The sequence below is a fragment of the Cyprinodon tularosa genome, unplaced genomic scaffold, assembly GCF_016077235.1.
Source record: "Cyprinodon tularosa strain WSP-4 unplaced genomic scaffold, ASM1607723v1 ctg207, whole genome shotgun sequence".
NCBI classification, from domain to species: Eukaryota; Metazoa; Chordata; class Actinopteri; order Cyprinodontiformes; family Cyprinodontidae; genus Cyprinodon; species Cyprinodon tularosa.
Genome location: NW_024038767.1, coordinates 1 through 144,179, shown reverse-complemented (window position 1 = coordinate 144,179; position 144,179 = coordinate 1). Strand labels below are relative to the sequence as shown.

Genomic DNA, 144,179 nt, shown 5'->3' with positions numbered 1-144,179 from the left:
CAACCTGATCCAACTAAGCAATTCATCCTAGAGGTGGATGCTTCAGATTCCGGTGTTGGAGCAGTCAGAAGATACACCCCTGTGCTTTCTTCTCCCGTAGGCTTTCTTCCGCTGAGCAGAATTATGATGTGGGTGACCGAGAACTCCTGGCCATTAAACTGGCACTGGAGGAATGGAGGCATTGGCTGGAGGGAGCTGAGCACCCGGTTCTTGTTTGGACAGACCACAAGAACCTGGCTTACATCCAGTCAACAAAACAAGCTAATCCTCGCCAATCCAGGTGGTCAATCTTCTTTTCTCGGTTCAATCTAATCATCTCCTACAGACCCGGATCCAAGAACGTGAAGCCCGATTCTCTCTCTCGTCTCTACTCCGTCGATCATCCCGAGACACCTGAACCTGTCCTTCCGGCTTCATGTACAGTGGGAATGGTCAACTGGGAGATGACTGACCTCATCAACTCAGCCCTGGCCACTGAACCCGATCCAGGTAACGGTCCATCTAATCGTACATATGTTCCATCTTCTGTCAGGTCCCGTCTTATCCAGTGGATGCATGCCGCCAAATTCTCTGCTCATCCAGGAGTCAGTAGAACAGTAGCTCTCATCTCCAGACGCTTCTGGTGGCCCACTCTCCACAGGGACGTAAAGGAGTATGTGTTGGCTTGTCCCACATGTGCCCGTAACAAAGCCTCACACCAACCTCCTTCTGGCCTGCTTCAACCACTTCCTGTTCCCTCGCGTCCCTGGTCCCATATCGCCATCGATTTCGTCACCGGTCTCCCTGTCTCTCGAGGTATGTCCACCATATTCACTATTGTTGACTGCTTCTCGAAGTCCTGCCATCTTATTCCCCTCAGAAAACTTCCCACGGCCTTCCAGACTGCCCAGCTTCTCATCAAGCATGTTTTTCGGTTACACGGCATTCCCAAAAGAGATCCTCTTGGACAGAGGCCCGCAGTTCATCTCCCAGGTCTGGAAGGCCTTCTGTTCTGCTCTCGGCTGCAAACCCTCTCTCACCTCTGGTTACCACCCCCAATCGAATGGTCAGACTGAACGCATGAATCAGCAATTGGAATCCACCCTTCGCTGCCTCACTTCCAACAACCCCGTAGATTGGAGCCAATTTCTGCCATGGATAGAATACGCCCATAACTCCCTCAGATCTGCATCCACTGGACAATCCCCATTTCAGGTCAGTCTCGGCTATCAACCACCTCTTTTTCCCGCAGACGAGAGAGAGATTTCGGTGCAGTCCGTCAATCATCATATCCGCCGTTGCCAAAGGATCTGGAGGGAAACCATCGGCACTCTCAACCAGTCTTCAGAAGCGACTAAGCGCTTCGCCGACGCCCGGAGACGTCCCGCCCCCAAGTACGCCGAAGGCCAGGAGGTATGGCTGTCCCCCTCAAGGGGATGTCTCGAAAACTCTCCCCTAGATTCATCGGACCCTACAGGATCACTCGAGTCATCAACCCTTCAGCCGTCCGTCTCCAATTACCTCAGTCCCTCCGGATCCACCCCACCTTCCACGTGTCCCAGATCAAGCCTGTCTCCTCGAGCCCTCTGTGCCCTCCATCCGACTCCCCACCACCCGCCCTGGAGGTCGATGGACATCCGGCCTTCACGGTTCGCCGCATTGTGGACTCCCGTCGACGAGGTCGCGGATGGCAGTACCTCGTCGACTGGGAGGGCTACGGAACGGAGGATCGCCAGTGGGTTCCAGGCTCGTACATCCTCGATCCAGCTCTTATCGAGGAGTACGAGCGCTCCTGCCCATCAACCTCTTCCGGACCGCCAAAGGGCGGTCGTTGAGGGGGGGGTACTGTTGGGAGCTGGAGAAATTCCACCTTTCTCCAGCAGAGTCCGCCGTGGATCCTCTGAGGGAGCCTCCTGCACAGCTGCAGCTCATCTAGATCATCAGAGGATCCACTACTTAAGCTGTCTTCAGACCTTGCCTCAACGCCGCAGTGTTGTTCCAGTTGGTCAGCGCTTAAGCCTAGATCCTCAGAGTAAATCTATGACTTTTGAATCCAGCTTGGATTCTAACCCCTGTGTCTGTTTTCCAGGAAACCTGTGCCTCCTCTGTGAAAGCTCTGGAAGAGCTAACCTGCCGAGCCGACCCTCTGAGCCAAACCCTAAGATTCACAGAGAACCTCCAAGCAGCTCTGGACTTGAGCTGGGTAACCCTAAGCCAAGGTCTGTTCTAAGTAGACGTGAGACGCTGAAGCAGCTACGGACTCTGCTGATGAACTCTTCTCCAGATCCAACAGTGACTCTCCCAAAGCTAACCTCAAGAACCCTCAAGGTACAATCAGTAGACTTCTGGAAATCAAACCTCTGTTGGCAACGCTAACTGAACTGTCTCTCACGCAGACTCCGGTGAACCAGAATCCAGGCCCCGAACCTGAACCAGAATATTCAGTGTGTTTGTGCAAAATAAAACTGTTAAACTTTCATCCTTGTGTCCGTCAGTGGTGTTCTGCATTCTTGGGTCGCTTTCAGTGAACCCATCATGACAATTAATTAGAGCCCAGTTAAACAATTGTATATTCTTTACAAAGAAGACAAATTCTAGTCTTCTCCTCATAGTCTAAAACTTTGCCTGAAACAGAATAAAGTTGATGAAAACTAAAGTTTTCATTTGGAAATATAGTTGTTTCAGTGTGTAAGGTCTTTCTTCTCCATCTCACTTGCTTCTCACTGGTTATATGGTGTACTTCCTCCTGTACTCCAACAATAAGCATGAACACATGCAGCACTTCTTCATGCTCATGGAATGACCATGGAGACTGGCACTGGATCCCAGCCATAACTCAGCCTTAAGACACTTTTATCATCAGTTGGTAATGATCCAGAGTTCATTAGCAATATTATTTATGAGAACCGCATCTACTATTAACATTATTGATCAACCAGAGAATGACTGAGTTTATCCGTCAGTATGGTATCAATTGCTAGTTTGTTAGGCAGACTTTTAAGACAAAGGCTCAGATTGATAATCTAGTGAAGAAAGAAAGGAAGATTATGAGTCTTAGCAAGCCGTTATTAAATAGCCTAAAAAAAGATTTGGTCTGAATGCTTAACGGATCCTTTTTTTTCTATTTTCAATAAAAAAAAACAAAAAAAACAGAAGGTTCTTTTATCCAAAAAAACAAAATATCATTCCTGTGTAAATCAAGATTTTAAATGATTAGTTAGAAACAGACAGAAACAAAAGGTAGAAGGATACATTTTTTTTAATGTGATGTATTTTTGAAGGTCTTTACTATCAAACCTTTATTGTGCTCCATCCATCTTGCAGTTGATGTTGCTTGTTTTTCATTTGCTGTGTTTCAGCACTGCCTTTCTTCCTTAGAGACTTATTAAATCACTTAGGTTGTAAATTGCAGATAAGAAAGTGGCTCCACAAAGTATTGACTCAGGGAACATAATACAAACGTATTGGAAAAATGACAAAACATCAAAACAAATAAGGGTTTAAATGCTTTTGAAAGGTAATGTCAATCAAAAACGATCTATTATCAGAGAATTTGTCGTGCAGAGATTATGGTTAATTATAGTTGATCCAGTGCTGTTGGGTGGGGGTGGGGTCTAAGTGTTCAATTTCATTTGTTTTAACCTCTAGGCTGAAAGCAATTAAACCTTTTCCTTCTGACCCTCAGTGGTGTGCTCACGCTTCAGATCCAATGACGAATCACACCACTGAGCTTCCATTTGGTCAATATATCTCTTTCCTCTTTCATGTTTCCTCTCTAAACACGTGCATGAGAAAAGGCCTTCACCTGGAGGATGAGGACAGACGAGAGCTGTGTTGCGATTCAGCTGCTTCTTCAGTTGGTGTGCTCCACTTTTCTGCACCTGCTCCATTTTCTCAGAATCTGTAGCAGACAAAGACATGTTCGGGCCTGCTGAAACAAGTGGTGGTTCCCTCAGGGGGGGGGGGTTCGCTGCTGGATACTCGGTGGGGGGTGGGGGAGCGAGATTGAATGAATTGATTAAAAGCCATGAGGCACAGTGCAACAATGCTGTTAGAGGGCAAAAGAAAGACAAAAAAAAGGGGGGAAGCACTACAATATCCGTCTAGGAATCCATTTTTACTTCAGGCAGCAACACATCCATCTTAATTCCCCTGATGTGTGTTGCTTATCAGGGGTATTAAGTTACAAGTAGCTCATGGAGAAAAGCATTAAAACTGCTGCTGGTTAATAAAACAACCTCGTTACGGTAGAAGAACTGCACAGCTGTATTATGACATATTGATCCCGCCTTGGCTGATTTCAATATGTGAATTAAATTGCAAACACGATTCCTCATTATCCCTGAAGAAATGAGATACCACGTTTTAAAACTTTCTTTTCAGATTAGTGCTAGGCCTCTTTTGGGGTTAAAAGAACATTGTAATTCTCTGCAGAACAGGAGACTTGGATGATGTTGGAAACATCCAACCTAGATAGAAATCTATAATCATTAGGCTGTTAATTGCATCCCTGAATAACTGCGATGGTTTGCATGAAACAGAAGAGAAAAAGGTGTGAGCATTTAGTCATATTGGTCCAGAGATTATTTTCGTAGACAAAAACTAATCATGGGAACTCACAGACTACCATTTCAGCTGGAGGTTGAGCTGCTTTTTTTGCATTGACAACATAGCACTGAGGCAGAAAGCCAAACCAAATCAGCAGCAAAGCAACATATGATTATAGCATTCCTTTTGCTTTTTGTGCTCAGAAAGTGCATGGTGTCAGAGTAGTCACACAGGCTGGGAAATGAAAATCTATCACCCTGCTTTCTTTTGAGTTTCATCAGAACAGTACAGCACAGTTCTCAGAGCAAAATGGGAAATTTCAACAAGGTTTTTCATCTAATTGTGTTTGGGCTTGTATAGCTCAGAAATGATATGTTGATTTTCCATGCTCAGAAAGGAGGGCCTTGTAAAAAGCTGTGAAAGAAAAAACTGGCAAGCGTATGCCTGCCAAAAAGTCCCATGAGTGATGTTTTTACATTTGGATTTTGATGAACAATGGCCATCATGACAGCAGTCTCTGGCTGGTGTTGAGTTTTATATGATGATTGATGCAGAGAGGAGGAATAAGTCAAAATAAACGTTTCTTTGAGAGTAGTACCTGAAGACTTAAAAAAACCTGAACTCTACAGAACTTTGTAAAAGAAACATAAAAAGAAAATATAAGTAGCCTGTAAAACAATCAGCGCTGATATTTTCCCCAACAGCTGAGTTACCTTGCCTTAATTTCTAAAGCCATGCACTGATTGCACCGATTGCACAGGCCTATGGTGCTTTGACCATACAATAACAAATTAGCTGTGAAAAATATCACTGTACGGACACCACTGAACATACCACCTAAACTCTAAAAATCTGTTCAATCATGACAGTTTGTTTGTCTCTTAAGGGTTAAGCAAAATTCTAATGCTTCACTTGACATAGCTGGATGGGACGTTACATACTGAGACGCCATCTTGAAGTAGATTTACTCTTTTTTATGAGGCTCTGGCAAAAAGAGAGAAAAAAGGCAGATTGCCAGAACAGCCAATCATTGATGGCTGAACCATGCAGATTTTACTGGATTAACCATCAACTGATCTTAAACCATTTACATTAATAACAGAGGATGGTTGCAAAACAAAACAAAAAACAAACCAGGGTAAAAGAATAATTTTACCTGAAACACTTTAATGTTCATAATCACCTTGATGGTCTGGCTGTTGACTAACCTGACTCCGCCAGATGGATTTGCTCTGCATATCAATCTGGAAACCTTCCGTTGAAGTAATTTTGGGAAGGGGCGAAAATACTGGTTAGCTGATTGGCCTATGTTGGTGATAGACGGGCCAAATCAACCAATCGGATCAACGAAGCGTATGACGTACTAACAGAGCGACGACGAAGAGGAGCCAATTGATAGATCAAACTCTTGCCGAAACCAGTCGGGAGAAGAGCAAAAACATCTTTTCCTCTGAGAAAAGCCTCCAGAGCAGTGTTTTGCTCTTCTTTCAGTGAAGAAATACTCTGTAATTCCGATAAAACTTGCTCGATAGCCACGCTAACGCTAGTTTCATCGGCTGAAGCCGCCATGTTCTTTAGACTGAACTGTCGCGCTCCTCGTTGCGTCACACCTCAACCCGCCTCAAAGCCAACGCTGATTGGACGTTCGTTTGGTGAACGGCTCCAAATTTTCTTCAACGGAGAGTCTCCAGACTGACTAGCGAGCGAAATCTTGAAAGCTTGCGAGATCAGGATGGTCTCACGAGGCCAGCTGTTGACTCCCTGCTTAATGATGCAGATATTGCAAAACTGGATCATCTTTTATCAGCTTTGAATTTTATTTCTTAAATCCAAGTTTCCAAATGGTCCCTATACTATCATAAAAAGTGTTTTCAATAGATAAAATGTTTTTGTGGGTAGAAACAATTTTGTCTTTCACACATTTGCTTTCACAGAGCTTATCTAACTCTCTCGTATAGCTAATCTTTTTGATGAATCTGTACTATTTTGACAACCAGTGATGGGAGTAACGTCGTTGAAAGTAATGCCGTTACTAACAGCGTTACTAATCTACCTAATTACTTTGACTGTAACTATAACCCAGTTACCATTGCCGACACCCCGTTACTGTACGTTACTCAGGTCGCATAATTAACCTTTTTTTCATGATAGAACTTGTGCGCGCCTTGTCATGAGAGAGGGGAGGATGAGATTGGCTGATGTATAGTGAGATTCCGTCTGTCAGTTGGGTAGGTGGGTGTTTCTGCTGGTGGGTGTTAACGTACAGCACACACAGAGAGATGGAGAGTGAGGAGGACTCCAGCAGCAAAACAGCGTTTTCCAGATGGAAATACCGGTGTTACGTCGAGCTGCGTTTCCCCATCAGATACGGTTTCCTCTGCATCACGGTTCAACGTGCAAGCGACAGGAAACGCACATAGATACTCTGCCTTTTCAACCTACTGTATTTTTAATTTTAAACATTATTTGAAGGGCTTTGTGGCAGGGATGGAGATCCATATTTTATGTCACACAGAGTATACATCTAGATAGATCTGTACAGATAGAGACAGACAGACAGACAGATAGATGTTGCAGTATCTATAACAACCCAAACACACAGGATTTCAGAATTAGACATCCGCAGTTATTAATTTCATTCACTCACCAGACCTAAATGCCCTGTTAAATAACTTCACACCCATGAGGTAGAGGTAATGCAGCCTGATGATATTTACACACATCAGATAGCGTTCCCCCCATGTTAAGCAGGGGAACGCTATCTGACAGGGTTTATAGGCCCATCAGATAGCGTTCCCCCCTGATGTCATTTACGTTGAGTTGCAATAAATGCAAAACTCTCTGCAGGTTCTTGTCTTTGTCGTCCGCTCTATTCAGCTGGCTTTGGAAACACACGGCGAGAAGGTGGGGGCCGGGTGGGGAGGGTTACAGGGGCGAGAAATGCAAAAGTAACGCAATAGTTACTTTTACTAGTAACTAGTTACTTTCATTTTGGAGTAACTCAGTTACTTTTTGGGAGAAGTAACTAGTAACTATAACTAATTACTTTTTCAAAGTAACGTGCCCAACACTGGTGACAACAAATGGAATCACAGCGACTATGTTGAGTGCCACACTAAAATAAGGTAAATAAAATATCTCTACTGTTATGTTAAATCTTATCATCTTTGCAAAATGTCCGTCTGAATAATATAAACTCTTATTGAATTATTCATTGTGAATATCCAGTTTGATCTTCATACTCATCCTCCAGGCCTAATTTACAAACATTACATGAAAATATGTATTTTTTTTTCACGAGTCACTTTATAAAGGGCAACAGATGGTTGTGAATCCATAAACATGAAGGCATTGAGGGCTTTGGACGGTGCTGCATTAGGTTGGAGTGTCAGAAAGTCAGCACAGGGGGCTTTTTCCATCCGTTGGATGCTTTATGCTACAGAGGACAGCATATGGTGATAGTTTAAACAGTGATAAATGAGGAAAGAGACAGGAGGTGGGTGGAAATCATCTGCAGGCAACCAGCATCCGCTTCCATTTCCCTATGGCTCATATAAAAGTTTTAAAACAAAAATACTGTTGAATTTGGAGCTCAGGAAATATTATCGCTGCCAAATCACAAAGATATTTCTATTTAACTTGAGCTTGCCTTGTAAAGCTCCAGCAGTCTGTGCACTTCTTTGCATTGATGCTTTGCTGGGATTATTTAGCTCAGCCCTGAGCTCAAAGACTCACAGTAACACCTGTGAGTCTTTCAGATCTTTATTCTTCTATGATTTGAGTCCAGGCCTCCAGCTGGAGCACTGATGAGTGAATGACTGAACTTTAAGCTTTTATCAAATGTTCTTTTTTCCGCTCTTGTTCTATCCAGGTAATAAAGTTTTTTGCAACATATTTTGCTTTTCAGTAAAGCAATTGTTTTTAAAACGATAATTAGGAAAATACAGTTGAAAACGTTTAACTTCTGAACTGGCGTGATTTTGACAAATTCTGTTAAATAAATTTGATCCATGTCTGCAAAGTATGTGAAGTGAAGTTCAAAGGAGCTGAAAAATCTGAACTTTGATTTACATTCGTGTTGCAAAAACCAATCAGAGACTAGAAGTGACTAGATTGAAATTGAAGATAGAGAAAATCGAGGAACGGTCTTAAGAGGCATGTGGGTGTCTTTCAAAAAGCTTTAAGCCGGGCATACGCTGTATGATTTATTGAATTTTTTTGGGCCGACTTTACAGTCGTGCGAGAATTTCTGATCGGGTCAACTTTTAACTTGACGGTGCGTCATGTAGTGTACAGTAAGTAACGAGGGCGATCAGCCTCTCATGATCACCTCCCAATTAGGAATTGTGAGGTTGGGAGAAAATTAAACATGTTAGAAATTCAGTCGGCCGTCGTGGGCAAATTGTTCAGTGGTCATGCGCAAACAAGGATTCTTCTTCTTCCTCTCAGACGAAAACCCAGAAACATGGCGGGGGTGCAAGTGAAAGGGAATCCTTTCTGTAAAGTATACAGACCGTAGGAGCCAGGTTTGCTCAGCCATGTCTTTGTCCAAATACGTCGTCACCTTTTCTTTTTAGGGCTTTCAGCACAAAATTGCACAAATTACCAAGGCAGCGCGTTTCACTCTAGTGAGCTTCATATTCCTCTTCTGCTCATTTGGCTTCTAGATAGACGAGTCTGAGTAGCGCCATCTCACTGCGGAGCTGAGTCCGAGGTTGTTTTTAGACGTACAGTGTGAGCAGGTAGATCGCATCAGAGCTTCGGGTCACAAAGTGTGAGAACAAACATCATCAGCTGTGAACTTCTAAACCCTGCAGTTTCGTTGCAAAGTGTGAGCTGTAGCTGCATGCAACGATTTAGAAAAATCGCTCAGTGTATGCCTGGCTTAAGTTTAATTTAGCACTAGAAGGACCTTTTCTTTTTTTTTTTGTTGAAGTATCCTATCTGGCAATAAGAATACTTGTCTTGATGCCAAAAAGAGCCCAACAGATTTTACTTTCACACGTGGAGCAGTACAGCTATCGTCATAGTGTTCCGCTTGATTTCTGCGTATAAATTGCTTTATTATAATTATGCAGGTAGTTTTACAGATTATATGGACACTGCAATGTAAGAAGAACAGGAAAGGAAAAACAGAAAAATGGGAGAAAAGATGAAAGAAAGAGGAGATAAAAGGGAGACAACAATAAAACATCTTCAGTTTGCTTCATCACCTGCAAAGAGATGTAAAAAGAACAGAACAACCAACGGACATGGTACACGATATACAATAAAGTAACACCTAGATACTATCGCTGAAGTATAAGTAGGATTATACTGTGGTAGCTGAAGATAAGAATATGGGCTTTCTGTATGGAAGTGAATCTCTAAGTACCTGGAACCAAGAACCTGCAGTTGTTAGTGAGGGTGCTCTTGTGCATGTAGAGTTTATCCATAGAGAAAATGCTTAATAGTGGTTGTGAAGAGCCAAAGACGCGCCCCCCCAGAGCACTGAGTCCAGCACCGGGGGACCTAAAGCCCCAGATGCCCAAAGGGGCCCCAAGAGCGAAGGCACCAAGGAGGGGCCCACCCAGGAAATCCGACCCCAGGAAGGAGTGAGATATATACCTATAGAGACTAGATCTTGAACCACACCTAGATAACATATTTTATGTTATGTTTTAACTCATGATAGCTTAATGAAATAAACTCCCACGGGTCAGAATTGTGTTGGCCTGGCCCTGGAAACAAAGAACCTTATGATGCAGAAATGTCAGATAGTTAAGAGTCTATGGGAAGAAGTCTGCTTATGTTCAATATGTCCTGAAATAACCCAGCGAAGGTGGGAGGTATTATTTTGGTGAAAGAAATACAATAGGCCTTTAAGATTAACTGTGAATGTTTAGCCGTAATACATGTATGATTTAACAGATAAACCCCTCTGTGGAAAACGTATTTTGTATGCTTCCATTTACTTTTATATCTTAAGTAATAATCTGTAATTCCTGGTTGGAACTTTTGTTCAGTTTTATAGGTAATGTGGTGTATTTTCCTCTTGTTTGTGTGTATATCTTGTATTAAAAAGTGAAAATGAACCAATTATAGCTACATTGTAATTCAAGTAAGCAATAGCTGTAGAAACATTTGAGTTGAGCTTCTGATTATTTGTGTTCATACCCATCGTACTGCAAAGCCTCTTTTAGCTGGCATGTGGCTACTTTTTCTCAAGGTGCAAATTACAGAGACATATAGTGTGACTAAGCATATTTCAATCTGAAAAACTCACACAGAAAGGAAAGATAATTAGAAGAATTTTATTGATATGAAAGTATAGTCTTTGGCGCTCAGGCCTCGGCAGGAACATTAATGCTGAATTATGCTTTAAAATGCATAAATAGATGAATGAGAATAGGGATGTTCCCCCCCGGCCTGAAACTGGTGGTGGTTTAGTTCAAGCTGGTTGACGAGTTGATCTGCTTGAGCTGAATTGTGGGACCGTGGAAGACTGTGGGAGCTGACACCGGGGCTTCACTCAGAGACTCGGGATATAGAGGTCCTGCTTGGTGATGCAGGTACCATGAACTGTCCGTGATGAGCAAGCATGAAGCGACAGTGGAGAGGAAAAACTCCCCTTTGGGAAGAAACCTCTGGCAGAACCGGGCTCAACATGGTGGTCTTCTGCCGGACCAATGCGATGAGACGAGGGATGGTGACGACTGGGATTAATACTCTCTGATGAGGTAGAGGTAGAAGTCATGTCATGGAAGACGACTCGACTACGATGGCGGAGAAGGGGATGGAGGTGGGTGAATTGTCGTCTGAATCGAAATCTGACATCGCGCACTTGCTGGATAGCAGGCTGAGACGAGGATTTGAAGGTGCTTTTAAAGTGAAAGCAGGATGCTGATTGGGCTTTGTGGTGGAGTAGTTCAAAGCTGATTGGCTCGTGTCAGAGGCGGATCAGCTTCTGATTGGATGGAGGTAAGCCAGAGTTTCTTCCATTGAACTTCCGCTAGAGCTTCATGTTTATTTGGCGCTTGGTTTTTATTAGCCTTACATTACTGCTTGCTTGATGGATTGTTTTTCTTGCAAATGATTCATACGGAAATACCACACATGATAGCCCAGGCAACCCCGGTGGCATTTTAATCATGGCCATGAATAAAATAAATTCATATTTTTCTCTATTTGCGATAACTTTTCGTTTTTAGTCTTTCTATTCAACATGGGAGGACCAAAAAGACTCCCATTCAGCACTAGATTCACTCTCTCAGTTTAAGTAATCTTGCCCTGTAAGTACTATACTTGCTAGTTTTGCAAATAAATGTAATATTGTTTATTATTTCGCAAATTATTTATAACCTTTTTCCTACTTAAAAGGACCAGCATCCAGTTCTCCATGTTTTTACACTTTCAGCTATTCAAAGTTACTTGCCTTTTCTTGTGCCCTAGAGATACTTCCTGGATCAGACCATTAATGCAACCCTCACCTGGGAAACTCACCTCAGTAAATCATTTAAAAGCCACAATGTAGGAGAAAACCTTGTTCGCTCATTTTCACCCTGAGAGAAACAGGGCATCCCCCTTACCAGAAATCAATAAGATATAAATCAAAAATCTAATCTAAACCTCATTCATTCTTCTCTCCATATTGATGGGTTTGTGGTGTCATAAAGCTGCAGTGGTCTGTTTCCATCATTTGGCCCTTGCTTCTGCACATGAGTTCACCAAGGGAAGCAGCTTGTTTGTAGGCCTAGAAGCATTGATGGATGTGATCACAGACATATGAAAGGAAATCTCAACATCACAATTTAGTGCCTCCCTTTGAGAGTGTGTGAATTCTCACAGCACAGGAGCGTCAGAATTAAACAACAACACAGAGCAACAAAAACAAGGGAAGGTAGAGATTTATCCGCCTACTCAGAGGGAGAACAAGACAAAGCTGCGAGGTAGCCCTGACCTATGCGGGCATAACAAAGAAAACAGTGTCATCTTGAAGGAGGCGGCAGCAAGCTGCATCCAAAAATAGCTGATAGACGAAGAACGAACATTTGGTGGTGAATCAACATTCATATTCACTTTGATCCAAAGATGTATTTACCTGGCTGAACTCACCATTCGTTGTGTACTTTCTGTTATGTCAGCGGATGATGTGAAAGAAAAACATTATCTGGAAAGAAGATGAGGAAGAACAGTGAAACAAAGAGCATTTCAGTGGTTACAGCTCTATGAGACAGCATATGATACATGCAACCATACTCTGTTCTATTATGTATTTCTTTTTTTTATTATTTCTTAATTTTTTTACGGCTAATTTTAAAAACCAAACTAAAAAAACAGGTTGATGCTGGAGTGGATGTTTTGAAAATAATGTGAGCCATAGAAATTAAAAGGTCCATGTGCTTCTCCTGACTCTTTACAATTGGTCTTAATGATATAAAGATCTAACTAATGTCCTATAATAACAAATTACAGTCTTAGAAGCTTCAGTGGTTTTTATAAAGTTTATTTGAATAAAATTTTCACAACAGAATAACATTAAAAGAACTAGAAATATGTTCTAAGAGCAATTTTCCTTTTTTGGAAATTATGCATTTACTCTTTATCATTTTTTAAATGAATAACACCCAATAGAAGACAATTCAATTATGTTTTTTTATTTTTATTGTAAAAGCTGAAAATACAAATACAAAGTTTTTATGGCAGACATTTAACATCCCACGAGGGGTGAGAAAACAGTTTTTATCTCTCTCTCTCTCTCTCTCTCTCTCTCTCTCTATATATATATATATATATATATATATATATATATATATATATATATATATATATATAAAAAAAAAAAGTACATTTAGATGGATTGAGGTTAGAATCTTATTCAAACATGTTTTCTTCCTCAGCAAACTGTAAAAAACAAAAAACAAAACGGTAACAACAAGCAAACCTCTGATTTAAATACCTGCTGCCATCATGTTTAAACTCAGAGATCCATTGTTTGGAAATATTAAGATTTAATCTTTAGTTATGGAGAAATGCAGCAGCGTGGCTCTAACTGTTTTCAGACATTCTTGTCATTTGCATTTTCACCTCAATAAGTGAAAGCCAGACACCATGAATTATTGCGTCATACAAACATAATTTAATCTCATTTAGATGTAAAAATCTACATTTATGAAGCTTTTTTCGTTAAACTCAAATATTTCCGATTGTTAAATAAATTTCACCCTCATACTAATATATCCTGAGTTATTCCAAAATATCTTTTGTTATTAGGGTTTGGTTCATTAACGTTGCAGCCTGTCCCTACTATAGATCAATCAGAATAAAGGAAAACTGTAAGGGATGAAATACTTTCAAACTGCACTGTAGAGGTAAAGGAATCTTTTGTGACTTTATCAAATTTGAACACAAAACTAGGTTGAAATCTGGCACTATAGGTACAGGTTGTACTATAGGCTTTTCACAATACGAAAACTTCAAACTGTATATTGATAGAGAAATCATAACACATCATAACATCAGGGTTGATGCTGAGAAACTAGTCCATGCATTTGTTACTTCAAGGCTGGACTATTGTAATTCTTTACTATCAGGAAGTCCACAAACTGTAGTTAAAAGCCTTCAGCTGATCCAAAATGCTGCAGCCAGAGTTCTGATGAAAATGAAAAAGAGAGATCATATCTCTCCTATCCTGGCTTCTCTTCATTGGCTTCCTGTTAAATCCAGAATAGAATTTAAAATCCTCCTTCTCACATATAAAGCCTTAAATGGCCAAGCTCCATCTGATATCAGAGATCTGATTGTTCCTTATGTTCCTAACAGAGCACTTCGCTCTCAATCTGCAGGTTTACTAGTGGTTCCTAGAATTTCTAAAAGTAGAATGGGAGGCAGATCTTTTAGTTCTCAGGCTCCTCTCCTGTGGAACCAACTACCAGTTTTAGTCCGTAAGGCAGACACCCTGTCTACTTTTAAGGCTAGGCTTAAAACTTTCCTTTTTGATAAAGCTTCTAGTTAGAGTGGCTCAGGTTATCCTGAGCTATCTCTATAGTTCTGCTGCTATAGGCTTAGACTGCTGGAGGACATAGGGACCCCTTTTTCATCATTCTGCTTCATTCTATCTCTATTCTCCCACTCTGCAGAATCTGTTAGTTCAATCTCTATCGTTCTGCTCTCTCTGCTTTTTCTCATAGTAGCTTCATCTGGTCTGTTCCTGTTTGGCTGTGACTCCATCCTGGAGAGAAATATCAGCTGTGCTGCTGCCATCAACACCTTTATTTCTAGATGCTGGAGATCAGCCTGTTTTCCAGTGTAGTCCTGTTTCTCTGACTGTGACTAACTGGATGTGCTCTCTTCATCCTCTGACATGGGAGCTGGCTCGGAGCTCGTCTGCCTGGCTGTGTGTTTCCTGTTTCCTTTTACAGCTGCTTTTTTTTAATCTCTGCTTCTGTCTCCTTGAACCCCAGTGGGCCTCAGCAGATGGCCGCTCACACTGAGCCTGGTTCTGCTGGAGGTTTCTTCCTGTTAAAAGGGAGTTTTTCCTCTCCACTGTCGCTACAAGCATGCTTAGTGTGAGGGATTGCTGAAGAGTCAATGAGTCGATGCAATCAGCTGGTTTTCCTTAGATAGAAAACTTTGAATCAATCTGACTGGATGATCTGGTTGAACTGTAAAGTGCCTTTAGATGACTTGTGTTGTGAATTGGCGCTATAGAAGTAAAATGAATTTAATTGAATATGTATATACCGGTATATATACATGTATGTTAGGTAGTTGTGTGTATAGTGGTCCTAAATGTGGTGATTTCATGGCTGATATGTTTTCCTATCACAAAGGGATCCACATTGCAGTTGAATTTTACCGCTAATACTAAGAATAAATGTGGGTTTGAGGCACAGAGAGGTGAGATACCCAGAGAAATGAGTGGTAATCCCTGTGTGATGCACTGAGTTTGAAAGCCTGAACTGGGCTCCTCCCTCCCACACACTGCCACTTCTCCCTCATCACACTTGAAACCTTGAAATTATCAAATACCAGCAGCCTTATCAGCTCACAGTCTCTGTGAGCTGATAACAGCAGAACAACAACACAAAGTTCTCATATAGCTTGCATTCAAGCTCAGAAACGTCAGCAATAGGAAAAGCCGTACATTAGAACATTATTTAAAGTTTAAAAATAAGTTGGATATGGATGTCAGTTTTTGCACCTTTAAACGTTCCTACTCAGAATATAAATCAATGATAGTTTTATTTCAACATATGATTTATTTTAGAATCTAATAGTTTATTGATGAGGTTCCAACAATTTTAGATAATTTCGTGTATTTTCCTAGGAGTAATAATTATAGAATTTGATAAAATTTCTCTTTGGCATTTAAAATGTATTTTGTTTTTTTTTTTATTTGATTTGAATTTAAATACTATTAGTACTAAACAACTACTAAACAAATACTAAACAAACATACTGCCACCTGTTGGTCATTAGATAGAATGCAGCCTTACATCAATCTAGTGTAAATGGCTAAAAGGTTAACTGTGTCCTCTCCTGTTAATACCAATTATCTAAAATATCTCGGCTTCCCAAACAGTGTATATGAATCATATATTGGATTTATTTCGCACAGAAATAATAATGCTGACTGTTTTTTGAATTCTGAAGCTATTTGTCTGTCATTTATATTTAACAGAAAGAAAAGAAGGACACAAAGCTATATACTTCAGTAAAAGTTAAATTCTAGCCCCTTGTAGCCTGTGATCGGTGGTTCAGATTACCATTCTTATTGCTGTTCTGTAATTAACTCAGAGGCAACCATTATGTGCTGGTCCTAATGCTACAGCTGAGACCAGAAAATGTACTGATGATTAATTCCTGCATTAACAGAAAAAAAATGTGCTGGATTGTAATTTCCACATCAAGGGAGAGCCAGAAAACATGTAAACATTATCCCTGCATCTCATCAACCCATAAAGGGTTATTATCAAAGAAAAATATCTGCTTTTTTCCCTCGGAGCTACACTTGATAAGTTACCATGGAAACAAACAACCAGCCTCTGATCAGCAGTTTAATCAATATCAAATTAAATGTAAAATTGCAAAAGTCTTGCAGGGCTAAGTGAGTGTTCTCAATTACAGAATTTACCATAAAAAAATTCTTTCTGAAACCAATATTAGTAGAAGAGGAATTTCAGGCATATTTCATACCATAAATATATGGTAAGGGCTTCTAAGCAGCAGGAAATTACATGGAGTAACAAAGTTTGACTGAACATCACCAAACCAGATTATCCTGCCGTGGTCTGTGTCTTTGTTTCCTCCTTACGTTGAAGCGGAGGAGCGGGTGAATGCTGGACAGGAAGAAGATCCATTTTTTGCTGTATGTGGAGCAGAGCTGATGGTTGGAGAACGGGGGCTGTTGGTAGGGGCACAAAAGGATGTCATCTGAGTGGTATTTTTAGAGAGTAAGGAGTGCTGATAATCTTCCACCGGTGCAATTTGCCTGCAGGTTTCCAGCAATAATAACTGTTCTCATTCTGCGATTGACTCAGATTTATCCCCTCCTCTGCAAAGGAGCCAGTCTTATAAAAAGAATGCATGGTCAGAGATATAAATATCTATACATGACGTTAGCATGTCTGCAAAACATGGTTTTCCATTCTGAATAGATTTTAGATGCAGTATAGAATTTGGTAAGTAAGTTTAATTGTCTTACAGGAATTAAACTATGAGGATTATTTGCTTGCAAGGTAGGATCCAGGGCCGGCCCAAGCCTCCATGGAGCTCTAAGCAAAATTTCATCAGATCATCAGATTTACACACCTGCTATAAACTCATTGCAGCTCTGGAGGTTGAACTATCTGTCGCACTGCACTGTCTTCTATTTCTATGCATTAGCAAGTGTAACTAAATTTAACGGAATAAACAAATATGCAGTTTATTTACATAAAAGTGTCATGTGGTTTTTCATTTTTAGTTGCAACAGCAATACACAAAAATAACTTGTAGTCCAAGAAAAACGACAAACAAATGAAATAGGCTTGAGAAGGAAAAATATACATGAAAAAATAAATCCAACAAATTATCAAACTTAATATTAAACAATGAAGATAAAATGTTACTTATAAAGTGTTTCTTTGTTACTATATATAATAAAAAAAATTAATATACATCCCAAAAATATCCAGTTCTTGTTCTTGGGGGCCAATCCAGTTGTTCGCTTCTTCCTTGGTTTGGCCCCTTTTTGGATCTAGAAAACGTTAGGGTAGAAAAAATATAATTATAATAAAAACATCAACAGAAATTCAAAAATTGTGATTCATTCTGATATCTATTGTCTCTTTAATTTCAGGAAAGTGAAACTAATACAACATTCATACACATAGAGAGAAGGGCTTTAACCCTTTATTTATGTCCTTTTGATGTCCAAGTTGCTTTGATAGGAGCCAAAAATTAAACTCAATGGAGAAATCAGAAATCTGTTATCTAGAAAACAGGGTCAATGTGTTTTTGATTTAAATCCATCATAAATCTGGTTCTTCCTTTGGAAGCCACAAACCTTTATGGCCTCTACAGAACAATCCAGAGACGTTTGTTAGAGAACATTTTAGTGAACAAACACCTTTTTGAGGTCCAAGGAACAGAACAGAAAGATCCAGGAAAAAAGACGTGGAGACGTTTAAAGCAGAGTTAGGATTCCAGCAACATTCCAACTTTTGGCCATCTCTGCTCAGTCCATAACCTGAAAAGGGAAGCAATATGGCCAACAGATAACAGTGCAATTAAAAAAATCTGGTCTTTATGGAAACTAGCCAAAAAAACGGTTAAATAGAACCACAGGCCATGCGGTGGAAACATCAAGCAATAAATAGAGTACAGTCCTCTGATTGCAGTTTGATGTATTTTTTTTTGGTTAGAATACAAAACACCACGTCAATGAAAAACTGTAAATGCGCAAATATCGATACGTACTCCATCATTTACCACGTTAGTGGCATAATTTTGTGTAACTTCTTGTCTTCAGCAGGGACGGGGAAACTCAGTTTATCCAAAGATGAATGGAGTTCAACAATGAAGAAGGATCACCTTTCAGCAAGGCAGAGTCCCTGCTTTTACAATGCTCTCTGGTGTCTTTAAGGAAATGGAGTAGTCCTTTAAGAACATTTAAGTCTGTACTGAAAATACGTTCAAAGGAGATACTCCATTAACTTAATTGCATGGTGTAGAAAGAGAGCATTACAGTTAGTATTGACCCCATGGTTTTTAATTATAAGCTTCCTTACAGTACATAAGGTATTTTAGCAGGTATTAGACAGTCTCTACACAGTTAACTGGTTAGTAGTTTGTAATTAGTTGACTATATTTTGTGATCAATTGCAGCTGTGCAAATAATTTATTCATAAAGTACATATAACTAGGATGATATATGTTAAGATGATTGTTTATTGCTGAATGATTTGTTGGTGTTGAATGCAATGTATGTGCTTGTGCAGATTATTTCCACACAACTTAAATAAAAGTGGAATTCAAATGTTAAGTGTTTCAAAAACAAGTTAATCACTAAAACAATTATATAAAGCAAAAAAATCACCTAAAAAAGTCTATCTATCTATCTATCTATCTATCTATCTATCTATCTATCTATCTATCTATCTATCTATCTATCTATCTATCTATCTATCTATCTATCTATCTATCTATCTATCTATCTATCTATCTATCTATCTATCTATTTTTTTCTTTTTTTCAATAAAACTTTATTAACAAAATTGACAAACAGTATCAAAAACCATATTAAAACATAAATTAACACACTACAAGAGTATTAATAGTGAAAAGGAAAACAAAAGAGATTACAAAAAAAAGAAACTTATGGGAGGGGTACAAAATTTTCATTTACATTTTTCAAAGGCATTAAAATTATTCAAGGTCTTTATAGCTTTCAAATTTGTTAAACCTTTTAAGGTTCCAAGGTAGGATTTCAGTTCAGTTTTGAATTGAGGCAAATTGGGTTTTAAACTGGACCATTTACATTTATGAACATAAAACTTTCCAAATAAAATAAGAAAATTCAAAATAAAAGAGTCCGTTTTAGTCAAACATTTTGAATAATTAAAGATAATGATGTCTTTGCACTGCAGTGTTATTTGTCCATCACAATATCTTTTAAATAAATGTTCAATTTCTGTCCAAAAAAACTATCAAAATAAAAAATAAAAAAAAAAAAATAAAAAAAAAATAAAAAAAATAAAAATACAGTCCTAAAACAAATGTGAGATTGTTTCTGTGACAGCTTTACAGAAAGTACAAGATTCATCAAAGTCATTCCTATACCTTTTAATAAATTGATTTGTTGAATGTATTTGATCAATTATTTTAAAGTTAACTTCTTTTACCTTGTTAGTGACTAGATATTTATTACTGTGAGTCCACACCAATGACCAGTTAATATTCGTAAAGTTGCTATTCCAGCAAGACTGACAGCGAGGAAGCACAGGGCAATGAAAAATATTTCTGATAAACTTGTTGTTAATTTTTTTTAAATCTAAAATGTTAATACCGTGTATGAAAATGTCTCTTTTAGGAGGTATTTGTATAATCGGACCATTCCTGTCTTGAAGCAGTCTAACAAAACCAACTGGAATTGCATCAAAAACTATGCTGTATTCTTTAACAGATACTGGGAAATTAAAGGTTCTTAAAAACTCAGTGTATGTCAGAAGATGTCCTCTTTCATTTACAAGTTGGGAAACATAGTTTATATCATTTTGGATCCATGTCTCATAAAAGATTGAGTTATTTTTGTATTTGATATATTTGTTATTCCAAATTAGAGATTTATGTGGGGGAAAATTTTGTTTGTATAAAAGAAGCCAACAAGACAATGCCTGTCTGTGAAAATTAGACAACTGGATGGGGATTTTGTTGACCTCAAAATCACATTTCAGAAGAAATTATATTCCTCCAACGCGTTTAAAAATCTATCTATCTATCTATCTATCTATCTATCTATCTATCTATCTATCTATCTATCTATCTATCTATCTATCTATCTATCTATCTATCTATCTATCTATCTATCTATCTATCTATCTATCTATCTATCTATCTATCTATCTACTGATAAACGTCACTTCCGTTAAACGGAACGCGCACACCGGAAGTGACTTGTGGAGTGGACGCCGCTTGCCTGTTAGCTAGCAGCAGCATGACAGTAATCATGTTGTTTTTGGCAGGAAGAGCGGAGCTCCGCTCCTGGACCTGCTGGGTTCTCCTTCTGCTGGTCTGCTCCGCTTCATCCAAGCCTGACAGTCTGAAGGAGGTGACGGACGGAGACTGGGAGAAGATAATGACAGGAGAATGGATGATTGAGTTGTCAGTGTCCTGCTAACGGGCTATTCAGCTAGTTTTGTAGTTTTTATTTTAAACACGTAAAGTTCCCGCGTCAGCTAAAGGAGTTTAACAGTTTATTTAACTTTGTAGTGAAATTGTTTAGCCTTCTAAACAGACTTTACTCTCTGCTAACTAGCTATTTGTGTGTCATTCAATGAGCTAACTTGGAGGCTAGCGATGTCGAGTAGCAGGACGTATTTTGACCCGAGCATTAACAATTGAAAGCCTCCAATCCTATTTTATGTATTTTATTTTTTTTTCCTCTTAGCTACGCGCCCTGGTGTCCCGCATGCCAGCAGCTGCAGACGGCGTGGAGAGAGTTTGCAGACTGGGGGGATGACATGGGCATCAATGTAGCCAAAGTGGATGTGACAGAGCAGCCTGGTAGGCATCCCAAAGCTCATCAAACCTGAACACTACTTTATTACAGTGGCTTAACAAAGGATTCATACATCTTGAACCGTTTTCTTCCTATTTCTTTCACTTTATACCTGAATCTGAACGGTTTTTTTCCCTCTGGGATTTGCTTTATCTATTATAGAACCACCAAAAGCCAATTATTAATAATTATATGGAAGATAAAAATGTGCATTGATTTCAACATTTGATTTACTGCTGGGAGTCTGAAAGCTCCTCCTGTTGCTTATTTAGTGCACCAAACCATTAAATCAAATAAGTTTTCACTAGTGTTGCACCGATGCCATTTTTTGGCCCCGATACCTGGCTGTGCAGTATTGGTCGATACCGATGCCATCTGTTTGAAATTGATGTGTGTATATATAAACTGCATATTACCTGGATGTAAAATAATTGCCATCATGGCTTCATGTCAAGCTGCTGCCTGCCTTTGTGAAGCAGGAAAAAGACTAAAACAAAGTGCATTTAAGGGGAGTGGCAGTCTAGTGGTCAGGGCATAGAGCTTTGAATCCTGAGGTTGTGAGTTTGATCCCCCACACTGCTCCCCGGACGCCGCACAATGGCAGCCCACTGCTCCCCAGGGGGATGGGTTAAATCCAGAGAAGTAATTTCCCTCGGGGATTATTAGTGTGTGTATATATATCAAAATAAAATATTTAAATAATAAAATATAAGTGAATCCAGTAGAACTTTTTATTGCCTACCTGGAATTGGTGACATTAGTTGAATGAACTTTTGGCTCTCAAAATGGTATCGGAGCCCTATTTGTTGGTACCGATGCCACCATTTTAGTGCTGTATACTGGTATCGGTGAAACACTAGTCTTCACCTAATTTCCTGTGTTTACTGATAATTGTTTTAGCTTTAGGGCTGGATTCACTCATATGAATATACTTTGAGCTGCCATTTTTATTGCAGCTCTGACTGCATGTTTTGGGTTGTCCTGAAAAGTGAACCTAAGTTTTTTTTTCTGTGAAGAAGAAGAGCTTGCCCATATTATGATGCTGCCTCCTCCATGTGTCACCACGAGGAAGGCACATTGAGGGTGTTTGAATCTTAGCAGATATTTGATTAGAAGGGTTAGCATCTCCAGTCCTCGAGAGCCGCTCTGCTGTTATCGTACTTTCTTGCATTTTAATAAGTTCAGCCATTACAATGTTATGAACCATTTTTAGAGTCAGGTGTGCACAGATGTTTCCAAAAAATGGAGTTCAGTGGAACTCAAAGATTAGATCTGTAGATGGCTAAGTTAGATGATGCTACAATAAGCTGTGTGTTTTGACATATTGTTAACAAAAGCTTGGCGCCTTTACATGAGCTAATACCTAAAGGTAATTAATTAACTTTTTGGGTATTGGAGTAAAGCAGGCTGCAAACAAATGCACAGAACATCCATTATCCTCTTGTTGGTGTTATTGTGACATATTCTGAAGGTGTTTAAGAGGTACAAGTATCTTTTTCCAAGGCGACGCATGTAAAGAAAATAGCCAGATCAGGATGGTGAGATTCTGAAATACTATTGTTATGAATAATGCCCAACATTTTCTAAAACCATGTTAACACTTCCGATGCATTTAAGACATGTTTCCTCTGTGCTGAGTCATCATGATGCCGTTTTAGCAGCTTTAAGAAACCTGAATTTCATCCCATAGCTTCTACTACCAGCTGATGGATTCTCACAGCTTTCATTTCAAATGCCTAGACAGATGCGTGTTTAGACACGGGTGCTTCAAATTAAGGTGTTTTGGGTAATAAGTCACGTTTTTCCTCTCTGCTGACTGACGTTGGTTTCTTTCCTCTAAGGTCTGAGCGGGCGATTCATCATAACTTCACTTCCTGCAATCTATCAGTACGTATCTGCATATTCTGTGGTTTTCATCACTTCCTCGTTTGGTGGAAAGGAAAAAAAAAACAAACCAACAAACAGTCTGTTGAGATGAAAACTTTAAGCATGGTTTGTTGTTGCATCTGAGTGAATTGTGTTTCAGGTTACTGTTATTTACCAAATAATCTGTGTATTCTTACACATATTGGTTAATAATCTTTCAATCAATGACATTTCCACTTTTTTCAGGAGTTTGAATTGTGATTAATGTTTTTAAGAAGTTAAACAAAGATTGTGGACATTATTTTTAATCATTGGCTCATACTGAAACAAGTTGAAGAGGCTAAAAATACATTTCCTGTTACTGTTGTGTCAAAGCAGTTGCTAATCCTGCACAGCAGAAACATGATTGGTAAAAACATAAATATGAATTTTTATCAGTCATCAGATTTAATCTTTGTGCATTTTATGTTTCAGCTGCAAAGATGGCGTTTTTCGGAAGTACCAGGGAGCTCGTACTAAAGATGATTTCCTCAGCTTTGTGGATGAACAGAAATGGAAATCCATGGAGCCCGTCTCTTCATGGTTCGGGCCATCTTCATTTCTGTAAGTAAAGCTGAAATATCTTCTTCATTGGAGCGTTTCTGTCACTTTACAAAGCAAAACAAGCATCCAGGTATTTGTGAACAGCTGCTCCACTAAATGACATGCTATGTTCTCGTCTTTGACAGGATGAACTCCATGTCTGCTTTGTTCAAGCTCTCCATGTTCATCAGAGTAAGTTACTACCCTTTGCAGCTATAGAATGACTTTTGCTGTTTGTAAGAGATGTTTATTAAATGCAGAGGTGTCAAGTAACCAGTGGTGTCAAAAGTTCACACATTTGATACTTAAGTAGAAGTATAGATACTGCAGTATAAAAACACTCTGGTAAAAGTTGAAGTATCAAGTTGACCTCTTCACTCAAGTAAAAGTGAAAAAGTATGCGCTCCAAAAACTACTTAAAGTATAAAAGTATAAAGTAACCTTTAATAAAAACGCCAGATGCCACTATAGGAATTGAAAGCTACATTCGACTATTTCAAAAATTTCTTATAGATAGGAGCAAGGATGAGGGAGGTCTTGTTGGTCTCCGTCTCCCGATACGCTCTCGCCTGTGTCCGACCTTTCAGACATTTCAGCATCTTTTTCTGAATCCCACATTGTAGCATGGCATAGACATTTCACGTTAGCATTTTGAAGAACACCTGCTGGCTTCTGATGATTTCCTTTAGCTAACCAATGAGTGTTTGCGTTCTATGACTCATCCATGGCATGAAATATATATTTATAAACATTAAACCACGAGTAACTAATAAAAAATCAGTGGGGTCCAAATAAAGAAAATCAACCAGTAAATGTCAGGAGACATTTTTAATGATCTGTTACTTTAAACAGAATTTAACACTGAAATAAAATGACGTATTTATGCATTAATGTTATGCATTGAATAAAAAAATAAAAATAGAAATTGTCAAATATTGCATCCCGTTCTATCTGAGAGGAGTTTACACTTTTATGACTGTATTCCTGTATATCCATCACTAGTTAAAAGACAAGTTTCAGCAAATGCAAACTCTGCCTGTAAAACAATGACAGGGCAATTGTCGCTGTACGATCAGAAGCCTCATTTGGAGCTTTTAAACAGGCTTTTGAAAAACTTTGATAATTTGCTGCTGTAATATTATATATTTTTTAGAATAAAAAGCTAGCAGATGTGAATAATCAAGAAATAACAAAAATACAATTATAGAGCATTCAGTATTGTAAGAAAGCCCAGACTTTTTCTGAATAAATACATTATTGTATGAGTTAAGTTCTGTTCCGTTTGTCTCTTTCCTTGTAAGTATGAAATGTCCCATGCTCCTGAATGCACCATAGCTGTCTGACGCTCACGAATGCATCACACTGGTGTGTGTAGATGCGCGTCTGATTTTCAGCTGAAGACAAAGCTTTTCTTTAAAACCCACGTCGGATAATCGCTGTTTATTGTTGTGTGTGTGAATAACAAGAGACTACGACAAATAAATCGGCCGTACCTCGGACAAAACCTTTGGATTTAATGTTGTTCATAACATCGCAGTCCGCTAATCCGTGACCTGTGCTTTAAACCGAAGCCAAGAGTAACGAGTAACTTTTGTTTTAAAAATGTAAGGAGTAGAAAGTACAGATACTTGTGTGAAAATGTAATGAGTAGAAGTCAGAAGTAGAAGGAAAAATAAGTAATGGAGTAAAGTATAGATACCTGAAAAGTGTACTTAAGTACAGTAATGAAGTATTTGTACTTCGTTACTTGCACAGGTGTCAAGTAACAAAGTACAAATACTTTGTTACTGTACTTAAGTACACTTTTCAGGTATCTATACTTTACTCCATTACTTATTTTTCCTTCTACTTCTGACTTCTCATTACATTTTCACACAAGCATCTGTACTTTCTATTCTTTACATTTTTAAAACAAACGTTACTCGTTACTCTTGGCTTTGGTTTAATGTTTCTAAATCTTTATTTCCCGTCATGCGCTCCATCCAATGCAGATCATTGGCTCCGCCCACATCTAGTGAAAACTAGTGTGATTGGATGAGTCATAGAACGCAAACACTCATTGGTTAGCTAAAGGAAATCATCAGAAGCCAGCAGGTGTTCTTCAAACTGCTAACGTGAATTGTCTATGCCATGCTACAATGTGGGATTCAGAAAAAGATGCTAAAATGTCTGAAAGGTCGGACACAGGCGAGAGCGTATCCGGAGACGGAGACCAACCAGACCTCCCTCATCCTTGGTCCTATCTCAAAGAATTTATAGAAATATAGTCATATAGCGGCATCTGGCTGTTTTTTTTTTTAAAGGTCACTTTATACTTTTATACTTTAAGTAGTTTTTGGAGCACATACTCTTTCACTTTTACTTGAGTAAAGAGGTCAAGTTGATACTTCAACTTTTACCAGAGTGTTTTTAAACTGCAGGATCTATACTTCTACTGAAGTAACTAATGTGTGATTTTTTTTTTTTCACACCACTGATTGAATGTTGTGCTCATGGTGGCAGCAGAGGATGAATTAGATTTATATTTTTATAGTTTTACACAACTTGTTCTAAGTGGGTCAATTCGCCCTGATTGCTCTTTATCCTGCTTTTAAGGCGATTCCTGCTAACTATTTCTAATGCTAACTCCACCCATCGATGTGAAAACCAAGCTACTGGTCAGACCCAGTATTTAAATTAGAAAAAATTAAAGTTAATACAATGCCTGTAAATAAAAGAAATGTGCTGCAGTGTGATTGTGAATGATTTTAGCTCTTTTTGATGTTGAAATAACTTCAATGCTTCGATAAACATGAGAAGCATGTTTTGTTTTACAGCGTTGCCATAACTACATGACGGAGCAGCTGGGGATTCCAGTTTGGGGTTCATACGTCATCTTTGGTCTGGTCACCTTGTTCGCTGGCCTGACGTTGGGTCTGGTGAGTGTTTCACTGATGACGACATGATGCCTGCACTGTGAACTGAAATGTGCCGTTATTAATTACTGGATTGGTCTTTAATATCTTGTTCTTTTTAGTTGCTGGTCTTCATCGCAGATTACGTCTTTCCCTCTCGGCGATTTTCTTCGCATGAATACTACCAGAGTGAGTTTTGTTGTTTTTCTCATTCGTTTTTACATGACCAATGTTGGGCTGCTCGATGTCTCAGTGGGTAGCACACTGCCGCCTTGCAGCTAAAAGGTTCCAGGTTGAATTCCCGGGCCGGGGTCTTTCTGTAACGGGGGGGTGGTGGCCTTATGGTTAGGACATAGAGTTTCGAATCCAGAGGTTCTGAGTTCAAGCCCCACTTTCACAGCCAGCACTCTGGGTCCCTGAGCAAGAAAACATTGAAAGTACTTGCATATTAGCAACATGCTCCATGTTTATAAATTTGTAGTCCGTGAAAGACGTCCAGTCGAGAATAGCAAATCCATCCTTTTTAAAGAGAGATGACTCTAAAGCTGTCTGTTGTTGAGGTTTTAAAGTAAGATCAGTCTCACATGGGACATCAGAACGGGGATCATTGAAATATAGCTCCGCTCCGGTCGCCATCTTGCTGTAATGTTAGCAGAGAGTGCTTAGAGTGACACATTGTTAAGTTTCACCTCAATTCAATTCAGTTTATTTCTATATCACCAATTCACAACATGTCATCTCGAGGCTCTAAGCAATAAGCAAGCATAGTAGAGAGGAAAAACTCCCTTTGAACAGGAAGAAACCTCCAGCAGAACCAGGCTCAGTGTGAGCGGCCATCTGCTGAGGCCCACTGGGGTTCAAGGAGACAGAAGCAGACATAGAAAAAGAAGCATAGATACAAAAGGCAACTGTCAACCAGCTCCACAGGCGGCCCCGTCCAGGAAACACACAGCCAGGCAGACGAGCTCCGAGCCAGCTCCCATGTCAGAGGATGAAGAGAGCACATCCAGTTAGTCACAGTCAGAGAAACAGGACTACACTGGAAAACAGGCCAAGCTCCAACATCTAGAAACAAAGGTGTTGATGGCAGCAGCACAGCTGATATTTCTCTCCAGGATGGAGTCACAGCCAAACAGGAACAGACCAGATGAAGCTACTATGAGAAAAAGCAGAGAGAGCAGAACGTTAGAGATTGAACTAACAGATTCTGCAGAGTGGGAGAATAGAGATAGAATGAACCAGAATGATGAAAAAGGGGTCCCTATGTCCTCCAGCAGTCTAAGCCTATAGCAGCAGAACTATAGAGATAGATCAGGATAACCTGAGCCACTCTAACTAGAAGCTTTATCAAAAAGGAAAGTTTTAAGCCTAGCCTTAAAAGTAGACAGGGTGTCTGCCTCACGGACTAAAACTGGTAGTTGGTTCCACAGGAGAGGAGCCTGATAACTAAAAGATCTACCTCCCATTCTACTTTTAGAAATTCTAGGAACCACCAGTAAACCTGCAGATTGAGAGCGAAGTGCTCTGTTAGGAACATAAGGAACAATCAGATCTCTGATATCAGATGGAGCTTGGCCATTTAAGGCTTTATATGTGAGAAGTTTCAGCTCCCGTGCTGCAATTGGTCCGGCCATATTTGCCTGGATTTGATGGCGGTTTACCCGACTGAATTAGTCAGACTGTTATGCAGTCTGGCTAGCCAGGCTACTTTAACCTCTTTTAATTAGAACTCATTTTAACTTGTTTTAACCACAGACCTTATATTCTGTGGGGACTTAAAGAAATTAATTACTACATTCTTGTGAAAAGGAAAAAAAAAATGTTTTCTTTTTTTTTAAAGAGGGATTGCAACATTTTCAAATGATACTGCCACCTTTGGCCAAAACCCAGAACTGCAGCACTATTCCACTTGTTGCCGTCGCATGCCCTGGTAGTTGACTTCACTTTTTTCACCTTACCTGGAGCTGCCATTGGTGTCTGAGTTGAGCTGGATGCCGGTTGCTTCTAAGTATCCAGAAAATACATCTTGAATATAACACTTTGATTGCTTGCTAGTTTGAACCATTTCAACATGGACCATAAGCTGAAGAGCCCAAGAACATCCAACCGCAGTAAATTTAGGAAAATAGGCTACAGGCTTATAGATGGAAGCTGACCTACCGAGGTGTCAATCTGCTCATCAGGTGATGTTTCAGTTGTAAATGGTTAATTAAAAAGGCTATTATTAATATATTTTTCACTAAAAACTTACATAATGTGTCTCTAAAGTTCTTCTTTAATCAGTTGTGGCTTTTAACAAATATCCAAACATGGGGTGAATGCACACTGACAAATGCAAAGCAGTTAAAGCATATTTAGCTTGTAAGTTGCACATAACCTAGGTGATGATTTTTCTGTTTCAACAGAGAAACAGGCAATGGAGCAGGCAAGGCTGATCCAGCATCAGGATGAGGACCAGGAGGCCGACGGTGAAGAGGATGATGATGATGAGGAGGAGGAGGAAGAGGATGAAGACCAGGACGGGGACTGGAGAAAACTAAGAGGGTCTCCCGAAGGTAGACCAGAACCCAGAAGCCAGGGTTACTCTGATGAGGCTCTGAGGAAGAGAGCGGTGGGCAGCCGGGAGGAGGATGAAGAGGACAGCTAGAGAGCTAGCAGGGAGATTCCCGAGCCTCTTTTCCTTTTCCTCATTTGATAAGAGCACAGTGGAGTCAGAAGAGCTGGAGGAGCTGTGGTCCTTAGCAGCAGTATTAAGAAGAAGGGGTCCAAAATCTTCCTTCTGACACGCCCCCTACACCCCCACTTCAACTTTAGAAACACCCTACTTTAACACCTTGTTTCAAACAGGAGCCCTTTACACTTCTACCTCCGCTCCCTCCACCTGAGCAGCAGGCTCCAACTGGAACAACAAAAAAACTTTCCTCACACGTGGAAGCAAGCCGCCATGCCTGAGGTGGAGGTATGAAGTGCAGCACAGCTGATTTTTGAGATGCTGTCTATGCTATGCATTGTTTTTCATAAAAAAAAAATGTTTTGCTTTTAATTGTGACAAGCTTTGGTCTGTGAACATCACTTGTATCAAACAGGTCGTTTTTTTTCTGCACATAAAACCCGAAATCAATCAAACTTCAGTTAAAAAGATAATTTAAATCCGTTAAATCCCAGCTCTATTTAGTACTTTCTAACACGCACATCTGTAAAAATCCTAAAGTAAAATAAAATGGGAAAAGTTGTCAGATGCTAAGAGGTTAAGCTCAGTTGAAATAAACTTTTTATTGGTTGGTTTGGATCATTTCCCTGCAACTGGACCTTTTAATATGCACCAAACTTCCCCAAAGAGTTGATTTCAATAAATAAAAATGCAGCATGACCAAAGACAAACAGATCTGTCGTACCTTCAAACGTGAGCACTCTCTAAGCATCATTCTTCTTCCCTGTTTGGAATATCATTAAAGTTTTTCCATTGTAGTTCTGTTAAAATAGAACTGAGGGAAACAAATCTTAAATAAAAAAAACTGCCCTTTTGTTTTTATAATAAACCATGTGCAAATAGAGGATTAAAACTTAAACACAGCCTTGGATATAAACATGCATCCATGAATGCAGGAAATCACAGAGCAGGAACTCCTTTGATGTCCGATGTCCAGTCATCACTAGTTTGTTTGAGCAGCCGTGTAAATATTAGTCATAAACTGCATTATAAACGAACACATCCTGCTTTAGGAAGAAGTATTTTATTCACTCCAAAGTTAACATCGTTTAGGTTGTTACTGCTTGGAAATGGACTATGTTTGCTGTCATTTTCCGTTTAGTTTTTTGCTGGTTTTGCTCCTAAAAATGAATGTTTACTTTAAATGTGACCCAATCAGCCAGGCAGCAGCAGACTGTATGCATGCTGAAATGGCCAATGAAAGGAATACAGTGGAAGGAAGCATCGGCTTTGGTTTGCAGGCTTCCTCTCTTAACACTGAAACAAGCTAACTGCCTGCTTCTGTGTGTTTCACCACTTTCCAAATATTCAAGCATCTGACTTAAAGCTACGATTTTCACTGATTTCCAGGCATATTTCATTGTTTTTATAGGGCTTATAATGATTTTCACAGACTATTGATTCATGATTTTATTTTTTAATATATCCTTATAATGAATGTGTTCATTTGGAGACCCTTAAAGTAGGTTAGGTTTTCTTTTTCTGATCATTATTTATGGCTTGTAGCATTTTCACTTTACCCTGGGCAGCTTCTGCTCTATACTTTGAATAAAAGTTGAACAATAAAAACTGTTTTTCAATTTTATTGTCTGAGAAATCGATGCTGTTATTTAACTTTTCTTCAGGTTATTTTTTTGTGAAGCTCGCTACACATAGTTGATGAAGAATAGTCAGTTATGTAAATAATTTCCTCTCAAAGTCTGACCAGCATTGTTTCTCTGATCAGGTTCCAGTTCATCATTAATGCTCTTATATATCAGATATAAGTATCCTTTAAAGGTAAACAGCTGAAAATTCCTCCTTTCTAAATGTGAACGTTTACGTATGATGAATTCAAGGTGAATATGTACGTCCTTTTAAATTCAAACGTGTGAATGTTTTTCCCTCAACTGTCCAAACATTGGTTGATTTGATACAATTCTGAAAAATGGGCAATTATCAATGTTTTTAGATTAATAATTCTCCACATATAAATACTTCCAAGTTGTATAAATCCTCCCCATTAAACAGAACAAGTACCAGTCCTTGCCAGCAGATGTCAGCCTTGTACTTATTTTGAGTAGTTTTAAAGGTCACCCAGAGGTTTACCACTAAATGACATAAAAGACGAATCAACATGTGAAATTTGCATTGGTATGTGAAGTATGGTTTGTATTTCCTCTTATTAGATCCCTCAGAGGGCTTCCCAACTCCTGCAGAATCTCCTCCACCCTCCTGTGCATAGTTTTTATCAGAAGTTAAAAACTGGAGCCTGACTGAGGAGCCGATCTGTAATCAGCTCTGTAATTGTAGCTTGAGCTGCCCTCTGTGCACGCTCTGCTTAGCAGGGGTTAAACTGTTACAGGAAGGGAAAGCGGGCTAAGGTGTTTGATGGGATTCCCCCTCCTCTCCCAGCATTCGCCAACGCTGAGTGTTACAGAGCAGCGAGGTCTGGACTGCACAGTAAAAAGAAAAAGCAAACAGAATCATTTGCAATGCTATCTACACATGCTTTTGTGCAATAATAACTGATGGCAGATGGTAATGTTTCTTTTTCTGTTCTTATTCATTTAATTTGCTGCAGCTCATTTGGTTTCCTGTCATCCTTGCTGTCATTTCCTCAATATCTTCTAGTGAAGCGCCAGCTTTGCAGTCATGAGAGACAAAGGCATGCTGGGTATAAAGACACAGCTTGGGTGTAAAGTGACATCTGAAGAGAGGAATGCCTGTTTGTGGAGTTTATTCCAAGTCTTTTTTTTTTACTTTAGTGCTAATTGAGTTGAAAGAGAAACAGCTGAGTGTTTCATGTCTCTCTATAACATACATAAAGGAAAGATCAAAGCTATTTTGTAGGAACTTAAAAAGTTTTATCTTCTTCCCATCGTTAGATCTTTAAGATGCATCACAGACCAATTTCATAGCAGATTTTCCATCCCTCCACACCACCCAAACTGCCCTGATGAAAAATGCAAATGGTCTGCTGGCTCTGGTCTCTCCATTCTCACTCTTGACCTTATTGACAAATATGTTTCAACTTTAAACTGATTCCTCTCTGGTTCAATAAACTTCAGCCATTTTGTTGTCAGTCTTGTCCATCTCTAGAGGTATACCCCGAGGTTCAGCTCTTGGACCCCTCCTATCCTTTATTTACGCCCTTTCCCCTGTGTCACATCTTTAAGGAAGAGGATTAGGGCCACTGAAAAAAAAAGTCAGAATCCTGACTTTTTTCTCAGAATTCTGACTAAATTCTGACAATAAAAAAAAGTCAGAATTCTGAGATTAAAGTCAGAATACTAAACTGAAATAAAAGTTAAAAATCAGTTAACTTTTTTTTTTCCCCACTGGCCCTTATCCTCTTCCGTACATCTTTCATAAATTATTTTCCACTGTTTTGCTGATGATACTGAGCTCTTTCTGTCCACCAAATCTTCCACACTCCAACCTAGTTATTACAATTTATTCTTACAACACATCCACGGTGAAATGCTTTCTTAAAAACTATTTGTTTAACACTTCTTTGTTAAGATTTTTTCTTTGGAGTTGGTTTGAATATTCCATTAGTTGTCAAAATAAGTGTTTATAAACTGACTTATGATCAAATACACTGCTTCTCTCCTCCAGCTGTTTGATCGTCCAATCTGTCAAATTCTGTCATCTTGGTCATGCCAACCAAAAAGCAGGCTAAAAACCAGACTTTCAAATTTTGTTTTTATGGAAATTCTCTAATTATAAGTTGCTCTACTGTGAGCCAAAGACATGACAAACGGCACCCAGAAAGATGTTGAAAGGCTTTAATAAAAACCTGAGCCAAAGTTGGGTTTCGTTTAATGTCAGCCTATTTTCTGATTGTCCAATACGGTTGATTGATCCTGAAAATTATGCTGTTTTACTTCTAGTGCAACCGTAGTTTCCTCTGATGTCTTGCTAGAAATAATTGTTGCAAATACACCAACTTAGAAAACCTTTTCCTCATAAGAGGAGAGAATCGACCCAATAACCTGAACAGCTTACGGCTGAAGTACCGTCCACTCAGCTAACAATAGAAATTCTCAGAAAGTAAAACTGTAGATCTGCTTAATTACTGTAATATCCTACCTAACTGTCAATAAGGCGACTCTTTCTATTATAGACATTCATTTACACTTTAACTTGAAGCCTATAGAAATACCATAACTATGTGTTCAGTAATGTCTTGGCTTCCTCAGTTTACCTTACATTTGGACTCCATGCATTACAAGAACTTAATTTCACAGGCTTTTGCTGGATCCGATGTTTAAGGATAATTTTCAGACAGCTTGGAGGTACAGCAGCATCTGGTGCTTTGTTCTTTGGTTGCGCCCCTCAGGCACTTTCATACAAAGACATTTGGTAAACTAAGGTGGATATTGATCTTTAAAGTGGAGCATCAAACCTGCTGCTCATCCGGTTGATTGATGCATCAATCATTGCAACTTTGGGAGGTAAGACAGATGTTTAGACTCAAACACATCACTGTTAGAAACATTAACATTTTCAGATTTCGTCTTTATTCATCTTCGTTAGTTGTCACCATGGTCATATGGTTATGCCTATTTATGGTTATATAGAAATAAACCTACCATTCAGGATATCTTGATGTTTGTACAAACATACTACAATTTATCATCTGTTCCTTACTGATATCTTCAAAGAAGTTTCATATTTTAGATACCGAGACACACAGGGGTAGAGAGTGTGACCATTATATAAAGGTCTTGCCTTTATGCAGCTGTCTGGGATTTGAATCCAGATGCCAAGACATTCTTCCTCTCTTTTTTATCCTGTTTTCTGTCAGTTAACTGTTATATAAAAATTCAGATTTAATATTCTAAATCTCTTACAACACTTGCTTAGTGTCATAATTCTGCCCTTTCTGGGCTTTTTGGTTCTGTTTACCGGTAAGTTTTCTTTTTGAGTTTTCAGTAACACTTTGATTTATGTAATTTTATGTTTTTTAGGTCTTTGGTTTAATTTCCATTTTGTGTCATCCTAGTTCTTTTCTGGCTGTTTTTTTTAGCACTTATGTATTTCTTGGTTACTCTCTGTTGCCCCCTTGTGCCAGTTTCTTTTCCCCTAGCTCCCTTCTAGTTCCTTCTGTCCACACCTGCTCCCAATCAGTTGGTTACTCCATTCATTGTTCTATTTGGCATTTAAACTCCTCATTCCATCGGTTTATTCCTCTCAGCTCTGCATTTGAGTCCTCAGCAAGTATTCACCAATCCTGACACTGATTTTAGTTGGCTCATCTAATTTTTTTATTTTTCTGTTTCTCTTAAAACTTTGAGGATATATTTGTTCTGAGAAAACTTACCACAGGATTCAGAGCAAAGTAAAGATTGTTCAACTCAGGCTTTTCTAACCCACCTTCATTGAGAATAACTCAGTTGAAAGCTGGGTGTCTGTTTCCACACGGCCTCAACCTGTTTCTCAATTAATCTGATTCACCATATTAATAATATTTCTATATAGAAGGCATGATTTGTCTCCAACCTTATAATAATGGGAGCTTAATTCTGCAGATGGATTACAGTTACAAACTTACCTGGCAAAGGGCCGTAGTTGCTAACCTCAAGAGTTTTATGAACAGGGTGGAGTTCTTCAGTGAGGAGGAAGCATTTTAGGATCCAGCTTGTTTATGAATTGAAATCCCTGGGCCAGCTGCCCAACCACAAAAATCCATGAGAATAAGTCTGAGTTATACGAGCCAGCATCTCTCTCTGGACGACCGGACGCCAGCGAGGTGGGAGTGTGAACGTCAAAAAAAGGCCTTGCTTGTTCCCTGAGCCGCTGTCCCCGCCTTGTCCTCTGTTTGGGTAAAAGATTATACCCCAGAAGAAAGGTGCAGAAACAGCTTCCTCTGCTGGCTTGTAATGATTTATTGATCTGCTGAAGTTTTGTTGTGTTTTTAGTAGATTTTTTTGGAATTGTTGACAGTTTTAGATCTAATATTATATACACTACCTTTCAAAAGTTTGGGGTCACATTGAAATGTCCTTATTTTTGAAGGCAAAGCACTGTACTTTTCAATGAATATAACTTTAAACTAGTCTTAACTTTAAAGAAATCCACTCTATACATTGCTAATGTGGTAAATGACTATTCTAGCTGCAAATGTCTGGTTTTTGGTGCAATATCTACATAGGTGTATAGAGGCCCATTTCCAGCAACTATCACTCCAGTGTTCTAATGGTACAATGTGTTTGCTCATTGGCTCAGAAGGCTCATTGATGATTAGAAAACCATTGTGCAATCATGTTCACACATCTGAAAACAGTTTAGCTCGTTACAGAAGCTACAAAACTGACCTTCCTTTGAGCAGATTGAGTTTCTGGAGCATCACATTTGTGGGGTCGATTAAACGCTCAAAATGGCCAGAAAAAGAGAACTTTCATCTGAAACTCGACAGTGCTTTGGTGCTGGTAAGGTGGGAGATTTGTACAGGGTAAAAGGGATTCTGAATAAGGAAGGCTATTACTCCATTTTGCAACGCCATGCCATACATAGTGGACAGCGCTTTATTGGAGCCAATTTCATCCTACAACAGGACAATGACCCTACACACACCTCCAAATTGTGCAGAACTATTTAGAGCAGAAGCAGGCAGCTGGTATTCTATCGGTAATGGAGTGGCCAGCGCAGTCACCAGATCTGAACCCCATTGAGCTGCTGTGGGAGCAGCTTGACCATATGGGACGCAAGAAGTGCCCATCCAACCAATCCAACTGGTGGGAGCTGCTTCTGGAAGCGTGGGGTGCAATTTCTCCAGATTACCTCAACAAATTAACAGCTAGAATGCCAAAGTTCGCAAATGCTGGAATTGCTGCAAATGGACGATTCTTTGCTAAAGCAAAGTTTGATGTAAAAAAAATCTTATTTCAAATACAATCATTATTTCTAACCTTGTCAATGCCTTGACTCTATTTTCTATTAATTTAACAACGTATGGTGGTGAATAAGTGTGACTTTTCAGGAAAACACAAAATTGTTTGGGTGACCCCAAACTTTTGAACGGTAGTATAGATTGAAAAACAATACAACTATTAAAAAAAGAAAAAGAGCAATAAACCACTTACATTGTGTAAAAAGTCAATGAGCTAAGGAGCAAATTCTCAAGAGAGATTGGAAAATGTCTGAATTACTTCATAGTTTTTGAAAGGCCTAATGTGGTCCACTGATTTAAGAGCCTTTAGAGAAACATTTGATTAAAGCAAGTCAGTAGTTTTGACCCAACTGGTTTTAGTTTGAGAACCTGGCATAAAAGAAAGGAAAAAAAAAAACATCTCTGTCAAACTCTGCTGACCACCTAGATCACTGTTACAAGTCAGCTGGGCTGGAAAAGAAACTGTTATCATAGATAGTAAAATATCCACCTGGAAATATGGACTTTAGCTGTAAAGAAACATAGAAAAAGAAGATGCATTGAACAGAATTTTGTTAAATTCCAGATTTCTAGTTTTTCAAAAGATTAGCCAGAGCTATAATATAAATCAATGTGTTTATCTTTAAGAGCAGAGGGAATATTCTACCCCCTAAGAGAACCCTGACTTCACAGGTTTCAAATAATATTTCAAAACAAAGACAAACAGATTCAGAGTTTAGATTTGAATTGAACACAAATAGCAAAGCTAGCATAAAGACATTTCCAACAACATACCATAACGGACAAAGCTTGAAAGCTTAGAAAGAGGAAAACTGATTAAAGTTGGTCTTTCTCATCAAGCCTCCCTGTCTTCTGCTTTAAATGTTTTGCTCTCTCAAAGCTTTAATAAATACATAGAAAAATTAGAGTTCCTTTAATATATCTTCCTTCTCATTTTAAACACCATATTGCTGCTATTAATAGCAAACTGAGTATTTTTTTCTTGGTTTCAGCCTATGCAGCAAACATTGGTGCTGTTTGGTTTTCCAAACTATCAGGGCCAAAACAGAACAACCTGGAAAATATCAGACTCTGGTCAATAAGTCACTAAATAACTAAGTGACTAAAGTAAGGCCAGATGTGCCTAATGGCATCATACTATATTGTTAAATACTAAAGTTGTAGCAAACGTCACTACTTACAGCTTAGACCCTGTCATCTATAGCTATGGCTAAATTTCTATAACATCATAAACAGCCGTACATTGATCAATGCTCACATTATCATAAGCATCAGCAGCCAATTTAATTCCTGAAAAATAACCATCCCATATTGAAAAACAACAGCTGCCGCTGACTTGCAGTGTGGCTGGATGTCATAGGTGCAGACTCAAACCTGACACTGCTGGACCAACGACTGCGGTGACTGAGAAAACTTAGAAAAGGTTGATCCAGCACACAGTAATTTAGGGAATCTGTGAAGAAACACCAACCAAACTAAAGGTTTACGCAAGGTTACAAACAAGGGAACAGTCAGGAAATGCTATTAATGGAGATTTACCTTTACGAAAGTTTGAGAAGAGACTTCCATGGTTCCCCCTTTTATATAAAAGTTGAAGCATTGCAGCATGCTAAATATTAATTTGAGATCACTTTGCAAAGAATACATTTGAACTTCGAGAATAGTTTAGTTAGCAGTGAAGCAAAATACCTTTAGTGAATGTGTTCATTAAATATGCTATGCTAAAAACAAACCTGTAAGTCTTGGAATACATTATTGGTCACCTCACCGTTGACTTCTGCAGGTTGAGCATGAAAGGCTAATTATCCATGAAGAAAATACTGATATTATCCTGTAACCGGAGACTAAAAGAGTTTGGTCCATCCTTCTGCATTTTGTCAATGTTTTACACTTAATTTTATGCTTTCTTTACATCATCCCCTTTATGCAACCTCTTTAATACTACATAGATGTGTTTTAGTTACAATATAAACAGGTAAAACCACTGAATAAGAATTTTTCTGATTCTTATTAACAGTTTTCTGTTACAGGTCATCTCATCTCATCTCATCAGGTCAATCACATTATTTAGTAAGTTATGATTACACTCAGAATATTTTTTCCTCCATTGCTGCCCTCAACCCACCCATATTTACTTCTATGAGTCGAGTGTATCACTTCCTTCCAGACCAGATAATTACACGCTGGCTTGAATAAAAATAAAGAAACACAAAGCTGCGTTGTTTTGTCTCCTATATAGTCTCCATTTTCAGAATGTGTGGTAAAGGCGGGCGGAGAAAAAAACAAAAAAAAAACAACCTGTCCCTTGTTTTTGCCTGCATGCAAGGATCATTGTTTCACTGTGTGCAGGATTCTGAAATAGCAGCAAGGGCTCTCTATAGTATAAACACAGGAAACATTCAGAGTTTTCAGTGTGTCACCAAGTCCAGAATAAGAACTAATGGAAAAAGGAGGTGAAATAAGAGTAAAAATGTGTAAATGTGTTGCTCTGTGTTTATGTTTGAAGCTTCTTTTGTCTAGCGCTTTGCATTGGTGCTAATCTTTTGTTCAGGAGTACCTCTGTGTTTACTAAAACCCTAAACTTTAAAGCAAACTCGCCGAGCAGTGCAGCTGTTCCCATTGATATCAAGGTTTGTTGTGCAGCAGGTCATCTGATGCGAAGCACACATCTGGTCCTGCTGGACTCACTAAAGCTGCCTAAACCAACACAGAAACCACTCCCAGGCATGTTCAAATATTATCAAGAGGCAAGAGAATCTGTGAAATCCGGCAGAGTCTGCAAGTGTGTCTATTTAGACATCTGCATTCCTTTTCTTCTTCTCTGAAACAAGACACAAGGAAGACGCGAGGGTTGGGCGACTTTTTAAAGGTCCTGAAATGGGATCAACTTTGCACTGCATGTTTCTGTTTGATTATCATGGTTTATGTGCTTGTAGCATTATGTTAAAACACTCACAAAAAGCATGATATGACTGTTTATGCTGATTTTGTTATGCAAAGGCATCAGTCTGACAGAGAAATTTAGGAATCCACTGGAAAAAATCTAGATCTAGAAATAAGTAAAAATGTCTTTATCCTTAATTTGAGTAGGTAAATGAGATAGTTTGCCAATAGAATGAGTATTTTTACTCTTAAAATAAGATAATTAGAGAATATGCACTTGAAATAAGACAATGCAATTGTGTTTTGTTATTTTAAGTATAAAACTGTCTTGTTCCATTGGCAAAGTGTCTCTTTTACCTCCTCAATCCAAGAAGAAATGCACTTATTTAAAAAAAAAAATGACTTATCTAGATTTTGATTTTTTCCAGTGTGAAACATTATGCAGACCAAAGAGGAGAAACGAATGTATGTCAGGGATTAAATTCTAAGGAAATTTAAAGCAGGTTTAATGTATTAAACAATGTTCTAAGGTTTAGAATATTCCCAGAAAAAACACCATATGAAAATGAAATAAGAAAACTGCAGAACTACCAAAACATGGCAATATGAACGAGGCAACAGAGATCTGTAGCTCAGATATATCAATCTGCTGACACAGCGCCTGATAATCTACCAGCAGCAACAGAAAGCACTTGCTGAAAAAGGCTAAATGCAAACTGACCTCATTATCCAACATGAGGAAAATGACGCTGCGCATCACCTTAAAGGAATAGTACACCCAAAACATGATTAGCCTTCATTTTTTCACCCCAACAGCAACAGGGGAGCCCGCCGACCGCGGCTCCGGATCAGCAACAGGGGAGCCCGCCGACCGCGGCTCCGGATCAGCAACAGGGGAGCCCGCCGACCGCGGCTCCGGATCAGCAACAGGGGAGCCCGCCGACCGCGGCTCCGGATCAGCAACAGGGGAGCCCGCCGACCGCGGCTCCGGATCAGCAACAGGGGAGCCCGCCGACCGCGGCTCCGGAACAGCAACAGGGGAGCCCGCCGACCGCGGCTCCGGAACAGCAACAGGGGAGCCCGCCGACCGCGGCTCCGGAACAGCAACAGGGGAGCCCGCCGACCGCGGCTCCGGATCAGCAACAGGGGAGCCCGCCGACCGCGGCTCCGGAACAGCAACAGGGGAGCCCGCCGACCGCGGCTCCGGAACAGCAACAGGGGAGCCCGCCGACCGCGGCTCCGGAACAGCAACAGGGGAGCCCGCCGACCGCGGCTCCGGAACAGCAACAGGGGAGCCCGCCGACCGCGGCTCCGGATCAGCAACAGGGGAGCCCGCCGACCGCGGCTCCGGATCAGCAACAGGGGAGCCCGCCGACCGCGGCTCCGGATCAGCAACAGGGGAGCCCGCCGACCGCGGCTCCGGATCAGCAACAGGGGAGCCCGCCGACCGCGGCTCCGGAACAGCAACAGGGGAGCCCGCCGACCGCGGCTCCGGAACAGCAACAGGGGAGCCCGCCGACCGCGGCTCCGGAACAGCAACAGGGGAGCCCGCCGACCGCGGCTCCGGAACAGCAACAGGGGAGCCCGCCGACCGCGGCTCCGGATCAGCAACAGGGGAGCCCGCCGACCGCGGCTCCGGAATAGCAACAGGGGAGCCCGCCGACCGCGGCTCCGGAACAGCAACAGGGGAGCCCGCCGACCGCGGCTCCGGAACAGCAACAGGGGAGCCCGCCGACCGCGGCTCCGGAACAGCAACAGGGGAGCCCGCAGACCGCGGCTCCGGATCAGCAACAGGGGAGCCCGCCGACCGCGGCTCCGGAACAGCAACAGGGGAGCCCGGCGACCGCGGCTCCGGATCAGCAACAGGGGAGCCCGCCGACCGCGGCTCCGGAACAGCAACAGGGGAGCCCGCCGACCGCGGCTCCGGAACAGCAACAGGGGAGCCCGCCGACCGCGGCTCCGGAACAGCAACAAGGGAGCCCGCCGACCGCGGCTCCGGAACAGCAACAGGGGAGCCCGCCGACCGCGGCTCCGGTACAGCCTCCGAGGGGGCCGCCGACCGCGGCTCAGGTACAGCCTCAGAGAGGGCTTGGAGCACCCGCAGAGGGCTCTTGGAGGCTTGGAGCGCCCGCTGAGGGGCTCTTGGAGGCTTGGAGCGCCCGCTGAGGGGCTCTTGGAGGCTTGGAGCGCCCGCTGAGGGGCTCTTGGAGGCTTGGAGCGCCCGCTGAGGGGCTCTTGGAGGCTTGGAGCGCCCGCTGAGGGGCTCTTGGAGGCTTGGAGCGCCCGCTGAGGACCTCTGGTGCTGGGCTAACTAGCCTGCTAACGGCCTCTGGTGCTGGGCTAACTAGCCTGCTAACGGCCTCTGGTGCTGGGCTAACTAGCCTGCTAACGGCCTCTGGTGCTGGGCTAACTTGTTCGCTAACAGGTTCTGGAGCTAGGGAAACTGGACTGCTTGTCTTCCTCCCCCGGCGGCGTTGCTTATGCCTGGAGGAAGCAGATGGCAGGGGAGGACCAACAGCTGGTAATGGTGGGGGAACAGGATCGGAGGTAAGAGACAGCAGAGTGGGAAGGTGATGGAATGATGGTTTGGATGGTGGAAGTCTATTGCAGAGTTGGGCGAAGGCGGCTTGGCGGTTCCACTCCAACTCCTTGAATAGCTCAGATAAAACTGGGGGTGATAGAAGTGAGGAGTTAGAGAGGAATACTGGCTTCAACTGGTCAGCCGCAGTCACCCTCTTCCAAGGCGGACTGAGAGCGGCTATGGAGTCCAGAGCATTCCTGAGAATAATGGAAATTCTCCTGTGGGCGTCCGGGCCGTGTTCTGCTGGGTCCATTGTTGGCTGGTTCCTTCTGTCACGGTTTGGTTTAAAGGTTTTAGATTGGACCCAAAAGCAGAAGCTGAGAGGCAGAGGTGAGTTCTTGGAGGGTTTAATGAGAGTTCAGGCAAACAAAAACAGGTATCCAAAAATCCAACTTAAAAATGTTAAACAAAAACAGGAATCCAATAATCCAACATAAAAATCAAACACTAACCAGAACCATGGAGACATCAGGGGAAAACCATCAAGGAGCCAGGGTGAGGAAAGGTAAGACAAGGAACCAGCAAAGAGGGACTGCAGAGGGAGTGTATTTATGGCTGACTGAACAAAGAGAGAGCTAACGAGCTGATAGGGAACAGGTGTGATTAGAGCTGACGAGGAAGCCAAGGGAAAAGAACACAAGGAGGCAGCAGGGGACAGACAGAAAAACCTAAGCAACTTAAATGAATCCAGACACACCAATAAAGCTAGAAAACAATGAAAAACCTGGCTAAACTTGAAACAGAAAACTTAAAGAAAAACAACAGAACCAAGATCATTACAGGAACACTTATAAGCTAAACTATTATCATTAAACTAAAATACACTTATCTTCAAAGAAGACTTTAAGTTATCTAAAAAAAGCTCTGTGGTTGATCTGAATCCTTTTATTTGCTGTTATATCATCTTTAGAGATCTGTGGCTTTTGACACACAGATGCATCAAAACCTGGTCAGCTTAATAATGTGTTCTAATGTCGATCAATGTAGTGGAGTCCATTGAACAGAGATTCTCTGTGATCTGATACTAAATAAACTCCAAACAGAATCTTTTCCTGTGCTTCTTAACCCTTCAGGTGGCTATTGATGTTCAAGACCATAAACAGTATAAACACACTTATCAAACACATCACGGTAGCCCTAAGCGCAGCTAATGCACTTTCTTCCCTTCAGCGTCTACTTCCTGTTTATATTCCAAACAAAATGTCAGGAAAAAGAAAAGAAGAAAAATCAACTCTGTGATTGTGGGGAGCAGCAGCTTTTTGGGAGGAGAGAAGAGCTATTTCCGACGCCCTCGCAGAGATGCCTCGATCGCCATGAGGTAATTATAGGTTGGAAGTGGCAAAGAGAAAAACAAAATAGCTTAACTCCGTCAGCTGCTGAGTCTCAGAAACGGAGGCCTGTTTAATTGCAGGGCTACTATGTTTGTCAACATGTATTTTAAGCAACAGGCTCAGAAATAATAGAAGGGTTTATGAGAGCCAGCAGAAGTCCTGTTTGGTCCTCGTTCTCCGTCTACTGGGTCTTTACTGCAATGATGCAGCAGAATCAACACATCTGTGGTCAGAAAAGCTAATTAACCAACTACACAGAATTCAATGGAGACTTTATGGCAGATCTGATCAATGAAGAGAGACGCAAAATAGCTGTGCTTCACTGACCCACAAAATCAGAGCTTTTTTACAGCAAAGCACCCAGTTTAATTTGAGTTAACTTCATCTAAGAAATCAAATCTTTGAATATACAGAAGACTCCATATATTTAAAATTGTGAAGTAAAATTAGCAAAAAAGTGAGAATATTTTGCTTGATTAATTATTATTTATATTTTAATTTTTGTTTGATGGTTGGCACATTAACCCAGTACTGTTCAAAAGATTGTTAAACTCCTCAGAAGGTGACGTATTTGTAATGAAAACACATTCATAGAAGAAGTCATTGACATGAGTATGTGGGTAAGGCCAAGGGGCTTAACGGCTTAATTCTGCGACTGACTCTTTGTTAGATGGTGTTTATCTGACTTTCTTATGACATATTTGAAGTTGAACAACTAATTAATGTAAAAACGGTAACTTCAAGACTGTGGGAGAAGCACCTACTTCCACAACGCCCCCTGGTCGACACCAGCCTGGTCAAACATTGATGCAGGGTGTCACCCATCTCAATCAGGTAATCTAGTTGCCCTCTCTACAGCAGAAAACAAAAAGTGTTTATCTGTCATGATCTCGGCGCTGATGACCGGCCTGATAACTTATTTCATTCACCTGCCTAGCTCTGCCCAGTTCTCGTTACCGTTCATCTGCTCCCCCTGTTTCAGCCTCTATTTAACCAGTCTTCAGTTCCAGATTTTTCCATCCTTTGGTAAGAGTTCTCTAGCCTAATGTTTCTGTTTGCCTGATCCTGACCTGTTCTGCCTCTGGACCTCTGAGCCTGCCTGTCCCTGTTCTTCTCTGTTTGCCTGACCTGTCCTAATAAAGTGTCGCTGTGATGGCAAAACAGTTCCGTTAACTTTTTTTTTTTCTTCGTATGGCCATGCTGCTGCAAGATGTCTGAAATACCGGTATTTGTTGATAATGTTCTGCATATCGCTATGGTAACTGTAGTTTTTCAATAAATGAACCTAGTATTTTATAGTTTCAAAGAGACACAAAATCAGTTTTTTATTCATTCCACTGGTAGTTTGTTTTGATCAAATAGAAATAGAGGCCTGTCTCTAATTCTGGCCTCCTTCCAATAATGGTCTGGACCGAGATGCTCCTGAGTGAAATAAAAGCCCCATCCTATATTAGAGGGTTTACGGTAGATACGTGGTCTGCATTGGAGGAGAGGTGTTCTATGGGTGCTGCTTAATCTTCATGATCACCTGGATGTTTTTAATCATCACACAGAAAAGTCTTTACATCGAGCCTTTTTATATCACACAGAGCTTTAATTGAAACTAGACAATGGTTGGCAGCAACAACGACACTCTCAGCAAGCAGTCGATAGGATATGCAGTTTTACTTCCTCTCTCAGCACCGTAATGAGACGTATGCTTTTGGTTTATATTCACTTATTTTTATTCCTTTCTTGTCTTTCCCCAAATCTGATGACTCCATTGCAGAAGGGAAATTTAAGAGTTTGTCACAAGAACTTTAGGAAAATGATGCACTTGATAATAAAATCTCAAAGATTCAAACCGCTCACAGCAAACGAACAGTGCAAACCAACTCTGTGGAAACCTTTAACATGTTAATTAGCTTTAATATAAACACCTTCCGTTTAGCTCTCTTTAGACCTCTTCTTTATCTAAAATATTTTTAAATCATGACCTGCCAGCACCATACGTAACGATGTGGATTTTTATTTATTGTTTCAACGTTTCATTACTGTTTTGCTCAGTTTTAAGCAGCATATTCAAAGCATTTTTTCCATAAACTAACCTATCTTCTCCACAGCTTTATATCAGAGCTGTCAACTTTGTTGTTCACTCTCCATAGTGCTGTTTATTCACTAATCTACTGTAACAAATCTCTGAGCCGTATTAACACTTAGATTCAGTAAAACATTTATTCAACTCAGAGAGAATACTGCTCAAGACATTTGGCTGCACTGGGGGTATCAGTGAAAAAGATCCCAAAATCAAATAAATACCCAAACCTTCCAGTTTTATTCATGAAGCACAAAAAAAAATGCTTTTAATTTCCTGCACTTCCCAATCAAGCTCCATTCTATATTGTTTTTAGAGCTTTTAAAGTAAAACAAAACAAAACAAAATCTGAAAAAGCTGAGAAACATTGATATTGTAACTGTAATGGAAAAGAAGGTGTGTCCTTCCCTGTTGCTGCAGAGCGAGAGTTCGCTGGGTTTTATGGCAGAGGGAGCACATGAGTTTTTGGTTGTATGTTGTAAGAGAAGAAGAGTAAAGTGAACCGGAAGCAGGGTTATCGTCGAACACTCCGGCCCGTCTCCTGTCCTGTTTGTTGCTTAAAAACTCCATTTTTATAAACCCCAAAACACTCGGTTACAATATTCTGATAATATCATTTTAAAATAGTATTTTTTGTAGACTTTTAGATTATGACACCTTTTTTAATTTGTGTATTCAACAAGTCTTACAACTGCTTGTCTTCTGGAAGGAGATCCTGTGATGCAGACGTTCCTACAGCCAGTCTTCATGGCCCGATATCCTCCCAGTTTACTTATTTTTAAAACACACATAAATCAAGTGATGGTTAATTAACAGGCCTGTAGAAAATATGATGAGATGCTTTGGATGAGGCAAACATTTGATTCTGCTGTGTTGGTGCAGGAGACTATCTAAACCGAGCAAAATGCTGGTTTTCAAGGACTAGTGTAGAGAATGCTGGTGTTTATGTTCACACTCATTCTGCTTCAAAGATTGTGCCCACGGAGATTATGAAACATGACACCGGGACTCTGTTGCTCCTAAAAGCAAAGATGACGGTGATTTCTCTGTGTAAGCAGATGAAAACGGTCTAGCTCTATCAATCTGTGAAGTACACAGACTCTCTGCTTTTTAAACTCTTGCCACTGTTCTTAAGAAAGAAAACACGTTGGCCGGTGTAGGCCAGGGCGGCTTTTATGGATCCTTTTAATGTCTACTAATTGCTTCTGGAAACCAAATTATTGTCAGTCATGAAAAGGCTTACTCTGACTCCTTAAACATGCCAGTCAAAGCTCCTGCAGATCTAGGCGGCAGGACTTATGCCTGTCCTTAAAGGAGATTTCACAGGTGCCAGAATTTCTAAACCCCCGGGGGGGGGAAAGCTCCAATCCGTCTGGACTGCAGCATTCCTCTTGCAGCATGTGGATGATTTATTTCTCCAGTTCGAAGGGTCCTGGCTTCAGCTCTTAAATACCGTACCTCCACTGACTTCACGGCAGCAGCCGAGGTCAGCCGGCAGGTGAGAGGTCGACTCTGAAGCTGCTGAGGTCAGAGAAGTTTGCACCTCAACGACAAAAGAGCCTCTCCTGTCTGACTGAAAGATCCGCTGAAAGACTGCAAACTCACAGCATGTTGATGACAGTCGTTCCATTGTTCAGACTGAGCTGCATGTAAGGCAGGCGACGTTAGACCCCAGGAGGATCTGAAAAAGCTTAAATAGAGGAAAAGATTCAAGTCTAGTGGATCTGTTTCTCTGCAGTCTGTTCACTGGTGGGAGACTGCAAAAAATAAGAGCATGAAAACATGCAAACAGTTCATATTATTTTGATTATTTAATTTTAAACCTAAATTTACAGATTTATTTCACTGGGATGAAGCAACACAATCGAAAGGGCATGAGTAGGGAACTCATAATTACTTTAAAAATATTTCCACTAACTTTATATTTTGGCTACTGTAGGAGGAAAGTAGTGGCTTCAGTGTTTCTGAGGAAATGTTACTGTTATGTTCTGTTATGGGAAGGGAGGAAATGTTCAGAAACATTTAGAGTGATCGTCATTCAAGAGTAAAGTGACATAAATATTTTAAGTGGTACATTTCTATAAAAAAACAAAACTCTTTCTTTTTTTTTTCTTTTTTTTACAGTGTCCTTTCTGGCAATGTGGCAATAAGAATAATTGTCTTGATGCCAAAAAGAGCCCAACAGATTTTACTTTCACAAGTGTAGCAGTACAGCTATCGCCATACTGCTCCACTTGTTTCATGCATATAAATTGCTTTATTATAATTATGCAGGGAGTTTTACATTTTATATGGACACTGCAATGTAAATAGAGCAGAAAAACAGAAGACGAAAAGGAAAAAAAAGAGAAAAGATGAAAGAAAGAAGAGATAGAAAGGAGATAATATGGAAGCTGCTATGTTGAGCCAAGGTTTGATGATTTAATGATACCTGTTTTAAACCAAAATTGTGCTCCGACTGACCCACAGCATAATGCTGCTGCTACCAAACTTGACATTTTTATCATGATTCCATCCAAAGAAAGCTGCTTTCTGTCTTATTTCTACTGGAATTTGTTGTGTAGATGATGAATTTGAAACTGGCCTAAAAAGTGCAGGGACCAGTTCTTTAGATGGAACCCTCTCAGGTTTGGTTTGAAAAACATCAATGCCTTTATTTTTTGTTTTGTTTATTTCTTTATTTATATGAAATTGCCTTGGTCTAAACTATGTTAAGCTTTCCGGATATACTCGAAAATAAGTGTTAGAAAAGGCAACAATTAAAATGGGAAACAGACAACCATATCGTTTATATAGTGATATTTTATCTTGAAGAAATGAAACTATATTTTAACTGATCTTTATAATTCTTTGTACTGCAAATGCTCTACACACACAAACATGTTAGCTTGTGTCTGAGTGTTTAAACCGGACGAGGACAGAAACGTTTTGCCCTCAATGGGTCATTGTTTTGCGAACTCAGAGCAGATTGCGTTGCGAAGATTTCACGCTCTGCAAGGAGACACATTCCTACATGTCAGCTTAGATTCAGCCTTTGAAGTGCAGGACAGGCCATAACCTGCACACAGCTCCACACATTCACACTCACCTGCATGCGGTCCTCAGTGGGTCTCACCAAAGTCGCTTTGGTTCACAAAAAATGCTTTAAGCTGTCTCTCTTCTCATTTATTCATGTTTAATTTAACTGATAAAGATCATTCTGGACACAAAAAGAATTTCACACAAACCTCTTTCGAGTTATACTGGTGAAGATTCTCAGTCATCCAGGTCATAGTCTTTTTTTTAAATCTTTTTTTCTGAACTTGAGTTCAGAAACACTAAATTAACTTTATCTCAAATTGCTGAGTCAATTTCATGGAAGGCAGCATTTGAGACAGCTATCACACAGAGCCATTCATTACCAGTACAGGCAGGCACAATCGAGGTTAAGCATTAAAAATGTGTCGGATCATGTTGGAGTACTTAGACGATAAGAAAGATGACTGCTTTACTAAAGTTAAATTCACTTTGCATATGTATAAAGCAGACATGCTCACAAGTCATTTTTTGCAAGTCCAAGTAAAGTCTCAAGTCTTGAGAAGGCCTGTCACAATTATCAATTAATCGCACAATTAATTCTAATCACTCGATTAATTAAAATAAGTGCAATAATTTGCGTGCTTGCTTGTTTCTCCTTGTGTTTTCATCTCCTTCACTGAGACGGTATAGCTTAAAGGTCACTATTATATCTATGGAATGATCATTATCTTGAACTGCTAAATGAAAAATACAATTTAAAAAAGCACACACGCAATTTTTTTCCAGTTAAATTTTGCATCTTTTTTTTCTTTCAAAAACAACTATTTTCTTACAGTATTATCCTGACATTTATGGTTACAACTTTTTCTAGTTTTAGGAGTAAATGTCTGCTTTTATTTTTAAGTGAAAATGAGGGCTGTGGAAAAAAAAACCAATCACAATCCTGCTTTTTATTAATACATATGAGATTAGCAACTACAAGAGATAAAGAAAAACCCTAAATAAATAGCAGGACAATAAGAATTCTTTCATAAAATAAACATTGTGGCAATAACTTTTTGTAATTTAATGCGCTGGAACAGACACAACCGACTTGGCGGGCAGGATTTTAAATTCAATTCATTTTATTTATTTAGTACCAATTCACAACATTATTCACAACTTATTTCTCCTCTACGACTGCCATGAAGTTTTTAAAGCTTGGCTTGTCGATCATGCATGCATGCGCACGGGCGCGCGGGCATATATGTCACATAGCGTTGCGTCAGTGACGTCAGTGCTACGTGACAGTTTGCCAGCCCCTCTGCGTTTTTTTTTTTTTTTTTACCTCTGCTGTGTGCGGGAAAGGCGAGCGGCGATCAGTCAAGTTAGTAAAACAAAAAACAATTAAAAATAAAATATTGTTCACGAGTCAGAAATCACGAGTCTAAGTCGAGTCTGAAGTCATTAAATATGCGACTTAAGTGCGACTCGAGTACGAGTCACAAACTCGAGTCCCCACCTCTGGTATAAAGCATGGCTTCAGGCAGTTAGCTGTACTGTAGCATTTTGCCTCTAAAGATGGCATCTTCTGTGCCATATAGCTCACCATCCATTAACATAGCTCTCAGTTTATACATTTTTGTCTGCTGCCATGAAATTGATTGGAGCACTTTAATTTAAGGGTTTGGGTGAACAAAACATTATGACAACATCCTGTATACAATGACAATCTGATTTGATGTCTTCCAGTCAGATTTCTATGTTAACCACATTGCAGACACTGCCCTGATTAAGGTGTTCAGTGACATCTGTATAAACTTAGACTCTGGAAGAACCATGGTGCTGGTATTATTGCAGCGTTTCATACTGTTGATGTTGGAAAAATTGGTCAGCCTTTCTGGTACAGCACTGTACTGGTTTAAATCCTACCTGAAGCACAGGGACTTTTATGTTTCAGCGGGGTCTCCATAACTATGCAGACGACACACAACTTTACATCACAATGTCACCAGGTGACTATGAACCCATCAGCGTCTTGGCTAGATGCTTAAAATAGATCAATATGATATACAAATGAATAAAAACTGAGATCATTTCCTCCGGACCAGAGGAGGAGAGATCCAGAGTTACATCACAGATTCAGGTACTCCAGCTAATCTTGGTGTGGTGATGGACTCAGACCTGAGCCTTCAGAGGCACATAAAGACGGTTACAAAGTCAACCTTTTATGACCTGAAGAACATTTCCAGGATTAAAGGACTAATGTCCAAGCAGGATATAGAAAACAACTCATTAATGCATTTATCTTTAGAAGAATTAATTACTGCAACAGTGTCTTCATAGGTTTGCCTAAAAAAGTCCATCAGACAGCTGCCGCTGATTTAAAACTCTGCTGCCCGTGTTCTCACTAGAATAAGAAAGGAGAGCACATCCTGTAGCTCCCTGTAGTTCAGGGAACGGACTTTAAAATCCTTCTGTACACCTGAGCACAGATTTGTTATCAGTGTATCAACCTCCTAAACACTCAGGTCTTCCAGTTCCAGCCTACTCTGTTCACCTAGAACTAGAACCAAACATGAAGAAGCAGCATTTAGTTCCTATGATCCACGTATCTGGAACAAACCCCCAGAAGCCTATAAAAGTGCTGAAAGCCTGAGTTCTTTTAAATCAAAGTTAAAAACCCAGTGTTTGGAACTGCTTTTGACTGTTGAATGTCAACTGTTAACTGAAGTAATATTATAAGGCTGTGGTGTCATTTTTTAGTTGTTTTTTATTTATGTCTTTATTCACTTTTATACTGGTTTTATTTTAATTTTAATATATAATTCATGTAAAGCACTCTGAATTGTCTATGTACCGAATATTAGTATGCAAATAAACTTGCCTTGCCTTGTATTGTTGGCCGCATGTTGTGTGAAATCTACATGCAAAGTAGTTGGAGCAGAATATTCGGGACACTTTCTTCTTCAGTAAGGAAACAAAAGCTGCAGAGAACAGATAAAGAGCAATTTTGCAAGAAAAGCTGTTGGAGGTTCCAATACTTCAGACTGGGCTAGATATTTACAACCTTGCCCGCTAGTGGAATTCTTGTAGTAATCAAAAACAAACTGATTTCATCTTGTCCCACCATCACATCAACTCTTCAAGAAATTACCCAAAACAGATCGGCCAATTATTTTGTAGGCATTATGATTCAAGGCGGGACATACTGTAAAACTATTAGGAAAGCGTTAAGTGAGGAGTCCACAGCCTATCCAAAACAAACATGGCAGCTAGGAGAATGAATGCCTAGCCACTCTTAAACCATCTGTCTTATCAGAATCCATAATTTCACCCCAATAAGCTTGAAAAGGAAAGATTATGTAGAATTTAGACTGGAATTTAAATGTGTGTCATGATGATGAAACTCTGCAAAATTTAAATAACTGTGAACCAGCATCAAAACCTTATTTACATCCTTATCAGTATTTTAATATGCTTTTGTGTTTACTACTTAATCTATTGATATCACTCAGCAGTTTATTGTAACAGCTTTCTTGTATAAAGTGGCCTTATTAAACAAAATGATCACCATAAAACAGAAATAAAAGGGTTGAGAAAATCAAACTGGACATAGAAGCAGTGCTTGATGTTTCCACAGCTCCTGCTGAATGTGTTTAGAAACTCCAGAGCTCAGGAGTGCATTTGGTTGATGCTCCAATATTTGTCAGCGGGTCAGTTTCAGAAAGCAGGTTTAACAAAGTCTAAAGATCTAAATCCTAAACTCTGAATTCATCCAGGCTGAAGTTGGAAACTGAGTTTTCTGTTTCACAACAGCTGCAGTGAGTTAAATCAACTCTGAGTAGGTCCACTCAGATCTGAACCAGGCATAAAAAGTATGAAAAGCCAGGGTCAGTGGAGCCCTGATACAGCTGCAAAGCAGAGGAAGATGGTGAAGGAGATTGCTGCTCAAGTTAATGCATAGGGTCTATGGCAGACCGTTTTAATATTTATTAAAACCACTCTCGTCTTTCTTGTTTCCTTTGTAAATCACTTAAATAGGACTTTTCCTGCTCAGAATCACATTACAAGTTGGGACTGTGACAACAGATTTTCTAAATTACATTTTTTTTTGTGGCAGAAACTGAATTTAAAAAAGTAAAAAAAAACAACAACATTGTATTTGTAAGAATACAATTTTATATACTTAGAAATGTTTATACATTTTAAGTGGTTATTTTGAGATTCATGAGCTTAACAGAATATGTGTTTATGATCTGATATACTTTCCTCCATAGTAAAAATAAAACAAATGCTGACCTGTGATAAAGACTATTGGGATGTGAAATTCATTTCTAGACATCCAGAATGTTTATTCTAGTTGTGAAGAGTTTAATTTTGTTTGAAATGCTCATTTTGAAAAGGAAAAAAATATATTTTTTTCCCAGATATTAGAAATACATGTTCAGACAAACACATGAACACAGCCTGCCATGGACTTACAGAGGAAACAAGTTTATTGGTTGAATATATTTATTTAGGTCCAATCATCTGTCAGCGAGTGGAGATCAATTTTAAAAACGTTCTAACAGGTAGGACCTGTGCATCATCTCATCAGGTTCCTCCTCATGTTGATCTTGTCTTCCACCACATAGTAAATACTAACTGGCTGTCTGACTATGCAGTTGTTTTCTATAATGCTTTTATCACACATCCATATTCTCTCACTGACATCCAGTTCTGTTAAATCCCTTTTAAAGAAGTCTGTGTAATGCTGCTAATGTGAAGACGGATAAGGTCCGGATGTCTGTGATGGATTGTGAGGTAAAATCGAAGCACTTGTAAAGTTATTTTCTGAATATATACACAGCCTGAGAACCCTCTCCCTATAAATATTTATTTCTCTCTGAATTAATGCACTCATTCTTTACGTGGATCCTTGTCGAAAGGGCATGCTTTGTTTTTATTTTAACACATAATGTGTCTAACGAACCTACTGACTGACCTCCTGTATATTGTTCGCACAAAACTACGACAAAACATTCCTGATTATATCAGGAAATAATAATTAACATGACTGGCTTTGATGAAGATGGAGACATGGAGGACATTCTGAGTTTATGGAGAAAAACCTGCTCCCAACCAGGTTAGCTCTGGGTAGAATGGTTACTATGGTAACAGGCACAGAGGTTGAGTAAACTTTCTTCATGAAATGGAAAACTCAAAGTTTCCCCGATTTCAGGTTAAGAACGTTTAGAATTTTCAGTAAAACAATGATCCTTTTTCAGCTTCAAAAACAAATGTGGAACAAAAAAAAATGCTCATGGGAGGCAATGAGGACCAATGCTGTACATGGGCTTCTTATTGAGGAGCTTCCTTCATGAAATTGAAAGAAAAAAACTTTGGCAAACCTCACAAAAAGCTCTCTGAGAATCAGCTTTTAATTGCCTCACCAAGTTATAAACCAGCAATTGTTTTAGCCTGGTTTTATTTACTTTAGATGTAGTTTTTGTCACATTTTGTATACAGAATGTCGTAATCCTTATCCCTGTTCCTTTAAAGGTCATGGTGCACAGGTTGGTTATATAGTGAGGCGCTTCTTTCTATTTTGATTGACAGCCAGCTTAACTCTTTGACAATGATTGTAGCTCTGCTTTCTTTTAAAAATGCCTTTTTTATTATTAGACCGCTTTAAATGTGGGACATTGTTTCAATTATTTGGGGACACCGGGACAGAGGTGAAAAATGTGGCGCAGTCTTGCACCGATCAGGACATCTGCTCACCCTCATCATATGCGCAGCAGCCAGTGTGACAGGAAAAAAAATCCCGTTGGAGGTTGCAGAGTGGGATGCAAGCAATGTGACCTAATCTCTACGCTTTGATCTTTGTGAATATGGGCTTTAATGTGTTTTCAAAGCGTTCTTTTATTTATTTATTTTAGCAGTGTTTATTCATGAGTTAGAAAAACCAACTCAAGGCCCTTTAGTCCAGTTTAGAATTTGGATCAAGAGTTTTCTCTTTACAGACACTCTTTCAGACACTATCTGACTAAACCTGGGTTATTTTGTAAGAAATCAGCAAACAGTTTTAGTCTTTATATGTGCAAAAATGTACCAAACAATGGCACCTTTGCAGATTTTATTTGCTAAAGAAAGATTGAAAAGCATTTACTCTATTTGTGTTCTTAAAGGAATAGTACACCCAAAACATGATTAGCCTTCATTTTCTACTCACCCCCATGCTGAACAACACTCTGGAGTACTTTTTTGATATCTCAAATGCATCTGGAGATCTGGGAGGCTTCTTGCTGTCTGCTGACATTCAAATAATGGAGGTCTACGGCGCCCGAGGCAGAAAGGTCCATAAAAGTCCACAAAAACGTTTCAATATTCCTCCATACTGCTCGTCCAATGTATTCCAAGTGTCCTGAGTGGGTAGCATCCAGAATTTACTCGAAACAAAGTCATTTAGAATGTTTTTAGAGCATAAACAGTAGTGTATAGGATTTCCTGAAAGCGTGCATATGCGAGCTCACGACGCTACGGAAGCCGGCAGACCAAACCAGATGAAAGTGCGCATTCAGCGTCTGCTCTGCCGATAATGCAAGCGTAGAAGAAGAAATGTGCTGTTTACCTGTGCAAAGAAAGAAACAACGAAAGAAAAATGTCTGAGGACTTCAGTGTTGAGGAAGAGCATGAGTTCTTTGCCGAGCTGAATGCGCTGGTTTGGTCTGCCGGCTTCCGTAGCGTCGTGAGCGCGCATGTGCTCAGTCATTTAGAATGTTTTTAGAGCATAAACAGTAGTGTATAGGATTTCCTGAAAGCGCGCACATGCGCGCTCACGACGCTACGGAAGCCGGCAGACCAAACCAGATGAAAGTGCGCATTCAGCTCGGCAAAGAACTCATGCTCTTCCTCAACACTGAAGTCCTCAGACATTTTTCTTTCGTTGTTTCTTTCTTTGCACAGGTAAACAGCACATTTCTTCTTCTACGCTTGCATTATCGGCAGAGCAGACGCTGAATGCGCACTTTCATCTGGTTTGGTCTGCCGGCTTCCGTAGCGTCGTGAGCTCGCATATGCACGCTTTCAGGAAATCCTATACACTACTGTTTATGCTCTAAAAACATTCTAAATGACTTTGTTTCGAGTAAATTCTGGATGCTACCCACTCAGGACACTTGGAATACATTGGACGAGCAGTATGGAGGAATATTGAAACGTTTTTGTGGACTTTTATGGACCTTTCTGCCTCGGGCGCCGTAGACCTCCATTATTTGAATGTCAGCAGACAGCAAGAAGCCTCCCAGATCTCCAGATGCATTTGAGATATCAAAAAAGTACTCCAGAGTGTTGTTCAGCATGGGGGTGAGTAGAAAATGAAGGCTAGTCATGTTTTGGGTGTACTATTCCTTTAACATGTCCAGCTGTGAAAATGTTTATCAATGCATTTATGCTTGGAATAATCTGACAGTCATGTTGTTCTAACTCATAGGAAGAATATTGTGGATATATCTTAAATGCATGATTAGTGATCTTGATATATGATCTTGAAAACCCAAAAACTTCTAACAAAGCGGTATTCTGTGACTTCTTCCATGTGTTTATAAAACTCCCCTGCATTTCCACATTAAATGATGAGTGGGGAATTCCTTCTGCTCATTCTCATTTTAAGAAGGCAAATTGAAACACATCATCTACTCTAACAGCCAGCTATTTTGGGGGAAGGAATCTGGTTCGCAGTGGGTGATCCAGAACCTATCAAAGCCTCAGCGTGCGCACCAGAGATGCATGAGATGTTTGGATGCCAAATGACTCTTGTTATTTTTGTTGTTCGGTGGTTCCAGCCATTGCCCTGGAATGATAATAAAAGGGGCTTTGAAGAACCCAGCCAGTTTGGGCTGCAGCCCAAACGGGGAGCTTTATCAGAGTGCGGAGGGATTTGTTCACAACGGATTATTTTCAATCAAAATTGCCATTGGGCCCATTAGCTTGAAGATGTAGACAGATTAAATGGCTCCGTGGTGAACAAATGAAATGTGCCATTTAATTTTGGGTTTATTTACAGATTGCACCCGCTGAACTCCTGACACCAAACTATAAAGGTCTGCTTGTGTCAATTAAATTTAGGCTTTTCTAAATCATAGAAAGCTTTAATATTAACCTTTTCCTTATGGCTCTTGGCCAACTCTATTTGTAAGGTAATTGACCTTTTGGAATGTAAAAACATCCCTTCTCTCATGACACTGAAACTTCTTCCACATTTTTCTTCAGGTTTGCCCCGTGTTTAGCTCCACTCTTCATCCTTATATCCCTAACAGGGCACTTTACTCTCAATCTGTAGGTTTACTTGTGGTTCCTAGAATTTCTAAAAGTAGAATGGGAGGCAGAACCTTTAGGTATCAGGCTCCTCTCCTGTGGAACCAACTACCAGACACCCTGTTTACTTTTTAAGGCAAGGCTTAAACCTTTCCTTTTTTAGAAAGCTTATTAAAGTTACTCAAGTTATCCTGAGGTATCTATATAGTTATGCTGCTATAGGTCTGTGCTGCTGGAGGACCTAGAGACCACTTTTCATCCTTCTGCTTCATTGTATCTTCATTTTTTTTTAATTCAGAGCTGTTTAGTGTGACCCAACAACAACTTCTAGAGTGATTGTATTAAATCTGTCCAGTGTGTTGACAGAGTAAAAGTGTCTTTATTGCTACATGTTGTGGAAGCTGTACCTCAAACACTAATAATCACATAGAATTGTAGGCTTACAGATAGTCTGTGGGTTTGGAGAATGGGATTCGACGTGTGGAAAAGAGCTGCACATGTTCTCCACATCAGCATGAGAGCTGGCTGCACTCCAACCCTTTAGTTGTGTAACAGCAGGCTCAGAGATGTGGTAAGCCTTGATTTGGATGGAATGGAAGTGGGTTTTCTTCCCAAAAAAAAAGGGTGGATCTGGTCAAGACCCTGCAACTAATGGATGCTGACTTAATTTCTAAACTTTGTCCAAGGAACAGAGAAACCAAGCCAGATTCCACCCATTAACCCCTTGAACCCTACGGACCCACCGGCGGGTCCAGCTGCTACGTGACCTCGTAATCTTACCAAACCCCCAGTATTGATGTAAAAAACATATTTGGCACAGTTTGGTGACATTTATGGATAAATGTGTCAAAATGGCCTCTCCGCCTAAGAAATTTCTCACTAATACCATTCTAAAATAAATATGATTCATCTGATTGAGTCCAAATTTGGTATATTTTTACACAACATTTAGATTTGAAAGTCTGTACTACTTTTTTGTGCTATAAATAATATTTTGGTAGTGTTTTGCAATGTTTATTTCGAAGAAAATTTTGGCGAGGTTCAAAAAATGCAAAATATTTTGTATTTTGTCCCTAATATTTCAGGCAGGGTCAAAGCTACAATGGTGCTGACACCAGAAAACCATTCTATGACATCTTACCTTTACAGACGTACCAAAAGTTTCTTCTTAAATCTAATAGTTGTGAGGCTATAAGTTATTTACTTTTTTGTGTTTTTGTCAGGCAGAAATTTATTTATACCCCCTTAGGGTGTAAGAGGTTAAGCAAAGATTTTGCATCATCTAACAATGTGAGCCTGAACCCATAATAGATGTCAGATTAATAAACGATGTAGTGGAAAGTGAGAATCTGTTGTTTTCAGGGAAAATAGAAACAGGCCATGAAGTCTAATCTCACTAAGTTGTTGGCTCTGCAAACTTTCCTCTGTCCAAGTTTTGAGTTACAACAAAAGCATGTTCCTTTTGCCAAGACACCCATCAGAATTTATGGACCAACATTAATGCCCCAGACTCACACGCTTAAGAATTATCAAGTGTTATGTTGTCTATGTACTAATACTCTTATATAAGATGAAATAAAGTTCCCATCCAGAGGGCATTTGTCTTGTCTAAGGAAAATTACTCCATGGTTTGTGGTTCTGAAGCTGCGTTTTGGTGAACACCTAATTAATTCTACTTTTTTGGAGGGAACTTTTAGAAAGGGAAAACTACAGAAATTTTAAAACTCTATTTATGAGGTCACCTGACCCGATGGGCATTATATTATATTATATATATTATATTTTCTGTGTTTTTTTAGGATATTTGGTCCCTTCATAAATATTTGCCTATTTTAAATAAGCCACACTAGTGGATTTTCGAGCATAGCCTTTTTTTTATCAGATCACAATGACTTAATCAGTCTGTTTTAAGTCTGAAGTATGCGTAGGGAACTCTTTAACATTATTTTTTATTTTCTAAAGCCATTTAGAATTAAACCACCTGCACCGTCTATATAATTGGCCTGCAGCTTATGGTCATAAGCCGAGGGCTGGACTTTGTATTTCAGGACTTTCTTGTAGAGCGTATTCTTGAGGTAAGATTAACAAGCTGGCCGATCCTTGGAGGAATTTACTTCTGTTACATACTTGTAATGGCTCCTGCTATTGTTTGCTGAATTCCTATAGTAGGTTTAGAAATGGCTTTGCAGCGGCTTAAGACTGATGGATCTTTGTGACCTTATTTAACTTCTGTTGTTGAAATTCTTTAGATCCTGAGATTTTCATGATCTTTAGCTTATGTCTCACTGTTAGAAAACATTTGTTTCAGTAATTTCTCAATTGTACAAAGGGGCTATGCCTTTTACAAACAGAGATGCTTTTTCTCTTTACGGAGATTGTAATTTTAAATAATTACTCTTATTAATTTCAAGTAATTGACTCTTTTTTCCAGCTTTCTATTGTCATTACATTGTCACAAGTACAGAGCAATGAAAGGAACTCTTATTTAACTCGCATTTAACTCCCTAGTCTGTGGGAGTGAACTCAGAACCTCTGGATTACAAGCGTAATGCCCTAACCACTCTCTTTACCTTAGACCTAAAATGTCATTTTTATATTAAAAGGACTTTGATCATGTGAGAATTTAAAGTCAAATAGAAAAGCCAAATGAAAACAACTGAAAATTCCTTTAATGGGAAGAAATCTGGGACAAATTCTTATTCATAGCACTGTATGTGGATTACTATGGATTAGGGATATCCGAAGGTCGGTCGCTTTCGACCCTTGGTGTCATCACAAGTCGACTGTGGTATGTAGTTGGGACTCCATCCCGAAAAATATATTTTAGGTTGAGACTTTCTCCACAAAAAATGTCATTTGTCGATAGAAAGTGCATGGTAAATGTTTGTATTTTATTGAGAATATATTTTGCTTATTTTTTGATGTCATAATAAGTTGACACACAACCTTGATTAAAAATGATAGTTTAAAGCGATTGATTTTAACTTTACAGCCATGGCTTCTATCTATCTATCTATCTATCTATCTATCTATCTATCTATCTATCTATCTATCTATCTATCTATCTATCTATCTATCTATCTATCTATCTATCTATCTATCTATCTATCTATCTATCTGTCTGTCTGTCTGTCTGTCTGTCTGTCTGTCTGTCTGTCTGTCTGTCTGTCTGTCTGTCTGTCTGTCTGTCTGTCTGTCTATCTGTCTGTCTGTCTGTCTGTCTATCTTGCCATTTACTGAATATGGAGATATTTCCTATTAATGACAGCGTATTGTTTTTAAATGCTGGGTATGTATTTATATCACTTTGTACTCAGATTTATTAAGAACTGCGGGTTTCTCATGGCTGTAACATCATTTTCTCTTCAGTAATGTAATGTAGAATAGTCTCTGCTTCTCTGTTTTCTACTTTGTGAAATATGCATTTCACACAGAAACACATTTGGAGTTGAATTTCCCCATACGAACCCCTTGGACAAAGAAACAACGATCTTTGGGGAACATTTTTGATAATAATGTCCTGAACAATCTTCAGTTCTAACTTAACCTGCAAGCGTCCCAAAATATTAATTAAATGCTGTATAAAAACAGTACAGGCTATGTATGTGTTTCTAGGTTTGTTTTTTCTTTTTCTTTTTTGTTTGCATAGTTGTGTGATTGTTTTAACTGATCCATGCTGCAGCAATCTTGACATGTCTGTAGTGTAAATAAGATGTTTTTCTCAATGGGTCAAACCGCCATGCACATCTGAATAAAGAACATCAGAATGAGAAAAGGAGCTCCTGCGAGGCACAGGAAGAAAGCTGTTTTTCTAAAGCCTAAAGCTGGAAGTGCTTTTCCGCTGAGACGCTGTGGATCAGCCCAACCCAGGGTAGGATCTCAGCACACTCTGCCTCATGGCAGCAGAAACATCTGGTTTAGTTTATGCACAGCCTTTATTCCACGTGTCTTTCCAAGGGCTGTTTGTAATGTGCTCTTGAGTCAACAGGATTTCTAAAGATGGGAGTTCAGCCAAAACATGCTGACTTCCACCATTTTTGATAGCACTTTCCCTTAGCCATGTTTCACCTGGAGTTAATCTTTTTTATCCTTGGACAGCAGGCAGATATATAGCCTTGCTCTGAAGTTTTTGTAAATATATGGGGGCCACGTGTAAAAGAGGCAGGTGGTTCACTGCAGCATTTAGAGAATGAGCGGCCCCGTTTAGGCAAGCAATCAGGACCGCAAGCGGATAAAGCAACCATTTTAAACTCAGTATTTGTTTTAGGAGAGGAAAATTGTACTGTAAAGGAGCTAAAAAAGAAAAGTGGAGGCTGTGACACATTGCCATTTCCGCTCCCCATTATGTCTTACTTCCAGATAAAGAAAACACATATCCAAAGAGCTGTAAAAACAACATGTTAAATATAGATACATAAACCACCATAGGCTTTTTTTATCCTATTCCTACTCTACATGTTTCTAGTCTACTTTGGTGCCAATTTCACTCAACACATCCATTCCTCACAGTTTCCTTTACTGGTTTATCGGTGCTTCCACACTGATCTCCCTCACAATCAGCAGGAAGTAGATGACCTCAGCCGGCTTTGGATCAGGAGCTGGTGACCTGCAGATGCAGCGAGACACAATGAACCGTGTTTTTCTCAAAAAAGCCACAAACATATCTGCAGCCAAGGACAGTTTACAGAAGCTGGTGGCGTCAAGATCTGGTACCAGAATGGCTGGAGAAAAACAACAGGCAGGGTGAGATGAGCAAAGCCTGGAGGCAACAAGCAATGCTTTTCACTACATGTTGACTTATAGTGATGGAAACTTGCCCCGACAGGCCAAGGGATTATACCTCGTATAGATCAATCTATTTTATTCTTCTTGATGGACTCAGAGAATTTGAATGAAAGGGGTTTAGTTTGAATGTTTCTGAAATTAAATTGTTAATCCTTGTTATCCTATTTTAAGTATGTTTTATCTTGAAGAAATAAATATAATTTGAATTTTAAGAAAATACATGAGAGATAAAATTCAAAGCTGTTTCTTAAAACCTTTATGAGGATTGTTATCTGTTTCCAGCAACATTATCTGTACGCCTCATGGATAAACATGTCACGATTCAAGGCTGGAAACATAGAAAATAAAAATATGAAATTAGATGAGTTACTATGCTGTTGTTAAACTATGCTGTTTAACTTTTGTTAAAAAAAAAAACAAATAAACTTTTTTATGCTATGTTAAATAAACCCAATTTACTGACTTATCAAACGACAGAAATGTCTGAAAAAAGCCAAGATTCTTCCCTTTCCACTTGCTTCGTTTATAGTTATAGTTGAATATTTTGTTTGTTTGTTTTTTAGTCTACAAGCTTAGTTTTCCTGATATCTGGAAATTCTAAAGGACACAGAGCAGAGGTTCCAAAATTTGGTGAAACATCAGCATTTAAAGAATAAATGCAGTTTTCTAAATAAAAAGAACAGCGTTTAGAGACGGAGCAGCGGATCACAAATACCCATCTGAAATGCTTATAAATGAACCTAAATGCATTGATTGTTATAGAAATACAACAGTTAAATGGCCTAAAAAAGTAAAACGGCTTATTTTAAAATGATTATCAATAACATTTCCTTGACATATTATAATTACTGATAATGTATTTAAGCAGTTTTCTATGTTAATATTGATGATCTGTTTTCTAAAGTTCACCATTCCAAACATCATGAATTAAATTCAGATTCTATGTCTTTCACGTGTGATGAAGGTCATTACAGCCCAGATTGTTTGTCAGTTTTTAGGACCTATTTCCACATCATTCTGACTAAGTGGATTTGTAAATTCTAATCATATTTATTTTCATTACTGTTAGCATAATGGCCTCTTCTTCCCTGAGTGGCAATTGAGCATAATGTGAATAATGACACTCTCCTACCAGCTCCAAGTAGTATCTTGAAGCAGTCATAGGAGTCAAATTCTTAGGAATAAACCTGAAAGATGCTTCTAATGCCCCAACAACATCCTCTTTAGGCCATTTTGAATAGCTGGTGCTACTCTAGATCTGCAGTTTGTTTTCAAATAAACTCTTTTTGAGTAATCCGACTGTCTGTCGTGCCTTGAAAACTGGGTCCTCTGTTCTGAGCCGTGACAAGTAGGTGTAGGTGTAGCATTTTTTTAGCTGAGGACTTGATCCACTTCAAAAGAGGTGTTTCCATAAATGTTTTTAAAGGTATTGTGGACGATTTTCATGAATTTTTGAAAGGACCTTCCCTCTCCATTTCAAAAAATAAAAATGCACATGCACGACCCTTTAGCCTATCCCGAGAGGGAACACCTGCCTAACTCTGCCCTGTTTATATACGGCTTCTTTATATACGGCTTAGTCCCAGCTATCAGGGCCAAATCATTGTGTTGCTTAGTTTGACTTTGAGTTTTGAGTTTAAGCTCTTTACTAATGCCATATCTCATATTCTGGTTTTTGGGGTCCAGAGGTGAGTTTTTAGTGTTTTGTAGAGTTCCTGATCATGTCCTGTCTCGTATTCACTAAGCGTGTTCCTCTCTTTGCTCAGTGGAGGGAGCAAGTTTTAGCGTACTGTAGTTTTCCAGATATCCTGCCTTGGTCTGCCTCCTAAATACTGAGCTTGCCTGCTCCCGTCTAAATGTTTTGCCTGAACTTTCTGTGGACTCCTGGAACCCTGGACCTGCCTCTCAATGTTCTGATCGGAACCCCTGACGGGGCTACGGACTCCTGCTGCATCTCATTGGCAGTCCACCAGTTGGATCCTACCCCGCTTTATGGAGATGGACGGAACTGTTAAACCAGGTAAGTGACTCACAGGGATACTCATCCTCAGTCAGATTATCATGTTCACGTACCTGTGTTTTTCTCCACCAGAGTATCCAGTGATGGGCGGAGAACAGCCGCTGCACACATCTGATTTTATAATAAACGCTTTGAATTTTCCCACATTCTGTCGCGCATTGAATATTGGGTCCTCCGTTCTGAGCTTATAACAAAACTATTTAGAAGACAAAGATTTAAGTCTGCTGTGAGATATTATCCTGCATTGATTTATGAATTAGGAAAAAGTCTATCTTTACCAAAAAGAAAACAGTCAGTAAGAAGACTGGGTCAGATGGAAGTGGGTGTGGTTTTGCAGAGGGAGGAGCTGGTGTGAAAGCTCTTTGAAGATAACCCACAAGCTTTGAGGTTTGTGGAGTTTGATGACTGAAGTATTATATTTTGCTGTAGGTGGTGGGGCTGAGCTAACGACGCTGCACATGATCACATAGAGAAAGAGAAACAGAGGGTTTTAATTTATAACGTTTCTAACAGTAGAAAACAACCAGGATACAATAGGTGACATCAGAATATTTTTTTTTTTTTTACAGCAATGAGTTAATAATACTGTTTTTTTATTTTTCTGTAGTACAGTGTAACCATTATGTCTATGCTGTTAAAGGTTCGCCCATATTGGTTTGCAGAATGCTTGAAACTTCTTCAATATCAGGCAAAAACCCTGTATGCTGTGATGACCAAACCTTTGCCAGGGTAAATTAAAGTTGGTCAATAGGGCAATTAATTGCATTTGCAATGTAATCTATATTTTACAAAATGCATTTTTTTAAATCCCAGAGCTCCTCAACTTTGGTCACATTACATTTAACAGATTTAAGACACTGACTTTTTCACTTCAAACCCCATAATACGTTCAAAGTGGATTTGCAGACATAAAAAAGAGATGAGAGAGAATTTCAGCGAGCACACATCCATGCAAGAAGTATTAAGCACTTTTCCAGACAGTTAAACAAAAAAACCAGGTTTTTGAAAACAATGAAACCCCAGAGTGAAATACCTGCATGTTGGTGGTTTGTAAAGGAAACTCTAAATAAAATCTTATTCTCAATTTAACAAAACAGCAGTTTTGATTTTTTGCATTATTCTCCATCCCACAAATACATTCATGTTTATTTCACATCAGTACGAACAATAATCACGCATTTTAAATGGTGGTTAAGGTTTTGTAATTGGTTTGAGCCAATTAGTTATATTTATAGGTGCTCACATTTAGTTATATATTAGCAACAGCTTATGTATTCAATTTGTTTTTTTGTTTTTTGGGACTATTTGGATTCAATTGCTGTTTTTTTTCATCTATGTAGTTATCATGCATGACTCTTTAAAATCTGCCTGTCACAAGATGGCGGCAGGGGACTCAAAGCAGTTGAATACTTAGAGGGTCAAACCAAACACACCTCCAGCTCCTGCTAATGAGGAAGAGGAATTTGATTCTTTGCAAATGGAAATCTGTAAAATATCTCTTATATTGTAAGTTTAAAGGTGAATTGTATTAAATTACCTCTATTGTGTTGAAATAGGGGTAATTTATTACAATTAGATCTCAGGACAGCTCCAACGTTAACGAAGCGTGATGGTGTCACCAGACATGCAGCGCCGTGTTGAAATGGTCTCTCGGGCAATTATAGAAACATTTGTTATGTATGCATATGTATGTTATGTTTATATTTTACCATTGTTTTAATTAATTGCAGTTCATGGACCAGCAAGCATGGTAAGACAGGAAGAATGAGGTTTACAGAGGAGTTAAAGTTTGATCACATTTTATTCAAATCTTTCTCTGAATGCCACATAATTATAACAATTACAACAATTTTATACAATATCCATATAATCAATCAAATTCTTAACTTTTTTTTTTTTTTTTTTGAGATAGGCAACATATTGAAGTGTAGCCAAACATAACTCCACCCAGAAATTTTTTTTTGAAAAGTGGTTCTGTACATACAATAGAGAACCCTTCAGAAACAGGGAACTATTACCTCAGAGATCTAATCATTCTGAAATTCCGGTTCCCAGTTGAATCAACTGCACATCATACCCAAACATGGACTGTTACTTATACCCCTTTCCCACTTGCCGAAAAACCCGTTTAAAGCCGGAAACGATCTGCTTTTAGTGGCAGTGGGAACAGCTCACTGACACGTGTCTACAATGGTAAAATGACTCGGCAAGGACCCTTGTTAAAATCGCCTCAGCTTTGGTTGGCATTTGGTGGGAACATCAGAGCCGGGTTTACCAGCTAAATCAGAGATACAATTGAGAACAATGTACGGAGGTAAACACGCCATGCCAGTCGCTTCTGATCTAACAAGCCGAAACAACTCTGTTAATATTCGATAAACATGGAGCAGCTCTGGTGAGAGGGATTTGCACAGATAAAAGAGCGAAACAATAAAGCACACAGCCTACTACCGTATTTACATGACCATAAGGCGCACCGTACTAAAAGGCGCAGTCCCAGTTATGTGTGCCATTTCTGTATTTAACACACACATAGGGCACACCGGACTATAGTGCGCGGGTTTTATATACAGGTACATGTCCTCTGCTACGTTTAAATACCTCTACTGCGTATTTAAAAATAGAGCGGGAGCAAAACTGAGTATGTTTGTGCTTTATTCATGTATTTATTACAAAGTATTAATCAAACCTGGGAGCTGGCAGGGAGAGAGACACATCGCTGATGATACAGAGCGCTGTGATCGCTCCTCTGAAACAGTTTATTGATGCATCAATTAACTTAAAATGCATAAATCTGCCGGCAGAATATGTTCGCTTTTATTATCCTGGTGCCTGCAGTTTAGATTGTACCAGTTAGTTCTGACGCGCGGCTGAAGCAGCTTTGCTGCTCTGGCTGAGCGGTGCAAAAGTGTGTCTGATGCGCGTTGGGCGGAGCTACTCTATCATTTCTTTGCCTTGTCCAGCAGCAAAACTTAAGTTTTTCCATATTGAGCAGCAGCAGCTTGTTGGCGGCGCGTCAAGCGCGTCAGATGCTTAAACGCTCCCGACGCGCTGCGCCTGCTGCTCAAAACGTGCTACGGGACCTTCTGCTGCGCCTATACGCACGTCAACCATTGACTTTGCATGTAAACTCGCTGCTTCTGCTGCACCTGCTGCGTCCGGTTCACACCGATGTCGAGCGGTTGAAGCACAGCGTTCATTTGTTTCCCCATGTTTTTCTCATCAGCTGTGAGATGGGCACGCATGGAGTCACAGATTAACAGCGATGGTGATGAGTGGAAAAAAAACACCTGGTCTCCTCACATACACCTCCCTCAGCCTCTCTTTCATCATCTCCTCAATGAGGTGGTCTCAAAAGTTGCAGTTGTAACACACATAGAGCGCACTGCACCAAAGGGCGCACCGCACATTTTGAGGGGAAAAAAAGACATTTATGTGCGCCTTATAGTCGTGAAAATACGGTACATGTTGCTCTCCATTGTTTACTTTCCTGATTTCTGTCGCGCTGGATACAGCATCAATGCTAACTCATTATAATGCTATTACCAGACACGCAGCGGCGGATAAACAGAGGCCACACAGCTTTCCAGTGAGGGGTTATTCATGGCTTTTTTCAACCAATGGGAAGGAAGCCAAATGCTGATTGTTAACAGCTCAACCCAGGTTTGAAAAACATGTGTTAACACACTATTTTCAATGGGAAAAGGCTATAGATATGTACCAATTAATGGAGATATGTACAGTTTTAACCAATTGGAAAATCTGCTGATAAGATATGCAAGAAAAAGGATGTCTGACGTTTCTCATTCAGTATCACATATTTCCCAAGAAAGCTCTGATGCTTTAACTTGATATGTTGCTTTAAATTTGAAGCGGACATGGCTAACGTACGGACCTGTTTGTTGAGTCCCGGTGGGCACAGTAACTTTGCTCTCGTTCACGTTCATTACTTCAAAAATGATCCGTTCAGTTCACCGTTCACTAAAAATATGTACTTATTCAGTGAACACCGTTCATTGAATGCGTTCATCCACAACACCATCTCTTGTCAAGTTGTTTTTGAGTTCGACTACCTATGAACAAGCGGGTTGTTAATAATGATGGTTAAACTGTAGCACGTGTAACACACCCAACACAACATAATGGTTTTAGTTCAGTAATGCTTGTTTATCATTTTAGTAACACAGCTGCTTTCACATTGTTGTCCGCTGAGTTTAGACGCTTTTGATGTGTCATTCCCTTCATGACCTACAGCAGTGATGACAGCTGAGACACAATGTCCTGTGAGAGTACCAGATGAGCTGAGCTGTCTGTGTTTAGAGATCAGATAGAAGTCTCTAAACGTCTGAAACCCCATGGATGTTTGCATGTTTGAACTGCAGACTTACGGCTTGATTATGAAATCTTGTCTGTTTATAGAAAACAAGATCAAACTCATATTTTTGTTTGGTCTTTTTAACAGATGCTCTCCGCTGGCACATTTTGTTCCTTTTTTAGGGCGGGTTACATCATAACCACGCCAAACTGTTGCATAAACTTTATTTCTGTTTTAGATTTGACAAAAAATTATATAAAAAATGAAATGTAAAGAAAAATTCCTTTGCTTAAAAAAACAAAGTGTATCTCAATGGTTTAATCATAAGCGCTCCCACTCCCACTGTTACGGCTCTCCTTAATGAGGCTTTTACGGGATGAAAGAGAAACAGGCCGACCTGCAGGAGATTAATTCTCCTCAAAATTCCCTTTGTTGGCTGCTGTATTCCACAGACAGCCATCCTGTTAGACACAATAAAGCACATTTACGATGGTGGGCAAAGCTATTAAAAAGAAAACCTTTAAAAACAAATAATCAGCTTGTAATTAGAGCCTGTCCAGGCTTTTTATACAGGCCTATATAGCAGTTTACAGTTCACTGACGAGCACAAACAAGTGTCAGACGGCCGGGTACAGTCCTTCATCAAGATAAAAATCAGAGCTTAATCATAACTTCCAGAAAAATTAGGAGAATGTTTATTTTCATGTCTTATCACGTTTGGAGCAGTCGGAAGGACACTGCATCAATGAGTAAGAAAAGAATGTAGCTAAGAGATCCAAAACACCTGATGAGCCTTCAAGGCTGACTCATCGCTTAGAGAATGTTCCCTCAGGTGTGCTTTTCTAATCTGAAACAGGAAACTCCTCCCTATTTACTACATAAAGATTTTAGAATGAGAAAAAATCGGCTTGGAGTTGTCTTCAAAGAGATAACTAATATACCTGCTGGGGATTTTTTTTTTACTATTTTACATTTTTATGATGTTGCCAGAAAACTGGGAATAAAAAGATGAAATGGTTTTTCAAACTTGTTTAAACGTATGTCTTAAAAAACTTTGGGACCAGTTTTTCGGGGCCATTTAGAGCCATTTTTATGTCTCTTTGAGTTCCTGCAAGATTTGCAATCTATAAGGCTTTGAACATCTGAATCTTTCAGCAATAAAGCATTTAGCTCCTCTCATCTTCCTTAATAGTTCCCCTGTCCCTGATGTAGAAAAGTATCCCCACAGGATGATTCCACCACCAACATGTCTTATTGTTTTTGTTGTTTTGTTTTTTGTTGGGTTGTTTTGTCCAAGGCTGTTTTTCCTATCTGACGGCAAAATGCTCAGCTCAGTCTGTTTGCTACATGTATGATTAATGCTCTGATATTTATGGTTATAATTCATATAGAGAAATAGGATGTTTGTGTTTTTCTAATGTAAAGAAATGTGAAAAAGTTTCAAGTTCCCGGGTATCTGAAACGTTTAGGGTATGATTATGTTTGCAAATGAATGTATGCTTTTTCTTAATCATATTCACATTGTGACCTAGAAAAATGTTAAGGCAATCTGCAGGGTGAAGCAATAACCCTCTACGTATCAAAGCTACATGTTGAGAGTCTTAGATGACGTTAAGACTGAGAGACAAGCAGCCGCTGTGCTGGACACGTCTTCTTCTATTTATTTTTAAACTATAACAAGTTTTTGAAAAAGAACAAAAGCTGCTAATGAAGATCCGACCCGGCGATAAAAAGCAAACAGGATAAAACCGGTTCTTCATGGACTCTCAAGCATGAAGAGACAGACTCTAAATTAAGAAAGAGGCAATCTCTTTTAAACATTAGCTGCATTTTATTTTCGCGCACAAGAGGTACCCGGTAATAAAATGCAGATTGAACAGGGACTTCTATTAACGAGGGTAATGACAGGTGAAATTACCAATGCCAACCTTCCTCCCCTGGATCCACTGGAATTTCCAAACTGAGTGAGGAAAGAGAAACGTCTTCTTTACACTGAAAAAAATGGAAATCTAGATAAGTCATTTTTTTCTTGAAATAAGTGTATTTGTTCTTGGATTGAGGAGATAAAAGAGACATTTTGCCAATGGAATGAGACAATTTACATTTAAAATAAGAAAAGACAATTGCATTGTCTTATTTCAAGTGCATATTATCTAATTATCTTATTTTAAGAGTAAAAATCCTCATTCCATTGGCATATCATCTAATTTACCTGCTTAAATCAAGGGTAATTACACTTAATTTAAGACATTTTTTACTTTATCTAGATGATTTTTGCAGTGTAGTTTCAATCTTCCATCTTTATCAGACATAAAACATATTTTAATGCATTATAATGACTGTATTATGAGATTCACTTTTAGCTCCACTTTGCTTTTAATTTTTTGGAAAAATGAAAAAAATATAAATCTATACCTATATGATTATAGTGAAAAGAAAAATCAAGAAATGTGCTCAGACTACCACTAACAAGGCTTTGTTTTAGATCTAGTTTCATGTTTATGCTACATTATGTTCGAGGGAACCCAGAATGAAATGTGTTCCTATCATTGTGATGTGTCATCATATCATTGTACAGATACCATACAGAGCACAGAATGTCATGGTTCTTAGATTAAGCCTCACTGCTTTAGTTTGTTCTTCTCATCAAATCATTGTCTGGTGAAGCTCATCAATTCTATCCAGAACTAAAAGATAGAGCAGAAGGATCACCTGCTTTCTGCTGAACCTGAATAAACTGAAACTTTACTGCTTAAAATTGCCTGACAATAATTAGATGTATATTTGAAGCCTAAATGTGTTTAAAAGCGTTTGCATTCTGCTGCTCTCCTTCGAACCTTCAGGTCTCCTGTTTGCCAGCCCGTTGCTATATTTGACTCATTCTCACCTTTAGCAATAAAAAAACATTTCACTTTGCTGTCTGGAAGCAAAGCGGCACAGACCTTTGAAATTTGACGGATGTTCAGCCTTGTTTTGCTAGCCATTTCTCAGCTTTATCACAGAGTTAATAGCAGGTGGAAATGCCTCAAATGACTTTAACCTACCAGTCCTTTTGTTTTAGAATCATCTATGTTGAGTTTTTCACTGTAACCAAAGTAACATATTTGATATATCCTATAAATATATAAACCGTATACATATATGTTGGACTAATCAAAATTTATAAAACACATATAATCATAAAAAAATGCTTTTATTCTTCACCCCTGTAGACGAATATCCCCTAATTATTGATCAATCTTCTGATGCTTCTAAGTAAATATCTTTTATTCTTTCTTTTTGAATATAAACCTGACATTCTGACAGTGGAACAGAAGAGGAAACATATTTATTTAGCTACCAAAGAATGTTAATAGGAGGTAAAATCTTCAAATCTCACTCGTGAGTACAGGGGCAGAAATGTGTTTGGGTGAAAAAAGGCTGATTCCAAATAGTGCAAATAAAAGTGGTAAGCTGATTTAAACCAAGTGCAGGAGTGCACCGAAGGTCACATGGTAGTGCTGCCTGAAAGAAACCTCAACCAAACTCTGACGCAGCCCTCCTCATGGAGTTTAACTAAAGTTCAGTATTTTGTCACCTGTACTCTGTGACACATGCAAATGAACACACCTTCATGTGTTTTGGGTTTTATAATGTACAGCTTCAGTTCTTCTGTGCATTTATCTAACTTTTGTTTTTTTTGCATTTTGTTTTCGGACAGCTTTAGTCCCATAATGCCCTCCAGAAGGCTGATTGTGTTCCAGATTTAGAAAAGTAGTTCATACTCTTGGCCCCGCCAACAGTTAAGGATCAGGAGCTTCAATTGGCACTAATCGGATTAATCCTATGGCTTCATATCAACCGATACTAAAGCTACTCCTTTTGTTGGGGGCAACGGGTAAAAAATAGAAGATAAGGAGGTTTCAAACTTGAAAAGATGATATCCACTATTTACAATGTGATTGGTTAGCCCCTTTTCCAAAGGATCTGGAAAGGGTCTGGAAACTATATTCTATAAATAACAGGAAATTTCAAAGAAGAAGAACAAGGCAGTCAACTGAAAATAAGTACATTGTGACTCTTAGTTTAATAATGACCCAAAACAAATGGATAAATCAATAACAAAATGGCTCACATGACATAAAATCACTGATCTAAAATATAGTGGCAGGTTATGAACCACAGTGGGCTAAGCCAAGGTAAATTTACAATGGATGACGCCCTGCCAGGAGTTTGCACTTCTTTAGTCCTCTGTTTGACAGCATAAAAAAGAGGAAACATGGCTCTATGCTGCTGTTTTCAATGGAACCAAGATACCGCAGACAGTGCAGTTTTTTGGACAGATCATGCGTTGCTTTGACATATAAGGAGGTTTATAAAGTTTTTCCCCCAGCCTGATCCCATGCCATGCTGCAGGCCCAACACACAAACTGGATGCAGGTGAACGTGCACACATAGATATACACCACTCCCACAGTGCCACCTCCAATCAATGTGGAGCCGAGGAACGTGCATATTTGACATATAAGGAGGTTGATCTGAACATAAAGTTTTTCTTTAGACTGATCCCATGCCATGCTGCAGGCATGTTGCTAAAAGAGTCTTCAGGGGCAAATTGAATCCTGGTCTCATGTGAACCTTGCTGTCCACCATTGTCCAGGTTTGTGACTAAAGCCTCACTTCCGGTTACAGCTCATTCTTTTTAACAATCCTTGCTGTCCTTTTTGTTTTATTTTGTTTCTTTTATCCAAGTCCTTTTAAGTTGTTTAGTCTATATTATTTAAAAAACTTTATTTAGCTTCAGGTGTCTTCGTTGCTGTACACCTATCCTCCTGCAACATACAAAAAGGAGAAACCCCAAAAACCTTATTTGGCATCTAGATAAACCTTGTAGCAAACTTTTAAGCAGAAGAAAAAAAGGGAGATAGTTCCAAGTTCCCTCTCTTGTTATTCTTCAGCAGAACCAAGTTTCTCAAGCTCTAGTGCAAGTAACTCTAGTGGAACCTGGGATACTTTTGTTGTTACATAGTTAAATATGTTGGTTTCAACCATTTACAAATGGAATAATGTCTAATTAGCTATATAGTACATACTTGTACTTACATACTGTACCCACACACATAAGGTTAAGTTAGAGTTAGTATCAATCTAGTAGTCATATTTCTGGACTGTTGGAGGAAGACGGAAAACCCGGAGGCCCCATTCAGATAGATCCCCAGACTGGGATTCTAACCCAGGACCTTCTTGGTTCCCGTTTCAAGTATTTGTGAGCATAATTTTATAGATAGAAAATGATAATTGTACCCCAAGCCTCTTTGAAAAAATGTAACTTAAAAAATAAACCATGTTTTGCTCTAACATAAAGTAACATTTGTTATCTTTATATTATATTACAGTTACAATTAATGGTGGAGGCTGATTTTTTAATCTGCTTTTGTTCTGTGCATTCCAGTTCTGTGATGCTTGACGAATAAAGTGAGCCATATGATCAAAGCTGACCTTTTCTCTGGCCATATTTTCATTTAAATGCTTTAGTAAATCCTAGGAGCTTCCATGGTACAAGACCACAGAGCGCCCAGGCCTCCTAACCTTCACTGAACTGTGCTTGCACATGATGAACCTGAGAGAAGAAGCAACAAAAAGCAAAGAAGTGGACGTCTTTACTTTGTCACATTGGCTCCACAGTTTGCCTCATTGTGTTGCAGGTGGAGGTGAAACCACCTCACTGGACTAATGCTGAGAAAACCCTTTGCACATGTCATCAATCATGGTGGGAGATGATGTAATTGGGTGGTCACAGTTTGGAGATATTCAGTGTTAACTTAAAGAGCTCTGCTCTGCCGCTCGTTAATCTTACCTCATTCTCTGCCATGGCTCCCCGTAACAACTGATGAAATTATTCAACTTCTGTCTGGTATTTCAAGTCATATCAACGGTTAATATTCATTTTAATTATCAAATTTAGCTCAAAATATTTAGAATTTTTAATAAAATACAGAAAATAAAAAAGTAAAATACCCTGAACAGAATTAGAGCTGCTAATGAATTACTAATCTTCCAAGCCATCACAGCCACATTTTCCTCCGGTGCATACACTGACCACAAGACAGTAGGGCAGCCAGCAATGCTTAGCTTATCTGTTTGGCTCACAGCCAGGAATAATAGTGTCACAGTAGCTCATTGTTTGTATATGCCCGATTCAAACTGTTTCAGACATTAATAATAGAAGCATTTAGAGCATTTAAAAAGCTCTTGAACAGCTCATCTTAACTGATTGTGAAGTCAGATTTGGGCCTGCTGATCCGGGTTTTAGAATCTGAATTCTGACCCTCAGGGATGTTCCAGCCAAACCTTCCCTGCAAAGGTTTGGGAATCTGGAAATCTGAAAGCCACGAGAATGGAACATAAAAACTATTGTGTAGATTATTTTTTCCTCCTCTTATGCCGATTTCAATCAGATAACCTTTAGCAATAGTTTATAAAATTTTTGATTTATTGTGAAATTTCTTTGTCCTACAAGTTCACAATCATACTGGGCTCTGGAATATACCTTTAGTCAGTTACACCTTCACCAAATGTTTAGTTTTTTTCTTGTCATCCACTTTCCTGATTTGATCTCTCTGCTTAACGGAAAGGCAGGAGAACATTAAAATTTCAACATCTCAAATCCAGCTTTCAAACATGGTCATTCAATTTTCAGGTGTTAAAAACAGAGCTGCTGGCGTCCAAACATTTCATCACCATGATTCTGTCTGTTAACATGTTCAGTAGTGTTTTCAGGACTGAATGCTCCACCTTCACTCCTACACACATACTTCTTGTTGGGACCAGTGTGCTCATGCAACCCAGTCTCATGGGAAAATGTACCTCCACTACGTTGGTCCACACTGCAAAACGTAGTGGAGGTACATTAATGGCCATTTTTTTGTGGTACTGTTACATTCCTTCTGCCTATACCCTTTCTATTGTTTTACGTCCTAGTCACGTGACTTTCAACATTCCAGCTGGGAGAAGAAAAAAAAAAATATGGACGACATTCGCTCATTTTTTTGTGGAAAGATTAATAACTGGGCTCTATAGCTATTAAACTCTCTTTTGTCCATGTAGGCAGCCGTACATTTCTGCCATGTCTGAAGATCTGGACTCTGTTTTTCTAAGCATTGCCTTAGTTTAATGGTGATCTTAGACTTGCCTCACTATAAATATAATCCAGTTTCCAAAAGTCTTAAATGTTTTCTTCAGCCGTTGTTTTACTTAAATTTCAACAAATAGTTGTTTTGTTTTTTCTATGAGGGAGATGGTTTTTAATTTAACTTGGCTGGAAAAAAATGGGTGTTTGAAGAGGACACTGATCCCAAACACACATTAAACTGGTTTATGTGTGTTTTATGAGTTTACAAAACCTTAGAAACAGTAGGCAACGTATACATGTTGGAACAGAGAAAACAAGTTCAACTAACAGACTTTACTGTTTCCTACATAAGCACTTCATCTCCAAATGGGACAACAGACTCAACAATGGAGCTTGTTTACAAACTAAATGTGTGGGATTACCTCTGGAGTTAAAAAGTTAAAGAGTTAAAAAGTTAAAATATGAATGAACAAAGAACTTGTTTATCTGAGTGGGAGGAATGATCGTTTTTCTTTTTCTGTTTGCTATAGCAGGCATCACTGTCACATTTTAAAGCAGTAAATCTAAAGCATATTTATTTTCTCTGCTTGGCTTGAAGTCAAGAAAAGAGACGGTCTCTTACATCGTCATCCTGAGCACATTGTGTGTCTGTTGTTGATTTATGTTCAAGTAATCAGTTAATGAAATAGGAAAAGTGGAAATGTTAAACTATGTAGTTTATCGGGACAAGACATTTAAGTTATCATATAAATATGTTTATTTTGTTGCAGTTATCCTAGAATTAATTTTTTGCTTGTGATGCTGAAATAAAAATGTTTAAAAAATCCAACCAGAAACAGACCAGAGGCTTGTTGAGGGCTACAGAAATACAAAGTAATTGAGGTGCACCTAACTGGGGACTTTCTGTCAAGGCCCCGAACAGGGCCCAGTTTTCGAAGCAGACGGACAGTTGGATTCTCAACAACGTTTATTAAGTAAAGTGATTTGCAGGGAACAGCGAGGGCATCTGAGGTACCTAAACAAAATCCAGGAAGGTGTCAGGAATCCGTTCTAGGGTCGATAAACGGGCAGAATCCAACAGGAGTCCGAAGACAGGTCAGGCAAACAGATCAGAATGGGAACAGGCAGGCTCAGAGGTCCAGAGGCAGAAGGGGTCAGGATCAGGCAATCAGAAAACACTAAGATTCGGTAGAAGACTCTCACCAAGGGCTCGAATAATCTGACACTGATGACTGGTAGAAGGCAGGTTGGACAGAGGCTGGAACAGGTGGAATATATGAACGGTAATGAGAATCTGGGCAGAGCAGGTGAATTAAATGAGTAATCAGGCCAGATGTCGCCTCAAACCTTCGCATTTCTAAGCCTGTGTACTTTAAACCTGTGTGAAACTTCCTAAAGAATTAAAACTTGTGAATTCAATACCTGAGTTTGAAAATCACTTAACCTTTAACTTTATTATCCTTTCAAAATGGAAAAAAACCCTGCTTTAAATTGATAAGAAAATTATTATTTTGGCTTCTGAATCAGTGGATGGATCTGGGTACCGATAGCAGAACGGAATTTAGTCAAATCTACGGACTGATAAGATAATACATGTACATCTATGGTGAAGTTGAAAGAAAAAATGTAAAAAAAAAACAATGGATTATAAGCTATTGGACCTTAGACATTAACCTCACAAAAAGGCCTTGAAATTACATCTTATTTTTAGCCGTGCTTCTGGCGGCGTACAACATTTCCAAAAGGAGATGCAAACGCTGGTCTTTTGTTAAGTTTCATAATGCTCTCTACTTTAGAAAGCAGATAGAACAGGACAGCCCCTTCATTCATTGTGTTTTCTTGAAAACTAAAAGAGGCTGACCTTTCAGCTCCACGTCTCTCAAACCATTGAATCAGTGTCTCCAAAGAGCGGACGCACTTCAATTCACTCCGGGCGGGGGAAGGCTAAAAACAAACCACTTTAGACATCTACTTTTTTCCCCTGCATGACCTATTCCCTGATGTATTGCACTCTAGTTCAATGCATTTGGACATTTAAGAAGTTTACAGCAAGAAGATCAATGTGTGCTTAGTGTTTAACCATTCACTTCAAAACATTTTACTCTTGCTGCTTACGGTTTTCCTTGTTTTATGTCCTTTCAAACAACTTTTTATCCCTATCATTAAAAAACAGGGTTCCCGCGGCTCCTTAAAAAGTCTTAAAAGGCATTGAATTCTTCAAAATAAAACTAAGGCCTTAAGTGGCATTAAAATGTCTTAAATCAGTCTTTCGTTGGTCATAATTTTTAAAACATCATAAATAGGATTATTTTTATTTCGATTTATTTTTGTAATCTAAATAAAACATTAAAATTGAAAAAAAAAATGTATAAAAAAAAAATATAATAAAATAACGGCTCGCCATTATTGGTTCCCTCCCGATAGCAGAACCAATAAAGCGTTGTTGCGGCCGGGACATTTGGGAGATGCACCATTAACTTTTTGTCTGGAAAATATGATCAAGTGTAAATTAGGGCTGCAACAACGAATCGATAAAATCGACTTTTAAAAGCGTTGGCAACGAATTTAATCATCGATTAGTTGTGTCGCGCGATTAATGCGTCATCCGCCGCCGCCGTCATCCCGGGGAAGAAAAAAAATATGGCGGAGCGAGTCAGCGCCGCAGTTGCAGTGTTGCCAACTCAGCGACTTTTCAGACCCCTCCAGTGACTGTTTTTCAAAAAAGCGACTAGCGACAAATCTGGCGACTCTTTACGGTGTCACTGGCGGCTTTTGCCTGCCGTGGGGCGCCTCCCCCGTCCCAACCCCTTTCTCCCTCTCAGCGCTGCAGTCAGAGCCGCAGGATTTTAGTGAGGAGTTTACCCTCAGCGCCCAGACTGCAAATGAAGCGCGCATGCGCCGGGATTGACGGCGCAAATCGATCACAATAAATAAAACAGCCTGCGCTTTGTAAAGTGAAAAAAGTCGTAACATGCAACTTTTGTAAAAACAAATGAACATGGCGCGGAAGCACCACTGTTATGACGCAGCACCTGAAAAGGAAACACGTTGGAGCCTTCAATGGCAGTGAAGATAGCTGATCAGCAGGATGAGTAACCATGTTTGTTTGGTTTTAAAGTGGGGAAACGTAACGTTAGTTTCTCAGGTAGCTCATCTGATGCTTTCCTTACCGTGTTAGTAGGTTACAGACAGTGATAAGGTTGGCTACTTATTTTACTTTTAATTTCATTTGAATTAGCTTAAGCAGCGTTTATATTTTCTTTATAAATAAATTAACTTGCAAATTATGAGGGCAAGTCTTTTAAAGTTGAAATCTTCTGGCAAAGATAAAGTAAAGAAGATCCTGCAATTTATGGAAGTAAAGCAGAATAAAATCCAGCAAGATCAGTAATATGTCAATTAATTATCTGCCACATTCCCATGTAAATATCTGTCTTTGGAGGATGTGTTTTTTAGCACCCCTAGTTCTCTCATTTTTATTCCAAATACAATTTATAATTTGAATCACAGGGCTATTTTTATCTCTATGGTTCAGTATTTTCTCAAGCAGCAACTTTAACTGCTATACTTTCCTGTCTTAAAAGGCAGAACTCTTCTAGTCTAAAAAAAACTCATTTGTTGAAATGGGGGGGCCTATTGTTTGAACCCCTTAGGGGCTTTTAAAAACAAAAATTTATTTTTTTGCGCTTTATGAAACAAAGTACCCTATATTTTGTGGATGTACAGCTACATTTCTCATGTAAGTTTGCGTAGTTTTAACACAAACATTTATTTTTCATATTGCACCAGTACAGTTAATGAGCAACCTGTACTTGTGTGCTTGTTTGTTCTGTCTAAAATGTTTATTTTGGAATAAAGAGGTTAATATAAAAAAATATTTTTTGTCCGATTCATCGATTAATCGAAAAAATAATCGGCCGATTCATCGATTTTTAAAATAATCGTTAGTTGCAGCCCTAGTGTAAATGTAACCAAAATTGTCTCCAGCCAAGAGTTTCCTCCATGGCTAAAACCAGGGAACATGCATGAGGCTCAGTGGATTTAATGCAAGAAGTCATTCAAGCTCAGAACGATGGGAATTAAGGCAGTGGAGTCGCACATGCGAAGCACGAAACACAAAGCGACAAAATCGAGTTACAGAGAAACAGCCGGTATTTCTCAGTTTAGTTCCACCCTTGTCTCTGCAACGCCTCCACTTATCACCAAATCAAACATACTAAGAAAACCATACAAAGAAAAATAGCTGCTAAAAAGACTTAGCACTGGTTATGTTGGGGCTTTAAAACTTATTTGTTTTGTTCCCTGCTAAAACAAAGTTTGTGAATTCAGTTTAATAATTGTTCAAATATATCTGTCATTTGTGTGTTTTTAGCTTTCTTCCTAATTTAAAACATTAGTGCACTGGTTTATGTTAAAATAAACCTTTGGGTTAAGTTGTCGCAAGCAGGTTTTTCTAGCTAATTTGGTCTTTAAATTTTTATTTCAAGTGGCATTAAAAAGTCTGAAAAGGTCTTGAATTTAACTTGCCTTATGCTGTAGGAACCCTGAAAAACCTTTTTTTTTATTATTATTTATGAGTTTGAAACAAACACAAAAAACTGTCTTAGCAATACCTAGCAAAGCGAGCTTGTTCTTTAACTACATGTCCACAAATGTATCTGAAGGCTGAGATGACAGGCCAAGAAATCTTGTGGGAGTGAGTCTTGCAAAGCACTATCCTGTCAACATGAGGCATTACCTGGTGACGTTCCTGGGTGTAGAGCTAAGTGCTTTAAACTTGACACCCATTTGTTTTTATTTTTCTAAACTCAATCTATATCAATCTTCACCTAAAGTGGAGCTCTGCCCTTGAGGAACATGTTAAACATGAAGGTTTTACAAAGCATGAAATTTGCTAAATGTTAAATGGCAAAGCTGCCGTGGGATATAAATGTATTTAGAGATATATTTAGAACTTCAATGATAAAGTCATAATTTGATATTTATTTATATTATGCATGTAGCAAACGTCCTAGCGTCTCATTTTTCTCCTGAATTGTTCTTCTTAACCCTATAATGCCAAATGTATCGTATTTGATACATACGGTTTCTGAAATGTTTTGCGTCTGAGACCTTTTGCATAATTTAATGGTAAAAACTTTGCTCAAAATCCTATTGTACACAATCAGATATACCTGATAACAGCCAGTAGAAGACTACACAAAAAATAATCTTGACTTATCGCATAGTAATAAATTACTAATATCAAAAATGTATTTCTGTTTTTTCTTTTTACATATTTTGTTAAAAGGGCAAATAAGGAATTCAAACCAAAAAAAAGTAATTTTCTGTTTTATTTTATTCTTAGATCGGGCTTTAAAGGGTTAATGGAAACAGTTAAAAGAGAAATAACTGTCAGCAGATTGATGCAAAGTTCATGCTGGGAATCTAGTACCTAAAAATACCCCTAAGTGGGAGTATAACGCTTAAATTTCCACTGGAGGTTTTAATATAATCATCTCAAAATCAATCTGTTATATAACCACATCTTGGTAGTCTTAATAGGACTTAAGATGTGTCTCTTACCAGCAGTCATAGTGATTTATTGTCTAATCCTTAAAAACAGCATCACAGTGAATATAATCCATCACAGTGAATATAATCCAACACTCTCCTAATCCCCCCTTCCTCTCCTGGCAGCAGTGCTATCTCTGTCTGTACAGACACAACATGCAGGGAGTAAAACATGCAGTAGCTACTACTCAATCCTAAAACACAGAAAACTTTTTCTTTTTTTTCTTAAAGGTCAAAACTAATAGGAGAAGAATTCAACAATTTTTGGTCAAAGTGAGTTGTGTCAAAGCTCTGACTTTAAGTTTGGGTAAACTGTTTCTGAGTGGATGGAAGCAAACAGTTGAGATATATTTTAGTTTTAGGACTTTGACCCAGAAACCCAAACACTCTTCCAGGGTGGGCAAATATTTGCTCCCACTTCATTTCCTTTCCTACATGACAGATTATTCTCTCCGCAGTGCCCTTGTCTGGTTTCTCATCCAGTTCTATTTGTTTGAATTGATTCTGTTTTGTCTCGGTGGGGATAACTTGTAGTTTATGGGATGTGGCCAAGGTCTTGGGTTTAGACCAGTGCATGAAAACAAGATTCCTCAGAGATGTTTGCACCGCGGGAAACAATGGGAGGCTTTTTAATTCTCGCATTTTTGCATAGGAAAAGTAGCTTAAGATAAATTAAGATAATTAAGATAAATAAAATGATGCATAGGTTTTTTTTTCTGTTTAGAAATTGTGTTTTCATGTGTTTTCAAACGGCGGCGTCGTCCAATCAGCGATGTCTCATGTTTCCCACTGGTACCTACCTTTTCCGGTAGGTTAATGTAATTGTGTTTTCCTTAATGTAGTTGAGCTTTGCTTTATGTAGTTGCGATTTCCTTTATGTAGTTGCGCTTTTAGATTTGTAGTTGCAGTTTGCACTTCAGGGCCACCGTACTTAATGGTTACGTATACAATAATTTCAATGTGTCAACTCAACCAGAGTTTAGTGTAAAAAAAGAAAGTTAGCTCCTTGGTGTAAGGAAATGAAGATAAATATCTCAACAGACCTGAAAAATGTGTCTCCTGTCTTCTGAGCTGATGGTTACACCTCTGGTAGTTTTACATCAGTGGTAGGATTTCAGGATTTTTAAACCTTAGCCTATATTAAAAGAGATTACGCAGCATGTCAAGACATGCCGTGTCAGGGAATGTTGTTTTTGGAATCCATAATCTTAACATACATTATAAGGTTGGATTCATATTGATTTAAGTAAAGACAGGGGGCCTCATCATAAAGCATAACGTTACAGAGTAACCACTACCTGTGTGAGCTGACAGACTGGGCTGCATTCACCTGCAGGACATTCCCACTCTGACACGATAGAGAAATGAGAGGATACCAGCGAGGATAGGAGCCGAACACATTCCATGAAGCGGGGGGTAGGGAGGTGAAAAAGAAAAGGTGGTGGTTGGGGGTATTATTTTGTTTGTTGCTCCAGCCTTTTCATGCCCTCCAGCGCTGTGACCTTAACGGTAGGAAAGGATCAGCACCAACAATCACTGCAAATCCCAACAAACATGCACTCTCATTCCGGAAAAACCATGTTGGACGAAGTCAGCTCAGGTGATTTATGGGACAGGAAAAACCGCTGACCTGTAGGAAGGTGGACAATAAGCTGCCGAGTGAGACCTGCTGTGGACAATTCACCAAAAGGTAAACATCTTAATTCATGCCACTGCAGATGTGCTTCAGGAAGCAACCATTGGGTCTTTTCAGGGTTCGGTAATGGCGTCTGGTGGATGGAGGGGGTGGGGATAAGTCAAGGTGTCCTGTAATGTCTAAGCACACAACATAAGCCAACTGCTTGCTCAGGAGCTTGTGACTGCCACACGTTAACCTTGACTCTCACAGTGTGCACTACATTCATATACAGCATTTATTTATAGTACATGTGCCGCCCCAGTTCTGGCGACTGCTATTTTTGTTTCCACAGTGAATGCTTTCTTGAAGGACTCAAACAGACTTCTATATTGTTGTTTCTTTACTGAAACAGAAACTAATTTGACAAACCAGTAGAGATTGATTCAAAGTATATAAGAGGGTGCAACAAAAGCAGCTGTGACTGACCAGAATCAATGCACAGGTCTCCTTTCAATGTCCCCATAACTGTCACCTAAACACAAGAAAAAAAATAAAAATCAATTAATCAATATTTTGCAGACTGATAAGGAAGTCCATTAACCAGTTTCCTGAGCCGTTATCCAAGTACTGGTTCACTTCATCTGCTCAGAGATGCTTCAAATGGGTAAATAATTCAATTCAATTAAATTCAGTTTATTTCTATAGCGCCAAATTCACAACACATGTCATCTCAAGGCACTTTACAGTTCACCAGATCATCCAGTCAAATTGATCCAAAGTTTTCTATCTAAGGAAAACCAGCTGATTGCATCGACTCATTGACTCAAATACAATCCCTCACACTAAGCATGCTTGTAGTGACAGTGGAGAGGAAAAACTCCCTTTGAACAGGAAGAAACCTCCAGCAGAAGTCCAGCCATCTGCTGAGGCCAAAATAACAAATACACTGATTCTAGTTACATGCTAGATGTGAGACGAATACTTATGATGTTAAGTGAATGAATATTATGTAATTTGTAAACACTTGTAAAAAGTATTCATACAGCATCTTAAAAATCCACACCTCTTCACCTGCTTAAAATATTATTACGTTTGGCATAAAACATCAACACAAAGCAATGGGCTTCAATTGAATTTCTATTTGACACCTTTTTACTCTGATACTCTACAGTAGAGACTGACACGGGAGTGGATTTTCACTCCTGTCCCGTCCCACTCCCACAGAAAAAAATGGTGTCCCGGGCAGGAGTAGAAATCTAAATCCTGTCCCGTCCCACTCCTGGTGAAATTACTCCCACTCCCATTCAGAATGACTCCCGCTCCTGCTTCACTCCCATTCTTGTTGTTTTTGAGCGCGGGTGAAAAACTCAGAGCGGAAGCACTGTTGGTTTTTGGGTCGTGTAGTTTTTTTTTTACTCGCATTATAGTGTAGGCTTCAAGTAAAAAAACTACAAAATGGCGGCGCCAGTACTGGATTATTTTTCTTTCTATTTTATTTTATTTTTTGGCATCGATCCTAGTTTTTTTTTTTGTTATTATTGGCTTGCTCCCACTCCCATCTGCTCCCGTTAATGTTTAATCCTGTACCGTCCCAATCACGTGATTGTTACTAATACTGACTCCCATCGCACGGGAATCCCACGGGAATCGCATGGGAATCCCGTGACCCGTGGGATTCCCGAAAAAATGTCAGTCTCTACTCTACAGCCGAGCTCACAGATTAGCGGACCCACCTGCTGGCTAATCCGGACCCAACCTGATTTAAAACATTTATAAATTACTGCATGTGTCCAACAACAGTGTCTAACTTCACCTGTGCCGCTTCTCCTGTTAATACGGTAAAGCCCTGGGGAGCGCCCGGCTCCAGGCTGCACGTGATCCAAATGAGCCAATGAGCTGTCAGTCTGGGTTGCTGCTGCTGCTACTGTTAGACACAGCAGGCAAACCTGTGGCAAGCCGGGCGATGGGAAAGAAGGAGAAGACCATGAGAAAAAGAGAGCAGAGAAAGTGTGGACTGCTGGAAGAACTGCGGTGAACTGGTGAAAGAAAAGTGAAACGGCGTGCTCAAAGATGACCCTGCACATTTAGAGGATGTTTGGCTCAACCTGCTGCTCTGAAGTATGAGCCATGTATGAATCCAATGTGTGAGCTGTAGAGGTGGGAGGCATCCTGGAAAATTAGACCTGGATTGAACATTTTTAAACATTCCTGTAGTCTGGCAGCCTAGCGGTTAGAATGTAGAGCTCTGAATCCTGAGGTTCTGAGTTCAAGCCCCACTCCCACAGACTGCCACTCTGGGTCTCTGAGCAAGAACCTTAACCCCACACTGCTCCCTGGGCACTCCATGATGGCAGCCCACTGCTCCCCAAAGAGATGGGTTAAATGCAGGGGTACATTTCTCCAATGTGAGATCAACAAAGTTAAATTATTATTTCCCCCTCATGTGAAACACTATGTGTGAAAAACTTAACAACATTAGTATGAAAAAAAAGCATTCTTTAAATAACTAGACAGCCTGAGATAAGAACAGAACAATAATGGAGGATTATCTGTTAAAGGCCACACAGGACACGAGACTGGGGTGGAGATTCACCTTCAAAACACAGAACAACAATTCAAAGGCAGAGCCAAAGTTAGTTTAGACTTTTTGTTTTTTAAACAATGGCCTAGTCAAAGTCCAGGCCAACATCCAATTGAGAACTTATGGCAAAACTGAAAAATGAAACATCTGTCTATGCAATATTGGTTCCATTTCCAAGTATTTCATTATACCAAATGTTTGGAAAATAGGGCCCAATTTGTTCTTCCACTTTAAATGTCTGTGCTACCTATGTTGGTCTGACTCAGAGGATCCAGATAAAAGAGAATAAAGATTACCGAGTATTAAAATATTTGCTAAGTTTTTTGGCACGGCTCTGTAACTTCTACAGAATGACACTGTGACAAGTAAATATTTCCAACTCTAACATCCATTCACACGGTATTTGTTTGGGTGAAGCACTCCTTCCTTTCAGAGGCTCCTAAACGAAGAGTTTAGAAAGTATTTCCTGCCCTGCTGATACCAGAGCTGCCTGCTCCATATGAGCTGCATGGGGTGTTGCAGTTAAGGCTTTACAGAAGCACTCTGAATAAAAACCGGTTTATTGTTCCCATTGTTTATTCTTTTCACTGTACCATCTGGTGACTTCATCCCTCCATTACTAGCACTCTCTCTCCTTTTTCTCTCTGTTTATTTTGTCTTCTCTAGCTGTCTCATCCTGCTCTCAGCGCTGCGTCATCTACAGCCAGAAGTGGGTTGACAAACAAGGTACTGACTGTGCAGAAAGCTGGAATTGTTTAGCAGCAAATGGATGACCCTTTTGTTTCTGCAATACTGCAAGGACTGTCTCAGAGGGCAGCCGTCATCTCACATGTTTCCCAGCAAGAGGTGAAACGTTGATCAGAAGCTGCAGCACAACAGTGTTTGAATGTGCAAGGATTGGACAGTAAATTACCTCGTCTTATTTGCAGTTGATTATTTCTGCTCATGAAACCATTTCTGGAACCATGCAGGATTGCCAGACAGCTTTGGATGATTAGAATTAATGTCTTTATATTTCTGCATGCAGAAAACTCATCATGCTCCTGCAGGGCTGCCTTGACTGATTTTATGAGGGTTTGATATTACTCCTCCTCCCTTGAAATACTACAGGAAATTCATTATTAAAACTTCAAATGATGTTTCAATATTACTCCTCATCAAAGTTATAGCACATTAGAGTGCACCTTCAGTCTCTATTAGGTCATAACAGTCCAGCACAGCCTCCCCTTCCCTCATATTTCCCTGAGGGCTGGGAAAACCTAATCAATGATCTCATGCTACTGACTGACCATCTGCCTTATTGTTTGAGATCACATCCATGCATAGAGTAAACATGGTGAGCCACAATCTTTCCTCTATTATAAATTGAACCGTCAGGTGTGTCTACAGCATCACACAAAAAAATGAATAAATACGGTGTTGGTGTTTACAGGGCCCTGAAAAAGTATTCAACCCCTTAAGATTAGCCAAATTTCAGCTACATAACTGACTGTATTTATTAGGGATTTTTTGAAACAGACAAACAGAGTTCAATGACCTTTAGATACGATTTCAAATATTTTCAACAAACAGAAACCCAGAAAAACATTCAGTTGTTTTTTTTCTACTGTAATATAAAAAGCAAAAAGAAACTTGGTAAAGTAAAGTAGTGGCAGCATCATGCTTTAGGGATGCTTTTCTTCTGTTTAATTTCATAGAAAGATGAACGGAGCAACATCAAGATGGAGACCTGCAAGATGCTGCAGACACTGAAACTGTGATGGAGGTTGATCGGATAAGCCAAAGCACAGAGGCTGCCATGATAGGTGGCGTCTAAATATTGCTAGCAGTAAGGAAGCAGGTAAGAAGAGCCTATTGATAGATAATTTAGTAAACTGACCTCTAGACGTTGCTAACCGCTTCATAGGAGCTATATGGATTCCCATAATCCTTTTGGGGCAGAGGATACCTCACTGAATTTTGAAAAAAATAAATCTTTTTCTTTAAATGTACTCTGTGTGACACATGCAAATTTACACAATTAATGTGTTTTTTGGTTTTTATAGTGGAGAGCTTCAACTGTTTGTTCCATTTGTAAAACTTGCGTTTTTTTGTCTTTCCAGGAGGCTGTGGCTCCAGTCTTAAAGCTCTACTCCATGTGCCTTTCTAACGCCTAATGATGTCTGGATTCAGTAATGCTGTCTGAAGTTCCCTTCCTACCCATTAAAGAAAACTCTAATAAGAGGATGCATCTCCAGCTTAAATTAACTGCTTCAGTTGGTAAAAAGTAATTGAAAAAAATTGCCCAAATTAACCACTGTAACTTTGCAACTTATAAACTCAAAATTAAATAAGGTAAAAATTGGCTCTGCTTGATTTAATTACTTGTTATCAATTAAATCCATTCATTTAAGTTGGAGCTGCATTCACTTTTTAGTGTGCTCTTACTAGTGAACCCAAGAAAGATGGAGGAACAGAACAGGAGCTATAATTTGTTCTAATTGGTATCGTCCTCCGATCAAAGGCAATAAATCAATTTTAAAGGCAAGGTTTTAAAATTGTTTTCAAAACAATGTCTCCATCCAATCAGAACCAGAAAACTGCAACGAAACACTGCTTCACAAATGTTTTGATCAGAGGGGCTTAATATGCCAAAGATTTTAGACTTATATGGGTCAAAAGGACTTTAGACAAGAATTTCCATGAAATCACGTAGAAGATTGTGGTTATACCTGAACATCATGAACCCGTCTGTACAACTTCTGAGGCTTGCAGATAACACAGTATCACTGGCTGATCTAGAACAATCAAGAGACGCATCGGTTGGAAACATTTGTTAATTAAGTTTATGTAAAGGGCTGTTTGGAGCCTATCACTATACAAAGCATAAGCAAAATAACTGGTTGCTTAGGGTACTAGGGCAACAAGGGGCTGCACAAGCGTAATCTTTTTTTTATGTATAATGACTTCAATAAAAACATACAATTTCATGATAAAATTGTCTTACTTCACTATTTGTCTTACCTGGTTTCAGATAACTTTTTATTTAAATATGTGTTTCATATTTTTGGCAATTAAATGTATTATATTCAATCCTATCTTACATGTTCCTGCATTGTAGATTAATGTTGCTCACTGCTGTTGCAGGTTTATGAAACAAAAAAAATAAATAGTAAATCAGATTACGATTTTGGCTTAAATGCTAGTAAACTGTGTAACTTTTACTAAAACTGGATGATATTTACATGTAGGATCATGTAATCAGCACTACCTGAGCTGAAATTAGTTTAAAAAATGGTGTGCGAATGATCTGATTATCTAACTAAAATGCAATAATCTATATTACAGGCAGAGATAGAGGGTCTCAAAATTAGTTTTCACTGAGGGCCCCATCCGAGCTTAGGCTGTCGCTGGGTATTTGTGCATATTGTTAGGAATCCAGTTTGTGTGGGTTGTGCTTTTGTTTGTCTTCCCTCCTCCACCAGGCGGCGCCTGGTTCTGGTTGGCCTCCTCACACCTGCAGGTGGTTACCTCATTACCGGAGGACTCTTAAGCTGCTGACTGCCACTAGCTCACGCCAGAGTGTTTGCCAGTTTTTGGTACTCTAGCCAAGCTGAGTTTTGCTGAGTCAAACTGAGTTTTTGTCACCTGAGTCTTAACCTTGTAGTATTTGTCTTTGCCTCTCTGCAGGAAGTCATTCTGCAAACTGGATGTTTTGGACCTTCTCCCCCCTGGAAGGATTCTCTGAGCATCAAGCTGAGCTGAGGATTCAAGCTAGTGGTTTGGATCTACTTTTCCCCAAGGATTGTTTGGGCGTCTCTCTGAGCAGGGGTTTCATCTCTACAGGAATCCGTTCAAGTACCGCAGGAAAATTAAGTGGCAGTCAGCTCCTCCGTTCTTCAAGGAAGAACCGCAGCCTGGGTAAACCCTGTCCGCCCTCCAACGAGCAAGTCATTCACTGAAACAACCCACACCGACTAAATTCAACAAGAGACACCTTTTTCTGGAAACGTGAGTCCTGTTGCCTTAATTCCCTTCTTCAAGTCGAAGACACAAATTTCCCACTGAGCCTGAACTAACCACAGAATCTTCCCCTTCACTTTTTAGTCCCAATGGACTCCTCTCAACCTACTCTCAATAAAACCTGTTAAACTTTTCGCTGGTCTCTCTGTTTGGTGTTCTGCATGTGGGTCACAGCCTTAGATAAAATCATGACACATAAATGATCACTGTATATAAGGATATTTACAAAAAAAAATGTCCTATTTCCCTTTTTACTTCAATACTTGTTTTGTTTTTTGTTTTTTAGAGCAAAGTAAAACTCTCTTCAATTTCCTTGTTTATTGCTTTGTAAAAACTTGATGTTTCAAAGCTGACTGCTTCCAGACAATGACAAAATTCATGTTCTCATCCACTCACCATGGCCCAGACAACTTAGGATCTACATTAGCATGTGCACTGAAAATGTAATGCTTAGGTCTTTTTTAGACTTAAAATAGCAAAGCATTAAAGTCTTTGCCTCCTCATAATCCCCAGTATGTAGCTGCATGTGTCATATTAAGTCAAGTGAAGGGCAGATGGAAAAGGCTCCCTCCAATGCTTGAAGTCTGCTGGAGGAGACAGTCGGTTTTCCCCCAGGGAGAGGGAAACGCAGAGGGAGTTGTTTTCAATTAGCAAGATTTTGCTGCAACAAAAAGCCCGAGCTGCTCCCCGCTGCACCTCCAGCCTGGCCAGAGAAAGCAAATCAAATCAAGACAGGAACATTTGCAGACAAAGGCTTAGGAGAGCCAGTTTGGAAGGGAGGTGGTGGTGGTAGCAGGGAGGGGGGGCTGCCAAAAAGGTCAGGTGTGTCACACTTGAAAGGCTCTTTGCTCTGTCGATATGCTTTTAGAGAGTACAGGGAAACAGATTGTTTGGAGGAGGGGGACTGTGCCACCAAAAATCATGAATGAAGATCTTTTCTGAAGTGGCGCACAATATCATTTCTGTTTTAGACATGAGGCTCTGAACGTACAGCAACCTGATCAGTTATTGTCCCCCCCACCACCCATAAGATCATAGTCCTTTGGTAGCTTTGTTGTCTACAGGTGCTTTTTCTGATGTAACTTCAAAGCTTTCTGATGTCTGGGCCGGGGGTTAGCCTGGCCAGCTACGCTTCCTTGTCCCTTTTCATGCAGAGAGTCATTTTTCTCCCTGACAAGCAGTTGGAACAGAAGCTGGGCCCCCCTGAGCACTAATTACGGGTCACGGTTCTCTCTACTGTCTGACATCATGTGGGTGGGCAGATGATGGTTCATTTTGAAGAGCCTGGACATGGCATATGCAGTATCTGCCAAAAGTATTTTCACCCATATTCCCATAATTCACTGTGAGCAAACTGCAAACTTTAATGTGTTGTATTTGTATTTAGGCGACAGTGAAAGATGGAAACCATGTAGCCCATAGTTGAGAAGTGAAAGGAAAAATATCTTTTTACATAAAAAAAAAAGAAATAAAAAAAAAGGTACAGTTTGTCTCCAAAATGGGTTTATCTCCAACAAACACCTGTTGTAACACTTTCTATTCATTGCTGGTGATGGTGTTTTAAATGGGATGCAGACTGTTAGCATTACAGCCATACATTGTTTTTTCTTCCATGAAGGCAAGAAAGAATTCTAACTTTAATCTCAGAATTCTGACTTTAATCTTAAATTTCTGACTTTAATCTCATAATTTGGGATCTTAATGTAGATGGGCCCCGTGAAGGCAGAGATGTGGAGCACTCAGCTTCACTGACAAAGATGTGAGCTGTTTAGGAGGAACAGGAACACATTGGTGGAAAATTATGGAATTAGGTGACTTTTTACGTGTCCAAGGGGTCCCTGGGGCTGTTTAATTAATGCAAGCTCAGAAAGTGATTAAAACAAGAGCTAGTTTAGTCTCTAAAACAGACATGGCTACGGCTTGATGCTAACATGTTTGTTAGCTGTCAGAATTCAGTCACAATTCAGAAAAAAAAGTCAGAATTCTGACTTTTTCCCCATTTAAAAATCAGTTAACTTTTTAATTTTTTCAGTGGCCCTAATCCTCTTCCGTAGTATCCGGGCGTGAAAGTGAAGTAAATTAGAAACTTGTAAGAGCTCTTCTCCTGCATGCAGTTAAGTTTGTAGCCTCCTCTACACCCAAACATTTCCAAATTTACTGCGGCAGGCAGGGTTTCGTGGGAGATACCACATCGGGATGTTTTATGGGGGGAGCACGGGAAAAAAAGAGGCGATATTCGACATTAAAAAAATGTCGTTTTGATTCTTATTATATTAATGAATATAACTTAATTAACTTAGCGCCTGATGTGATATAAAATGTCCCTGTAATTTTAATGAAAACAAACAAAGTGGCTCCGTCCTCCCCCCACCTCTTTTCCCGCTCCCTCTCCCATGTATTCGGATGCAGAGCTCCAGATCAGAGCGGGGCAGCGGAACGCAGCGGAGGGACGGACAAGGTTTCCCAAAACTAATAAAACAGCCTGCCAAACGGTGGAATTTCGACCCCTTTTCTCTGAAATAAAAGAATTGTTTGGATATACCGTTTTGAAAGGAATAAGTTGTTCTCGTCGTGTAAAGGTGAGTTGTGTTTCTCTTCGTACTTTTTAACGTTTTTGAGTTCGGACTGTGGGACTTTTACTGCCGCGACAGTTATTAGGCTGTTATTGCTCAGCCATCCTCTCTCTGCGGGTTAAAGTTAATAAACGGACTATCCGGTCATTTTAAACCTTCTCACTTTAGGCTTATTGACGTCTATAAGATATGCAGTGTACAGTGATTTATTTGCTTTGCTCTTGTCCAACGGTTAGACCCAATCTTCTCACTAGAAGCTGCCATGCATACATCTGGTGACATCATCATAAGCAGTTTATCACATTTATTTTCTCTTTTATATTTTCTTATTGACTATATACTGTCAATATCAGAGTATTAGCTCTGCGAGGACAGACTGCATGCTGTGTAATAGGGCTGGTAAACATTTTTATGGTGATATAAACATAAAATACGTTAATCTATGCTCCTTATATGTGCTAGAATCTGTCTAAAAAATCTGCTCCTGTGTTTACTAATGGCTGCTCATAAATTCAATCCTTGCTTTTATTGTGATGTTATAGATACTAGTGAAGTGAAAAAAAAGGAAAATATGATATTTTGTCCTTTTTAAGATAAACTTTTTCTTCTTTTCTTTTCCTGCGGTGGAAATCCAGCCCAAATGTGTTTATAAGTCAGCATATATTTGTCAATAAACATAGAATATAGGATTAGAATAATATATAACATATTAAATCTTTTTCGAACAACAAAAATATAATAAAATAGTCTTATACATTTTTCTGTGGTCCAAATTTTTGTGTGACCATTTTTTTGTATAATCTTTTTACTGCAGTAAACACCAGAATTTCTCCATTGTGGGACAAAAAAGATTTTCTATTCTATTCTATTCTATTCTAATTCATTCTATTCTATTCTTATTTATTCTATTCTAAATAAATAGAATAATGAAACTTATCAGCTTCTTTTTCCCACTTATGCTCACAGCAAAGTGGTTTATATTTGCAAAGTTCAAACCTTACACTCATCTGGCTTTAAAGTTATCTATAAAACAAATAAAAAAACAGAACAGATTATCCATAAAAATGTCCCCCACAAGGAGGTGGTTGTCGCTTAGTTAGTCTCTTAATCCATCTTTATTATACAGTACAAGATAAATGGTTTTAAAGTTGATACAGACGTGTAATTACCAAAGTGTCGAGTGTGTATATCAGAGCTTAAAAAGAAAGAAAACTTTACCCTCTCCTTAGAATGAGGTGAATTCTAGTTTGTTAGTTTAGTGGAAATTAGATTTCCCATCTCAGGAATGTAAAAAATGCCCCTTCTGTTTAATATTAGACTGGAAAGCAGTAGAGAGAAAACAGGTTTGCTTCTAGTTTATTTGTAGCTGTATACGGGGTTCTGGTTCATCAGTCTGGTATGCATTGTTTCAACTTGGAGGTTGCGTTGCCTCTGTTCCAGAACCTCGGGAGCATGTGTCGCCTGCAGGCATTTTACTCTGACAGCCAAAATCATGTCCTCTGGCTTTAGCTGATTTTGCTGGAATGTTAGTAAAACAGATCAGTCCAACAGAGCACAGATGTAGCTTGGAAATAGTTTAAGTTCTTCAAACTGGATATTTAGCTTTTTAACCCGCTGATATTCTACAAACTACTCATGCAGGCTCCATTCAAGCTGCTAGGAGAGAAGGAAGGAAAACTAGATGCTCTGTAGGTTCACTTAGTACAAAAAAAAATAGATAAAATGAAGTTTCGGAGGGAAGTGATGAAGCAGGTGTCGTCTACACAGGAAGAACCAGCCTGTAGTAGGAAACACAAGGGAAATATGTGGACATAAAAATGCTTTGTGTGTGTGTGTGTGTGTGTGTGTGTGTCCTGACTCATTCAGATGAGTGTGTTGGAATGTCAGTGGGGAAGTCCATAATTGCAGGAGGAAGACCCTCTTTCCACCATTTGCATGAACAGTCAGGGGTTTCTCTTCAAACTTTCAGACATTGATGCTGTTTTCATAACATCCGGATGCAATGTTTTGTTTTTCTGACCACAATCTGTAATTATTAAGGTTGTTTTTTAACATTTCAGTAACATCAAAACATGTTTTATACCTGAGTTTAAGAAAGGACGTAACCTACTGTGTGATAATTACATCTAAAGTGACGTAAACATTCAAGTTAAAACATAACTCTTTGTTACTACTGTTCCTAAAATTAGGGCTGTTAGCTTTTAAATAAATTGTTTCATACTCAGTTATTATCCTCATTTTGAATTATGGACTTAAGCAAAAGCCTCTAGGGTTTTTTTTCTCTTTGGTCATATGATTTCTCACCATTTTATGTTATTTAATAAAATAAGTTGTGTGTTTATGCTATTGTATGTCATTTGTTTTTGCTATGGTTCATTATTTCCATAAGTCATCTTAATAAACACATATAAAGGTACAAATAGTTTAATTTCTGTTATGCAGTCTGGAAACCACGTATTACCTTCTTTCCATTTGTTTTGATCTCCAGTTTTGGCTACTTAACTGTTGCTCCTGACCCTGATTAAACTTTCTGGCAGATGTTTATGTTTATACAAATGGTATAACTGCTTTTTTTTTACTGTAGACCTTGAGCGAGTTAGAGAAAATTACACCGTTGTCACCAGCGAATGATTCTGTTAGAAATATCTAACATCTAATGTCGTAATCAGCTATTTTACCCTTGATTGGAAATAATTCCTTCACTTTCTGTTGGACTGGAACAATCTGAGGCACTCGTGTTTGATTTTATAAAGATTTGGAATTGGTCACAATCAGGGAGCAGCAACAGGTCAGGGGGGAGATTTCTGCATTACTGTACGCTCATAGAAAGGGTGAAACTGCAGTTAGTCCTGATTTTTTTTCTGTCATCTAATTAAAGATAAACTAGAGATAATTCTTTAGTTTTTTTCTGATTTAAGCTTGGAAGGCTCTTTTATCAGAGTAGCTTGTCCAGGACTTAAAGACTTTTTCTCCCAGTATTCCCTCAGCGTGTTTGGTAGATTAGACGAAGGAGAAACTGTGTTTATATTGTCAGGACAAAGTGACCGATAGATAAAGACATCCCGGCTCCATGGGGAAAAAAACAGGAGTAATGTTGATATTAACATATTAAAAACTGCAGCGCTTTATCAGTGCTGTATGCTTTAGTATTCACACCTTACATCTCAGAATGTGAATCTGTGTTCTGACTGTGGTTATAGCGGCTTAGTTTCTGAGCCTTGCTGCTGGGGGAAAACATCAGGGCTGGGTGTTTTTACTTTAACTGCAGAGATGCTTGGTGACTCCTCACATCCATCGCAGGTTTCACAGAGGAGATGAAGGGGAAAATGGGTCGGCTCTTCCTGCATTTGTCTTCTTTTGTCCCTGCTCCCCACCCCCCCTTGCTCCCGGTGATGTGTTTTCAAGGAAGTGGACCAAAGGAATCCAACCTGCAGGCATTCTCCTGAGGATGTTATCAATGGATTTCACAGCCGTCTCACTGCAGCTCTTAGCATTTCCTCCAGGATATTTTGTTTGCTTCGGCAGAATTGTTTGGAGGATTATGTGTTTTGGAGGATTATGTGTTGGTGAGAGACGGCACCACATTTAGGTCAAACACTGGACACAGTATATGCTTTGGCTTTTTTCTTTTCTTTTTTTTTTTGCAGCACTTTGGGGCTGAATTATTTCATATGTGCATGGTTATCCTGCGTACCATTTTAAATAACAATTAGCAAGATAACTCCTCTGATGTGAAAGTTGAAACAAAACAAGACCTATCAGATCTGATCACCTGCTCCAACAGTTTTCATTCAGCCACAAACAAAGTTTTCAAATAAATAGAAAAATAAAAACAAAGAAAAAAACTGCGGTTTGCTGTAATTGCCTGACATTTTTCCTCCTTACCCCCTTCTTTAAGGGCGCTTGCACTATTTCGAGCCTACGTAATGGCTGGTTTGACGTTTTTGTGGTGTGTTGCATTGCGACTGCTAGTTTTGTGAGGTTACTCATGCTGAGTCCAAGCCTGAATGCTGGGCGGGGAGTGAAGGGAGCGACTGCTGACTCTGTTCAAACATGTCTGGCAGCGCTGGCAGCTTGAGGTATGCCCGGCTGTGTGTGTGTGTGTGTCTAAGTCTTTGCTCTTAGCCACATGGATGCCAGATGCTGTACTTGTTAAAGTATTTTTTCTAAAAAGGTATGTGTGCTTCAGTCAGACCGCACTGAGAGCTCGTATGTTCACCCTACAGGTAGCTGTGATTTTCTATAAAGAGCAGAGCTCATACGGATCCCATTTAGCCATTGAGTATGTGGCAATTAGTCTAATCCTCTTTCAAAGTGTTCTAGAGGGAGAAATTGCTGAATAGCGGCAGAAACTGGAACATTTCTTGTTCTTTTTTGAATTGTTGTCCCACAAAATAGTTTTCTTTAATTAAGATCATGTTAGAATAGACATTTGTTGTCACTTAATTGGTTTCTGCAGTGATTAGTTTATAATCCCTGTGCTCTGTTAATTGCTTCTGTGTTATTTTGATTTGTTTGGTGCATGTTTTTATGTGTGCAATGAAGCATGTTAAAAGAACTGAACAGCATTCACATTGGACTAACCGGAGCGCTTACTTTGTTGTTTCTTTATTTACATGTGCGAAAGTTTCCACCTCGCAATGAATTTAAACGAGACGTTTCATGAGGGGCGGTTATGGCGCTAAACAGCTGGGAGGCTTCTTCTCTTTTTCCTAATGGAAAACATGAACTACATTTAAAAAGTTTTCTACATTCTTTTTGTTTTGGTTGAACGACTTTTATTGAAGGTCTACATCTTCACTGAACTTACATTCGTCATTTTCACCAATCAAGAGTTTTGTGGCCAAACTCGTTGCTATAAATCAGGAACACATATAAAGTCAGGGTAAGAAATTAGTTCAACTATTCCGAAGTCTAAACATTATTAGTGACTTATTTAACAGTTTAACAACAGCCACAATGCATATCCCAGTGGACACATATTGATAACATAGCATTGAATGAATTAAGGATGCTTAATTGATGTTAACTAATTTGAAATTGTACCTTAAAGTAAAGGTACACAGACTCTACAATATGTACTGAACCTACTGACAGCAGTGGTAAAGATAAAACTAGATTCATTGATTAATCAAAAGTTAATTAATAGATTAATATATTACCTGAATTGCCCTGTTCAATAATAAGAACATGTAGATTTCTTTTAAAAGCTTCCTACATTTCAGTGCTTTAAACACGTGATTTCACCAATGTTGACAGTCGTCCACGGACAAATTTGATGCTGAAGCATGTTGTTTCTAGCTGCTACATTTAGTTTTATTTGATTTGATGGGAATGCTTTGTTTTTAGTTTTTGGTTAGCCTATTATTGGCCTGGTCAGGGAAAAAAAAAGAACAATAAAAAAAAAACCCAATCAGATTCCAGTTACCAGTAGGTTTTCCAGTATACCTCTGCTCACAACTCAAATACAGAAAATATTGGACGTATATTAGGGCTGTAAATACATATGTTAATTGGTGGTTTACTACCAGAAAATGAGTTCCATCCAGCTGACTAATAAAAGAGATGCACTGATCCGATATCTGGACCAATATTGACTAATTAGCTGGATCAGATATCGGTGATTTGATATCATATATCAGAGATCCAACCCAGTGCAATTCACATAAAATTGTTATTTCTTTTTGCTGCTTATCTGTTGATAACAAACTAAAGTACATTTATATCTCTCTGAATTTGATACATTTTTTTCAAAAAATGTTTATATAAAGGCTAAAACCTTCTCTCACACGGCAAGATCTATGGTTCCATACAGCCGTTGAATTGAAACGATATCGTATATCCACCAATGCGCTCAGTACAGGTGTCAGTATCAGATTCAATCGTAAAAACTGCGTCCGTGCATCTCTAACTGATAATTCACGATTAGTACAAATTAATTTCTGTTTATTCTTAAAGGGAATATAAAATGCAAAACCGAGTTTACGCTGTCATAGATGAATAAGGATAGTTCAGTGGCTGAAATGGACGTACAGAGAAGTTCAAACCCAACGACTCCTCCTTTCTCTGCAAATCTCACTATTCTAAACTTCCTTCATAAAACGGGTGAATTCAAACGACGCCCCGAGTTGACGTAAACTTGTGGATGTTTACTGGACCGGACCGGGCAGCCAGCTGGGGACGGAGCGACAGAACCCGACCCGTTGATGGTATCCACGGCCCCGTGCTTCCCCCTGCCTGCCTTACTGTGCATCCCCCCCGCCTGTCTGGTGCTTTCCTTGGAAAGCACGGGGCCGCGGCTACCGTCAATGGGTCGGGTTCTGTCGCTCCCTCCCCTGCTGGCTCCCTCCCCCTGTCCGCCAGAGTTCCCGGACCAGCCCCTGACCTGACGGCTCGGTTCTGCGGCCCTGTGGTCCACCAAAATCCCGGATGATTTTAAAATTCCCCCCAGACATTTTTTTTGTAGGACATGTCTGGGAAGGGACGTCTGGTCCCCCTTACCATATCAACAATCTGATGTTTCAGTGAGTGAGTGCTTGTTGCTATGATGCATCTTTGCTCAGCAGCTTGGCTCGTTGTAAACCGACCAATCAGAGCACAGCTCATCTAAATATTCATGATCAAACCATAAAAGGAAGAAAACCTGTCGTTTCATTCTAGGGCTTTTAACCAGGCTGCATTAGTGCTCATAGAACAGCTGATATGCCATTTTCAGTCCAACCAATGTTACACACCCTATTCAGGACCATCTGAAGGACCAGATACCCTATAGAATCATTCTATCACCCCTTTAAAGAAAGCCTCACTGGTATTTGCAAGAAAAGTAAGCAGAGGGGTCTGCTACAGCAGAGACATTAATCAATCATAACATAATGATGTAACTTTTAAACATCAGCGTATTGTAAAAAACAACTTTTAGCCCTTTACATTAGGGAAAGACCCTTTTTATGAAAGAGAAAACTCTGGTTTTTAGGAAAATTTAAAAATAGTTTGATCAATAATATACTTTGGTGTACTTTATTAATAACTTGCATGACTTATTCACATACCACAACGGACCACAGCAGATGAGTCAGGGACAAATTCCTGTAGCGCACGCCCTAAAAAAAAATCCACAAGATCATAAAGGCATGATGCTTTAACTTTTCTCAGATTTAACTTTCCGAACGCTGCTTCCTCACCAGCAACTAAAGTGGGAGTAAACCACCTCATTCAGAACATGGTTTAATTTTAAAGTTGAAGTGTGTCTTTGCCAACCAATGGACAGTGGCGTTCTGATAAACGTAACATCTGGAAGAATTATATCTCTCCTTTAATGATTAGTTCCATTGAAAACGACGTCTCCTCTTAACTCAACAAAGTAGTAGAGGGCATAGTTCAACCCGAGGTCACTAACAATTTATCTCTTTACTTTTCTGAAGACACCACATCTCAGCATCCCAGTAATCTCCTGCTTCAAGGCCTGACTTTCAGCAGTTTAAGCAGGACGGCTAATCAAGGCTGTCAGGCGTGTATTAAAAAATCACGTTGTTAATTTGGAATCCGGAAACCTGTAGATGGTGTTATGGATTGGACCCATTAGCATTGTGGATAATTTCCCTTCCTTGATTAGTCTTTGTTTTCTTCATCTCCTCCTTTAAGTTAGTTAAGTAGACAAAACAAAAACAGGATATTGGATGATGCAGTGGGGAAGGCATCGCAGGTGTCTTAAACAGCACGCTGTCTTTTCCCTCCGTGTTAGACTTAGGCTTAAAGAGAGCAGCGGGTAAGCATGTCTGTTATTCCAGGCAGTTTAACTGCTTGTTTATCGGTGGATCCCCTTACAGCTATGAAAAGCAACAACATGGTCAGAGTTAGTTTATTCAAGTGCATCACACCATGTTTTTAGAACATGATTATGTTAGACAGAAAGTCTGACTATTGTGGGAAGCTAGGTTGTGACCATTGTGATGTAGGTTACAACATTTTTGGGAACTGGTTTTATTGGTCTTTCAAAGAAACAAAAAGCAAGCTCTTGCATGTATTTAGTTCCTGATGCTGTTTATAAAATGATGCTTTTTGCAAAGACACCATATTTTCATAATAACTCTGACAGTATGGGGCTAATGAGACATGTTTTGCCAGCTGTATTATTGTGAAACAGTGATGGACTAAAGCTAATTTAAGAAAAGAATGTAAAAGACTTTACTAACCAATATGGGGATATTATTTCTTGATAAATATCAATAAAATAAGAGCTGCGTTGTTGAGCTGCTGCTATGTTACTATTTTAATTTGTCTTGAAAAACAATAAATTTTTGGATAAGACAGTTTAGTGATCAAACAAAGGCATTATATTTATGGTGTTGACAGTATAAAGGAAATAAGCTAAAGCAAGGATTCCCAAATTTCTCCTTTTCGTTTAGAAGATTGTTTCTACCCACCCCCGCCCCACATGCAAACATGCAATTTTAAAAAACAAAAGTCTCATTAAGTACATCTTTCAAAACAACCACATTTTCTTAATGCTGCACCAAAGAGTGTTGTTTTTGTTGCCACCTGGGTGATAGCACTTGAATGCATTGCTGATATTTGAGACTTCTTAACCTCTTAACATCCACCTCTTTTTGGGTAATCCTCGCCTATTTTGCGTACCCAAACGGAAAAGCAAATAACATAAGAACTGTAAGCCCAAATTCCATGTGCAATACATTATTTGAAAGCTAACACCTCTAGTTTCATAATATATAAATTAAAATTGCGTGACTAGAACACAGACCAACCTGCATCAGTTCAAACAGGACTCAAAGTTGTTGGTCAAAGTTTTTTTAATTCTGGGAAATGATAGGTCTTTTTTGAACAGCAGTAATAATGACATGCTTGAGAAAAAGCAGGTTTTATTGTAGTATATTTGTTCTACATCACGTCAACCACTAATGCAGAAAATTTCAGACCTCTAGCTATAACAGTTCCAGAACTTTTAGTGTCAGCTTGGAGCTGCGTGCAATGGCTCCACCTGCTGGTAAAAAATTTTACCGGTGGAATTTTATGTATTCTGAATTATTACCCCCACTTAAGGTCCACCGGGTCACTGGCGACCCGGTGGGTTTTATGAGGTTAAAGAAATGATTGTTGAATTTCTGTCAGGGCCAACCAGGCTGAAATTGTTTCCATTTAACGCAATTTCCTGGGGCATTTAGAAAAATAATTTCCATGGGAAAGCCGCTACTGTTGCTTGTTTTTTGGCCCATGTGAGTAGAGAAGAGCTCAGTAACAATTATCAATTTTTTCAATTTTGAGGTTTTGTTTAAAGATTGCAGTAAACATGTTGCTTTTCCATGTTTTGGGGTTCTGTCAGAGGATGGAGAGCACATGGAGGTAGTGTCTGCGTAGTGGGTCAGGCACATCAGGAATCAAAGGCCGCTATTGTGGGAATGAGAAGCAGATGTTAGGGAGGAATTCTCCTGACTGCAGCAGTTCTTTTTCTTCTTTTCCATGCCTAAGCTCTGAACGCTTCCCGTTTCAAACCTCCCACCCTCCGACTGTCTCGCTCTTTGCTGCATGGATTCCATCCTCTCCTCTATCTGCTTGCTTTTGCTTTGACATACACCTTACCTGGAGGTTACATTGGATAAGGATGGGGTTTCTCAGCCTCCCTGTTCCTCTCTCTGAGCATCCTCCATCCCTAATGCCGGTGAGGTGAAAGAATCAGCTATGAAGGTGCTCCAGTGTGCACCTTTTGTCAGCAGGCGTGTCTTGTCTAATGCCTTGAGATTAAGACTTGGAAGCAGGAGGATACTTTGGATTTGAAAATGATCAATCTTTTCATTGTTATTAAAGGGCTTCATTTGATTATTCAACACTTTCTTTCCTCAATAGTGTAAAAGAAAGTTGGCCTATATGACTAGATTTAACCTCTGAAGGTTGGCTGTTTCTCTGACTGTGACTAACTGGATGTGCTCTCTTCATCCTCTGACATGGGAGCTGGCTCGGAGCTCGTCTGCCTGGCTGTGTGTTCCCTGGACGGGGCCGCCTGTGGAGCTGGTTGACAGTTGCCTTTTGTATCTATGCTTCTTTTTCTATGTCTGCTTCTGTCTCCTTGAACCCCAGTGGGCCTCAGCAGATGGCCGCTCACACTGAGCCTGGTTCTGCTGGAGGTTTCTTCCTGTTCAAAGGGAGTTTTTCCTCTCCACTGTCGCTACAAGCATGCTTAGTGTGAGGGATTGCTGAAGAGTCAATGAGTCGATGCAATCAGCTGGTTTTCCTTAGATAGAAAACTTTGAATCAAACTGACTGGATGATCTGGTTGAACTGTAAAGTACCTTGAGGTGACATGATGTGACTTGGCGCTATAGAAATAAACTGAATTGAACTGTGATAAATGAGTAGTTATTACTGTGTGTCTGTGACAGTCCAGGGCACAGATGGGAAATCAAATGTTAGTTTTGGACTTGAATTAGGCCACAAAAAACCCATGAGTAAACAGACCCTTAGTGGTCTGAGTCTGGTGTATCTTCTTTATTTCATGTAATCAGATGTGAGAGTGAAATATTACTTTGAACATCTTGATCTTTCACTGTTAAGATGTTTCCTTCATTATAAGGATATATCCTTCTAAAGCATTTCTTATTTTATTCATCCATGCATTCAACCTATATGTATGAATATAAAGTTTTAATTTATAGAAAACTATAAAACCTGTTGAGCTGTTTAGACTTACCAACGGTTGTAATGTTCCTTTAGAATTCCCTTCTTTATCATTCCAAAAATCTTGGTTTTCACTAAGTCATTACGACGAAGACATAAACAACACTTTGATTTATTCAGAATAAGAGCAGGAAGCTGTGCTGTTTCTTTTATGTTGTTGTTTTAGTTAACCAAAGGACTGATTGATGAATATTTGAAACATAAATGAAATGTTAGGATAAAAGTGAGGGTCTAATTGATAAGCTCCACTAAAAGTCTTATAGACAGAGGAGATGGCAAACATTCAGATTGGAGAATTGACCCAGGCCTGGAAAAAACTGAGCTGAGATTTAATAATAATGCACATTTAAATATTAACATTTAAACCTATTTTGTCCCATAAGGCTAAGAAAATACCACAATTCGGACTTTTCCTGAGTTTTTTGGAGGCCTGATTGCGGAGTTTGATTCTGAATGATTCTAATTTCCCTCCTAAGGACCATAACACACACATAATGAACTTAAAAAAGCACTGCCGTTGGATCAAGCCTGCTCAGCAATATATAAGAATAGTCAAACAAAACCTTGTATCACAGAATTTCTTTATATCCTCTACTGTTTTTATAAACCCCTACTTCAAATCTGTCATATATAATTATAAATAAGAATTTATTATTTACACTTTGTATAATGGACTATTAAACTTATAACTTTAATGACTTTAAATCCTCTTCCATATTACAATCATGACCATTATGGATGTTTGGCTGAAGATGTTTCGCTTTAACTTACGAGGAGATGAACTCCTGTTTCTGTGGTTTTAGCAGAAAGCCAGTTTTTTGAGCAAATATCTTGATGTATTTTGCTCCAAAAGTTTAATAAAAAATTATTTTCTGCTCTTTAGTATACAAGAGAACACAAAGCAGAAAAAACAACTTTGAATACTTTCTCAACATGCCTAGCATTAACATTTTATTATAACCATTAAAAGCTAGTACTGGTCAGAATTCATGGTTAACCGATTCTGATTCTTCTTTCAGGCCATAGAGGCAGATTTTATATTTTATATTTTAAACGGCTTTATCTTATAGCAACGTTTAGCACCATCTCAGGCAGCACAGCTAGCATTACAAAAACAGCACCGTCTCAGTGTATTCCTTGAATAAATTTGATCCTTATGTTAATGCTGAGCTTACTAGAATCCTGACATCACTTCCGAATCGGTTTATACTGGATACAGTAAGCCTTCCTGTTTCACTGAAACTCCAAAAGTTCATCATCTGAACTTCTAAAAATGTCAGAGTTTCTATTCTCTAAATAAACAGCATTGATGCTGAAAGTGTTGCTGCCTGTGCAGCCTCGTAGTGTTTAGGTAGACTGCCTCCTATGACTGTAGAGATGTTAAACTGGATCCTGGGCTTTACAAGTTGATCATACCTGACTGAAAACTCACTTTATGGAAATCCCTCAAAATATGGATATTTCTTGTAAAAAAAAAAACTGTAACTAAATTGCTTTGTGCAGAGAACATTTTTTTTTTTTTACAAAAAACTACTAAACTGAAAAATGATAGTAAATCATTGGTGCGGTTGTCACAAAATGAAAATTTCAAACTTGATATTGACGCAAGAAAATCTTTGTAACTCGATACCATGGGCCGGATTTATCAAGATCCAGTTTTGCGTGCAGTAATTTGCGCTCGCAAACTGGAATTTTGTGCGAGGGGCTGAACCATGGTTTGCGGGTGATTTAACAAGAGCGATTGCGTAACTGGTGGCAGGTGCAAAACTGTTGGAGACGCCCTATTTAAATGATGGTTTTGCGCGTTTTGTGGTTTGCGGCAAAGTAGTTTGTAGTTTCTACAAACTAGTGCATTAAGAAATTTAAATCTTACAGTGATATATAAAGAAAAAAACTTTGGCAACCTTTATTCCCTAAGGTGGTATGTGGCTGAATTTCTACTTCACTGCAGTAAAAAAAAAAACAAACAAAAAAAAAACAAACAGGTATTTTGTATTGGCCTGTAGAAAAATGCACATACCAAATGGCTCACAATGGGACTGTGGATGAGATTACGCATCCCCGCAGTATTGGCATGTTGCTCCACAGGCGCAGGGGGAGAACCCCGACCCCGTCGGACAGCGCTTCTGAAAAACGAGATTGGAGATTGGGAGATCCCAGCTCTCGCTGCAACCGTACATTGGAATGACCCAGATGCAAAAAAGTGCAATGATGCAAGGAGTTTTGTGATAGCTGGTATTGCGTGGGTCCTCCTTGTGGCTGGCTCCAAATCCATTCGGAGTTCCCCCAACAGCTCCAAAATGGCAATGCTGGATAAACGATATGTTTTGATGATCGTTTCCTCGTTCATTCCAAAAATATTCACACGGAGTGAAAAAATGCGTTCTCTGCGTCTCCTTTCTTCATTTCCATGTCTCCTTCTTGCGACAATAACCGCTACCATGTGTGCGCAATTACGCATACAGACCATTTGCACCTTCTTTTGAAACATGTTAAATATAGAGTCAGATACCGTTAGCAAAATTGCTTTCAGGTTTGATAAATCACTTTGCGAGTGCTAAATTAATATATTTACATGTTCTCCTCCCACAAGTTGCACTTTTGCGTGTTAACGCCCCATATTGCATATTCATTGCAGAAAAAGTACTATAAGAGGCGCTATTTAGCACGTTTTAAAGACCAAATCCTTTTAGCACGCTGTTGATAGATCAGTTTGTACATTTTTCAGCGTGCGCAGTGAAATAGCTCACGTTTTTATACACGCAAACCTTTGATAGATCCGGCCCCATGAGTATAAAAAAAATAATTAAAAAAAGTGTTAAGGTATCGACACAAAAACTCACCTTTTCCGTTCTCCACATGGGACATGCTTCCCCAACATAATTGGAAAAGCTAGTTTAATAAGTGTGCAAATAAATGCAAAATTAATGCTCTAATTATATCACAACGTGACAGTATTTTAAGATTATCGACAGTATAAGTATTTTAATGTTCAAGTAATCCAGAAATCTGGAATTAACATCATATCGGCACCATGCCCAGTTAGTTTTACGTTGTTTTAGTTTCAATGCTGGAAGCCCTAGCCTCTGGTGGTCCTGCTGAGAAACATTAGAGTGAATTAGTGCCCCCTGCTCTTTTTGTTTCACCAGATTTATTAGCTTTGGAGGGTCATCTCTCTATTGGTGGTCTCTGGTTCGGCTCTCGGGGTGATGAAGGAAACTGATCCAACTAAATTAGTCCTCTCCTATAATTAAAGCTGCAAACTGTCCTGTAGTGCGACGTGGCAAATGGTTAAAAAAGAAAAAGAGAAGAAGGTAGTCAGTCTGCCTTGTGGTTCTGTCCAGGTTTTCCCCTCATGGAAATACATCTGTGGCTGTTTGCAGAAGGAAAGGCGTGTGTTTTGTCAAGGTCAGCAGCAGAGCAGAGACTCCTGGTCCGTCAGCACCCTGAGCGGCTGCTCGCCTGCCACGCTCTGCATCCAATCACCAGCTTTAATGAGAACCGATGCGGCATCTCTACAGCATGGATGTTTATGGCCGGGCTGCCCACAATGCTCATTGTCTCTGCAGAAGCAAAGCGGTGTTATAAACAGACAGAAGGGAGCCTGAAAGCTTCAACTGCAAGGGTCTATATAGATAACATTAGGGTGGGCGGGGTCGCTTTATCTGTTAGGTTTAGTTGATGCTGTGCTTTTATGGGGCTGAGTTTAAGTCGTAGCCTTTCTGACCCTTAGCTTTTTAAATGCTAATTGCTTTTCACTCTGTAATGCGATCCTAACTGGTATCCATCCTATCTGCTGTAGGTGATAGCGTGGCTTTAAGGAGAGCATATTTAAACAGGAAGAAGTGATAATGGGAACCAACTGTTCTTTAACATCCTTTAATCTGGTGTGAGACTTTTCTCACCTTCTGAAGGTCTCACCTCCACAGTTGCAGCTCAGGGTGAAAGTTGACTCTGCTGTGTCTACGCTTTGGTTTGTTTGCAGGAAAAAAGAAGCGTTTGGAACTAATAGGAGCACTTCTGTAAGCAAACAGGTTAAAAAGGTTCTGTGGAAGGTGCAGCTACGGTGTTGAAACACACCCAGCGCTAGTTTATTACGTCACTGTTTATGTTTTGGCCGAGTTCATCTCACAGGAAATTTTTCAGTGACTGAAGCTTTGGCTTAAATCCTAAATGTAGATATTATTTTGTTAAAGAGATATAAAAATTTCAATCAAATACATGAGAAGTCAAAGGAGAAATCAGATTTTTTTCTGTGTTTTTCAAGCTCTTGGAGTATAATTAGCATTTTAAATGATTGTATTTTAAACCTTGTTACATCTATGCTATTATTTAAGGGTTCATCCCTTGTTTCCTTTTTGAGGTTTTCAGATGAAAAGAATGTGGTGGATGTAAGATCTGCTTTGGGATGTACCTTGGACTGGAGCTGTCTGTGTTTTCAGTCACTCTGGAGGCTTCTCTGCTTCAGCTCTTCGTCTCAGCAATCTCCAAACGCCTTCACTTCTTTTTCTGAAATGTTTTCGCCTGTTTCTTCACATAAATACAGATTCCGATTCTCTTAAGGATGCTTTTAGTCCATTTACGTAATTTGTATTGCTCTTTAATTATTATAGCTATTTCCATAGTGTGCTTAGTCCTGTCCTGACTCCTGTCTGATGTGTCTCCACAGTGGGGTGTCCACAGTGGGCCCCCATGCCCTCTCCTGTTATTCCTGCTCGGCCTGCTGAGCCCACGGTCGGGCCTCCTCTGGGCTGCAGCTGAAGCGGGACAGCAGGGACTGGACGGTGGTTTCGGAGCCCGCAGCGGCGGAGGTGGGTCGTCACAGGGCCCAGGACCCCCCCCCTACAGCAGGAGGACAAAAGGCCTGCTCTGTCCTCTGCCACAGGAAAATGAACAGACTGAGCTTCCATAATAACAAAACAATGCAGGACCGCCGCTGCGTCTGTGTCTTTTTGCCCAATGATGACACTCTTAATATTATCGTCAATGTGAGTACATTTCTTTGTTGTTATTTACACATTTTAAGATGTGGATCAAAGTGTTGCCGCTGTTCCCTCTGATTATAGTGTTTATGTCTAGTACTTACAGAAAAAATCTTCTTATTGATTCTAAAAGAATATTGTCAATTAGATAAACGAATTATGACCTAAAAATGATGTTGATGATGTTTTGCTTTTACTTTTAGGTGAAGACTTTGTGCCAGGAACTGTTGGTCCAGGTCTGCGACCTTCTCCGGCTGAAGGACTGTCATCTCTTTGGGCTCAGCGTCATTCAGAGTAGGACTTCTTCTCATCTCACGTTCATCAGCTTTTCTGTTCCATGTTTTTTATGAAAGAGTTAAAAGAAAACATAAGCAGGGTAACTTTACCCCTTCTAGCATTTTATTTGTCTGCTAACAGTCTTGCTCTCTCTGACTGTCTTGCAGCTTGAATAAAAATAAAATAAAATCTCTCATAATGTTATAGGACAGGGGTCCACAAAACAACGGTCTCAGAGTCCCCCCCTGTGAAAAATCTTCATAAGATATATTTAGTATGAGATTTGATTATTAAATTGTGTGTTTTTGTGATTTACTGATAGGGCTGGGTATTTTCGCCAAAGTCCTGAATCGATTCGATTTTGATTCATGCAGTTCTAAACCGATTAATTTCCACTTTCATTATTGTTTTTATAATAATGAAAGTGGTTCAACTGTGTTTCAAAATACTCATGTATTTTTATTTTTTCCTGTCATTAAACACAAAGTGCAAACTTGTAAATCGGACAGTTTAAACATGAGATGTGAACAAAACTGTCTCAAAAGTGCAAACTTGTTTGTGAAAAGTGAAAAAGTGAAGCCTCACTGGAGCGAGCAGACGTGACACAGCAGACATGCATGAGCTGCATTATCTCCACAGAACAAACCATATGTGCAGCGTTGTCTGTAACTGCAGGGTGTTCGCTGCTCAGCCTCCATTTGTTAACCCATTTAGGCCTAAAACGCCTGGAAAAAACACCTTAAAAACCTATGGCCGATTTTAAAAAATACCCCTAAAACCTGAAGTTTTTCTGTAAATTCAGCAACTGTGTCAACGCCTTAATTATTGATATCTCAGCTTCTGTAGCAGATAGAACTCAAAATATATTTTATCTTTGAAATTCTTCCAAAAAAAAATGTGAAAAGCAGTAATCAAAAAAAAAAAAAATTCAACCTTTTATTTTTTCCATATGTGATCATGTCTTCATTGAGAATGCGCAATATAAAACGTTTTCAAAATAAAGAACAAACATTACATAAATAACTATCTGATGATTACTTATTAACAGTATTATTATGCATAATAATGCATATGTCTGTGTTATAAATTGCATACAACCTACCTCCAGATGGCCACAAATCTGTCCCGGGACATATTTTGGGGGAACTGCGTCCTGAAGAGAGGTTTACATACACAGCCCAATAAATGTCTTCATCTCCGTCACAGTCACGGGTGACCACTTTGCCATCTTTGCTCTTGTTGGAGTTTGGTTTGTTTGGTCACTGTACCTATTCGTCTCGGTAACTAGATGCATCCAAAGTTCTTCATTAAAAATATGCTCAAATGCCTGCAGCGGTGTGGCGTCTGCAGGCAAATCAACTTTCACTCCAGGTGTGCGGTTGAAAACACTCCGTGCATTGCGGTGGTAGTTCGATTGGTTCAGCGCGTTCAAAGTCATCATTTCATCTATACCGTCATCAAAGCCGACACACTCCTCAAAATCACTGCCTTCCGACAACTCTTCTCTGTCAAACTCCTCCATGTTTGCTTGAAAAAAACTTCTTTCTTCTTGCTTGACTTATATGCTCTCCCGGCGTCAATGGTAGAATGACGCAACAGCGCCCCCGGCTTGAATGGTAGAAATGCGGTAATGCTTTCCCGGCCTAAATGGGTTAATGTCTTCAGTCAACCTATTGGCTTTATTTGCAGCTGTCTGGCTTAAAGTCATCTTGAAAGCATCTTTCCTGCTCATTTGAATGTGAACGTCACGCGGGTCACTATAAAATTAATCGATCTCATTCCGACATCAATTCTGCAAAAATGTAAAGGAATCGATTCAAAATCGATTAAATAGATTTTTTTACCCAGCCCTATTTACTGATCTGTTTATGTGGTTAATACTTATTATTATTTTGTGCTACATTTATTTATTTCATAAGTCATTTACAGAAATTTCATGATAGAATAATTTAATTTTAGTCCTTCATACATGTCAAGGATCAAATCGTGGTAGGACTCAAACACCTGATCAGAACAATATGGATCAGTTGACTGTTAATTGTCAACTAATCTACTAATCAGCTGGAGCACAAAGGCTCAAAAACATGCACTTTGCTAATATGCATTTTCATTTTAATGAATTCATCAAATACTAGAACAATGATTAGCTGCAACCCTACATCATGATGATTCTAAAGAAGTACCTTGCGAACGCCTACCTGGTGTCTCTTGAACCCCTCATTGGGAAGGCAACAGTGGGGTCGGATGAAGGAGGTTGCAGGAAGGGTTGTTGGTTCAAGCCCTGGCATCGGCATGTGTCTATTGCTTACTGATGGTGGTCAGAGGGACTGGTGGCGCCAGTGTACGGCAGCCTCACTTCTACCAGTGTGCCCCAGGACAGCTGTGGCTGCAATGACTAAATCTATTGTAATGCGCTTCGGTACAGACCATGTATTTTACTTTAGGTACCCTCATGTTATAGAACATATATTAAACACTTTACTATTACAAACACAAGCCAACTGAGACCCTTTATTTTTTAAGCTTAAATTAATCCGTTTCTAATCACCATTCAGTTTATTGTTTGCATCTTTAATTATGAGTTAAAGTTGTGTGAAAAAAGAACAAAACTCCCTGAGTCACTAAAGACAAGTGAGCAACTTTCCCAGGAAATACTTTGTCAGAGCTACCTGTAAATCTTCATCCTGGGAACCTGGAGCAACCTCCTCATGACAGCCTCCCACTGAGCTGCAGGGCGCCACTAGTTTCTGACAGCAATGGGTCTCAGCGAGCCGAGCTGATGGAGCGAGTCACCAAGTTTGCACCGTGGCGAGGAGATAGCTGGTGACAGTTCTGGGGAGCGAGCCGTGGGGGTGGGGGGTCTATTGCAAAAGCAGTGTTTTTCCCTCTGCATGCCTCCTGATGAGCTGATGGTGGCACAGCAGGTCAGCTGAGTGGGAGCCAATGGGTCTGATTGTCAGACATTCTTGGAGTTCTTGTCTGAACAGCATGAAATCCTGAAGGCAAACAGAGGCGTGTCGCCCACGGTCTCAGGACCTGGGTGCACACACTGCTCTGATCCACATATCCCAGGAATCTACTGAAGTTAAAAAGCTTCATACTCATCTATGATGCATAAAAATTGTACATTTGTTTCTCCTGTTTTGGGGGGGCAGAGTTTGAATTTGCAGTGAAAACAGTGGAGCTCAAATCAGGTTTTATGGCATCAAGAGGTACTCAAATGTGTTTAGGTTAAAATTTCAAAATACCTTATGTTTGAAGATTTCATGATAAACTAGGGAGTCCAAATTTAAGTGAAACGAAGGAAGCTGCTTGATTCTGCAGAAAAGGATCCAGTAATAGTATTTTTTACGGGGTTTTTTTCATGTGATTTCAAGCAATTAAAGGTCTTTTTTTTTCTTATTGCCTTATTTAGCAAAGCTGGATAAATGGGTCAAACCACATTTTCTAGATGTTTGACCCATTTTCTGTGAAATTAAGATGAAAGCATGAAAAAAATGTGGATAGATTAAAGATGTATTCTTTGTGTTTCCATTAAAAGATTGATTTAAGTTGGTCTGCGTCGAGCTTTGTAGACCTTGCATTGGTCAGTGGTTCTTTCTGAACAAATATGGGTGAAGAAAAATAATTCTGTGTGCTTTAACGTCCAAAATGTTCCTGAAAGTTGGTGACTGGTTGCAGAAAGTCCTGTAAAAGGGGCTGCTCTTTTACCCTGTTATAAGGCATTTCAGATCAATTAAATGACATCTACAACACCATTAGTTCACTTCCTCCGCGAATGCAAATAAATACTAAATTAAAGACAGAACTTTAGCAATTTAATATTTGGTTAAATGATATTTTCAAATTTCCCCTTTTTTATTTGCCTCTTTCAGCAGATATAGATACAGAAAGAATGAATGTGAATAAATAGAAGAAGGCACTTGTGTCTACAGCTGTAAACAAACCGGCATCATGAGATTGAAAGAGTCAAACTTTCTCCTGTCCCACAGATAATGAACACATCTATATGGCGTTGGATCAGAAGCTGTCCAAATACTGCCCCAAAGAGTGGAAGAGAGAAGCAAGCAAGGTGAGAAATAATGTTCTAAATGACTGTATTGTGGCTGATAAAAAGGCATGGCCTCTTTCAATGTGATTCATTATATATATATATATATATATATATATATATATATATATATATATATATATATATATACCGTAAATTCTCTAATATTGGCCTGTATTCCATTAGCGGCCGGGACTCTAACATTGGCCGGTCTCGCTGTCAGAGGAGGTAAATAATGGCCGGTCTCTAATACAGGCCGGGGCTATAAACGTTTTTTCTGGGCATACCTCAACATTATACTTGTGGTAGTAAGTAACATACAAGTACCACAGTCCTGCGCAGCTGGACGACAGACCCTGACTGCTGCCCGTCTGCGCGAGGAAGAGAACAGACACGCAGCAGAACAGGAGGAGCGCGAGTGATGAGGAGATTAAAGGGAGAGATGAAGAGGAGGAGAAAAACTGAGGAGGAGAATTAAACAGAATTGGAGGATTTTTTTTTTTTTTTTACTTCAAACCAAGCGAGACATGGTAACTGTACTTTTTCAATAAATGAACCTAGTGTTTTATAGGTTCAAATAGACACAAAATCTCATTTTTATTCATTCCACTGGTAGTCTGTTTTGCTCAAATAGCAATAGAGGCCTGTCTCTAATTCTGGCCTCTATCCAATAAAGGCCTGGACCGCAATGCACTTGAGTGAAATAAAGGCCCGGGCCTATATTGGAGAATTTACGGTATATACACTATATTGCCAAAAGTATTTGCTCACCTGCCTTGACTCACATATGAGCTTAAGTGACATCCCGTTCCTAATCCATAGGGTTCAATATGACGTCGGTCCACCCTTTGCAGCTAGAACAGCTTCAACTCTTCTGGGAAGGCTGTCCACAAGGTTTAGGAGTGTGTTTATGGGAATTTTTGACCATTCTTCCAGAAGCGCATTTGTGAGGTCGCACACTGATGTTGGACGAGAAGGCCTGGCTCTCAGTCTCCGCTCTAATTCATCCCAAAGGTGTTCTATCGGGTTGAGGTCAGGACTCTGTGCAGGCCAGTCAAGTTCATCCACACCAGACTCTGTCATCCATGTCTTTATGGACCTTGCTTTGTGCACTGGTGCACAGTCATGTTGGAAGAGGAAGGGGCCAGCTCCAAACTGTTCCCACAAAGTTGGGAGCATGGAATTGTCCAAAATGTCTTGGGATGCTGAAGCATTCAGAGTTCCTTTCACTGGAACTAAGGGGCCAAGCCCAGCTCCTGAAAAACAACCTCACACCATAATCCCCCCTCCAACAAACTTTACACTTGGCACAATGCAGTCAGACAAGTACCGTTCTCCTGGCAACCGCCAAACCCAGACCCGTCCATCAGATTGCCAGATGGAGAAGCGCGATTCGTCACTCCAGAGAACGCGTCTCCACTGCTCTAGAGTCCAGTGGCGGCGTGCTTTACACCACCGCATCCGACGCTTTGCATTGCACTTGGTGATGTATGGCTTGGATGCAGCTGCTCGACCATGGAAACCCATTCCATGAAGCTCTCTGCGCACTGTTCTTGAGCTAATCTGAAGGCCACATGAAGTTTGGAGGTCTGTAGTGATTGACTCTGCAGAAAGTTGGCGACCTCTTCGCACTATGCGCGTCAGCATCCGCTGACCCCGCTCCGTCAGTTTACGTGGCCTACCACTTCGTGGCTGAGTTGCTGTCGTTCCCAAACACTTCCATTTTCTTATAATACAGCTGACAGTTGACTGTGGAATATTTAGGAGCGAGGAAATTTCACGACTGGATTTGTTGCACAGGTGGCATCCTATCACAGTTCCACGCTGGAATTCACTGAGCTCCTGAGAGCGACCCATTCTTTCACAAATGTTTGTAAAAACAGTCTGCATGCCTAGGTGCTTGAATTTATACACCTGTGGCCATGGAAGTGATTGGAACACCTGATTCCAATAATTTGGATGGGTGAGCAAATACTTTTGGCAATATAGTGTATATATATATATATATATATATATATATATATATATATATTAGGGGTGGAACGGTTCACAAAATACACCGAAATCCCATTAAATTAATGGAATTAATGAAAAAATCCCCAAAAATTAATGAATTGTAATTATTTTTAAACCCTGGATCATTTCCGTATGTTTTGCTGCTTTGAATTTAATCATCTGGCTCATGCTCTCTACCATCTCCAAGGAACTCAGAGCGGAGCGGACGGGAGCCACAGTGGAGGCTGTAGGCTTTGCTTTGAGCAGCCGGTCTGGAGCGCAGCGGGGTGGAGCGCTGACGGAGGATGTGGGATTTCGGGGTTAGCCTGACATGTTGGTCATGTTGCTGTTAGCATAAACAAAACTTGCACACTGTTGCACTTCTATCCACAGCTTTCTTTCCGCCGTCATCGTAGGTCACTCTAAATGCAAAGTGATCCCATACAGCAGACCTATAAAGTGCTGCTGGCGCGTCTTCCAACTCCTGTTCTTTCCCACTCGCCATACCCACACAATTCTCCACAACAACTGATTTTTTTCTGCTACACCCGGCTACGCTGCTTCGCTTTTTCTTCTTCTTGTTTACTGCTGGTGGTTGGCTTTGGTCGCAGTACCACCACCTTCTGCTCTGGAGTGTAAACGCTTCGCCTATGAGAAAAAGGAGCAGCGCATGAACCGAACCGAGACGGTCGAACCGAACGATTCTGACGGTTTTCATAAATCGTCCCATCCCTAATATATATATATATATATATATAATGTTTTGCTAACACAAAAAAAATAAAGGTATGTAGAAATATGTAGATGTGGTATTAATTTGTGGGAAAATGTCAGACAAACCACTAATAAAGTTCTTTCCTGAAATAGATCAATGTCTGCATAACTTTTAAAATTTCTTATATTTAGCTGTAATTGTTGAAGGAAGTGTTTCATATTGTTTCCAGGGTATTGACCAGTTCGGGCCTCCAATGATCATTCACTTCAGAGCTCAGTATTATGTGGAAAATGGGAGATTGATCAGGTTGGTGAAGCTTCTGAACATTGTTCTCATTAATCAACGAACTGATTAACGTCTGATGCTGATAGTGATGCTCTGTGTGCCGCGCAGCGACCGCGTAGCCAGGTACTACTACTACTGGCACCTGAGGAAACAGGTGCTGCTCTCCCAGTGCATCCAAAGAGAGGAGGCCTACTTCCTCCTGGCAGCCTTCGCGCTCCAGGCCGACCTCGGGAATTTTAAACGCAACAAGCACTTTGGGAAGTACTTTGAACCTGAAGCCTACTTCCCCCAATGGGTGAGTATAATCAGATCAGCATCGCAATGGATGACTTTTCACATTTTAATTCTTAAATTTTAATATTTATTGAATCAATAAATCATGTTTTATTTTTTAGATTGTAATTATTTCCCATACATTGATCCAAAAAATAGAGGCAGTTAAAGGTATTTATGAGGGCTTTTTTTGATGGACCATTCCTGCCATCATAACAGAGACCCACAAAAATGAAAAAATAATGGATCTTTTTCCACTTTATTTTTATGGATTTTTTTACAGGTGTACAACAAGAACATGACAATGATTAATGTCCTTTAGTGAAGGATTATTAGCACTTGTCACAAAAAAACAGAAAAAAACATTAGACAAACAATATATAATAATATATAAAAATAATTTGTTCATTTACACTTTAGACATACTGAAAGTAAAAAAAAACACTTTATGGAGTTTCAACCAGTCAATTAGAAGTGTCCACACCTTTATTTATGACAAATGGGGTAAAGAAACAAAAAAAGGGGGGGATGGGGGTTCTTTATGGCTTCAAATGTTCTAAAATGGGTTTCCAAATTTTGTAAGATTTTTGAGGACAGTTTATTAAATCAAATCTAATTTCTCTATGTGCAGAATTCCTGTAAATTCCTCGATCCAAGATACAAAATTAGTTGGTCTGTCAGCCTTCCACTGCTTCAATATGCATCTTTTGGCAATCATCATGCCATAGGAGACCACTGCTCTTACACCACGACCCAATTTGTCCGAGACGCCAAAGAGGGCCGTTTCTGGATTGGGTTTTATGTTAACTTTAAGGGCGCGAGAGTACCATTCAAATATTGAGGTCCAGAAACGTTGAATATTTGGACAAAGCCAAAATTGAGGTGCTAATGTGCTGTCCCATATTTTACATCTGTCACAGAGAGGCGATGTTTGTGGGAAAATTTAGTTGTGAAAAAATAATTGATCTAATAAAAATCCTTTCTAGGGCAGAAAAATAGCCGTTCTGTTAAAATCAAAATGATCAAAATAAGTGATTCATCAATGAATCAGTTAGACAAATATATTCATATTTCATATCTAGTGTTTTAAATTACTTCTGTGCTGAATGTTTCTTTTAATTTAAATTATGAATTCTTAATAATAATGACAGAATTGCTTCTTTTTTTTATTTGAATTGTATTGAAATGGAAAGATGGAAAAGAATGAAGGCAAAGGATTTCTGACCTTTCTGACCTCTTTCTAGAAGCACTTCTTATTGCATTTTTGGACAATAATTGTACCAATTTCTCTTTACAAATGATCTCAAACATTGCAAAAACTGATCTAGAAAGAAGTAAAATAAAATCAATTCCCCCCACCCTTATAATAAGATATAATGGTCTTGAAATAGGATGATGATAGAGTTGTTGTTGTCACGATTTGGTGTTGGATTGAGGACCCAAAAGCAGAGGAAGGTAGGCAGAGGTGAATTTAGGTGGGTTTAATGAGGTTCACAGGTACGGAGGCAGGAATCAAAAATCCAACAAAAATAACAAACAAACCAGAACCCAGGAGACATCAGGGGAAACCAAACACTAGGAGCCAGGGAGAGACGAGGTAAGCAGACAGATGTTAGACGAGGATCCAGCAAACAGGAACTGAAGAGGGAGGGCTTTTAAAGGGGACAGAGACAAAGAGAGGGCTAACGAGGGGATTGGAGACAGGTGAGGACAGAGCAGAAAACAGAGCTAGGGAAAGAGGACACAAGAGGGCAGCAGAGGACAACAAATGGAAAACCTGGAAGACAGGAACTAACAAGAAAACAACAAAATAATAATTAAACACTAAAACAAGGAGCAAAGTAAAACTGAATACTCTAAATAAACATAACAAAACCAAGACTGTGACAGTTGTTTCTTATTTCAAACATAAATCCTCTTATTCCATTGGCAAACTCTCTTACTTAACTGCACAGATCAAGTGAATATACACAAATATGAGAAAAAAAAATGTTAATTAGATCTAATTTGTTTGTAATTTTCTAGTTTTAAAGCAGTTTCTATGCTGGGTTTAGGGCTGTGCTTTGATGAACATCCTGACAGATGGATATGCTCTGATTTAAATGTTACTTTGCTGTTCTAGCTGACTGTCTGGGTTCTTCTCCTGCTTGAACGTCAGTCTTCAACCACCTTAAATCCTTTGCTGCTCTGACAGGTTTCCCTATTGACCTGCTCCACATTTAGAGAGCGAATCTCTCCAAGCACCGTGTTTCATGTTGTGGACGAGGAGTCAAGGATGCTGCATCATCTTTTTCCACCACAATGTGAAGGTCAAGGGATAGATTGTTTTCTAATCAGACCAGAGCACCACCTTTGTTCATCTGTTGTCTTGCTGACAGATTCTCCCACCTGAGTTGCGGATCGCTGGAGCTCCTCCATGGGCCTCTTGGCTGCTTCTCTGATCAATGATCTCCTTTACTGACATTAAGATTAAACTTTAGAGCCTTTTAAACATATAAACCAACAATAAATACCTCCAACAAGGTGCATTAATATGTTGCTCTGCATTTCATGTATACTTTTATGTATTTTTCTTCAGTTCTGATGTTTAAATTAAAAGGTGAACTTAATGATACACAGAAACTGTCTTGTTTTTTGTAATATTATTAAAGGAATAATAAAAACAGTTGTAGTATCTAGCGGGAGTAGAGCTTTAGGAAGTGTCCCGACCCTTTAGTCTGAACGATATGAAGCCACTATATCTATAAACAATGCCAATAAAAGATGATTCTGTTACATCTATTTAAACCAGCAGCCTCATGGAAACTGGGAGTTCTAGAGTATTTTTATCCCTGAAAGTTGCACAGAGCTCTTTTTTAGTGTGAGCTAAAACATCTATTCTGGTAACATGGCTCCTCTGACAGCCACACCCGTCTGATTGCCCTCCACTTCCTGTGATTAGGCCCCTGCTTCTTTATCGTGGTGCAAACCGCTGCTTACAGGAAATAGTTGGAATCTTAACAATGTACTCTGCCCCTGAAGCAAATCTACTGATTTACTCGGTGCTTACAAAGATTACTTGGTTACAGGACTGCCCAAGTAACTGTTTCTGGCTTATGTTCAGTGTTCGGCATCTGTACGTCCAGTTTCATCCCCCCCCTCTGTAATATGCCTGTACCACTGCAGACTGATGGCTCCTTCTGCCTCTCTCCCTGCTCAGGTGATAGCCAAGCGTGGCAGGGAATACATCCTGAGGCATATTCCTAACATGCACAAAGACCAGTTTGCACTCACAGCTTCAGAGGCGCACCTCAAGTACATTAAAGAGTGTGCTCAGCTAGACGATGTCACAGTGCACTACTACAGGCTGTACAAGGTGAGGGATTCAGCGTTTCTAACTTGTGTCACGTGATCGGACATGTAATCGCACTTTGCTGGAGTTCATGTTTTTGTTTTACTATCCTGCTTACCTGTTTTATTCTCTCTCAGGATAAAAAAGAAGTTGAAGCGTCTCTGACGTTGGGCCTCACTCTACGTGGGATCCAGATATTTCAGGTAAACATCCGTAGCATGTGCAGTAGGGATGTCTCTGCTGTTGTTATGGCCAAACATACTTTGCAAAAGTATTCATGTTCCTTCATTATTGGATTTTCTCCACATTACAGTCATAAATATTCTTATAAGTCTCATAAGTCTTTACTGGAATTCAAGACCCCTGGTTTGGATCGAAGCACAGTAGATGGATAGATTTACTTAAATAATGGGAATCTTTTACAAAACCAATGTTTACAAATGCTCTCCATTCACTTTAATAGATATTTTTGATATTTTTCCTTGAAAAAATGGCATAAGCTTTGATCTGTGAATGTAACAAATGTGGGAGAAACATCGTGCAGCTGCAGCAGCAGCAAAACGTCCTCCATTCCTCGAGGGCTGTTGTCCTGCAACTTTAAAACGTGTTTCAGGCAGGGTTCCCGCCGGTCCTTAAAAAGTCTTAAAAGGCATTGAATCCTTCAAAATAAAACTAAGGCCTTAATTGGTATTAAAATGTCTTAAATCAGTCTTTCGTAGGTCTTAATTTTTAAAACCTCATAAAAAGGATTATTTTTATTATGATTTATTTGTGTAATCTAAATAAAACATTAAAACTGACCTTTTTTTTTATTTAAAAAAAATTATCGCTCGCCATTATTGGTTCCGTTTTCTCCATGGCTAAAACCAGGGAACATACATGAGGCTCAGTGGATTTAGTGCAAGAAGCGATTCAAGCTCAGAACGATGGGAATTAAGGCAGTGGAGTCGCACATTTAGTTCCACCCTTGTCTCTGCAACGCCTCCACTTATCACCAAATCAAACATACTAAGAAAACCATACAAAGAAAAATAGCTGCTAAAAAGACTTAGCACTGGTTATGTTGGGGCTTTAAAACTGATTTGTTTTGTTTCCTGCTAAAACAAAGTTTGTGAATTCAGTTAAATAATTGTTAAAATATATCTGTCATTTGTGTGTTTTTAGCTTTCTTCCTGTATGGGAAGCTTTTCAACATTTGAAACATTAGTGCAGTGGTTTATGTTAAAATAAACCTTTGGGTTAAGTCGTCGCAAGCAGGTTTTTCTTATGTTTCTTGTGAATTTGGTCTTAAAGGTACACTATGCAACCGGTGTTGATTTTCAAGCGAGGCTCCCCCCAGAGGGCGAAAGTAAAAGTGCACTGTCGTAAATATGCACAGCTGTTCTCCTCGTTTCTCCGTCAAGCCAGGCGCGGTTGTTTTGAGCTTAGCAGACAGGCGAATGCAACGAATGACTTATGCTGTGTTCACACTGGACGCAGCAGGCGCGACAGAAGCAGCGAGTTTACATGCAAAGTCAATGGTTGACGCGCGTCAAGGCGCAGCAAAAGGTCCCGCAAAGCGTTTTGAGCAGCAGGCGCAGCGCGTCTGAGCAGCTGAAGCAGCGCGTCGGGCGCGTTTAAGCATCTGACGCGCGTGACGTGTCGCAAACGCGCTGCTGCTCGAGATGGAAAAATTTAACTTTTGCTGCTCGGCGCGGCGCGTCAACCAATCAGAGAAGCTGATCTGGGAGCTGGCAGGGAGAGAGACACAGCACTGATGATCAGAGCGCTGTGATCACTTCTCTGAAACAGTTTATTGACGCATAAATTAACTTAAAATGCAGAAATCTGCCGGCAGAATATGTTCGCTTTTATTTAGTTTGGATTATTTAGATGAAAAACACCTACCAGCTGCCGCGGTGAACCGCGAGGAGGCGACCCGGCCAGAGGCTGCTGATGAAGGGATTCCTACTGGTATGTACACCGCTGGTATGTGGGGGTCTGAGCGGCTCCGACAGAAAAAATATTGGAAGGCAGGATGATAATCTGGATGAACTGACTGCACTGATTACGTTTTCAGGTGTATTTTCTCACTTAAAAACATATTAAAACTACTTTATTCCCACTGATCACAGAAAATATAGCGGCAAGGCAGAGAAAGGATAGTGAAGCTCCGCCCAACGCGCATCAGATCCACTTTTGCACCGCGCAGCCAGAGCAGCAAAGCTGCTTCAGCCGCGCGTCAGAACTAACTGGTACAAGCAGTAAAAATGAAGCAGCAGACGCGATTTTGCTGCTTTTGCTGCGTCCGATGTGAACGTAGCATAACTGCACAAAGATCGCCACTGTGCTAGCAACGAGAATGCTTTTAACTGCGGGCGTGTAGCAGTTCTCGCCGTAAAGCAAGACTGACTCTCGCGAGACTTCTGAGCCTGTGGGTGCGGGTCGGTGCTCCTGCAATTGCAAGTGCAGTATTTCCCCCACAGACCACCAGGGCGGCCGAGAAAACCTTTGTTCAACCTGAAATGACTCATTTAATCATCCAAAACGATATGGAACACATTAATTAACTGAAAAATGTTGCATAGTGTGCCTTTAAATTTTTATTTCAAGTGGCATTAAAAAGCCTTAAAAAGTCTTGAATTTAACTCGCCTTATGCTGTGGGAACCCTGTCAGGTCCAGAACAGCGAAATCAAGCAGCTGAATTATTAAATCCCCAGGATGCAGGTTCTCCAGGGTCCTGGAAGTCATTGAATTATTTGATTCAGGTGTATGGAGGAGGGACATATCTAAAAGTCTCTTAAAGACTGGAGGCACCTATCCCTGTTCTTTAACAGAGATGCCTGAATAAAAAATGCAAGCCGCACTTTTTAGATTTTATCTGGTAAAACAAAACAATAAAAGCTTCTTATTGTTTTCTTTCCACTTCTCATCGTCTCTGGTGTGCTTTGTCTAACACAAAAATTGTTGAAGCACAATGAAGTTTGCAGTGGTGAGGAATTTAAACTGGAACAGAGGCAGCATAGTTTAACAGGAGCTTGTTCCACAAAGTTGGACCTCCTCTGGTTGCAGCAATGTTGTCCTTATTTCTCTGTTGGATTTAATCCTCACAACTCTTCTTCCTTCTTCACTGCAGAACGTCGGCTCTGTGAGGCAGCTGCTATACGACTTCCCCTGGACCAATGTGGGCAAACTGGTTTTTGTGGTGAGTGGAATGAGGGATAGCAGCAGGAAGTTCAGGGACAAATTCACAGATTTAGGTTTTGTTCTTAAACTAACCCCAGCACTGATTAAAAAAAAAAACTGCATCCGCTGAGCTCATTGCAATCCGATTTTGAAGCCAAGCTCTTGCTTAGGGTTGGGAAAAAATTTTACGCAAGACTTTGTTTCCCCCAAAACTGTTGCTTTATCCTAGTCTGCAAGTCCTCTGGAACTAATCAGGGATCTTTCAAAGACTTTCCTCACACACACGCAGACACACCCAGAGCTCCGTATACTGCATGCATATTCTATGATCAACAGTTTCTGCCTCTTGCCTCATTGATTTTTTTTTATTTTCCCTGTGCCTTTACTTAAATCTCCTCATCTCTGCTCTGAGTCAGCTCGTCGTTTAGCTGAGAGCAGCATAGGTTTAGTGTTATCACAGGGAGCCAGAGAAGCTCACTGTATATCTGTTTCCCTCTGAGGACCTCAGCGCTCCTGCCAGCTCGCTGTTAATCACCATCCACAGAGGTTCACACCGTGTATTCACACTGCTGCAAAAAGATGCTGTTTAATTTCAAATGTGGGGAAATTAAAAGCCTGCAAGGTATCGTTTTTTTCTTGTTTTTTTTTAATGGATCCATGACTGTCTTTGAGGTGTTTTTGCTTTTGTGATGTTCTAAATACAGCCATCCTGTTTTCCTCCGTATTTTGTTGTTTTGATGGTTTCTCCTGGTCGCCTGTCTGGAGCGGCGTGAAAGTAGGCAGTGGCGTGGCTGTGGTTTCACCGTGGATCCAAATGGTTTCTAGCCATCCCGTCCCATCCTTCTCCAGAATAGCAAGCTCTCAGCTTCACCCCACCCACCAGTTATGTCATCCAGCAGCTACCGCCGTCAGCGGGTGGGGCTGGGAGGAGGGGGAGGAGAGGGACAGGGAGTTTAATGAAGACCAGATGTTGTGATGGTTTGAGGGAAGGATTCTGGATTCCAGTCTTTGGGTTTTAAAATGAACTTTGGGGTCAAACCTTGCAGGAAGGTTTCTGGTTTATTTCCCTGACAGCATCTTACGAGTTCAGTTACTTTCCTCTGAAAACAAGCACAAAGTCTTAACCTGATAATTAACAGGGTTGGGTTTAACCTTGTAATGAGGCTTGGATATCTGGAAGACTTGTTTTCATGTCTTAATCACCACTGATCTGTTCATTCATGCAGAGACAAACTAGTTCATAACTGGATCATATATATGGTGTTTATTCTAGGGATGGAACGGTTTATGAAAACCGTCCGAAGCGTTCGGTTCGACTGTCTCGGTTCGGTTCGCGTGTGTTTCGTTCGGTTCATGCGCTGCTCCTTTTTCTCATAGGCGAAGCGTTTACACTCCAGAGCAGAAGGTGGCGGTACTGCGACCAAAGCCAACCACCAGTAGTAAACAAGAAGAAGAAGAAGAAGAAGAAGAAGAAGAGAAGCAGCGTAGCCGGGTGTAGCAGAAAAAAATCAGTTGTTGTGGAGAATTGTGTGGGTATGGCAAGTGGGAAAGAACAGGAGTTGGAAGACGCGCCAGCAGCACTTTATAGGTCTGCTGTATGGGACCACTTTGCATTTAGAGTGACCTACGATGACGGCGGAAAGAAAGCTGTGGATAAAAGTGCAACAGTGTGCGAGCATTGTGCAACACGTTTTGTTTATGCTAACAGCAACACGACCAACATGTCATGCTAACCCCGAAATCCCTCATACTCCGTCAGCGCTCCGCCCCGCTGCGCTCCAGACCGGCTGCTCAAAGCAAAGTCTACAGCCCCCATTGTGGCTCCCGTCCGCTCCGCTCTGAGTTCCTTGGAGATCGTAGAGGGCATGCGCCAGATGATTAAATTCAAAGCAGCAAAACATGTGGAAATGATCCATGGTTTCCGTGAATCATTTAAAATAATTACAATTCATTAATTTTTTGGGATTTTTTCATTAATTTCATTCATTTTTATGGGATTTCGGGGTAACAATCAACACATACCGAACCGAACTGAAAACTGTGACCACGAAACCGTGAATTGAACCGAACCGTGAATTTTGTGAACCGTTCCACCCCTTATTTATTCATTCATTACTTTACGCTTATCCCTGCTGGGATCGCATGGGGTGCTGGTCAGCTGGTCCAGCTGTCAGTGGGCGAGAGATGGGGTAAAACCCTGGACAGGTGGCCATCGCAGGGCAACACAGAGGCTAACAACCATTGACACTCACACCTAAGGAGAATGTAGAGAAGTCAATGAACCTAACAGTCAGAGTACCCAGAGAGAACCCACACATGCACAGGGAGAACATGACCCTGAATCGAACCCGGAACCTGCCAGGCAGCAGCGCCACCCACTGTGCCCCACTCTGCATCCCTATACACACACACCCTTTAATAAAGCTTTGATAAATATTATCATTTTGGTGAAGTTGGGCTTTAGGTTGTATTTTGTAAAGGTAAATCTCTCATATTAACCTGAGGTTATTTTGTTTGGATGACAAACTCTGGATATTACAGATTTACGTAGGTTAGCTGGTTGGAAAGAAAGACAATATATTCATTTTGGGCTTTAGTTTTTTGTTTATTTAATTATTTTATGTGTGTGCGTGTTAAAAGTGGATGTGTTTTATTATTAAAAACATTTCTAAGTGCAGTGTAAATTAGTTTGTGGATTAATTTATGACACACTTTGAATCGCCAATAATCTGCTAAATGTGCTGCATGTTTAGAAGCTAAAACTAGGAAAGTACAAAAGAGACGGTTAAAAACATTTCAATCGATAAAAAAATGAAAATAGAGTAACAGAAACAAAAAGCCTCTGGTTGTGCCGAAAGCCAAGGGTTACAAAAAGTCTCAAATAAAATCGTACATCTCACCTGTTGACCAACGTCTCCTCACATACGTCTAATTTATAGCTCTGTTTCTAACATGGCGGATGTTCGAAGTCGTTTTGCCAAATCCATCCCAACACCAGTTCTGCTGTGTTTGGGATCACTGCCTTTTTATTTTTAACTATCTAGCTGTCGATTTGAACTAAAACAGGATAATCATTTCTTTATTTTATGCTCACTCAGCATGCTACTACCACCACCATGCATGACAGTTTTTATTTTTATTTATTTATTATTTTTTTTTAAGTTTTAACAGCTTTATGTAAACATCAACAAAAACAAAGAAAAACAACCCACCCCAAATCAACAAGGAGCACTGCAGTGTTCACATAAAAGAGAAAAACAAAAAACAAAAAAAACAAAAAACATACAAAATACAGGCAGACATGGTTCAAAGTAGTCCATACTGTCGGACAGCCAAGTGTGTGATATATTGAATATAAAAAAGAAAAAGAAATCGAAGAGAGAAAACTAAATTTACAGTTTCTGTAAGAAAGATTGCACCGGGTCCCAGATCCTCCGGAATTTGTCCGACTTTTGATGAAGGTCATGAGTCAGTTTTTCAACTGAGACAATAGCAGACATTTGTGATAACCACATATAGGTAGGGGCTGTAGGGGCTTGTGATGCTGACCACCTCAGTAATATACATTTCTTAGCCAGAAATAAGAGAATTACAAGCAAATGTTTAGTATCTGCATTAAAGAGAATCCCTGAAGTATGATTAAAAAGACAAAAGGAGGGAGTTAGTGAGAACCGTTTACCAATAATCTCTTGTATCATCAGATAAACTGCCTTCCAGAAGATTTAAATATAATTGCAAGACCAAAATAAATGAATAAATGTGCCCTTATGTATTCTACATTTATGACAGATCTGCAGCATCAGGAAACATTTTCCGAAGGCGAACAGGTGTATAATATGTTCGATAAAAGAATTTAAAGTTCTGCTCATGTATAGAGAGCGAAGTGCAATTAGGGAAAACCACATCACAGATTTCCTCCCAATTTGCTGGATTAAACTTGACAGTTTTAAAGGCCCCACTGGGTTTTACATGTCTGTACCTTTAAATGTCCTGTGTCAAATTTAAAGCCATTTTCTTTCTATAGTTTGGTTAAAGTTGCTGGCCACCAGCCATGGATCTGTTTTTTTAAGGTTAGTGCACGACTTCTCCATAGGATTAAAGTTAAAACCTTAGGAAGGCCAATCAGGAATCTTAATATAATCCATCATCTGATCAGATTCAGCCCAGGAACTTTTTGGCTACATTGAAAGGAGGCGTGTTTGCAGTAGTTAAGATGAAGCTTCCACACACTCTTCCAGCTGTAAAGCATGGTAATGTGATGCTGAGTGTGTTTCTGTCATGATGGGTTTACTCTGAGTGAAGCCCAAGATGCAGAACACATACAGAGGCACTGGTAAAAAGTCCAAAGAGTTTATTTAAGGCACAAGCACAATGAAATTAACAGGTACAGTTCAGTCCGGGGGGCTGGTTCACTGGGGTCCGAGCAGGGAAAGGGTGATGGTTGGTTTCAGAGTTCATGAGGGGCTAAGCCTCTAGCTGTTAGCTTAGCAAAGCTAAGTAAGATCTGAGCTACCAGCTCAACTCAGAGAACAACAGGGAAGACACGGGAAATCCACATGGGAACCTCTAGGGAAACTCCACATAGGGGTCGTCAGGTTTCAACCACGTAGGAATCTTAGGGTTGGCTCACCAGGGCAGCTTAGCAGGTTAGGTTTTCCAAGAGCTTCAGGCTTGAGACTGGTTTCCTGTGATGCAGCTCTCCCAGAGCTGCAGACCAGAGACAGGTTGCCAGGGAGACAGCTCTACCAGAGCTTCACGAAGGGACAGGAGGTTAAGCTCATCCAGAGCTTCACGAGGAAACAGGAGGTTAAGCTCATCCAGAGCTTTCACGAAGAGACAGGATCCCAACTAAGATCAACACTGCGGCGTGGGATCAAGGTCAGGCAGGAGCTTATAAAGGAGAGGTCTTCTAATGAGAGGATTAGGAACAGGTGTGCAGGAAAGTTCCAGCTCCAGAAGACCCACAGCCCATCCTGCTGGAGACAGAGGGTAATCTCCAGATCCCCACAGTAACTCCAAACCTAAGGGAAAAACAAAGAGAGCAGAAGAGGATCCTCGGCGCCCTCTGGTGGGCAAGCCTGAGGATCCCAATAGTTTCGCTGCCAGCGGTACTGCAGACACAGCTGGATGTTTCAGTAAGAAGCACATAGGAACTGGTTCTGTTACGGATGAAGCAGGCTCACAATTAGCTTCTGGAATAGCCACAGGTTCAATGCTGATACGTTTCTATGTGGAGTGTTAACAAGCTGGGGCTGTAAAAAATCTGATTTCCTTAAAATACAAAACTGGATGCTTGCGGTGTGCTTGAAATTTAGCTGCATCCTTTAAAAAAAGGCGAGGATAAGGAAAGCTTAGCTTAGCTCTGTGGTCGGCAATCAGGTTTTTAACCTTCGCCTGTAAAAATGCAAACCCCAAGTGAGAAGTTTAGAGGTGCAAACAGAGAACAGTCCCACATACAGATGTTCTCTGGCGCAGTAAAAGCTAAAAAGCACGGGAGAAAGCAAAAACTTATTTTCCATGTAACCAGCCAGCAAGTCCTCTCCTTGGAAAACCATCAAAAATGTAGAAAAATGCTGCTTCTGCATGAGGAAAATACAGAACAGATCCATAAACTCACTCCTGCATTCCACCGTCATTTTCTGCTTATTTACCCATTCCCCCCCCCCCCCCCCCCTTTCTTTTGTATGCTTTCAGGGAAAAAAGTTTGAAATCCTTCCCGACGGTCTGCCCTCCGCTCGTAAACTAATCTACTACACAGGCTGTCCCACGCGCTCTCGCCACCTCCTGCAGCTGCTCAGCAACAGCCACCGGCTCTACATGAACCTGCAGCCGGTTCTCAAGCAAGTCCGCCGGCTGGAGGAAAACGAAGGTCATTTCACTCCCTTGTTGTTCATTTGGAATACAGTGCTAAGCAGAAGCATTCACAATAGGGCTGAAACAATTAATCGGATTAATCAATGGTTGAAATAATTGTCAACTAATTTAGTAATCGATTAATCGTTAAGTGGATTATAGCGATTGTAAAACAGGCCTTAAGGTGACAGAGCGACCCACTTAGAGCAGTAATTATACCTAAATGTTAAAAAAAAAGTTTTATTTTCACCTGGTTTGATTTTGTAAAAAGTCTTCTTTAAGGAACCTTTGGACCTGAGTGAATTTTCCACCTTCTTCAAATCAGACAAAATTGGTGTCAAACGTTTGTGCAGCAAAATTTTTCATTTGTGCCGCTATCGTTTTAAAGATATAAAGAGATGTTTCTAGAGGTCATCAAAGGTCAACCAGACCTGAGTTAATTGACACCTATTTCGTCTGATTTAAATAAGGTAGGGGGGGCTGGTTGACCTTTGATGACCTCTAGAAAAATTTCTTTATATCTTTAAAACGAAAGCGGCACAAATGTAAATTTTTGCTGCACAAATGTTTGACACTAATTTTGTCTAATTTGAATAAGGAGGTGGGGCTGGTTGACCTTTTGACCTTTACATTTTCATTAATATCTTCAAATCCAAAGCAGCACAAACGACAATGTTTGCTGCACAAACAGAGCTGAGTTAATTGACACCCATTTCATCTGATTTGAAGAAGGTGGGGGGGCCAGCTACACTCAGGTAACCTTTGGTTATCCAGTTATTAATCAATTAGTTGAAAAAAAATAAAAGTTTGGATTTGATTTATAATATACAAAATGGGGTGAAATATGCAGGTATATCTAAAAAATATATCTGAATATCACAAATAAACGAACAGTTTTTTACAACCTATTTTAGAAAGTGATTTGCTGATTAACTAAAAACACCTGCAAATGTTTTATAAGCCCCTAAATGAGTTCTCTGTGTGGCTCAGTAGGCATCACAGTTATGGAGAAGAACGTTGAGTTGCCAGATGACAGCATCCATAAGGAGGGGAAACCATGCTGGTTGGGCAAAGGGGCGGCGTCCAAGCATGTTTATGGAAAATTAAGTGGAGGGAAAATGTTTGGTCGGAGAACCAACAGAGATAAAAGCAGCCTTTTAGGATTGTGGAGTAATAATGGTTCAAGAATGGAGTGGACTGAGTCACTCATGAGCTAAAATGTTGCCTAATGGTCCAAAGTTATATTAGATTAGCATTTACTTTGGAAAATTAGGTCCCCAAAGTCTGGAGGAAGAGTGCGACAGTTTTGCGACACTCGTAGGCATTTTCCAGTAAAGTAAAATTGCTAAAGAAAACAGTAAAGATTAGAGCTCTTCAAGCTTCAGGTTTCCTGGAGATGCTGATTTCATTTATTATGAGCTGGTCAGTTTTCCAAAAACGTCAGAAGCTGGTTCAGTGACCTGCGTGCTGCTGCGTTTAAATGGCCAGCAAAATGACTGACTGAATCTATGGAGTCAAGGGAAGAGAAACACCTGAATGTACAATGCAGATGACTTGGAGCAGGATTGATTAAGGCCTCAGCAGAACCTCAGGCTGATCACCTCCATGACGCACTGATGCATCAACTGATGCAAAAGGAGCCCAATCAGTTACTGAGTGCCAGCAATAAACATCTCTGGAGCCTGAACATTTTGTTAAACGAACCTCACATTTTTTAATCTAATGTTATCAGAAACATTTTTAAGATACACAGACTTTAAAATAGTAATAATAATGTAATACTTTTATATAATGCAGGGATTTTGCCTTCTATTTAAGTGGCTGAAATTATAGTAATAGTACTGTTAGAAAGTTTGAAACTTTTAATGGTAGCAAACATATTTACAAAGCACTGCATCTTTGGTCCTGTTATGCATGAAGATTATGCACTACCAGTTATTTTGATCAGTTTGATTCCTCTTTTCTTAAGCTATCTTATCCCAGAGAAATATCTTAAAAATGTCTGTGTTGATACTTGTTCAGAGAAGAAGCAGTACCGGGAGTCGTACATCAGCGATGCTTTGGAGCTGGACATGGAGCAGCTGGACAAGCGATCCAGAGCCAGCGGCAGCAGTGCGGGCAGCATGTCCCACCACAATCGTCTGTCACGCCACTCCACAACCAGCCACGGAAGCTCACACACATCCGGCATTGAAACAGATAGCTTCAGGGCCCCCGGCCAGGCTCCTCACAGACCCCTACGGACCTGCAGCTCATCAACCACCAGCCATGGAAGCTCCCACACCTCCGGCATTGAAAGCAGCGGCAAAGAGCGCATCCTGGATGATGAAGGTAAGACTGTGGATCAAGTAAGGAGTCGTTTTTATACAGGATACATAAAAACAAATCAGAAAAGTGAAAAGGAGCATATTTATTGCTCTCAGAAAAGTTATGAATCGGTCATTGTCAGCGTTCCTCATATCGGAGTACAGTTAGTGAGTTTAGATTTTAGGTCCAGCTCTACTTATTCTGTGGTCCTTCTTCCTTAAAACACCATCAGAAGCTTATTAACAGCTAAACAGAGCAAAGATAAACCTTTCATTGCCGTTTCCTGATGGCACAGCTGTTAATTTATGGTCTTGATGACAGACAAGGCTGATTTATACTTCGAAATTAGCTCCCAGCCCCCTCCACAGACACTCCGCTGCAACTCTCCCAAATTGTAGCTGATCGCAGACAGTGCCGCATTACGGAAGCGTATTGCATTCACCAAAGAAAAAAACAATCTAACAGCTTATTTCATAATTACAAGATCAGTATCTCGTAATTACAAGATCTTTTCTCATAATTACGAGATATTATCTCGTAATTACGAGATCCTGATATCAATAATTTGAGATCTAATCTCATAATTATGAGATAAGATGTCATAGTTATGAGATAAAATGTAATATTTAACAGAGATCAGGAAGGACAGTCATTGAAACGTGAACAATGAGTGGGTATCTCATAATTACGAGATCTTTTCTCGTAATTCTGAGAAAAGATCTCGCAATTATGAGATACTGATCTGGTAATTATTTTTTTTTCTTTGGTGAATGCAATACGCTTCCATACCGCATACAGGAGGACGGCTTGTTTTGTTTTTATGACCGAATTGCGGAAAACGACTCGTGAAGTTGGACAAGCTAATACAGCGACGTGCGCGAGGATGCTGGGACCCTTTTTCCACCTGGATCCCCGCTATTTTTACCCGTCATGTTCCTCCGTGGTCGGACAAACTCGCCCCCGCTTTCTCACCGCCTAGACCCACAGGGGATAGCGCAGACCATGCTTCAATACTGAGCATAAATCAAAAATGTCTGCGTGAAGCTGTAAATATGGCTAGACAGGAAACAAACCAATAGAAATGTTGTCATGTCAGCTGAAGAAAGAGGTTTCACTGAATGTTTTTTTTTTCTTTTATGCTGTTTTACTTGCAGCTGGGGAGGCACCAAAAGGAACATTTGGGCTGATGTCAGTTTCCCATATCCAATGATTATAAATAGATTTTCCTTCTGATTTAACACCAGAAAAAGTCATCACACTGCTATTTTTTCTCCGCTGCTATGGTTGAACCCTGGGCTGCATCGCCATCACTGTCACGCAAAAACCAACCAGCGTTTAAAAAAACAGCAATGAAAAGTGTTGTTAATATGCACCCAGTTTTACTCATGGGACCAGTAATGACTGACTGATAATTGGGTCATATTCAACATTTAACTCTATTCACTTATTTATGAATATACTTTTCATTTCTTATGATGGTCTTTAGTTTTTTCATTATTGTTTTGCTTTTCTTTGGTGTGGGGTACAGTATTTAACATAATGCTGTATATGTAATGATCTCAGAATGTTGGACCCAGAATTCAAGGCGAGACAGGCAGTGGGAAAGTTCAAAGCGTTAATTAACAAACAGGAGCGCGGGGCTGCTCATCTGCTGCGGGGCGGATCTCTGCAGGGATGGGAGAATACAGGTCAGTGACTGGATGAGGAGCAAAATACGACTTGGAGCAAAGTCACTGACCTCATTCACAGATCAGTCCATTCGTGGAGAACACAGCAGAATCCAGGAGGGAGGTTTGACCACAGTAGCGGCGGGCGACGGCCCCAGAGTTCCTAGAGAGCGAGCAGAGCGGGCGCCAGCCGACGCCGAGCAGCAACAGAGTCCAGAAGGGAAATCCAAGGCCGAAGTCAGGAGACAGCTCCAGTTACAGAAGCCGGTAGAATCCAAGATCAGATCAGACAAACAGAGCAGACAGGGGCAAGGAGAAACTCGAGATCCTCAGGGCAGAAACTGGTCAAAATCAGGAAAACAGACAGACTACAGATTGCTAGGGAACGTCTCACAAAAACACACAAATAACTTGGCACTGATGGGAGGCAAACACACAACCTAAATAGTAGAGGAACCAGGTGGAAATGATCGGCGATAATCAGCCACAGAACCAATTAGACAGCTGAGCAAGGAGCAAAGGAAAAAACCAAACCATCAGCGCCAAGATCATGACATTATAAAATAGAAATCTAAGCCTGAGGTTTTGCGGTGGGGATCTTAGCATATTCTTTTAGCGATTCTGTTCTTCTTCTACAGAGATTGAGATGCTGGTAGATGACCCCAAAGACTACGAGGAGCTTCACGAGATGGCTTTGGATCAGGAACTATGCATCCACATCACAGAGGACATGCTGACCATGTCACCAGATCAGACCAATGGATATTCAGGTACAGCCTTCCCTACTCAGCCTCTACAGCCTATACAACCACCAGACTAATTATAAAAGCAACAACTTTTCTGCAGGAAAGGAAATTTGTGTTTTGTTTCCAGCTCAAGATGATTTACTCTGAAAATATTGTTTTCTGCTTCCTTTCAAGGTCTGATAGTAAAAGACATTAGTTCGTCCACTTCCAGCTCCTCAGAAACTGTTGTCAAGATGAGAGGACAGAGCATTGAGTCGCTGCCACAGGTAACTCCAACCTACTCTAACGATATGCTCCCAGTCCAATGTTTCTATGTACCAGTCATTCAGTGCATCATGATGGACACAGTTGGTTCTGGTATGGCAGATTTAGGCTACATCAATTATCTGCATAGAATAAGTTTAATGTTGATGACATAGCATGGATATGATGTAATTTTGCATTAAAATAGAAAACACACAGCAGGGAAGCACAGCTGGCTATGCCTCTGGTTCAGACACTATAACCTGTTATTAGTTTATAACATATAAATTAGTATATAATACTTGAAATGAATCTAATTACAAATAAATCCTCCATCGCTATTACAAGAAATTATCTACTATATTCTTAAAGGAGTAGCTAGTAACTCCACCCATCCTTCAAAGGCATCATAGTGTTGCATCACAAACATTCAGTACTATTCCAGAGCTGATTGATGATAGTTGGACTGCATGCGAGTTTCTGTGACATTAATCTGATGATCAGACTGATCTGGTGGTATTACATATACCCCATTTACACTAGCCTTGAAAAACTGTGCCGAGCTCAGTAACTGAGATAACTAATGGTGTGTAAATGGAAAGCAAACTGAACTGAACCGAGCTAGACACAACCGGACCGAGCTAACTGCAGACCAGTTCCAGAGGTGGGCTCGGTTCGGTTTTTCCCTGGATCGGTTCTCTGATAACAAGAGCGCATGAGCAGAACGCGTCATGTCCGTCTGGCTGCACATCGCGATTCACACTCCATTCCAGTAGTTGGTGTTGCTTATCAACCAACACAAAACAGAAGAAGAACAACAACTATAAACAACAATCAAAATCTTCTCCACGCATCATTTTAAATAATGGCTTCAAAAGATCGTGGCGCGACCTGGAATGACGCCGAGACTGAGGCCGCAAACAACTCTTAGTGCATAACCGCCACCAACTGCTGGATTTCCTCCTTCAATGCTGGCAGTAATACCGCAGATCGTCACTAGGAGGCGAGGAGTCGAGGAACCGAGATAGCGTGACGTGTAAACGGTCATCAGAACCGAGCTCGGCCTGGTTAACTGATCCGAGCTCGGACCGGTCTCTGCATGGATCGGTTTTTCAAGGGTAGTGGAAATGGGGTAATAGGTAACCTCCCTCCCTCCCTCCCTCCCTCCCTCCCTCCCTCCCTCCCTCCCTCCCTCCCTCCCTCCCTCCCTCCCTCCCTTGTTACCTTCCTGATTTTTCTTCTTGTATATTTTCTTCCTAAATGTTTTAAATCGAAGGAGCCCCCTTGTGGTAAAGCAGAACAGAAACAGTCGGCTCTGCTACATGCCGACCAAAACAGACTTTATTTACATTTTTTGGTAGTTTATCTTTATCTGTCATATTTACAGACAGCTACAAGCCGGAAGGCCCAGTCCTCCACAGACCGCCACAGCCAATCATTAGACGATGTCCGGCTCTACCAGAAGGACTGCCAGCAGTGGGCTGAACTCTGTCAGGACACCGCCCACAGCTACACTTTTGGCTGCACTCAGGAGCTGAGCGACAGCGAGGGGCACCAGGGCCTGTCCGATCAGCGCGGCGGCGGGCTCGGCGAACAGCAACCCTTCCCCATCAAGAGGACGAACAAGTACTTCTCCCTGGACCTGACCAACGACGAGCTGCCAGAGTTTGTGGTGTGACGGAGGCAGACAGAGACGTTTGCTCCTCCGGGTCGATTGTGGAAAACGTAGAGACCCTTAATGGAGCGAGGAGGGAGAGAAGAGTTTCAGAGGTGGTCTGTAACAGTCACCCTTCTAGGGAACTGGACATAAGAAGGGATGACCTCACCCACTACCTGACAATGAGCGGCAGGTGAGGAGGATTCTGACTGAAATGTGACATTTTGATAAAGACCAGAGGTGCTGGAGTGAGCTTCTTCAGATTTGGCCCAAACTTCCCCACGGTCATAAAAGGGATCCTGCCATCTTTTTTATTTCAGTTTTCAGCAGCTTTATAAAGTCAGACAAAGACTGGCAGTACAAAAAAAAAACAACAAAAAGACTCTGTGGAGAAATAATAAATAAACGCCATCTGAACAGGCTAGCATGGCAGTTTTTACGTCCTCCATACCTCCTGCATTGCGAGATAGAGCTGCGATCATCTCTCTCTCCCCTCCTGGAACACTCACATCACAGGAAGTAAACCGATGTGAACACATCGCCGCTGTGCCTTTCTAACACTATGCAGGCGTCAAACCCTCGCCTTGACAATCACACCCCCTCACCTTACGTAACTCCCAACATTTAGGTCTTTTACGTACATTTATGGCAGCAAACCAAGCTGGCTCTTAAGCTTTTTCACACCATGTGACGACCTCACAGGATTGCTTTATCTGTCCTGGGAAATTTGGCCACAGGAATGAGCCTAAGCTCCTACGTGTCCCTACATGAGCCGAGTCTGTGGCCAAAAAAAGATTCTGTATAATCGGGAGTCAAAGTGAAGCTGTCAGCCAAAAGACAAAAAAAACAAACCATGCATGTCAATGCTTCACGTCTTCCTTCTAGCCTTGTCTCAGCAAGGATTCTTTTTAAAATCTGTTGCAATGTTTTTCTGTTCCATCCTCCAACCAGACAGCAACGTTTTCTTTAGATGTATTTTTATATGAAAAAATATTGTATTTGTTTAGATATTCTGCTGCGAGCGGCTGTCTTTCAGTATTATGAACAAATGTCAGTGGCAGTGTTAAAAGATGAGGAGTTATTCTAACCAGAGGCACTGGTTTTATCTGGTTTTATCTGGTTTTATCTTTTGAATCTCCCAGTCAGAGTCCAGACAACCTGAGGTTTTGTTTTTACAGTTGACATGTTGATCCTCTGCAGGTGGTGCAGGTAAACCTGGAGCACTGTTACAGATTAAATGAACAAACAAAACGGTGCCACAGTTTAGGCTTTAATTTAACATTTTTCATCCTTTTCAAACGTTTTTCCTGCCATAAAATGTAATTTGACTCTTATAAAAGTCTACAAAAAGTGATTTATTAGAAATAGAAGACTGAAACACCTCCAGTAAGTTGTGTCAGGATGCAGGTCATGTGAGTTTCTCACGGTAAGGTTAACATTTAAAGCCTGTATTTATTGCTATTTTGATGATCAGATCTAAAATGAAATGAGCTTCTGTTAGCATCTTAGCTGCAGCAGGTAACTCTTGCTTTTATATTCGTCCAAACCAGAGATTCAAACTCAGTTTTAGTGCAGGAGACTGAATCCCAAAACGGATTTCCAGCCTGAAAAGTAATGAAGCAGTTTATGTAAACTGTACTTTATGAGGCTTTAAGCCACTGGTTGCTTTTTGAGCAGAGAAGGTGATGAAGGTTTACTCTGGAGAACGAGGTAGGAAACTGAGCATCACCAGTTAAGATTCCTGTGAGAAACATGATATGGGACCTTCAAGCTATTTTTTCCTTTTATATCAGTTGCTTAGACAAAAGGCACACTTGGTTCTGTTCTCTATAGATGTTTTACCAATAAGTTTTATCATTGCTGACGCACAGCTTCCTACCTCCACATCCTGTTTGTTAATCATCTGATTCTCTTCCTAAAATCCCATTAGAAAAGTGACCAATCATCACAAACCAGAGCTCACATAACTAACTGTTGTGCATCTATTCAGACAGGTTCAAGATATTTGTCATTTATTTCTATTCCGACTTTTATTAGCCACAAAAACTTGATAAGAATATGTCTCATTTTCACAAATATAAGTAGTGAAAGGCTATGGGTGCTTCTGCGTTAATTGAATATAAAACATTTAAATTGTTTATCATTTTTAACAAGCATTTTTATGAGAGTCTATAATGACAACAGCCATTTTGGTTGCTAAACTCGAGGCTAAAAGCTAACAGCAGTGGAGGAACTGACTCATTCTTTGGAATACTTCCTGTTGATAAAATAAGAGAATACAAAAAGAAAACACCATATAAAGTTTAAGAAGAGAATGATAGTTATCTTCTGTTAAAAGATATGATCAGCTTTAATCAAAACCGTACTGAAAGAAAGTTCTTTCTTATAAGGAAATAGATAGAGCAACACCCAGGATAGGTTTTTGTTGTAAAAAATATCCAAGCTTTTTTTAAATCGCTCTGCTTTATTGAGAATAACAAAGAGGCTTAAATGGGCTGGATAGATAGACTGATTGTCGTTGGATCCATAGTAACAGAGATCCTGCTTTTCATTTGATAACCACACTTTAAAAAAGAAGTCTTATAAGGTGTCGGGTGTGGCCTGCAAGTTTTTTTGTTTGTGACAAGATTATTTCAACTCTGCTAAAGTTAGCTTTCTTGGAAGGAAGTCAAAGATGCTTTCATCCAGCCAGCAGACCAACGACTCACAGCAATAGGTAGGGGAGGGGCAGCAGTTGGTTAATTATGTCATACAGAGAATAATTTCCTTTTTGGGGTTTTGTTTGGCATTGCAATAAAAGGCGTTTAAGCGTAGGAACGGCGTAAAAGAACATTTTAGTCGGTTCCTTACTAACTTTGGCATACGTCCAGCTGATCCGTGCCCAGGCCTGCCTCACCTTTCAGTCGACCATAAAGCTCAGACAGGAAAGGGTTACCCAGTCAGTAAGCACAGGTTGCACCTTTCTATCATGTCTTTTAAAACACCTCTTCTCTTTTTTCTTATATTCACACCAATAATGGATAATTCCACAACTGATCACCAAAACACACTTTTCTGTTGTTTTTTTTAACCCTAAACAGACCTTGACAACGTTGTTCAACCTTTTCAAGTGTTATAGAGACAAGCTCCGCTCAGCGATTCCACTTTATGCTCAGGAACTGACTGGTCAGTTCAAAAGGCTTAAATCACACATTTCTCCTCTCTTGGTTTCATCTGTCTGCACATCTTATCTTTAACAGCCTTTATAATCTTTAAATACAACTTAGTGAATATGCTGAAACTGATAATTTTCCTCTTTCCAGATGTTTCGCCATGTTTTCAGCCTCTGCTTAGATATGCTAACAAACACTTTTATCTTACAAACGTCTGAAACTGTCTTTACACACAGATCAGTTTTATTGTTAATTAACTTTTTTTTTTCATTTTGGTCGACTGACATTTATTATCCATGTGCTTTAAATGTCAGCAACAAATGACTAAGCTTCTCTACAGCTTATTTGGTCATTTGTAAATGTTACAACATCTTTAATTAGATACTCATTTGAATAATGGATAATGCTATTAAATAAAAAGGAGCTTTTTATATCTTGTCCTTTTTTAGAACAGTTATTCATGAACAGAAGGTGTCATTTTTTGAATCAGCACTCAGGATCAAATGCAAATGTTTAGGTACACAGCCATGCAGGCGTAGCCCTGCCAGAATCTCTTCACGATTTACTTCTCTGGCTTTAGTAAACGGTCCTACTTACGCTTTGTAAGAGTCTTTTTGACCCTTAATCCTTTCTGTGAAAGGATCTTTCTGCAGGAAAAGGAGTTTGTTTTTTGTTTTGTCACCCTATTGGTCAAAATGTTTGTTATAATAAATCTGCTCTGTGCCTTTTTGGTACTAATGTTCCTCTCATCCAATAAACAGGTACATTTATCCTACCGGGTTGCTCCTGTCGTCTGTTATTTGCATTGTTACACTGTTGATTTCCAGGTTCATCCAAATCAATTAGGAAGCAATTAAACTTGTGATTTATTTGCAATAACTAAGATGAAAATTATTCCAAGTTATACCTTGGTATTTATTACACAGACATGAACACTGGATTTCATAAAGAAGACTACAGAAGATCCTTCGTGCCTTCAACGTTCAACACCCACAACTTGCTGAAAGAACCGTATTATTTATTACATTTCATTTTCCTTTGGGATTAATACTTTATTTTTGATTTGAATTGGAAAGTGACATATTTGAAAGGTTTATTACTGCTAACTGATGAATTAATCGTATGAAAATGTCAATATTAAAAAATGATCAATTATGCAATCATACAATCAGAAAAAAAGGATTATTTTACATAGCAGACAGTCAATAACATAAGTTGCTATTTCCAAGCATAATATCAACATTTAGTGGACAAAAATGTGATTGATAGATGTTTAGCAGCACCGTGTTATTAACATGCACGGATGTATCCAAGACACAGCTCTCACATTGCTGGTGTTGAACTGCTCTTCAACGAGCCGTAAAGTTAGGATGGGAAAAGGGAAAAAAACGCTTTATTTTTTAGGCAAAAGCATTTTTATTTGGTAATCAAGGTCTCAGTGACAGGACAAGTATTGACTAAAGCAACCTGTGTTTCCTTAAAACCTTGCAGATCGACAGACTGATCGGCTCCATGTACTAAACAGTGCATGGAGAAAACTTCCAGTCTATTTGCAGCTCTCTATTAAAACACTTATTTTGAAAGCTTTTATCATTCTTCTAGTTAAACTTATGTAAAGCATTTGATACCATTGATCATGCACGACTATTAGGTAAATGTGAACTGTATGGCCTATGGGGGGGTTACATACCAGTGGTTAAAAAGTTATCTAAGTAATAGATTACAATATATGCAAATCAATAACACAAAGTAACAAACAGGCATAGTAAAATTTGGTCTTCCTCAAGGCTCAGTCCTAGGACCTAAATTATTTATACTTTATTTAAATGATATTTTTGCAGTATCCAGTAATTGAAAGTTTATAATGTTTGCTGATGATACAAATCTATTTTTTTCTTGGAAAAATTTGGTTGAAATAATAAAAACGATAGAAAAAAAGTTAGCTGAGTTGAAAACATGGTTTGATTATAATAAGTTGCCGTTAAAAGAAGGGAAAACTAAATTTATGGTATTCTCTGGTAATCGGGTCTATAACGATGTGGAGCAAGGGCGTAGGAATATGTTTACAATTGGGGGGGACATGTCGGAAATCTGAGATTCGTTAATATTCAACAGAAACATGTCTTAAGTACGCTACTTTAAAAAAAAAAGGCTATTTTATTCCTTTATAAATGTGTCTTGCAAAAATAATGCATTTAAAATTTACATAATGCATTTGTTCATAAGATGTGAGCATATCACCAAACAAAATGACTGGAGTCTTTTATAAAGCAAAGGGAGATGTCTTTCAAGGGCTTCAGCCCTTGGCATATTTAGTGTCTGCATACGCACTAGAAAATCAAAACAATTCAGTAGGCCACACAAGTGCAAAGTTTGATATGTTTTATTTTGTCAAACTTGCAATAATGGTCAAAAATGAATTTATATAGGTTGACTGACAGAGGGAGCTGACAGTGTGTTGAAGAATTATGGACAGGGCGCTTTGAAGCATCTGGTTCAAAAACGAATTATCAACCTTTGGTAGAAATCCATCCATCCTTCCATTTTCTGTACACCCTGTCCCTTAGTGGGGTCGGGAGGTGCTGGTGCGGGGTCCACCCTAGACAGGTCGCCAGTCTGTCCAGACCTTTGGTAGAAATGGCGCCTTTAATTCCAATTTGCATTACAGAACAGAGAAAACTACAGAGTTGTCAATGTTGTGTTAATCTGTTTATAGTCTAAAAAGAGGAGCCAGCAGTTTATTTGAGGAAATAAAGGTGCAGAAGTTAATTAGTTGGTTAATTAGTGGTTGCACAACCAATGCGACCGCCGCTGCTAAGAATTAAAATTAATTCTCCCTGTGGTTACCTAACGATCAGGAGCGCGGCAGGTATAACATCTGTCCATTTAGGCGAATCAAAACCATGCAAAAAATAAAAAATCCTTGTTAAACGCACGCCCAGACCGGGCTAATTTCAACACAAGTTGTGTTAGGTGACTGTTACTCACACTGAGGTTTCTCTTTTTAAAAAATCTGAGTAAGTCCTGCTGCTGTTTCAGCCTTTTAGTTGGTGGTGGCAATGTACTGAAATGAGATATAAAAAAAAAATATATAAAAAAAACATTTTGGCTAGCGTGGCAAACGTCTAGAGAAAGTAAGCAGTTAAATATTGGATGAGTGATCAGCCCAAGACTACGGAAGAGGATTAGGGCCACTGGAAAAAAAAAAGTTAAGTGATTTTTAAATTTTATTTCAGTTTAATACGGGAAAAAAGTCAGAATTCTTACTTTTTTTTCTCAGAATTCTGACTTTTTTTCTCAGAATTAAGACTTTTTTTCTCAGAATTCTGACTTTTTTCTCAGAATTTTGGATCTTAATGTAGATAGGCACCATGAAGGAAGAGATGTGGGAGCACTCAGCTTCATTGACAAAGATGTGAGTTGTTTGAGGTGGCCAGTGACACATTGGTGGAAAATGACAGAATTAGGCAACTTTTGACGTGCCCGAGGGGTCCCCTCATTAATGGAGGAGCAGAAGGTCATTAAAACAAGTGAGCTAGTCTCTAAAACAGACACGGCTATGGCTTGATGTTAACATTTTGTTATATTACATTTGTGTTGTGTTTTCCAAATAGTGTAGAAAATGAATGGTGGGTTTATAATGTTTACCTTTTATGAGCAGGACAGGAAGCAGAGAAGTGTAGCATTACCTCCAACTAGTTAAACTCATAATTATGAAGTTATTCAACAAATTCCTCAAGTAAAAAAGTGCAACTTTTATTTTTTATTTTATTTTACCAGATTTGTTGATTAATTTCAAAATTATGTATTCCTTCCAAATTTCCAAATCTGAAGAATTTTTTAAACCAATATCTACATTATTTAACATTTAGATTGTTTTAGCAGTACTTCCTGTTATATTTCTTTAAACGTATATTTTACATTTTCTTGCACAGCAAGCTCAGCAAATTTTAAATTGTGTGCTTGTGTAAACACAAGTAGTCAATCTATACTCTAAACATATATTCTGGTTATTTTTTAGTTAGACCTTCTTGTTTTTATATATCTGTATATTACCCCCCGCAAAAAAATAAAAACACTGTAAATTGATTAGAAATATTAATCATCTGTCAGATTTCTGATTTCTGAGAAAAAAAGTCAGAAGAAAAAAGTCAGAATTCTGACTTTTTTTACCCATGTTAAACTAAAAAAAAAATGTAAAAATCAGTTAACTTTTTTTTTTCCAGTGGCCCTAATCCTCTTCCGTACAAGACTAAGATGACTAAACCAAAAAGATTCAGTTTCTATATATGAAAGTGAACTGACAAGACGTTATAAATAGGCAATATTCATAGCAGCATTCCCGACAGACCATTTTACCTCATTCACAAGCTTCTGACTTCTGTGTCGCTGTTTCCCTATGGAGAGATATTTGTGCCATCGGTTTGAGCGCGCAGGAACCAATCCGAGCGCGCAGTGAGACAACACGCGCGCGCGCAAAACCGGTCTGGCGCGCGCTCAACTCTGAAAAACCCTCTCAACACACTGTTCTCGCGCTCAGTTTCATCTCTGCGCGTGCTCGAATCCGTCTCTGCTCGCTTGCTCTCCTGCTCTCTCTCTGCGCTCAACACCAGCTGTGCGCTCGGCTGTTTCTCCGCTCGCTCGACTCTCTGCGCTCGCAACTTCAGCAATGTATGTAAATGAACCATACCATCAGCCAATCACACCCAGCTTCTTTTCATCCAATGAAAGCATTCCTTCCTTCTTCTTCTTTTCTATCATGGCGGTTCGCAAGCAACTTTAAGGTGCATACCGCCACCTACTGTTCATGAGTGTGTAGCAACATTGTTTTACATCTATTAAATTCTATTTTTTAATTTTGCATTCTGAAGATAACTAAATAATGCTTTCCTTAATCTATAAACATCCTTTATATTTCCTTTATTTCCCAATAATCCTTTAAGACTCCATTCTTGGCCTGTCATTTCAACTACTCTTCTCAATTTTTCCCTTTCAGGTTCATATGTTTTACAGTTCATTAATATGTAAGCATTCGTTCCAAATACTACATCCGGTTAGATGAAAAAAAAAAAAATAAATAAATAAAAACACAATCAGGAAAATCAAACTACTCTTACAGTTATTTTGTCAACATTCCTAAGATAGTACTATAAAATATCTTGAATTATCTCAAATAAACTTCAGTAAAACAGTTATTAGATCATTGCCTCATCCATCTCTTTTACCTGCTATTGACATGGATTTAAATTTGATGTTTTAAAAGAAAAATAAGGAGGATATTTCAGGTTCCAGTATGGTTCAACAGTATATAGATAAAAATGATTATGGATATGTTAAATTTTTTATGGATGCTTCAAAATATTCCAATATTAGGAATGGTGTTTTGTTTTAGTTTCATAATTTATTTTTAAATCGGGTAAAAGAATCAGTGATGGAATTCAGCCTACAAAGGAGAAATGTTTTGGATCATATTGGCCTTACAATGGATTGAAGAAATCGTTCCATTAAGAAGTTTAGTTTGCTCTGATTTTAGATCAGCGACCGTTATATTAATTTAAACGCAATTATTCAGACAGCAGACCTGATCTGAAATTTAACAATTATTATTTAGAAGACCTTTTACAGATGGACTCTAAATAAGAGGGTTATTCTTTATTATATATATTAAAAAGAATAATTTGGTAAACAGGATTTTTCAGTTGGTGGCGGTAATTGTTGTTTGCCAACCTCCATAAAAAACAACAAAAAGAAGAAACACCCGCCACAAAAGCTAAGAGTAAGGCCAATATGATCCAAAACATTATCTATATACTGTTGAACCATACTGGAACCTGAAATATCCTCCTTATTTTTCTTTTAAAACATCAAATTTAAATCCATGTCAATAGCAGGTAAAAGAGATGGATGAGGCAATGATCTAATAACTGTTTTACTGAAGTTTATTTGAGATAATTCAAGATATTTTATAGTACTATCTTAGGAATGTTGACAAAATAACTGTAAGAGTAGTTTGATTTTCCTGATTGTGTTTTTATTTATTTATTTATTTTTTTTTCATCTAACCGGATGTAGTATTTGGAACGAATGCTTACATATTAATGAACTGTAAAACATATGAACCTGAAAGGGAAAAATTGAGAAGAGTAGTTGAAATGACAGGCCAAGAATGGAGTCTTAAAGGATTATTGGGAAATAAAGGAAATATAAAGGATGTTTATAGATTAAGGAAAGTATTATTTAGTTATCTTCAGAATGCAAAATTAAAAAATAGAATTTAATAGATGTAAAACAATGTTGCTACACACTCATGAACAGTAGGTGGCGGTATGCACCTTGAAGTTGCTTGCGAACCGCCATGATAGAAAAGAAGAAGAAGGAAGGAATGCTTTCATTGGATGAAAAGAAGCTGGGTGTGATTGGCTGATGGTATGGTTCATTTACATACATTGCTGAAGTTGCGAGCGCAGAGAGTCGAGCGAGCGGAGAAACAGCCGAGCGCACAGCTGGTGTTGAGCGCAGAGAGAGAGCAGGAGAGCAAGCGAGCAGAGACGGATTCGAGCACGCGCAGAGATGAAACTGAGCGCGAGAACAGTGTGTTGAGAGGGTTTTTCAGAGTTGAGCGCGCGCCAGACCGGTTTTGCGCGCGCGCGTGTTGTCTCACTGCGCGCTCGGATTGGTTCCTGCGCGCTCAAACCGATGGCACAAATATCTCTCCATATTTCCCTCCCTTCTGAGTGCTCAAACACACAGCAGTTCAGAGAGGGGAGGGGGAGTACAGTGACGTAACGCTATGCTGCGCCTTCAAAATAAAAGCACGCTAGTTAAAAACATGTCAAAATAATATTTTGCGGTACAAATTTTTGGGGGGGACATATCCACCTGGCTTTTATATTGGGGGGACATGTCCCACCCGTCCCCCCCGCTTCCTATGCCGCTGATGTGGAGTTATGTATAAATAGAGTTGAAATTGAAAGAGTTTATGAGTCAACATTTTTAGGGATTATTATAGACAACAAACTTAGTTGGAAGCCTCACATTGAATATATTAGAAATAAAATTGCAAAAACTATTAAAATAAAAGTTTTAATAAATATTAAAGGCCTGCATATTATATATTCCTCTTTGGTTATGCCTTATTTGTCTTAATGTTCAGAAGTATGGGGAAAAACGTTTGGTTATCTAACATAACCCCAGTTCTTAGAATAATATGAGCGAGGTGTCTCGCTATGGGATGCAGCCTCCTGCAGAACTTGATTGACTGTGCTTGTGGACATTCCGCTCGGGGCGCAACCACGCAAACCTCATGGGCGATGTCCCTCTCCCCGCGGACCGGCTCCGAGATGGGCAACGGTGGCTACGAGCGCGCACAAACAAGCCAAAACGGTGGGCCTGCGCAACGGGGAATGGCAGGCTGCACCAACTGAGGAACTGGTGGCTGTCAGGCCGCTCTCTTTTTCTTCCTCGCCTGTGGGACCAAGGTCGCGGCGGCTGTGGGCGGCGGCGGCGCAGCGGTCGGGGAGGCAGGTTTTCCCTACCAGCCGGCTCCGCGCTCCTTCCTCATCGGAGGGGGCGGACCAAGCGGTGGTGGCCGTCTCGGTATTTTAAAACGCGGCGGCTGGGAGGCTGAGACAAAGGTTTTGCGCTGCACTGGAGGTGAAGGCGCTGGGGCTTTGCGAAGGAGACAAAGTTTGAGGGCCTCGTTGTCCTTCTTCTTTGCCTCGCATCTTTGCTGCATTGTGGCCAATGCAGAGCCGAAGATGCCTTCAGGAACGATCGGCATATCCAGGATGTCATCCCGCTCCCTGTTGGTCAGGTTAGCGAGACTGAGTCATCGCGCTCGCTCCTGGATGACGAGGGTTGCCATCACCTTTC

The 144,179-nt window shown here is 39.7% G+C and overlaps 2 protein-coding genes and 1 long non-coding RNA gene across 3 annotated transcripts; all 3 read left to right on the top strand.

Moving 5' to 3' along the window:
* The first annotated feature begins 20,645 nt into the window (after window positions 1-20,645).
* On the top strand, window positions 20,646-30,889 carry tmx1 (thioredoxin-related transmembrane protein 1). Its single transcript, XM_038285159.1, has 8 exons — window positions 20,646-20,871; window positions 21,158-21,273; window positions 23,110-23,155; window positions 23,609-23,737; window positions 23,863-23,908; window positions 26,533-26,634; window positions 26,733-26,799; window positions 29,016-30,889. Exons 1-8 carry the CDS (start codon window positions 20,705-20,707, stop codon window positions 29,255-29,257), a joined length of 915 nt encoding a protein of 304 aa, XP_038141087.1. The 5' UTR covers window positions 20,646-20,704; the 3' UTR covers window positions 29,258-30,889.
* A 50,746-nt stretch (window positions 30,890-81,635) lies between these two features.
* On the top strand, window positions 81,636-86,554 carry LOC119783521. Its single transcript, XR_005280812.1, has 4 exons — window positions 81,636-81,838; window positions 85,014-85,073; window positions 86,045-86,187; window positions 86,450-86,554. It is a non-coding gene; the product is annotated as an uncharacterized LOC119783521 (long non-coding RNA).
* A 4,204-nt stretch (window positions 86,555-90,758) lies between these two features.
* Window positions 90,759-134,130, top strand: frmd6 (FERM domain containing 6). The gene is made up of 14 exons (XM_038285149.1): window positions 90,759-90,928; window positions 106,278-106,596; window positions 106,794-106,884; window positions 110,859-110,938; window positions 113,857-113,933; window positions 114,021-114,207; window positions 117,385-117,540; window positions 117,654-117,719; window positions 120,633-120,701; window positions 126,377-126,551; window positions 128,558-128,866; window positions 131,148-131,279; window positions 131,430-131,521; window positions 132,886-134,130. The coding sequence occupies exons 2-14, from the start codon at window positions 106,498-106,500 to the stop codon at window positions 133,174-133,176; spliced, it is 1,824 nt and encodes a 607-aa protein (XP_038141077.1). The 5' UTR covers window positions 90,759-90,928; window positions 106,278-106,497; the 3' UTR covers window positions 133,177-134,130.
* Window positions 134,131-144,179: the final 10,049 nt, after the last annotated feature.

Coding starts and splice junctions, on each gene's coding strand:
- tmx1 (XM_038285159.1), top strand. CDS start 20,705: ATGACAGTAATCATGTTGTTTTTGGCAGGAAGAGCGGAGCTCCGCTCC. Junction 21,274..23,109: donor GGATGTGACAGAGCAGCCTG/GTAGGCATCCCA, acceptor CTTTCCTCTAAG/GTCTGAGCGGGCGATTCATC. Junction 23,909..26,532: donor AGCTCTCCATGTTCATCAGA/GTAAGTTACTAC, acceptor TTTGTTTTACAG/CGTTGCCATAACTACATGAC.
- frmd6 (XM_038285149.1), top strand. CDS start 106,498: ATGAACAGACTGAGCTTCCATAATAACAAAACAATGCAGGACCGCCGC. Junction 106,885..110,858: donor TGGGCTCAGCGTCATTCAGA/GTAGGACTTCTT, acceptor CCTGTCCCACAG/ATAATGAACACATCTATATG. Junction 131,280..131,429: donor TCAGACCAATGGATATTCAG/GTACAGCCTTCC, acceptor CTTCCTTTCAAG/GTCTGATAGTAAAAGACATT.